This window comes from Dermacentor variabilis, chromosome 11, assembly GCF_050947875.1.
Source record: "Dermacentor variabilis isolate Ectoservices chromosome 11, ASM5094787v1, whole genome shotgun sequence".
Lineage (NCBI taxonomy): Eukaryota > Metazoa > Arthropoda > Arachnida > Ixodida > Ixodidae > Dermacentor > Dermacentor variabilis.
Window position 1 is genome coordinate 123,783,313 of NC_134578.1, and position 144,179 is coordinate 123,927,491.

At 46.1% G+C, this 144,179-nt stretch overlaps 1 protein-coding gene across 1 annotated transcript; it reads right to left on the bottom strand.

Moving 5' to 3' along the window:
- Positions 1-23,261: 23,261 nt before the first annotated feature.
- Positions 23,262-105,171, bottom strand: LOC142563492 (putative cytochrome P450 12a4, mitochondrial). The gene is made up of 6 exons (XM_075674044.1): positions 104,987-105,171; positions 82,342-82,543; positions 50,815-50,977; positions 25,570-25,739; positions 24,076-24,154; positions 23,262-23,330 (listed from the first exon to the last, which is right to left on the bottom strand). The coding sequence occupies exons 1-6, from the start codon at positions 105,090-105,092 to the stop codon at positions 23,262-23,264; spliced, it is 789 nt and encodes a 262-aa protein (XP_075530159.1). The 5' UTR covers positions 105,093-105,171.
- Between the last annotated feature and the right edge of the window lie 39,008 nt (positions 105,172-144,179).

Here is a 144,179-nt window from a genome sequence, read left to right on the forward strand (position 1 = left end):
TCTCCAGCTGAAAGTAACTATTCCACTACGGAGAAGCAATGCTTGGCCTTTATGTGGGCAATTGCTAAGCTCCGACCATATTTGTACGGCCGATCGCTTCGAGTTGTGACAGATCACCATTCATTGTGCCGGCTCGCCAATGTGAAGGATCCATCTGGCCGTCTCGCACGCTCAAGTCTTCGCTCGCAAGAATACGATATGATGATAGTGTTCAAGTCCGGGCCTAAACACACCGACGCCGACTGCCTGTCACGTGCTCCACTTCAACCGTCGCCATGCGAGTTTGATGAAGAGGACGCATTTATGTCCATTATCTCAGTATCAGACATCAGCAAGCAACAGCTCGAAGATTCAGAACTCCGGCCTCTCATCGACTACCTTGAGAAACGTCTACCAGAGCCGCCTCGTATGTTCATCCGCAAGTTATCCTCGTTTTTTCTCCGCGATGGCGTTCTCTACAAGTTGGGTTTTCACTCGACCGAAACCGCCAGCCTCCTTGTAGTGCCTTCTTCACAATGTGACGACATCCTGCGGGCCTCTCACGACGAGCCATCTTCGGGCCACTTGGGATTCGCATGGACGTTTTCACGCATACGCCAAAAGTACTTCTGGCCTAACCTTCGCCGTGACGTAAAGCAATACGTGAAGACATGCCGCGATTCCCAGAGACGCAAGACACCACCCGTGCGTCCCGCTGGACTTCTCCATCCCGTGGATCCTCCGCGGATCCCTTTTCAGCAGGTTGGCATAGATTTGATTGGACCATTCCCCACGTCGAGGGCTGGTAACCATTGGATTGCTGTTGCCAAAGACTACCTTACACGTTACATTGAAACCCGAGCTCTCCCACGAGGCACTGCTTATGATATTGCGACTTTCTTTGTACATGGTGTCGTACTCCGCCACGGTGCTCCAAGAGTGGTTATAACCAACCGGGGCACAGCATTTACAGCGCAGCTCACAGAAGATATCATGCTTCTCAGTGGCACCGTTCACCGCAAAGCCGCTGCTTACCATCCCCAGACGGTTGGGCTCACAGAAAGGCTAAACAAAACAATAGCTGATATGATTTCTACGTATGTTGACGTCGACCACAAAAACTGGGATGGCGTCCTCCTATATGTTACGTTTGCATATAATACTGTCATTCAAGAAACCACCGGCTTCACCCCTTTTCGCTTGGTGCGCGGCCGGGAAGCTGTCACAATGTTGAACGCAATGTTCTTACCCACCTAGAGTTCTAATGTCAATGATGCTGCCGAATTGGCTCGATGCGCCGAAGAGGCACGCCAGCTCGCACGATTGTGTATCTGCTACCAACAACACAACGACGCCGACCGATACAATCTTCGTAACCGCGACGTCACTTATCAACCCGGTGACAAAGTATGGGTGTGGACACCGATCCGCCAGCGTGGTCGGTCGGAGAAACTTTTGCGCCGCTACTTTGGACCTTATAGGATCGTTCAACGACTCGGCGACGTCACATACGAAGTGATTCCTGAAGGAGAAGGCACCGCTCGCCGTCCCCGTTGCCCACGCCTGTCCGATGTCGTTCACGTCTCTGGATTGAAGTTATACCACTCCCGCTGAACGCAAAGTCCCAGACCTCTCTCACCATCTACGTCTCTCTTAACAGTATCCCCGTGGAAATCTCCAGTGCATCAATGTTCCGCATCGAGACGATGCTTCCAGGGAGGGGGGTAACGCCACGGCCTCGACACAGCTGACAGCCACTCGGTGCGATTCGGTGCTACATGCTAGGCATGTCGGGTGTCTCCCAGAAGAAGAGAACGACGAAGGTGCCAGGACAGCGATATAAAGAGGTCTATAGCGTCGACCGAAGTCTCTTGTGGCTTTGTCTGTGACAATATACGTTCGCCAATGAGCCACTGTCAGTAACCCGGTGACTGGCTATTTACCACAGAAAGAGAATGAGTAATAAAAATGAATTGAATGAATAAATTGAATAAAAATTCAGTGCGAGGCGAACACAAACAACATAAACCACCATATTATAGCTCTATAACCACATAAATAACACAAAATAACACAAAGCTGGAGAGAACTTTGCTCTTTTGCACCTGTGAAAGACGGCAGTGCAGCCCGCTTCACGTATAAGAATAACTGAACCCAATTGAATGGCGATACATTCGATGACGCGTATCAAAGGGGTAAGCGTCTGTGTTTTCCTTAAATTCGAGTTAACTACAGACGTTCGCGAAAGCTATTGCGCGTGTTTTAATGTGTTAGCGACCTACCACCAATTATCCCGGAAGCCTCATCACACGACCGAAATTTACGAATGTAATTTTACAGTCACATCATCTGCAGTACCGAATAAGACAAAATGTAGACCCCTCTTCTTTAAGCCCTTCACCATTTTGAAGCCAGAAACACAGCAAAATTAGTTTTGAAGAAAGAGTCAGGAACATGGACGAAAATAAACGGGCAGCTAAAGTGCACAATTGTCTGTACTTGAAATACGTGGAGACATGATGGACGAAGAGGTCATGAAAGTTGGCATCTAAGTACAAGGTAATTTAAACTGCAAATAGACAACCAGGAGTCTCCAGAAAGAAAGGGAGAGGAAAGGAGACAAATAATTAGATGCAATGGATGGAAACAAAAAATATCATGGAGATTTATAAGAATGAAAAGAAGCAAATTATAAGGGAAAATAAGTAAAATAACATAAAGGGCACTGCCTTGCTATTGGAGGCTCGAGCCAGTTGCCTAGGAAAAAGAAAATACCGTAGAAAATATTCCGAAATAGAGTACGCATGTGTATGCTGCAGCAAAAATCTGGAGACCACTCAGCACAACCTAATGGAATGCGAAGGGATTCACCCAGTGATGTCGGTAGGTAACGTACACCTTCCAAAAGTCCTTGGCTTTAAGGTGTACGTAAGCGTCGACCGGTCAACATTCGAGATGAGCAAGAGACGTTTAGTGTGTTGGTGCAAAGAAAGCAGGCAATATATAAACCACTGAATCTATTACTGTCATGGCTGGCGACACAATGTAGATTTTGATGGGAAAGAAACAAGATATAAGAGATGTTTGGAAGAATGCTGGATAAAAACATTTATAGCAGACTTGGTTAAATAAAACCGGCTATGTGACTATTTTTCACCGCCCCGTTTCTCAGGGTACGAATCATCGTAATCATCATCATCGCGGCCCAGGCAAGAGGCTGCGTTTCTTCCAGAAAGCTCGCCTTCGTGCGTAGCGTTCGCCGCCAACGTTTCCCGTGAACATTACGGTCACATGAGCTGCAGTGGCCGGAAAGGGTGAGAAGCAGTCAGGGACCTTTGAATGTTATCGCGTTCCACTCTTAAAGACGAAGTTTAATCATCCTCCAAACTTTTATCACTGCAGTCCTGTAGGTGCAGTTCTGTAATGCCCTCTGAAACCACATATATGATATTAACAAGTCGGAGCACTGCTGAAAACTGCAGGTTTAAGGACATTGTTATCCATCACTCAGCAAAACAAAAATGAAGAAAACGTTTCAAGAATGTCGCCATAACGGGGGGCGGTATTGGGGGGAGGGGGGACGTACAGTGATCGGCAGTCGTGAGCGTTGTGGGTGATGCAATGCTTCCTTTTCTGTTAATAAACTCGCTCTATGATGCGCCTGCTGCTGCAAACAAACTCACAGGTTCCCATGCTGCCCTTGAGCGGTGTGTACCGCCGATTGTGATCTGCTCATACAGGGAGATGCGATTTTCCATTATGATCATAAATAAAATGATTTTGATGCCACTGCTGCTCTCCGCTTATTGAAAATTTGCAGAAAGATGGGTTCTGGTGTTCGGGATTGTTCACTATAAAACTTGGAAGAGTTACTTGCGTAGTTCTTAAGCAAAATAAATTCTGGAAAAAGTTGTTGCCAAGCCAGTGCTACCATAAGCTTGTTTTACCACCTATTGGCACCTACAAGACCCGTTACGTGCGGGCTGCCACATGTTTACCCCTTGTCTGGAACAGGTCGCAACTCTACCAGAGCGACTCTTTGCAGCAGCGGGCCAGAGTCGGGGAAAGAAGTTTATGCCAGAACTGTCTCGGTAAGGGTTTGCTTTCGGGGTAAACAAAGGGAAGTTAAATTATTTTCTTAGAAACAAATTAATTGTGTAAATTGCTACATTAAATAATCCGGAACATAAAACCCGATCTTTCTGCAGAATTTAATGAACAGGTGAGCAGAAGGAGCAAAATCATTTTCTGCTATTTTGAGAGAAATAAAACGCGAAAAATGTAGCACCCTATTCCTATCCAAACGCCGTGAGTGTCATATTCACCTATTTTGGGGACACGAATGGCGATGTTGCAGCCACGTGCCTTTATGCTAACCTTAAACCTTCGGCACCTTAGATTACTTAAGGTAACCTTAAACCTTAGGTAACCTTAGGCTTGTATTTACGCTTGCCTCTACGTACATTTTGTGCCAGCGCCTATCTGTCGAATTTACATAGTTTGTAACAAGCAGTTCACCGTTGATTTAAAGAAAAGATGAAATGGAACGCATCTCCCGAAGGGGTAACGAAGCGATTTTGTTGGCCACATCATATTCATGGTCGCGGCCATGAAAGGTATATTTTAGCAGGACTGTTATCCGCAAAACAATTTCTTTTTTATTACTATCTTGGTAGGGCATATCGTTATTTCAAAATTGAAGCCAGACAGTATGAACTGAGCCATCTGGCAGAAATGCTGTCAGCGGGACCAGGCTTGCAAAAGAAGCTGCCAGTCACTTTAGCTTACACTAAAGAGGATGAAGGTGAAAGCCTGCGCGGTGAATAGAAACTAATTAAATTACCTGAATTTTTCATTAAAGTGCGTTGTTACTCCCTATTATTACTTTCTCCCACCAAAGGTCGTGAGTTGGATTGCCTTAATTACCCTATACTTTAATCAACTTCGTACTAATTAACACCAAAGCCGTTGTTTCAACTTTCACCAAAGGCCGTGGCTTCGAGTACATTAACATTATCTTGATTAACTGTGCCTTAAATACCTTCGCTTTATTTAACCCCAAAGGTCGTGGTTTCGAGTGCCTTAATTAGCTCTACTTTCATTAAGCGTGCCGTAATTAACTTTTCCCAATGTCCTGGGTTCGCCTCCCACCAACTGCAACCTTAGCAATGGGTTGCTAAATGTGATAGACCAGCGTTATTTAATCTGGAGGAATGTTCTTGCAACCTTTGCGGTTGCAAACTTTGCTTGCATTATTGCAGTTGGAAGCCCATTTGTGAACGCACACGCGCAATCTGGACAAATGAAACTGAAAACGCCCGCCTCATTCCAAAATCCTACCTATTCAATCGATGTGATGATCGGTATGCCAGCTAGGTGACACTCGCTCTACACAAGGATATATGTTTTTTTTAGATCTAAGCTTTGGGATAACCCACCACCTTGAGTTACCGCTCTTCGGTCTTGCTTGGCTTTTGGTTTAGGGAATCAGTGGTGCGGGGGTGCACACCTGCCTGAGTTCTTTTATTTATAAGGTTGTTTGTAAGCAATGAGCTTTTTGTCGTCAATCAGCGCTCGTGTTACGTCTGTGTTCTTTGTCCGTGTTTGATTTGTTCACGCTTTAAGTAATAATGCAGATGTGTTGGCTCACCCAGCTAGCTACCGTACTACAAGCAATCCAGGGACAAGAGTTCGTCAAACTGCTCGTCGTACATGTAAAAGTGCAAGTAAAATTTTGATCTTTCATCATTACGACTCTTGTCGAACTCCCGCACACTCTCACGCACACTTTTGGCATCAGTAATGTAACCCATTTCACGTCAACCTGCGACACAGTGGCACTGAATCATCTGCATGAGGCAAAGCCCGTGGTTGTTTATAAACGGTTTGCAGGTTCCCCGCGAAGGGCATCAACTGGTTGACTACCGCGACACTAAGTGTTAAACTTGACAGCGGCCCGCCATGGTGTGTTTTGGTGTTGAGCTGCTAAGCGCGATGGCGCGAGGTTAAATCCCGGCCGCGGTGGCTGCACTTCGATGAATGCGAAATGCAAAAAAAGCAAAAAAATAAAGCACCCGCGTATCGTGTATTGAGGGCACGTTAAAGAACTGCAGGTAGTCAACATTATTCTGCAGTCCCGCCTACGGCGCATATCATACCATATCGCGGTTTGGCACGTAAAGAACCCAAATTTAAATTTACTTGGCCGCAAATTTCGGGCGCTTGCTAGCCAGTATTCTTGAGATAGGTTCGCCATACAGAAACTGTATTAAAGTGGAAAGTTGGGCGACTTGGTCTACATTCATAATGGTAACTGCGCGAACAAGACAAGGACGGAGTGAAGGACACAGGATAGCGCTCGTCCTGTGCCCTTCACTCCGTCGTCGTCTCGTTCGCCCTGCAACCATTATGAATGCAGAAACTAATTGTTACCATACATAAGTGCATGAAGCTCCATAGTAACACACACACAAGCCGGTTTATATGTTGTAACTAACGAACCATAAACAGTCTCCCAGCACGAGCGTAAAACGCTTAATGACGCAGACATGCAACGCTCGAACAAATGTGAACCCTTTGGGCCCTTGTTTCTCGCGGGAGCTCCGTATCAAGACAATTTAAACGCTCACTTTGGTTCCAAAACCCTCAAAATGCTCTAAATACCTGCATAAATTGTGCACATAGGCATGGCACATTCCAATATGCACCCATTCACACCCGCCTTGCTTGCGTGGCGGCTGTGGTGTTGGACTGCTAAACACGAGGGCGCAGGATCGAATCGCGGCCACGGCGGCCGCATTTAGATGGGGCGAAATGCGACTACACCTTTGTACTTAGATTTATGTTCACATTAAAGAACCCCAGCAGGGCCAAATTTCCTGAGTCCCCCAGTTCGGTGTGCCTCATAATGACATCGTGGTTTCGGCACGTAAAACCCCACATTTTTTTTAATCCACCCAGTTCTGTTCACATTTTTGTGTTTTAAAAAACGCGAAGTGCGCGTGTTGGCAGGATGCTACAAGCTGAAAGAAACAAATTTTATTGCGCTAACAATTACACGCATTCTCCAGGCGCATTCTTGCCGTCGTCGTGATGTTCCGTATAAAGTCCAAAGGCGATAACACCGTCGCCACGCGTCGTATCTACGTGTGCCAGTGAAAACACAGGAGCGAAGCCGGCGATCGCGGCTCAACCTGGCGCGCGCAAAGGACAGAGAGCAGAGCAAGCGCACCGTCCTCTGTCGCTCAAAAGGCCGTGGGGAGGGGACGTTGTGCTCGGGCCGATACGGCAACCGGGCGCAAGGGGACGGGACGATCGCGGCTCACTATCGTGCGCCATATATGCATGAACACGGCGGGGCAGCACGGTAGGGAGGAGGGGGAGCGGCTTCGACTCCGCCTACAAGCTGGTACTTGGCACGCCGCAGGCAGGCGCGCACACCTTATCGGGAACAGTATTGCCGGCTTGGCTCTGTATAGCCAAATGGGGCTGCAGAAAAAAAAATTGGTTGTCGACCTGGGCGAGTTGGCTATGTGGGTATATTTGGGCAACTTAACACCTGTGACTTGGCTTTGTTTGGCGTATAAGTGGCGCCCTTATTCACGCTCTAGAAGTGGCTCTCATCGAGCCAAAATAAACCTCGAAGGCTATGTTTCACATGGCGGAGCCGGCAGTGCGGGTTGTCGTGTGTGCGTGCTCGAAGTGCACCCCTCCTCCCCTCAATGCGCCGTTATCTGAGCCGTTGGCATTGATCTTTGATTCACCTGAAGTTAAACTGAGCTTCTTCGCGCGAACATTTGCGCCAGCAACATCGTCTCATCTTTGTCTTATCCGTTTCAGTCATCAGAAAACCGATCACGGGGCATCGGGGTGAGTCGGCGAGTACAGTGTGTTTCACAGTACGCTGTACGAAGATGGCTATGCTCAGAAAAGGTGAGTAATTAAACAGGGTGGGGCGATCGTGACGCCAGCATGAAAGGATGGAAACACGGGTAGCTGATAAACTCCAGTGCGTTCATGGCCAAGGCTTACTATTGCGCCAGGCACAATTTTCGACCTACACGTCGCGCACGCTGAGCTTTAGCGCTAAATTATTTTACCTGCAAGATAAATTTTAATGAGATAGTGTTAAGGGGCCTGTGTCGCAGGAAATGCGGTGCCGGCGCCACAAAGGTATGAGCCACCTGCAGGTCTCTTTCCAGATCAGTGTTGCAAGATCCGACAAGGCAGCGTATCCCAAGGCTAGAGAAATTGTAGACCAAATGTAGCCAAACCCAAATTAGGGCGAACAATCTGTAGCCAAATGTAGCCATTTTCTTGCAGTTTTATTTGTCGATGTATTTTCACGTCCTACTGCGGCAATGCCTTTTTGCACAACCCATCGTAACGATATGTCCGTGACGGCCTGAGGGTCTAAGCTTGGCTTCAACAACACGGTCATCATGCTTGCATACAGGACACGTTTTGTTCGTCCCCGGAAGCTCGTGTTCTAGCGTATCGGTGCAAAGGGCGAACGTATCGAAATTTATCTCGAATTTGCGCAACAACAAAAAATTTGGAGGACGCTTAAGCTTCGCCCTTAATTATGAAATACCACAGCGTTCAGAGATAGCTGACTGTTTCTGACGCTTCCAGTCAACTGCAGCTTATGTAACCGTAATGTTCACCTGCAAACGCTGGCGGCGAACTTTATGAACGAAGGCGAGCTTTCAGAGCTCAAACGGCACCTGGAAAAGCTGTTTGTGTTTGAGTTTCCGGGTGAGTGAGTGAGTGAGTGCATAAACTTTTATTTGGTCCAGCAAAGCGCGATAAAATGCGCACCCGGCTAATTCCACGACGGGACTGACAGATCTAGTCTGCCGGCCCGATCGCGGGCGCGCTGGACGGCCAGCATTTGGTCCTCAAAGACGGGACTTCGCAGGAGCGCGTCCCACTCTTCCTTGGTGAACTTCGGGCCCAGCGACCCGCACTCCCAGAGCATATGAGGCAACGTAGCTACCTCACCACAGGCCACGCAAGAACAACTCGGATAAATCTCGGGATATATGCTATTAAGGAAAGCCGGATTTGGGTAGAGGTTCGTTTGCAGAAGTCTTAGTGTTACCGCCTGCGGCCTGCTTAGCTTGGAGGGAGGCGGGGGAAAACACTTCTAAGTAAAAGAATTTAGTGATTTCGTTGTGTGTGAGGGGAGCGTCTCTGTGTCCGGGGAGAGAGTCGCCCGATCCGAAGGCAGCGCGGTCGGTAAAGCCACGCGCAGCCTTGTGGGCAGACTAGTTGAGGTTCAGAGGAACCCCCTCAATGACCCTGACGTGTGCTGGGAACCAAAGCATCGAGTGCATGAAGGTGTTGCCGTGTTTGGCGCCTTTCAGAATTTGAAATACCTGCCGGGCTACCCAGCGTTTCCGGAATGCCCTGATGGCGGCTTTAGAATCGCTATACACCCTGTCTCTCCGACCGTCTTGCATGGCGAGTGCAATGGCCACTTGCTCGGCCACCTCTGGGATCGTCGTCCAGACGGAAGCACAGTTGATGACTTTGCCCAGCGTGTCAACGATGGAAACCGCGAAAGCCTTGCCGTCTCGGCATGCAGCTGCGTCCGCGAAGGTTGCTGCGATTTTGTCCTTGTTTATTTGCTTTCGTATATTCAATGCTCTTGCCTTGCGACGACCTGCGTTGTGAACGGGATGAACGTTGTGGGGCAAAGGGGCGACCACGATCTTCTCCCCTATTTTTCTGGGGATTTGGGTTTCTTCAGCCAAGTTCTTGGTCGGTGCGAGTCCGATCTCCTCGAGGATACGTCTGCCGGCCGGCGTAATGGACAGCCGAGTTAACTGGGCCCGTTCCTGAGCCTCGGCTATCTCCTCCATGGTGTTGTGCATGCCGAGCTGAAGGAGGTCCTCTGTATGCGTTCTGACGGGCAGCCTGAGGGCTCTCTTGAAAAATTTTCTAATGAGGGCATTAAGCTTTTCCCGCTCGGCTCTGAGCCAATTGTGCATGGCCACCATGTAGGTGAAGTGACACAGCACAAAGGCGTTGATGAGCCGAAGCACGTTGTCCTCCTTTAGGCCACGATGTCTGTTCGGACCCTTCCGACGAGGCGAAAAGCATTGTCGGTTTTCGCAATTATCTTGCGTAACGCAGTGCCGTTGCCGCCGCGTGATTCTATGAACATACCCAGGACTCTGATGGTGTCGACCCTGGGTATCGGGTCACCGTTCCGAGTGAACAGGTGAATGTCGCTTTCCGAGACCAGTTTCCAGCCCTTGGGTCTGCGGCCTTTTTCTTTTTTATAAAGCAGAAGCTCAGATTTGGTCGGAGAGCATCTGAGTCCGGTGGATAGCAGGTACTGCTCCGTGACGTCTACCGCCTATTGCATGGCGCTTTCCACTTGCCCTTCGTTACCGCCTGTGCACCAGATGGTGATGTCGTCTGCGTAGATGGTGTGTTTGATACCTTCAACTTGGGCCAGATTCCTCGAGAGGCCGATCATGCAGATGTCGAAGAGAGCAGGCGAAATAACTGAGCCTTGCGGCGTGCCCCGTAATTTGTTTTCTCGTATGTGCAAATTAGTATCTGACGCTATCATCTTCCTAGGTTATGGAAAATCAGTTCTGCGGAAGCCCACAAGGGGGAGGAGAGTACATGAAAGGGAAAAATTGGCATCCAGCCGAATTGTAGCACCAAGCTAGAAATGGCGTCCGCAGAACCGATTTCCCATATTCATAATTGCATTGTCTGGAGTTGTCGATTAATTCGGCTTCCCTCTGCGATCGGCTAGCCTCCTGGTTAGCTCATATGATAGAGCGACCGCTCCGGAAATGCGTTGATCATGGGTTGGATTTCCATTTGAGGACGAATTTTTCAACTGCAAGGCTTTCTTTCTGAGAAACCTGTAAGGGTTTCCTTTGTATGTTGGTTCTGCATTCGGGTGGATGCCACTTTTACCGATTCATGTCTGTAAGTTGTTTGTAAGTCGTACTTTACGAATTTTCTGACACAGTTTACTTTGAGAAAATCAATTAGTTCAATAACGCGTATGCGCCAGGCGTACGGCTTGCGTGCTTCAGGATCGTTTTTCTCAGCGCAAACAGCGGACGCCCTCACCAGATTTTCTGCGGCACGGCCCTTAACACTATCTCATTAAAATTCATCTCCTAGGAAAAAATTACCGACGATTACGTTACTTCCCAATGCGAAATTTGAGCGCAGCAAATAAGCTGTTTCACCTTTTCGATAGATTGAGGCAAAGAAATCGAGCAACACATGTATGCGCTATCACAGAATTTTTTTTTTATTTTTCACACGTATTCCTTTAACAAAGACTCCACTAACAGTTCTTGACAGTCATGAAGGAAGCTTTGTGGTCGGAGAAATAGACTGATATATGTTCGACTTGGTACACCAATGCTTGATTCTCAAAGACGAGATCTATACAAGTGCCTCGCGAGGTTGTCACAGCCGTGGGACGCGTTACGAGCGAGAGGAACGGGATGTTCTCCCGCATAAGTGTTAGGAAATTGCTGTTTGTCTTTATGTCAAGCCGCCACCGATCTGGCTCTCTGATTGCCACCGCACAGGGCGAACGGCAGCGGCAATTTCGGCTCGGGCGGTGCACATATACAGATCCGCCGCCACCGATCTGGCTCTCTGATTGCCACCGCACAGGGGTTGCATTGGAGGAGGAGCGAAGAAAGGAATTAAGTTCGAGCCGGCGCTTTGACAACCGGAGACTCGCAGGAAGAGGGGGAGGGGGGCGGCGTGTACACCCAGCGGCAAACGATGGGGGCAGAAGCGCGCGCAGCAAGCGGACAACACGATAAAGGGAGGAGGGAAGAGATAGCAGCGACTGACTGATGCCGCTGACGCCGATAGTGAGTCAACCCCAGCTGCGGAGTTGGTTTCAGGGACAACGCCGCCGATGCCGACACAAACAATATGATACCCTCGCTTCCGCAGCTCTAAGAACCAGGTCTAGCCGTGGGAAGGTGGTCACGTATTCGTCGACGTGCCGGGGCCTACGTGAAATAACCGGCGCGTCGGCAACTGAAGAGCACCCTATCCGCCACACAAGAACAGGGGGGGGGACCCTTTCCTCCTCTTTCTGCATGGCGGCGACGGTGTTCTATGCAGTCACGTTATCTTGACTCTCTAGCGGCGTCAGCGGCATCCAGCGGTATCAGTCGGTCGCTGCTAGCGCTGGGGGGATGAAAGGGGGGCGGAGCTGGTTACGAGGCCGACGACAACGCCGACGACGACGCGAAACCCAGGAACGGACGCCAAAGAGCTGCGCTCTAAAATAAAATAGTGCTAAAGCTCACCATGCGCGACGTGTAGGTCGAAAATTGTGCCTGGCACGATAGTAAGCCTTCGCCATGAACGCACTGGAGCTTGTCAGCTACCCGTGTTTCCATCCTGTCATGCCCGGGCCACGATCTCCCCACCCTGTTTAATTACTCACCTTTTCTGAGCACAGCCATATCAGTACAGTGTACTGTGAAACACCCTCTTCTCCTAGGCTCACCCCGATGCCCCGTGATCGGTTGTCTGATGACTGAAACGGATAAGACAAAGATCAGACGATGTTGCTGGCGCCAATGTTCGCGCGAAGAAGCTCGGTTTAACTTCAGGTGAATCAATGATCAATGCCAACGGCTCAGATAACGGCGCATTGAGGGGAGGAGGGGTTCACTTCGAGCACGCAAACACGCAAAGCCTCACTGCCGGCTCCGCCATGGGAAACATAGCCTTCGATATTTCTTTTTGCTCGATGAGAGCCACTTCTAGATCGTGGATAAGGGCGCCACTTTTAGGCCAAACAAAGCGAAGTCGCAGGTGTTCAGTTGCTCAAATATAGCTACATAGCCAACTCGCCCAGGTCGACACCCAAATTTTTTTCCGCAGCCCAATTTGGCTATACATAGCCAAGCCCGGCAATACTTTTCCCGATAAGGTGCGCGCGCCTGCCCACGGCGTGACAAGTACCCGCTTGTAGGCGGAGTCGAAGCCGCTCCCCCTCCTCCCTCCCGTGGTGCTTCTCCGCGTTCATGCATATATGGCGCACGATAGTGAGCCGCGATCGTCCCGTCCCCTTGCGCCCGGTTGCCGTATCGGCCCGAGCACAACGTCCCCTCCCCACGGCCTTTTATGCGACAGAGGACGGTGCGTTTGCTCTGCTCTCTGTCCTTTGCGCGCGCCAAGTTGAGCCGCGATCGCCGGCTTCGCTCCTTTGTTTTCACTGGCGCATGTAGCACAGGACGCGTAGCGACGGTGTTATCGCCTTTGGATATTATACGGAACATCACGACGACGACGACGGCAAAAATGCGCCTGGAGAATGCGTATAATTGTTACCACAATAAAATTTGTTTCTTTTAGCTTGTAGAAGCTTGAAGCCGGGAGGGTGCGGCAACGAGGGACGGTGATTTGTTGTCGAATCGAGAGTAAAGGAATGCTGTGCACACGGCCAAGGCCAGCCCCCCCCCCCACCCCCTCGGTCTGTCAACGCACGCGTGTTAGACTGCGTGTCAAGGGCGTCTGACACGCCGGCTGAAAAAAAAAAGAAAAAGAGGAAAGGAAACGGGAAAAAAGAAGGGGGGATACGCCAAGAAATCAAACTAAGTGTTGTTGCCTATAACTTCAAATTTAGCATAGGCTAAATTTCAATAGGCTCATTTAGCATGTGCTAAATCAGTGCGCAGGCAAAAACGCAAAATCCTGTAATCTAATGGGATACTATGAGGCGGCTTAAAAATCCAAATTCACTGTCATACAAATTTAACGATGGCATGATTATACAACGCAACCCTTTTTTCCTGATATAGTAGGCCTCAATAATCTTCCTCGTAGTCCGATTTCCATGCGCGGCAGGTATTGCGGTGTTTTTATGGTTTGGGGAGTGCACCCATAGACTTTGTGCCCATGACTCCATGATTCCATGGACAGGGCACCTGCCTTTGGTTCTACTAGGTCTTCGCACAGCTCTCAAAGCAGACGCACATTGTTCCTTAGCAGAAGTCGTTTTCGGTACAACACATCGCGCACCCGGTTGTGTTCTTCGCCTCCGAACCGTTATGTGCTGACCTACGTTCCTACGCCGACCGCCTTGGCATTACAATGGTCACTGTTATACCACCGCCGCTTCGTAAGGACCGCAAAAATGTGTACATGAGCCCATCTGCTTCATTTCAGTCACATATTTATGCGTCACGGCGTAACTCGCGCTCATTTACAAGCTCCTAATGACGGTCCCTTCAAAATCCTCAAGCGTGGCGCAAAGTTTTTCACAATTCTTGTCAACGGACACGAAGAGACAATCTCCATCGTCCACTTGAATCCAGCTCATCTAGACCCTGCCAGTGTCATCTCCACAACTTCAACCGCTCAACGGCAGTGCCTTTATCGCTAGGGTGGTAGTCACGTAGTGGACAGTACTCACAGAGCCCCGCTGTGGAAGAAGAAAATACTATTCTAGTACCATCAGGCACATAGGCTCGACCTTGGTAGCCGCGACATCAACGCAATCATCCGATTCTTGTGGGCAATTCCTTGTGGGCCTTCTATTCCTATTATAATAGCAACCTATTTATTTACCTCGAATTGTACTATGTTTTTTGCATCCTGCTCGCCTACGTCCGGTAAATTATCTGTCTCTGTAGTTCTGTTGTCCTTTGTGTGCTATGTACATCTATTTATTTTTCAGAGTAATCTGTAACATTCAGGAAATGTGTATTGCGTTCGATCAGGATTCTGTTTGAATCTTTACCACTTCTATAATAAAATCCACGATGACCCCTGTCGCAGACGGAATATTTTTTTTATACCTACGCGCTGCAATGCCCTCGGACAAAATGTAGGTCAAGTATAAATTATTAATAATAAATCTTCCGCGACCCATACCGGCAAGTTTTGCGATCGGCCCTAATATATTGCATGCTAAACAAACAGTTTCACTACCAATTTCTGCTTTACAAGCCCCAAGGAGCCGGCTGCTTTACCAGTGTTTCACAACTCGCTACCTCGTAAGCCAGCCTTGCAGGAAAGGCAAACAGTTTCACAGACCGAGTTAGGTAACACGGCCAGAGGAAGCATCAGGAGGAGGACCTTCGAAAATGTATACCTGTAATGGTGTTTTATGCGTCTGTAAATGACACCCTTACACCAGTCTAAATGGGTGTTTCTCATCCGGAAATATCCTTATTCAGAATGATCTTCGCAACATTGCACCTTTAGGAACGTCAGATATTCGTTGGTGTAATTACAAAATTACGCCATTCAGGCGTCTGTCAATATGTTTTTTATCAAGAAGGTCGCGAACCAACTCTATTCTCGAAAACCTACTTCGAACAACCCTCTGCGTGGTCATTTACTGCACAAAAGAAATCAAAAATACTATGTGACCAAATTCCCACTTTGGCGCCGAACATGCACTGCCAATTAACATCATCGATTTATAAAAAAAAGGGACCAATGACAAGTTGCGTACTGACAAATTAACATCGCAAGAAAAATGCGCCTAAGAAAAGAAAAGGACATCACATGCGCTCAATTCAAGACCAAAGTTTATTCTGAAGGACACATCTAGCATATACACGTTTCATACTAGCGATTTCACATGAACAAACCGAAAAGCCTCCGTGTGCCTCTAATAAAAAAATTGTTCTATGTGAGCTCCTGCCACGTTCATTTCTTTTCTTACTGAACATATTTTTGCACTATTCATTCGTCATTATAGAAGGTAACGACGTTAATAGCAAAACACAATACACACAATAATAAATAGCGTAAACCATATCCAGATTAGACCTTATTTTAATTTCTACAACATTGCAATAGGATTATGCAGTCTGTTTCTTTGAGGCGTATTATGAGCAACCCAGGCGGCGGCTTAGTCATACATCATAGGAGACCGATTGGAACAAGGAGCACATGTGTGTTTTGCGAAAATACACGCTCATCTACAGACAGGCAAACATATGGCGCTTCCTTTTGTGTCCTACTGATCAACACATATTTGGACGTTGAGCATGATGTCAAGATAGAACTTAGCGCAAATAATCTTCTGTTATGCTCGCAAACTTCATTGTATTGTATCCCTACACCACACCCCTTAGCAAGACCCAACCTACGAAATATGCCCTTCGTACGAATTGGAATGCCTTTGAATGCGAAAGCTTTCGTCAGAATCGCGCGTGATCCTACGAAAAAATTTAGGTCCCGCGCACATGTTGGAATATGTGTAAATAGGTTTTATAAGGAACGTAAAATAAACTTTCTACAGCTAAAGGCAAGGCATACGCCTATACGCAATCTTTTTGGGCATCTATCACGAAAATCACAATATTGATCTAATTCAATTTTTAAGATCAATTTTGAAGACTTTTTCTCACCAAGTAGTTTTTTTCTAACATCTGTTTCTGGCCTCTTTCCTGGTTTGATGGACAAGATAGTGCAGTCTAAAAAAGTGCAACGATTATTATCATGATAATGGCAATGAGGATGATTATGGTGACAATGATGGCGTGGTGATGATGATGATGATGCTTACTGCTAACAAAATATTGGAGGGCAATTCAACTTACAGTTGTCGTCGATCATACGCTTTCGCTCTACTGCGTATCTAAGGAGAAGTTGCGTGGTTGACACGCCCCATTCTCACTTCCATCTCCGAAAGGAAGGCGTTGTCCCAGGAATACATCCGGGTACACTGGCGTCATGGCATGCGGAAGCATTATCACGCGGCACTTTGTGAATTTCTCGCCGTGCGACTAAAGCGCGGAGCAAAATAACTGCGTCGGACGTAAATCGCTCAAACTTGCTAAACGGGATGTTTTTAGGACACGACACCAGATTTGGCATCTCAACTCAGGCTAATCAAATCACTGTTCAATAAATATTCATCTCGAATTTGCCTGCTAATTCGCGCATAAAATTATCGAGATGGCGGTTGAGTAGTGACCAAGAAACCCTGTAGGCCTCATCATCGTGTATTGTGTCATAATGTTTAACTATTCGGCTAATATTAGATGGGACACCCTGTATGACGTTAGTGCGCATATAGACATGTATATGCGCCGAGATACTGACCGGCCCGGCCGCAGCAGCGACACTCACAATACACTGAAACTCAGAATTCAAAACAGTTGGAATTACCACATTCCATATAATTTACTTACCCGCTTCAAGAATGGTATCGTTTCACATTGATTCCAACATGCGCGTTGCATGTCAATGTTTCGTCATAGTGTCTCTACCCTGTCGAACTTACCTTCGCCACAAGAATACAGATCTCCATCTCAGCGATTCTTCTCCCAAGGCACATTCTTGGTCCAGTGCTGAATGGGAGAGAGGCGAAAGGATGCAGGTTCCAAGTATGGTCATTCTTACTGGAAGAACGGTCATCTCTCGATCGCAGCCACCTTTCGGGTAGAAACTCCGCAGCCCGAGTGAAGTTCTCCAGCCTTCCGGCTACAAAAGGTTCTGTTCGTAACAAAGTCTGAAAAGTTGTACGTACAATATTGCAGCGCTCATCGCTTTAATTCCCGTTTAGAGCACTAACAATAGCGATAAGAAATCGTTGCTCGAAAAGAATGACCCTAGTACACACCAAGAGCAGACAAATAAATTGTGTTGGTCTTAATGCTAACTCTTGAGCGAGAAGAATGCGTAAGCAATGCGATACCCATCTATGTGTCCATCTAAATCGCTTGCGTTTTAGTATCTTAGTCGCCTTATTGTGCATTTCATGTAGACTCAACACAGTTCATTCGTAAGTAGTGTTTAGCGATCGCCAATAGTAGCGCATGCAGCACGCTCACGAGCCACTAGCCACGCTCCTTCACAGAAGGTACGTCTTGTGAAGTTATGACAAAATGTTATGTTATTAATACCATTAGCATTCTTAGGGTGCCCTTTCTGGGGTCTGTCTGTTTATCTGCCTGTCTTGCCTATCTATGCCTCTGACTGTTTTCCCGCGAACTTGGCTCACTGGGCAGCACATCGGGCTGCGGAGCACAGGAAACGGGGTACATCGGAATATTTTGGGCCACTAGGTATATGGCGCTGCGTATGCGCCGTTCTTCAAGTACCTCTTTGAGACCCACTTGGTTGTGTCCAGCGATGCGCAACTTGGTATGTGCAGTGCATTAGTGAACTTTTTGAAATTAACTTGAGTCTCTGGATCCGTGCAGCAGCGTATAGGCCCGCATTTCAATTAGCTGCACTTCTTTAGAAGCACTTTAGAACCACTCCTGTGTTGGGCAGAAGCGAGCCCGCCTTATGTGTATTATGGCAATTTTCTCTCAATCACATATTCGCACACACGCGCCGACTTTTGGCGCGGTTGCCAGATGGCACAGCTTGTTCACAGGGAAGCGCGGGAGAGTAGCTAGGCTACGTACTCCCCTCAACATGGCGGCTTTCAACGATACTACTACGGTGTGCCGCTAAATTAATTGAATGGTAATTGCATTAACTAAGACATCCCATTGTAAGCTGAGTTCTACATGAAGTTCGTTTCTCGGTTTATTTTCAGTTTTGAGCTCTTCTATGTCGACCGTCCTCGAAATCTTCAAGCAGTGTAAGTTCTGAGGCAATCTCCTATGCGCGAGTAATCAAGCATCGTAGAGATCGAATGCCTTTACACATAGTAGGCCCTGTGTGCAATGGGCAGAAGTAGTAAAACCTGATTAGCTAATGGACGCTAGCTGACTATTTGTTGCCTGCTTTGTTTAAAAAGCAATGTTATTTTTACAAAATGATCATAGCTCCAAAGCGACATGAGCGCACAGCACTTATTCGTTTAAACTTTGTTTTTATTGACCCTTTGTTCCTGTCGTCGCTGCAGGACTATACAGCTATTTCACAGTCAAATTGTCTGGACGCGTCGACGTGATGTTATTGGGCCACCATCAATGGCTACACTGTAGTGCAGCGGAACGGTCCAGCTCTCTCCGGCGTAGGGAAGGCAAAATGTGAGCGTAATAAACATGCGCAGAGGAAAGTGCTTCAGAGAATTCACTCTAAGTATAGCGTACGTTAGTATGAAGAATAACCATTGCCATGTTCTTACAAGAATGATACGCAGCGGTAAAGAACGTGAGCGAACATACATATTTGGGAGTGACAATAAAGAAAAGGCTAAAATGGTCTAAGTACATCGACAACCAAAGTACGTCTGCTTAATGAAATTTCGGTATCTTGAGGATACTCAAAGCCTTAAGTCATTGCTCCGAAAGAACATCCGCGTTGAGGGCCCCACTCGCGTTATTAAGGTTGCTTTGATCTACAGGGTTTCACAATAGACTTTAAGAACGCCGCCTTTTACCGCTCTGTAGTCTACGCGCTTTGCTCGAGCTCATCTCTCTTTCTCTCTATCTCCCCCTTCCACTCTCTTTCTGTTTTTATCCTCCTTAACCCTTCCGCCGCGCAGGGTAGCCAACCGGAACTACCTCTGGTTAACCTCCCTACCTTTCTCTGTATTGTTCTCTCCCTCTCTCCCTCTATCTCTCTCTCTTGAGGCACAAGTTAAAAACTGCACATGAGGATTTAAAGGTTCTATCATATAAAACTGTTATCTTACCAAAAAGTAAGTACGCGCACAGCAAGGAACCCTTTCACAAATAAATGCTTTATCTTCAATAAATAGAGATCTACCGGTTCACCTTCTATAGTTATGCTTGATAACTAAAATAACTAAATATGAGACACGAAGGCCGATAGAAAGACTCAAGACTCAGTCGGACACATTGTAATTTGATTGTATAACGCATTTTTTTCCTTAAGCCTATGGTCGATCCAACTGTCGCATATTCTGTTCGGCCTTTGTTCAATTTGTGCAATACTTGTGAGTTACTTTGCAGCAGTTCATATTGTTGTACGAAACAACGAAGACGATCTTTTTATACATGTAACCCCACTTGCATGATCTCGCTCACTGCAGTATATACTAAAAATAAAAAATAACATATAAAGTAGGTGCCATACACATGACGATGTTTTGCCAGGTGCCATGTGAATTAGGTGTTGGATAGCATTGCTGTTTACTGAGCAGATAAGTACAACCTCCTGTTTAGTGTTGGGGATGAGGACGGTCAAAGCAGCCCATGGTTTTTGACATTTTGAGCCGATTACGGCGTTCTTTGCAATGTTTTCTGGAACGCCTCTTGATCAAAAGATATAAGGCCCCTTGTTGAGGCTGCCCACTTTTGTGGGAACGAGGTAAACAATTAACCACTTTATCGCCCTATATATGTTGCTGACCTGGGACCCACTCTAGGTGAGCCTGCAATGTGCGGTGTTTGTACATAATTCGTTGAGTACAGCATGGCTCTGATCCAAGAGGTGGACGTTTAGTCCATTAACCTTGATATCACGTCTCCGCTTTCAAGGTCCGTCCGTCCGTCCGTCCGTCCGTCTGTCTGTCTGTCTGTCTGTCTGTCTGTCTGTCTGTCTGTCTGTCTGTCTGTCTGTCTGTCTGTCTGTCTGTCTGTCTGTCCGTCCGTCCGTCCGTCCGTCCGTCCGACCGTCCGTCCGTCCGTCCGTCCGTCTGTCCGTCTGACCGTCTGACCGTCCGTCTGCTCGTAGGTCCGTCCGTCTGTGTGTTCCTCTCTCTGTCTGTCTAAGTCGTCACGTATGTGGCAATGTGCCACATACGTGACGCTCTTGGAATAACCTATTCCACGTCGACATGAGCAGTTGCGGGACCGCGTAGAAACCGCAGTTCGAAGAAACTCTGAGGATGACTTCGAGGGTATGTGCCACTCGGTTGTGCTGGTCTTCAGTTGAACTTCTTTTACGCCAATTTGGGTGACTGACTATTTGCTAATAGTGGTGTGCCACTCTTCGATAAACGTCTTAGAAGCAAACTTGGGCAACCAGGTATCTACGAATGGAGACTTGCCACTCGACAATGACAGAAAAGATGCCTTAAATTTATCGGTTGCTGGGTCGAATCAAAAATACGTCACAAGGGTGCTTCAAGGACAGGAACCCGGCACATCACCAGGCTACGCCACTAATGCACTGGGTGTGTAGCGCTTTCAAAAATGCCTCTCATGGAAAGAATTACCGCAATGTGTCGCTTCAGTGAACTTCTCGGCAACTTGCGTCACTCAGTATGCGCCACTGAGTTTGCGGCAAGCGAGAGAACAATTCTCAGCTTCTCGTCGAGGAGGCAAGGAGCTGACTTCTCGGCAGCGTCAATAAGCGGCAATTAATCTTTTGTTTGAGCTTCATAGCTGAAAATGGGAAAAGTTAAAACGGACATAGAAGGCAGAAATACACAGGGCATTTAGAAGCGTATGTAACGACTTCCGTAATAAACGTGGCAGTTCGACCCCCCCCCCCCCCGCCTCTGTGCTCGTATCTTCTTTGTTCCTGTTTTCTGCGCTGCTCGTCAAGGTTTTGAACGGATGGCACAGCATGTCCAGAAAGAAGCGAGAAAGGAGCCCGGTGGCCGCATGGCGCATTTCTCAGGGTTCGCCACACACCGGCGCACCCTGCATCCAGGCAGCCACGTGCAGGCTTTGCAGCGGCGGCGCCAGGTCGTGCCGCGTTCGCTTACGAATGCGCGAAAGAGGAGTCCCACTGCAGTGCACCCTTCATACCACTTTGTTTCGATGGTGGCAATGCTTTGCGCCGCTGTATTGATTAAGTGCTATCGCATTACCAACGAGAGTTGTCGTCACATGGGTTCTGTCACAGTTCCTTTTTATTTTTGCAATGACACGTTATCCCCGTCTATCGAAAAAAATAGTGATCTCAGTCTGGTGCATCTGTAAAGAAATGGCTTCTGTTTCCTTTCATTCTTCGTCCGTAGAAGACGGAACGCCTTCCTGACTGCGGGTTGCCTGGCTGCTTTGTCGTACGACTCCTGTGGTAGCTTTCTGGGAACTAAATGCAGCTTTGCTGTCATAGGTGTAATAGGCTAAATGATCGGCAGGAGCTCCGCGTTGACCTTGGCGAATGCTCACACTCACAATTTTAGGAACTGTTAAAACCGTTGTGATGGATTATTGTCCTGTATAAAAAGCACAAAGCTGCCTGACCAACTCTGACATTGTCACAATCACCAGTCATTGCACATCCCAGATGCCTTGCATTTTTCGCTACATTTCGTCTTAGCCAATTTGCACAAAGAAAACGCACTCCCCCGGCACTCCGCTGTTCGCATTTTAACGGCAGACCGTGCGTGTTCGCGCTTCCAACGAAAACAACCTCTGTCTTCACCAAGACGGCTCTTCGGACAGTGATTTATCATGATCTATGGATGCACGGTAACAGATATCACACTCTGAATCTCTAAATTGTTCCCCGAGGGTAGGATTCGTGTTCGAAGTGAGTGAGTGAGCGAGTGAAACAACTTTATTTGGTCCACTATAGACGTAAGCAAACTCCACGTCACCTGGCTAGGCCCACTCGGGGACCATCAGGTGGAACCTTACTGCCCTCTCGCGAGCCCTCTGGACTGCCAGGATTTGAGAGGCCTGATCCTGGGCCCTACTTAGCTTCATCATTTCCTCTTGAGTGAAAGGGGGACCGGCAGAGGCGCAGCCCCACAGGACTTGTTCGAAGTCCGCATAATCACCACACAGAGGGCAGACCGGGCTTGGGAACCGTTCGGGGTACATTGTGTACAGCGCCGCAGGGCTCGGGTAAGTGCTTGTTTGCAGAAGTCTGAGAGTGACTGCCTGGGCCCTGCACAACGAGGAGTGCGGCGAAGCTAGGAGTCTTCTTGACAGATAATTATATTTGCAGATTTCGTTGTACGAGCAGAGAGGCTCGGGTCGCCCAGGAGAGGACGCGTTGCCCAGCGCACGGTCAGTCAAATCTCGCGCAGCCGAGTGCGCCTCCTCGTTGGGGTTGATCGAGGCACCCTCAATGGTTCCCAAAGTAAAAAATAACTAATAAGCGTCATAATAATTGTGCAGTGAAATCCCCAAGAGTGGCAAGAAACAGTACCAGTGTCACAACTGTAAGACGAAACATTGATTGCGATTCACAATATAGAATAGATATACAAAGTAAGGTGAGTAGTTTGATCAGCTAGACAAGCTGCTGTAAACAATTGCCTATTAACTAAAATAATAGGTATGGTGTTATGCGCGCAGGCAGACATGAGCACATGTCACTGGATGGGAGCGGACGGTCGCTGTCACAACACTAGCATGACGAAGAGCGACAGCAGTGGCGATCGAATTTCCCGTCCAGCTGCCTCTCGCTTCAGCGGCGTGTGCTAGGCGTGCCAAAGCACAGCGCACAAGAAGCAACCAACCATTTCGCGCAGCCTAGCTTTCGAGCCCACCGAAAACTACCTCCGTGGTGGGCGCGCTCATTCGCGTCATGTGCAGCCGCAGCTGCAGTAGAAGAGCAGGATAGAAGGTAAACTAAAACTGACCGTCCCACCACCCTTACTCTAGGGAAAAGAAGGCGCGCACCCTTCACGCCTTCAGCCATGCGCACGCGAAAAGACGCCGCCGCACCATCAAGCCAGCATCCTCCTAGGCTCACCCCCGCACTTAGAACATAAAGCGCGCTGTCGCGGTCTTATCGCACATGGACACTAAATGTAACCTAATGGTGATGCCGACGACGAAGGCGCAAATTCGCTTGGGGAGTCCGCTTAATCAAATAGCAACAAATGTTAGCAGGCGTTTGAAACGTGGACATAACTACATTATTATTCACTACTGAAACACAGAAGCATCATTGCACTTCCTCACTCGTTTTTTATACGCAGACGTTATTAGCAATGAATAACTTGCTGATAGCCGGCGGACTAGGGTCGCCACTTCTTGCTAATATTTTAACAATTTTTAGTGGCTTCCTTCACTTTTCTTCAACGTCCCCCGATTATTCGCTCTAAACCCCAAAAGACTCACATTGTAGTTTTTGCCTTAGCTTTAGCGGTGAGCTCGAGAAACAGCCACTTCACAAACGCCACAGATAATTCGGCCGGCAAAATTGAGATGGCAGGTTGTGACACCGGCGTGTCGCACAGCATATCCTGTTTATCTTAGCCATGGCAACCTAAGAACCTAAACATCCCATCCATGATATTACTGGCAACATTGCTATGTGTATCACGTTTTTCACACTTACATTAGCCGGTATGCAGTAACCTGACATTATGATGTCGTGGTTTATTTTCCTGTTCACTCCTGGTATGATGGGGTGAAATCTATAAAAAAGAACAGTGAATGGACAATATACGCAATTCATGTGATGCATGTAAAAATTATAGGAACATTTTAATGCTACTCATTCAATATTTGATAGCGTTAGTGCTCCTTAGCCGGCTCAAGCAACGCTCTTTCGAAAACGAAAATATCCTACTTTGAAGTTAATGCGACAGTGAGACCGTTGTGTTAGTCTACTCGATGAGCTTGGATAAACCTACCATGCGTTTCACATAAGGTTTGCAGCAAAGCTTACTGCGCAGAAGGGTGGGGTGGTTCTCGTTAGCGGAAATTTTGTGAGTGCAAAGACAGCCATGAACCACGCAATTCGTAGATGTGGCATCGCCAACAGCTTGTAACACAGGATTAATACAATTCACCGTGTAGTACACCTTTGCGTTATTTCAAAAAGCTAGTATTCAAGGCTACAGTTCCGGGTTTAAAAAGGGTGCGCAAGAAGACCGGTAGTCGCTGCCACACTAAAAGACGTAGGAAAATATTCTATTAAATGTATGCTTGCGGAATATATTTCTGCTGCACTGCAAAATAACAAGTGTCAGGGGGAATCATTATTAAGAATGCCGCTGTCACACATACCTAACTTTTAATGTCATCTTAGAAGCCTTCCTTTGGCTTCCTTTGAGGTCTCCGTTGTCCTCTTCTATTTCAATGGCGCCATCGTGATCTTCCTCATACAGCGCAACATTTCGTCCACTCTTTAAAAGGCTCATAGCCCTGTCACGAGAGTGCAATGCCATGGCCATGTCAGGGCGTTACACCCTCGTCACAGGGCAATTGTTTCAAGACTGATCGGCTTCACTCCGAATAAGGTGCTGACAGCCCCGTCTCCTACTTTGACCTTGTCCTGCTTGGTCACGTCGTTCTTAATGTTGGTTTTATTCTGGCTCGCGGGCTTCATTTGTCATACCATGGTCTTCTCGCCCTTGGGCCCCGGGGTTCGAGTTATCTCTAGGCAGAAGGTCTTATTTTGGGCCTAGTTAAAGTTTAACTACGCGTCAAGCTGTGTCAAATTTCTTCTGGTTTGACTTAACACGTCTCGCATTACCTTAACGTTCTCTTACACGCCCATGCACATCCTGGCCAGATGTGTACTTTTTCCTCGCGCAAGGTGGATGGGGTCATAGAGCGATGGTTGCGAAAAGACAGCTGGCTAAATAAGAAAAGGTGCATTAGCAGAAGTTGCTGGAGTGGCCTTTGACATGGACGTAATATTGGCTCCGCTATGTCACTTCTTGTATTCAGCAAATCTGAGTACAAAACAAATAACACAAATGTGAACAGATTCTTGTATAATTAGTTGCATACTGGGAGCGCCACTGAGATTTTTAATGTGAAATATAGCCATATGCACGCTGTCGCTGATGTGGAAAGTGTATTGAACGAAATTAACACTTACCGGAGCGCCTCTTTTATGCACGCTTTGACGTAGTCTAAGTGATGATGAAGGTCTCCAGAGAATGTCCCAGAACTGTCCTTGATTGCAGCGAGAACTTCCTGACGTGCTTTCTGTTGGGCTGCTGGGTTCATAGCTAAGCAATATAACGTGTAGGTGGCAGCACCAGACGTCTGAAAGAACAAATGGAAACACTTTGCGCTGTGTTTACATCAGTCAGCACAAATAAATTAGACAAATGATTTAATCTTGTTCGTAGACAACTAATAGCTAAAGAAGATGCCTCCTGTAAAGTAAGCAGGAAGTTGAAAATCTTTTTCTTCTGTTTATCTCTTTCTTATGCTGAAATTGAACGTACGACTCTGAAATCCTTTGGCATTACGAACCGGCAGAAACTGCTTCTGACTGAGTGAAGGCTGTGCTTGCAGTACCTCTATTTGCAAATTCCTTTTGATTAAGTATTCAGTCATAATGAAAGTACGTCATTTTCTTCCTCCTAACGGATATTTTAGGTCAAATGTGCTTGCGATAGTTCTCTCCAAAATGTTCTTACGCACACTGACTACAAGAAACTACAACATTGCGAGCCTTTTCAAAGCTTCTTACAGTGAATGATGGGGTGCAAGCTCTATAAGGAGGAACGCCAGGTGTAATTATAATTTGGCGGTTTGACGTGCCAAAATGATGATCTCATTGTGATGCACGCCGTATAGTGGGGAACTCAAGAATAATTATCCCTCCTTGGGTTTCTTTAATGTGCACCCAAAGCACGCCACACGGATATCTTTAGATTTAGCCCACATCTAAATGCGGCTGCCGTTGCCGGAATTCGATCCGGCGACATCGTGCTTAGCAGCGCAATTCCATACCGTATAAGACGCCACGGTAGGTACTGCCAAGTGTTCACGAGTATTCCCCCTGCTTGGTTGTTGTTCACCGTGTTTGCGTGTAAACGCAGTTGTGACAGACTGCGCCTGTTGTACTGAGGCAGAAAGAACATTTTTCTGCATTATTGCCACAGTCGTCGCCCACTTCAGATTTATCGCCCACGAAACTGGTTGGTAATGCACGAAAACATGTCATTCATCCTAAGTTTATGAAAAATTGTACCTCTGCGAAAATTGAGTGGAGATGAGCTAGCAGTTTAGCAGGACGGGTCAGCTATATTTGCTGCTGCTGTTTATGCAACACTCAGTTCACGTAAGACTGTGCTTCAAAATAATGCAAATCTAACTGAAATGGTGCAGGAATGCTTTTGCTCAGTCATTTTTTCAGGTTCTCAGACGCGCCCAAAGCTTCTGCAGGATTCCATATAATGCTCTAGTGTCTGAAAGTGCGATTTATTTACTCTAGCAGAATTATTAAGGTTCATTTTAGTGATGCGCCCAAGACCAGAATATCATCCATAATAAACTAGGCTTCTTGCATTTACAGATCTTTTTGTAGTTGCCCCGGTAATGTTTTCATTTCTTATAAAGCTGAAATGCGCAAATGCCTATTGTGAGTTCTCATGGTCAATGTTAGTTTGCATTGCAGCATCCTTCACTTGTTTCTTCTCCACACTTAAAGAGAACTGAGATTTTTGTTTCGATATAAACAAGAAATGTAAATCGGGTAAGGTTTCTCCTGTATCAAGATAGCCTACCACTATGTAGAGGCAACAGGCCCGCTTTCGCTGCCGTAAAGTTTTTATTATCCCCAGATGGGACACTAAATGTAGCATACTTTACCAACCTACACTCATACTAGGTGTTTGAACAACGCAGAGCTGCACGTCTGCAGTGAATACAACAGTGGAGGTTTCTACATTAGCCATGAATATTGTTTGCGGGTGGATTAGTTGGTGGTACATTCTTCATAGCAGCTGGCATGACACGACGTACAAAGCTTTGTTTTTTATTCAATTATATGGACAGTGCAGTTGCATTTCTGCCGTCAACGTCACCATCGCCGTCCCCGTGATCTTGCTATAAGTCCAAGCACGATAACATCGTTGCCGCGCGCCATATGCTGTATGTGCGAATGAAACTTGCTAGGGACGCACGATTGTCGCGGAACAATCTCACACGCGCAGAGGAGGAAAGCAGTGTGTAAGTGCACCGTCTTCCTTCACGCACGAGGCACCGGAGGGAGGGGAGGGATGGGCGACATTCCACTCCGGCGGCTGCTGTGTACGGCGCGTACGCGCGGATGCCTTATCTTCAAAGCAATCCGCGATATGGACAAAGTGCGCCTAGTGCTGGTAGCTTCGTATCAGCTGTGCTTTCGACGCTTAGTTCGCGTGGAAGCGAGAGGAAGGACCAAGGTCAATCCTCTCGCTGCTGCTGCCGCATTCCTCACTCCAGCGATTCGCCAGCCAGTCTCCGCGGCCATCTAGTGAGATGTGTTCACGTTTACCTGTGCGCGCGTGACAACTTGTTTGGTAATTTAGCTAGTAAGCGGATGTTTACAAGTTTATATGGCCGATCAACTACTGTCCTTACTTCCTACAACTCTGTAATAATTTGCTATCGCTGTCGATGGTTCACTTTTCGAGCGGAACTGCGACTTCTATTAAGAGATGCCATCATAGTTGGACTCTTTGGTGGTATTCTAGTCTGGCCTGAAAACGTAGACCGATATTGAAGGCAGTGCAGTCCGAGAAATTTGCTGCCGATCCTGAAGGCAGTGTGGACTGACACTGCGTCTGAAAGTGCAAGCGGTCACAAGTAAAAATTATGGAGAAACTCTAACTGGAGTTTTCAAAGCATGAGACCACATTTCAATTGGTCCATCCCCAAATTTCAAGTTGGCCCACAACAAAATTTCTCGCTCACTAAACCTAAAATTTTAGTTCGCCTTATCCCAAATTTTAGATGGGCCACCACAAAATTTCAGTTGGTGCCCCCTAATTAAATTGGCCCACCGCCAAATTAAGGTTAGCCCTCGCCCAACTTTAAAGTAGGCACATGTCAGAACTTGAAGTAAGCCAGCCCCCAAATTTTAAGTTGCCCACCTACAAATTTCAATTGGTCCACCTGAAAATTTCAAGTTGACCTACCCCCCAAATTTCAAGTTGGCCCACCCACAAATTTCTATTGCCCCGCTCCCACCTACGACAAGCTTCATCTTACATTTTCCATGTAGCCCTATGTTTCGGCATGGGTATTTGCTTCGAACCGTTCTTTCTTTAAATGTTACTTATCGATATTAAGCTACCAATCATATTCACAGTTATCCTTTCAAGCTAACTCCGAAAACCTCTCTCGTTCTAGAGGGGATTCTAATCAAGACTGAACACACTCTGAATCTTCGGACGGCAATTGTGACGCCATAGCGTCTGCCGGCGTAAATCCTAACATATTCAATATGCTTGCTCAGCTACTTGTGGGACAAAAGAATAGCAGAAGATATCAGCGAAATTAAGCAGCTTTAACCTACACATAACTCCCGCACTGATGCATTTGAAAAACCAGTGCCTGATGGGAAGTACTCTTCTACGGCTTCTAAAGTCAGTACTTCCAGTGATAATGCTATCCGTGTTGACATCCGGTCATTCAATGATACAGTAAACAAAATTTCGTCTTGTAACGACTATCTCAATAACAGTCTGCGTGGAAAGTACCTTATTTTGCACTGAGTTTCTCTACACACAGAAGAAAGTAACGAAGCTTTTCTAACTCAGGTATCACAATTAATTACAGGACAACTAAAAGGTGAATGTCCACAAACAGAACGATGCCATAGGATAGGTGACCAAATGGCAAGTGACCGCCTCCTATAATTGCTAAGCTTCAGGACATTTAAACTGAAAAGCACTCACATTCATATAAGTGAAGATTTCGTGGTTCATGTAGGTTTTAGGAAATGTCTCTCGCAACCTATCGCTTTGTACAGGAATAATGGTCATGTGGTTTCTTTGCGCTATGGCCATGCCTTCATTTACAATGAAAGCCTTGATGGATACTTCTACTAGTTCTTCAAATAGGCAAAAAAATGCTGAACGAGTGATTTCACACTGCACAAAGACTCTTATCATAGCCTCCGGCTTTAGAATACTAATGTCAAAAGTTTGATAAATAAGTTTTGTGATTTCGTAACCTTAACAACAGCTTACTTGCCTAATATTGTCGGAGTCTGGGACTCAGAAATATCACCACTCAGCTTTACTGTAGTTCGGAGCGGACGTTAAGCTGGAAGAGGTAGTGGTGTCGCAATGTTTCTGAAGTAGGACCTCAACTTTTCTGTGCATCAAAGGCCTCATTAGCTTGAGACAGTCTTATGAAAACTCTTTTAACTGGTTTTGCTTATCGCCCTGCCCTATCACGCGCTGCAGTTCTTCATACGTTAAGCAATTAATGAACGAATATAACATTTGTCCTGCTGATGTAATATTAAAGGGTGCCTTCAATGTTCGTGGTATACACTGGCTAAGTTCATCGGTGTCCGGTCACAATGTCCTGTTGTGCAAAGAGTTGCTCGACCTTTGACTTTCCATCGGTTTAAAGCAGATCATTGATTGCAGCAACCCGCCGTGGTTGCTCAGTGGCTATGGTGTTGGGCTGCTGAGCACGAGGTCGCGGGATCGAATCCCGGCCACGGCGGCCGCATTTCGATGGGGGCGAAATGCGAAAACACCCGTGTGCTTAGATTTAGGTGCACGTTAAATAACCCCAGGTGGCCAAAATTTCCGGAGTCCTCCACTACGGCGTGCCTCATAATCAGAATGTGGTTTTGGCACGTAAAACCCCAAATATTATTATTATTGATTGCAGCATCCGAGGGGCGTCGATTTTTGACCAGGTGTTCGTCATTGTGTGTTTTCCTGATGGCGAATATGAATTAGAAGTTGCAGGTGGTATGTCGGATCACAAAGCAGTACTAGTGTCAATTTTCTTTAGTGCAACTGCATGTAGTTATGTTTATACTACTTTTCACGATTTCAATCGTGCTGATCACGACTCAATTAATTACTTCTTGTGTAATTCTTTCAAATAGTTTGAACAACTTAGCGCTTCCTGCCAGGTTAATATATTAGTTTCCTTCTTTCAATATTTTGTCTTTAGGTGCATGCAAAGATTTGTTCCTCTGAAAGCTAAGAGACAAAAAAGAAAGGTCCCTTGGATGGCTAGAGCATCCCTACACATGGCCCGTAGCATTGCTAGATTGCGACGGCTTAAGCGCGCAGATGGCATCCGCGTACAGCGCTGTTTCATATTATTAAGGACGAGAAAGTAGACGGCGAAACGGCACCGTGGTAGCTCAATTGGTAAAGCATCGCAAGCGAAATACGAAGGTTGTGTAATCGTTCCCCACCTGCAGCAAGTTGTTTTTGCATCCACTTTTATTTCCATTAATTTATCGTTTTTTACTTCTTTTATTACGCACAAGTAATTTCCCCTATGTTGTCCTTCATGTGAGTGTTTGTTCGCTTCTTATGATATGACTAATGAAATCGGTCCTCTCGGTTAACCCCTTTTCTTCTCGCTGATTACATAACGAGGGTCTCGAATGAGGCAACATTGATGCATTCAGGTAGCATGTGTGCGTTTATTGACCTGTTGCCTTCACCCAAAAATGTCACGTTCTCGTGACGCCTGCGGCAGAAAGGATGTTCCATATACGCCGCCAAGGTCTGTGAGTGGTGGACCTGGCTAACACTCCCAGGGTTCTACAAGGAAACATAAATACCCAAGAAAGTGGACGGGCAAACGGCGCCGCGGTAGCTCAATTGGTAAAGCATCGCACGCGAAATGGAAGGTTGTGGGATCGTTCCCCACCTGCAGCAAGTTCGTTTCTTTCGTCCATTTTCATTTCCGCTAACTTATCGTTTCTTTATTGAATGTACTAAGCACAAGTAATTTACCCTCTGTTGTCCTTCATGTCAGTGTTCATTAGCTTCTTATGATATGACTTTTGCGGCAAAGTATTTCTGAAATAGCCTATTTTGACTTCAAATGCCTTTCTGCAGTTCGATAAAAAGTGGTTCAGGGCACCATTAACAGCAGCGCTACTTACAGAGTACTGTGCGCACAGCACCATTAAATACTAAAGCAGTCACTTAAATATCAGTTATCCAACCACTTCTGGAGTATGCCTTTGTGGTATGGCATGCAGATAAGGAAATCACACACCGCGAATTCGGACAGCGTACACAAAAAAGCTATCAGGTTCATCTACTTTTCATACTATAGCAACTTTTCTCCTTCTTCTAAACATTCAGTTTTATAATCTGACCGCTCAGCATCCGTTGCAACTTAGAATCGCTAAAGCTCTTGCACTTATTGTTTAACTCAACGAACTCGTCTACCCTTGGTACGAACAATAAACTTGCGCAACCTTCTTCTAGGAGGTATCATACCCGCCGTGGTTGCTCAGCGGCTATGGTGTTGGGCTGCTGAGCACGAAGTCGCGGGATCGAATCCCGGCCACGGCGGCCGCATTTCGATGGGGGCGAAATGCGAAAACACCCGTGTGCTTAGATTTAGGTGCACGTTAAAGAACCCCAGGTGGTCAAAATTTCCGGAGTCCTCCACTACGGCGTGCCTCATAATCACAAAGTGGTTTTGGCACGTAAAACCCCAAATATTATTATTAGGAGGTATCATCATCTTAATATATTACCGTCTGAGCCAGGAATTGATGGGTTTAAGTATAGTTTTTTCCTTTTAAACATTTAATAATGGAACTCGCTACCTCGTACCATTGCTTCCCTTCCGCTGGACGATTTCTATTTTTCTTCTGTTTACATTTTTAGCCTCGCACAGCTTATAATTGCACTTTTTGCATGCCCTCCAACTGTAGGATTCGACACTCCCGTTTTAGCTCTAACAGGGCTGCAGTATGTAAAAGCTAATGTAATAAATATATAGTCAACATGTTCCCTAATATAATGATTCGATGTCTGAACTTCGTAAATTACACATTTCCTGCAGCTACAAGGCAATACACTTTTCTCGTGACATGCCGGGGTACTCGTCAAGGAATGCTTTCGCATTAAATATATAATCTTCAGTAAGCTTCAAGTGCGAGACATTCCATATGCAAAACCCATGTGGCTTTCTTGCGTAGCTTTTTCTTCCTCTTAGATGGACCAAAACAATTTTTTTTGTGAAACACAATTTTCACAATATATATAGTAAGCATGGAGTCGGTAATGAATTCCGTTTATGTCTAGGAGTAGATAGAGTGCCTATGAAACCCCCTAAATTAGGGCGCGTTTTTGTTGCACTCTGAAGACCTTTCTTCAAATAAGGTGTACGGATTTATTTTGTAGCTTTGATAGTGCAGAGCATTTCTCTGTGAATAATATGTATTGTGTTCTTTTGCAGAATATTTTGTATAACCTACAATATTGTGACGCAATCGATTCCAGAGAACTGCTGCAACTACGTGTAAAACCATCTCTGGAAACACCAGCCCCCACACTTGGTCGAATTGTTGGCTCTACTTCTATAGAGCAATTGAGAATGTTCACTGAATTGTTCCTTCGAAGACAGGAGCTGCTTCACGTGTTGTACCATTTTTTTCGAGACGTCAGTGAATCTTCATTCAGCCACAGGTTAGACACCGGGCTTTTCTTTTGTGAGCAGTGTCTTCCATAGTCAACCATCGGTTCTAAAGACTAAACGAAGGGCGTCAGGGTAAACAAGAATTCCGTGTACAACTTTCTGCTTCTACTCCGGCGGCGGGTGTGTATCACACGGCTCAGCGCGGCAGCGCGGATCATATCTTGAAAGCGACCTGCGATGTGTACCGAGTCTAGCCTCTCCGAGGGCTGATAGCTTCGTGTGCGCCCGTTCTCGCCGCTCGCGTTCAAGTGAGAGGCCAAACACGGATCGATTCGCTTGTTGCTGCTGCCGCTCTTCCTCACGCGAGCGTTTTCACCACGAGTGTTCGCGGTCATCAACTCAGTTGCGTTTATGTTTACCTTTGCACGCGTGATACCATGCTTGGTGATTTAGTTATTAGGAAACAGTATCCTTACTTCGTATAGCTATCCAATATTTTGCTACCGTTACCCAAATCGATGCGTCGCATTTCAGGCGAACCTGTGGCTTGCTTTTGATGTGTAGAATTCTTTACGAGCTCATCCGCTAAGGGTATATTGTATCTGGCCTTTTTTCGTGAAACAGGACAGCACTCCACACGTGCGGCTGACGTCAACATTCGGGATATGTACTCCCTCACATCTAATTTTCATTAAAGCACTCGCACTCGATGTCAGTCGGCTGAAATAAGAGCATTTATATCAGCGTACATATTGATTCACTTGGGTAGAAAGAAAATAGCCAAAATTATAATAGTGCCAGGGTCCACTCAACTGTGGTCCCACATTGCGCTCGCCCCGCACTAGGCGCCTGCGTATTTCTCCAGGCACCCACACTGAGTGCCGCTCGGTATGTGCCCATGCCTATATACATCATCTTGATAACCCAATACAGCAATGATGCATAATCACTTCTGAAGCTGCTTTTGTTGTCTACTGCTACTACGTGCTGCTAAATACCTACGTTTACGTGCCAAAAGCAGCATCGCCATGTATGTACATACATACAGCTCTTCTTGGTTGCTATGGTAAAAACCTAATTTTGCAGCCTATACATGGAGTTAAAGATGGAAATTTGAGTAAGTCATTCGCTAGTTTGCTGCTGCGCCCTGCGTTTTCATGCAATATCAAAGAATTCTGAACGCTCAAGGTAGCTTTCCGCCATCTGCGAAAACACAGAGATATAGATCAACATAATATCAAAATTTTCGAAAACTGACAACAACATCAGTAAAGCGTCCGCACGGTTCCACGTGCACCAGCCTTTATATGCGAAATTAATATTTTGAGTATTCTTCCGAGTGAACTAAAGGCAAGGTGTCGAAGTATTGCACAATATATTATACAGGTTCTCTTCACGATGAAGAATTAGAGCGTGACACAATAGCGAGTCACAAAACAAACCTATGTTTGGACGAACCTGTGCCCACGAAAGCAAGTTATAATCGATCAGGACGATAGAGACCAGCATATGTGTCAATCGTCTAAATCTGATATGCGCGCCAAACGGGTAGTATATTTTTTCAAAGTGCGTCTAAAATTCCAGCATAATCACTGGTGCTTACGGTTCTTCGATAATGTACATTAATCGCATCGTGCATATATTCTGATTGCACTAGGTGGGAGCGGCCACCTAGACAGCAGACACAACCAGCGATAACATTTGAGGCGTTTTTGATACCGAAATACGCCTCTTGCGCTGAGCGATAAATGCCAGCATTTGTTAGCCTGTGAAATGCAGCCAGCGGAAAAAGATAAACCAATGCGCTTCTCGTGCTACTGGTGTTAGGAGTATATATATGAATTTATAGTTAGGCAAACATAGCCGATACACGTGAACGAAAAGCAATAAAGATATGCCGCAGAACACTTGTACGATTCGCAGCAACCATTTTCGACCAAATTAAGAATGCTTTGCATTACGTATATGTAATCTGGAGATCATTCTTCTGAATTTTGCCCAGACCCCATCTCAATAATATAACCTTCCGGTTAGTGTTGAAGGTTAGTACTCCGATGAAAAAGTTTGTTTATTGCTAAATAAAAATTGTTATTGAGCGGGCTGTTTCGGCTTTTCTTGTGATTACGTTATTCATTTGGCGCATGGCATGTTCTTGCATAATGGAACACCTATCTTCACTGTAGTATACAGGGTGTCCTAACTATCATGCACCAAGATTTAAAAGTATGCAAATGCCAAGTAGCCGGGCCGAACCAAGGTAACGTTGTTTGCCGTCGTATGGAGACGCAGGTGATTTTTCGAATTCCGTCGAATTATATATATATATAGTGTTATTTAGTTATTCAACTCTTCAAATATTTTAATAAAATCAAAAGTGCCGATGAAAAAAGTGTAGAGCAACTTGAAAAACTCAAGGTACAGCTTTCCGCTACTCTATGCGTGCTAGATAAAAGTTATCCGCGCGACTGACCTTCAGCGGTCAGCCGCGCGGGGTGCGCGCTCCTGTTAATGGTGCCCTCTCCACGGCAGCAAAGTTACGACTGGCAAGAAAGTTGCTTCTTTTTGTTTGATAACTGCTTCGCAGACCACCCACAGTGGCTGGTAAAATTCCGGTAAATTCTTGGGAAATTTATTGAGGTTGTCTTCCCACCACACAAATTATTTTTACACACCTTAGACGTGTCAGGTCTGAAATAAAGCCGTACTCCTTTAGGTACGGTAGAAATAGCAACATATGTTTTCAAAGTGGACGCTCGAAAATACAACGAGCACCCTTTTCAACAACTTTCCTAATTTTCATAAAATGTTCAGAGTTGGCCAGAAAACGAGTCCTTCTGCGACTAGACGTTAATCAGTTGATTCTTTTGGCAGGGTCACTACAATATTTTCTGAGCTCGTACTTTGGCTGACGTACGCTGAGGTAGGCTGAGCACACAATTCTTTTAGGGAACGTTCTTATAAGCTTGCTAGAAAAAGTTGTTTTGCTACTCGTGACCTTAAACTGTTCTATTACGAACGCTTGATATGATAGTGTCTTAAAATTTGGCACCATTGTGCAGTAAAATTACATTGCTTTGTTAATTAATTAACTAACACACAATAGGCAATCTTTTTTCCCATTCTTGCTCAGCACTTAGGATAACTTTCATAACGTCACAATATTGTTGTGCAAAGGTAACTTAGCGACCTAGCCTTACAGAAAGCGAACTGACCTAATGGGATCCCTGCATTTTAAGAACACTCTTGACAAGCATAGTGAAACAAGAATTCTTTAGTCAGGCTATGCAATTTAGGATAGTTTGGCCGGAAAAGAGTGATCTGACCCGTAACTGTGACGAGCTTCGTTAGTCCTCATCGAACAGCAGGCTGCCTCACAAATTCTCGACGACGCGCTCCAGCGGGCCGAGATCCTCGACCATAAAGATCTCATCAGCGCCGACAAGCCATCCGCGCCCAGCTCAGGTACTAATCTTGTCGTAAATGGTTCATCTTCTAGTACAAATATATTTTAAATCCTCAGGGCCATTATAACGTACTGACTCAGAGCAATCGTCCCAGGAACATTTTCCCCGGAATGCCAAGAGTGCTCTCTCGCTTCTGCCAGGACCTGCGCGATATGGTAGCCTCGTGTGACTACAACTTCTGCTTTTGCCATTTGCCATCCCTGCAATAAACCGTGGGGTAAAGTTTGCGTACATATGACCGTATCTGAGAGCGCCAGATGAATAGCATCTAATTTGTTTCATCGCGTATTCTGTTATGGGCTTCACGCAAATAGCCGTTTCGGTTGGCGATTTCCGCTGCCACCGCTGCCGGCACCGGTGTCCGTCGCAGCTACCAGCAAGAATTAGAAAAAAAAGAACAGTTCCCACAGGGATAGAACCCGGGTTATTTGCACGGGAGTCGCCTACTCTACCGCCGTGCCACGCAAGCGCTTGCTAGCTGCTGTGCAAATATGCCCTATATATGCGTCATAGATCCCGAGGAGTCACGCGATGTGAGATGCGCGCCGCGTCGCATTCATTTTCATTTCATTGTACACTTTCATTGTAGTTGCATATTACTGCACCAGGTACCGCGAAGTGGCGCAGTTGCATCGTATCTTGCCACGTGTCAAGGGATGCAACACGTGCGCCACATGGTCGCGATACCTTTGTGTAGTCATCGGTGGACGTTATGGCACCTACTCACAAAGTACGAACCGCTCCTCAAGAAGCTGGCAGTCGACGCTGGTCAGACAGTTCAGTTCGTTCTCGTGAAAACGACGCAAAGAGACGGTCTCCTATGGATACGCTGCTCCAGCTTATACTGTGACTGTGCTGCGTGTGCGGCGCCGGCCTGTGACTTTTCGTTACATTTAACGTCAATTGAGCTTGCGACAGCACAAACTTCGTATACTTTCTTTAGTGTTCTGTGTGTCATGTGCAATAGATCGGTCAAACAAAAACATGCTTTCGTATGCGTTTTAACAATTACATATCACACATTAACAGCTTACTATATTGTCTAAATGTTATAACACCGAGACCGATCAAGTTGTCCAGCGCTGTTTATTCCAAAAAAGGCAACGCCCCAGCTCACGCGCGAAGAAGTAGAAGAACAGGGAAGATGATGATGGCTATGTACAAATGAAAACGAGGAAGTACGTTAATAGTGCTTACACTAACTTCCCCCCGTCATGGAAGCGGCCAGCCTGGCCGCAGATTAGAGATTATCTAAACGGGGGGTGAAGGGCTTTATCCGCGAGACGTGAAGAATTTCGGCATTCCGGCGGCGCTGGTCAGTGACGGAGTGTACTGGGCGGACGAGATAGTTCACTGCAGATGTTTGCTGCGCAACGGTGTATGGGCCAATGTAGCGTGGAAGGAACTTCTCACAGAGGCCTGGGGTGCGGACTGGAGTCCAAAGCAGGACTTGGTCTCCAGGGTGAAAACGTAGGTCACGGCGTTTGTTGTCGCAGTAACGCTTGCGCTCAGCTTGGGTAGCTTCTGTACTTTGCCGGGCGATTTGACGGCAATGTGCAACTCGGGCAGCAAAATCTTCTGGAAGCGACGCGTTAGGCGAAGAAGGTGAGAAAGAAAGTTCTCTGTCGAATATGGTGGAAGTAGATCGTCCATACACAAGGAAGAAAGGTCTGTAGCCGGTAGTCCGTTGAATAGCAGCATTATATGCGAATGTCACAAAAGGAAGAATTTTATCCCAGTCAGTGTGGTCAGGACGGATGTACATGGAAATCATGTCAGACAGCGTATGGTGGAAGGGCTCAGTAAGGCCATTGGTTTGCGGATGATAAGTAGAAGTAGATTTGTGGACGGTATTAGTGGCCCGAAGAACTTCCTCGTGAACTTGCGAAATGAACGCCTTGCCACGGTCACTGAGAAGAATGCGAGGAGCCCCGTGGCGCAAGACGATGGAGCGCAAGAAAAAGTCGGCGACCTGGGAAGCGGTGCCGGATCGCGGAGGGGCAGTCTCAGCATATCTTGTTAAATGGTCGACTGAAGTGACAATCCAACGGTGACTGGAGGGTGTCAACGGCAATGGACCATATAAATCAATGCCAACAAATTCAGAAGGTGCGTCCGGGCAAGGGAGAGGTTGCAGTAAACCGGCAGGAGGGGATGTCGAGCGTTTGCGGTGCTGACATGACGCACAAGAGGCAATGTATTTGGCCACCGTTGTGGATAGGCCAGGCCAGAAGCAGCGGGTCTTTATGCGGTCGTAAGTCTTGTGGAAGCCTATGTGGCCAGCCGATACGTCGTCGTGAAGTGCCTCTAATACCCGCAAGCGAAGGCAGCGAGGTAGAACTGGGACCCACCGGTGACCTGTTGGGTGGTAAACGTAGCGGTGTAGCACGCCACCATGAAGGCGGAATCGTCGAAGTTGGCGTCGCAAGCGGCTGCTGGGTGGTTCGGCGAACCCACTAAGGCAATTCATGAGAGCTCGACAGTAGGAGTCGGCCCGCTGAAGCGAGACGAAATCAGAGCGTGATGAAAGCGTAACTTGGTCCAGGGGCGTTATCGAGAGCTAGTGTGAGGCAGGCGTAGCATCGGAGTCACTTGGTGGGGAAGACGACGGCGTGCTGCCGGGAGAGAGCGAGAGTGGGCAGCGAGACAATGCGTCTGCATTATGATGACTTTTCCAGACTTGTACGTTATAGTTGAGTCATATTCCTGCAAGCGGAGTATCCAGCGTCCTAAGCGTCCTGACATGTTTTTCATTGACGACAGCCAACACAGAGCTTGATGGTCGGTGACGATGGTGAAGTGGCGGCCGTAAAGGTATGGTCGAAATTTCTGAATCGACCAAACGATAGCCAGGCACTCTTGCTCTGTAATGGTGTAGTTCCGCTCAGCTGGAGAAAGTGTTCGGCTGGCATATGCTATGACTTGCTCTTTACGTGCTGTATTACGTTGCAGAAGTACTGCACCAATACCTTGTGCGCTTGCGTCAGTATGGAGTATGGTGGGGGCTCGATTATCGAAGTGGCGAACCACTGTTCCGGAAGTAAATTGCCGCTTAAGAGCTTGAAAAGCCCACTCGCAGTCGCTAGTCCACGTGAAAGAGGCACCCGTAACCAGTAGCTTGTGTAGAGGAGCAGTTATTGCTGCGAAGTTGCGCGCATAAATCTGCGAAAATATGACGCTAAGCCGAGGAAACTACGTAGATTTTTCTGTTGCTGGGAGCGAGGAAACTGGAGAACGGCACTAATCTGTTCGGGGTCAGGCTGGATGCCATCTTTTGAGACAACGTGACCCAATACATTTATAGTCTTGCTTGCAAATTTGCATTTTTGTATTGATCTGGAGACCAGCATTCGCAAGGCACTTGAGAACTTCGTCTAATCGATGAAGATGTTGGCTGAAGTCAGGAGAAAAGATTACAATATCGTCCAGATAACGGAGGCATGTCTTCCACGTTAGACCACGAAGTACGTTGTCTATCATGCGCTCAAATGTGGCAGTAGCATTACAAAGGCCAAAAGGCATCATGTTAAATTCATAAAGGCCATCCGGTGTAGCGAATGCGGACTTTTCTTTGTCAGTCTCGTTATCGGAATTTGCCAATATCCTGATCGAAGATCAAGGCTGGAGAAATACCCTGCTCCAAAGCGTCCAAAGCGCCGTCAATTCGAGGTATTGGATATACGTCCTTGCGTGTGATCTTATTGAGCACTCGATAATCGACGCAAAAGCGATCGGAGTCATCTTTTTTCTTTACCACGACCCCGGAAGAAGCCCATGGGCTAGATGAAGGTCGTATTATCCTCCGCGCAAGCATGTCAGCGACCTGTTGTTCAATGACCTTTCGTTCGGACGGCGATACACGATAGGGGCGTCGTCGTATTATAGCGGAACCATCGGTTTCGATGCGGTGTGTAGCCGCAGGAGTTTGGCTCAACACAGTGGAACAGCTATTGAAACAGGCTTTGTGTTTTGCCAAGACCACCATTAAGGCTTCGGACTGCGCGGCTGTTAGGTCAGAACCAAGAACGGCTGGAGTAGGGAAAGAATCATCCAAACCTGAGGTTGGTGCTGGCGATGAAGAAGGGCAAAGTGCGACTATAGAGATAGGTTGAGAGTCGGCGAGGGTTGCCACAGTCATCCCTTTGGGCAGCATTACAGGATCTGGGGTCGTGTTGCAAGCAGAAAGAAGGGCGTGGCCGCGTGAAAACTGGACCAGACAGGTAGCAATGAGAATTCCGCGAGAAGTACAGCGGGAAGAAGGGGCGACTAGGGCGTCTCCGTCGGCGATCTGACTGGATGTTACGGCTACAACGTCTTTTTGATCAGGAAGCAGGACATAGACTGCAGCGATGGCCAAGTTCACGCATGAAAGTGAAGAGTCCGCAACAGGTTCAAGCTCTGTATCCGTGAGGTGGACAACTTCCTCTCTACTTGAAATGACGGCTGAAGCAGAATGTAGGAAGTCCCCACCCAGTATAAGTTCATGGATACACGTTGGAAGGATGACAAACTCGATGTGGTGGCGTATGCCGTCGATGAGAACACGAGCAGTACACTGTCCGTCGGGGTGAATGAACGCATTATTAGCACCACGCAAAATAGGTCCAAGATAAGGCGTTTTTACTTTACGGAGCCGGGAACACAGATCACTCCGAAGAACAGAAACGGCGGCACCGGTATCGATGAGAGCTGACGCGGGAACACCTTCGACAGTCACAGAAAGGATGTTGGCCGGGCGAACAGGAGGAATTCTTGAAGACCGATAAGAAGCAGTTTCCCCTCCAAAAACTGCAACAGTTAGTTTTCTGAGTGCTGGTCGACAAAATGGGAAGTCGGGCGAAGCGGAGATGTAGAGCGCCGGTAAGGTGATGGAGAACGACGTCTGGCCGAACGGGAACTATGAGGCAGATTGCGAGCAGCTGGAGGAGACGGAAACGCTGTTGAGCGAAGGAGTACGATCCGGGATAGTAGTCGTCTGATCGGCGAGTGCGGTCTCTTTCGTGCTCAGCATAGGCTCGTCTTTCATCCTGCTGGCGACGGCGGCAGAAGCGAGATATATGGCCGTGTATACCACAGTAAAAACAAACCGGACGAGGTGGACGCCACTGAGGGTACGATGGCGCAGCAACTGCTCTGGTTCCTATCGAAGCCAAATGGTCATAGGAAGCCCCGATAGGCACGGAAGCCACGGTAGGGGTGGGTAGGGAAACAACATCCGCGTAAGCTGGTGTGGAGCTTGCTACCGGAGCAAGATGCGTCGTAGGTATAGTCATCGCTGTCAACTCCTGCTTTACGACCTCGCGCATGTCGAAGTTGGGGGTTGGGGCGTAAGTAGAAGGTGGACGCCTTAGGTCTTGTAGTTGAAGCTCTTCGCGGATGATGGTGCGGATAAGAGCACGTAGATCTGGAGGATGGGGAACCTCAGGATCGCTGCTGTCATGTGGAAGGCGAATAGACTGCAGCTCGTCGAGGCGTTGACACGTTGAAGTGATGTCTTGAACACAAGCCGGATTTTGCACGACTAAGGCCTTGAAAGCCCAATGCCGTTTAAGATGTGGCGAACGCGTTCGGCTTCCGTCATGCTAGGATTCGCACGGCGGCAGACAGCCAAGACATCCTCTATGTATGAGGTCTAAGGCTCTTGGGGAAGTTGGCGGCGCGTTCCCAGCTTCTGTTTGGCGACTTCTGCACGGCCAGACGAGGAAGCGAAGATTTGCCGCAGCTTGGAGGTAAACGGTAGGTAAACGTGGACCAATCCGCGATGTCGGATTTGGGGTTGAAATACCACGTCTTTGCAACACCGGTCAAGTAGAAGGCGACGTGCCTCAATTTCTCGGTGTCGTTCCACTTGTTGCAAGAACTCACGCGGTCGTAGTGGTAGATCCAATCGTCGACGTCATCACCGAGGAGTCCCGCAAAGACAGGGGGATCGCGCTGAGGGCTCGTCACAGTCCAAGAGAGCGCCGCAGGCGGGGTCGTCTGTGTGGTAGGGTTAGAGGCGCCGGAAGGGCCGGGGTTGGAAGTGTCCGTTGTTGTAGGGGTAGCTGCGTGCAGACGGCGACCGGAACGGAGCTCCAGGGAGGACGGGAACGCGAGAGGACGTCGGGGTCTTGACGTACCTCCACCACTTTATAATACCTAGACCGATCAAGTTGTCCAGCGCTGTTTAGTCCAAAAAAGGCAACGCCCCAGCTCACGCGCGAAGAAGTAGAAGAACAGGGAAGATGATGATGGCTATGTACAAATGAAAACGACGAAGTATGGACGATGAATGCGTCGTCCGCGCTCCGTTATGACGACGTCACTGTAAGACGTTCACTGAGATGCTTTATTTACGTTTCAAGGGTAGCTAGGCAAGCGTCGAACTCGAACTTTTCGTTCGTAAATGGAAGCGGCCTCTCTTCTATCGATTATGATACTAGTTGTAATGGTGAAGTGGATGACCTAACAGATGCGCAATATGTAGTTGTGGCAGCATCACTTCTCTCTGTACTTCCTGTTATTACCTGGTTAGCGTCCTCTTCAAGCGAAGCCAGAACGGTGTAATGGTTGTACACAGAGGCTTGTTTCATCGATGGATCTTGAGGGGTCCTTGCTGCCTGTCGAAAACGGCGTTGTCCAACTTTCTTAGTGGCCTTCAATTTCGTAGGCCACGTCGTAGAAGTGACGTCATGATGCTTTGTTTGGCACAGGGCACGTAGAAATGATGCTGATGGTTGAGGCTCCGTGGTGTTGTCTCTTGGAGGGTATGGTGACTTCATGTGACCCTGCTTAAAGCAAGAGTAGCAGTACACAATGGAGAGCTCGAATGGACGCGGTTGTAGTACGCAACCGTAACACAGGATACATTCAAGTGGGGAATTAGGACCTTAAATCTTTATTAGTCACGTACGACAGCTGCCTAGCTAGCGAGCAGCCGCGACCTTGTTGTGCATGTGCCCCGAGAGTTCCTGCAGGGGCCTTTCGGGTTCTTCACGGTGAATGTCATTACCCACATACCGCCTTAAATTAGTACCACTGGCGAGGTACGAATGGAGTGGAAGGACACATTCCTCTGAGACTAGCATCTGTTGCAGTTCTTCGAGCTTATGAACTAGTTCCATAGCAGATGCCCTACAGAGACCATATTGGTAGCTTTGTGCAGACCAAAACGTTGAAATCTGGAAGTCCCTAGCCAGCCGTCTAGGGCCGCTTGAATGATATGGTTGGGAAGAGTGGACATGGTGTTTAACACTAGGCTTGATAAACACTTTGTACTACGATGTCATTGGCGGCACCAAAGACGCATGTGTCGGTCGTGGTGGAAGGCCTTGTGATGCGCGACGTATTTTTAGCGCTGCTGGAACTGCATTTTCATCTGATGGGAGGCCAGTAGCTTCCGTCGTTCTCTTGGCCGATGTGTATGCTGTGACTGCATGACTGTTATGCTCCACGCTGTTGGTATCCATCCTCAAGGGCGGCGTCTTCGCGCGTTGCACTTGTCCCCGAGAAGCAGCACTCCTGGCGTGGATGGCGGTTGCATCGGTAACGTTCCGCTCCCTCGACACAGCGGTTGGTAGCTTGGATGCTCCGCGCCGACGCGGCAAGTGCTGCGGGGGCACTTTAAATGGTTGCCGCAGCAGGAGGGCGTAGATGCCGACGAACTTTATGAATAGGCGCAAGTAGTGATAATGAATCACCAAAGCACTCCATAAACAACAGGGAAAACAAATGGAACGAAAATACGAAGCTACTGAGAAAACTCGTCCTAGCAGAACGAGTGCTGGAAACACCCTCGGCCTCGTGACTTGTAACTGTTTTTCACGTGGGTTCTCGCTGGTGCTGCATGATACTTAGATTTAAATCTTTTAGGTTATAATTTTCTCCAGGATTTGTGCCCTCTTGTAGCTGATATTGCGCACGCCTGGATCTATACAAAAGCGGCTCCGCGGTTGTGGATCTCAACCTGCAATTTTCGTATGTGTGCCCCTTCTTTCTAAACTTCGTGCATGTCGCACTTACAGAAGATTCTCTGTATACATATACAGAACGTTCTGTCATTCAAGTGTTTCTTTTTATATAATCCCTGGTTACCCCGTAAGCATGTGGTGCTTGCAAGATCACTGTTCTCTGCTACATTCCTTTTGTTTTAATGAAATACGAATTTTACGAAGTAGCGCTCGGATTTCTAGGGAAGTAGAGGAACTTGGTGATTTTTATTCCTGAGTTATCTGCACGAGAACCAGATCGAAAAAAAATTATGGGGTATTACGTGCCAAAACACTTTCTGATTATGAGGCACGCCGAGAACAACATCGAAATAGACCTATCTTTCGATCGACTATCGATCGAAAGATCGATAGAGAAATAAAACACTTACCACTTGCTTTTTTTGTTTGTTCATGGACCCTGAAGACCCGAGAGCATAACATAGAGGGGGGGGGCGAGTAGTATACACACCTTAAATCAATTAACTAATCCTGTAGAAAAAATATATGTTCGGAGAAACGAACTTAAACTACTACAAAGACAAATCTTACGAACTAAAAAGGAAAGCACAGCAGAACAAGCTAAGAAAACTTAGCATTCACATCTTAATATAGTAGTCAAGTGAACGAACTTGTGCATGATAGTGTTTTAACAAGTCAGTATAAGCAGATAACAAATCTGAGACAATTACATTCAGACACCAAGATAAAGCTTGAATTTGCGAGTGAAATCGCCATGGTTTGTTGCACAAACAATATCTTCTGGTAGTTGATGCCAATGATTGACAGCCAGGACTAAAGATGAATATAAATGGATGTTTGTTTTGGCGAAGAAAGGTTATAAGTTGAATTCGTGGTCTCGTCGAGCGAATATTCGGTGGGCAGGTTTGGTAAGTACCGATAGACGGGAACTGTTGATACATTTACTGAAAGAGAGATAAAAGTGACAGTATTCTGCGCGATTGCAAAGAAGGCATGTTCGGGACATTTTTGTTTCGGTAATGCTAGATGACCGAGAGTAATTCTTTGTTATTAAACGGGCACTTTTGTCCTGTAGAGATTCGTGTTTATCCTTGAGGTACGCCTCGTCAGGGCTCCAGATTTGTGAACAATAATCAGGTTTGGGGCGGACTAGTGTATTGTAAGCTAAAAGTTTAGTAGCAGAGTTGGCGAAGTTCAAGTTATGCGCAATGAAACCAAGTGTTTTAAAAGCGCTGCTAGTTATAGTGTCGATATGCAAGTTCCATGATAAATCAGACGCTAAAGGAGCAACTATGTATTTAAAGTTCGATACAGGCTCAACTGGTTTGTTATTCAGTGTGTAGTGATACGTTATTGAGCTAAATTTTGTAGTGAAAGAAACAGTTTTTGTTTTGTTCGCGTTGACTACAATTTGCCAGTCCTGGCACCATTTATCTAACCTGTTTCAGTTCTTCTACAAGCTATTAGCATCTTTAGTGTTATTCACCTTTATATCACGCAGTCATCCGCGGGTAACCTTACAGTGGAAGTCGTAAAATTAGCGATATCATTAATGTAAATTAGAAATAAAATCGGTCCAAGCACAGATCCCTTCTGCACTCCCGATCTCACATGTGCTATTGGGGACTTATTCTCGTTAACTGCAACAGTTTAACAGCGGTTAGTTAAGAACTCAGTTATACGATTGATTACTACAGTGTATAAGTTAAAAACGGTAAGCCTTTTTATGAGCTGAGCGTGAGGGACCTTGACGAAAGCTTTCTTAAAATCCACAAGAACGGCGTCAATCTGGCACATGTACAGCAAATTTAATGTCGGTAAAGAATTAAAAAAAAACTGCGTTTCGCAAGGCCGACCGCGCAGGAAGCCATGCTGTCTAGAAAAAAATAAATAATTTTTATCTTAGTACTTCATGACTGCACATTTTTAAAAACTGATGTGCTCGAACAGTTTGCTGCCAGTACTAGTGAGCGAGATTGGCCTCTAGTCAGCTGGGTTAGAGCGTTCACCCGATTTAAATAGATGGATTACGGGAGCTACCTTCCAGTCGTCGGGTACACAGCCGGTTTCGAGAGTTGTTAAAACACAGCACTTAGCATATGAATTAGTTGTGGCTTTGCTATCCTAAGTAGCTTAGGGCATATGTCGTCAGGCCCAAGTGCAGAATTCGCAGGAAGGCATCAATGGCTGCGGCGATGCCTTCGGGGGTGATATATATATCTTGCATATGAAAAGTTAACGAAATACCAGGTAGAGTAGGTGCTATTGGGATGCCATCAATAAACACAGAGCTAAAGAAATTACCAAATTCTAATACGGATTCTCACGAGGAAAGTTTTCCGTCTTTCGCTATTGATATGTGGCATTTCGAACCGTAATACGCATTGACGATTTTCCAAATTTTTTTTGCTATTGCTTTTTAGCGTGTTTGAGATATCATTGTTATGAAATTCGTATTTTGCTGTTTCGATGTTAGTTTTACATAACTGCGCATGTCATCGGTAATGCTTCCAATTATCCTCAGACGCCGTCAGTTTCGCTCGCAAGTATATTCGCTTCTTTCTTTTTATGCAACGTTTTACATGAGTTGTGAACCATGTGCTTTGTGTTGATGCGGCTGTAGTGATCTTATGTATGTACTTTTATCTTGGAAAGATAAATTAGTCGAGAATAAACGTCCACTTTTTGTTTAGATCACAGTCGCTAAGAGAGCTTAAGAAATCAATTTAAGAAGACGAGAGTAGATTTATCGCGTTAATATCTGCTCGCCCGTAGTCAAGTATAATTTTCCTTGTGTGACGTGATTTTTCTTTCAATATTTGGAATTCACAGTGCAGAATATTGTGATCGCTAACGCCTTATAACACATTGACAGACATGTTTGGATCAGTAGTAAGCACGAAGTCCAAAATCGATTCGCCAGGCGTAGGTACAGAAACCATTTGGCTTAAGTCAAGCAAAAAAGCACATCAAAAAAATTTTGACACTCGTGTTCCTGTCCCACGGTGAGCGTTACATGCTGGGATGTGTGTAGTGCGCGCGCCGGGGCGAATTCCATGCGGGATGGAAAACGACAACGCCGAAGAGCGTCCCGCACGTGAACGCGCTGCGCAAGAAAAGAAACTAAATGAAAAAGCCAACCCAATCAGGAGAAACCACGGAGCGTGAAGCAGCCATGAGCAAACGACGAATCGGCCAGAGCGGAAGAAAAAGCGAGGCGCGCTGGCAGAAGGGGGGAGACGCAGAGAGAGTTCCAGGAAGCAACGCCAGGAGAGGGTCGGCCACCGGACCGGTAGTTGAAGACGGGCCGTCGCGTTCCGGACCCGAGCCACCAGGACTTCACTAGACCGGGGTCTCCTGCCAACTTGTTCCTGTGCGTCACCACTCTACCCTATTCTGCCGCCAGCTGCCCAAGGCCGGCGGGCTTCTGGGCCCATGGGGAGGACGAGAGCAGTCGGGCTGCAGGCCCTAGTTCTACGCCCATCTGCCTGGCCAGAAAGCCGCCGCCATCTGCTCGTGCTGCCAAGCCGCCTGCCTTCCCTCTCCAAGCCAGAGCTGCCGTGCTCTGCTCGCCCGGTCAACGGTCCAACACCCGACCAACGGTCCAACACCCCGACCGGCGCAACTTCTCTCGTCATCTTGTCGCCGCTTCTTCACGTCGAGACTTTTATGCGCCCTTGAGGTCGTGGTCAGTTTGGACTAGCATACGCTTAACGCCCCCCTAGCCCTGAGTGTGTTTATTCCCGTGATGTCACTGTGAGAGTTTAGTTTACGTATTATCCTCTTTCTAGGTTCATTAAAAGTTTGCGTGTGTGTTTGAAACCAACGGCATTGTCCTCAATTGGGTTCTCGGAAGCTCCGCCTCAGAGAACCGTCAGAATCTGTGAACAGAAGAATCTGCATCCCACATGTCCGCCGGTCAACGTTGGGATAACTATCTCCTGCCAAGATAATTGGGGACCTCGGAAATTTCGTCTGCACGGTATCTTGTTGCTCATTTAGTTTCTATCGAAAGTCTTTGGTGGAATCTGGCGGGCGGTAACAGACGCCGATAGCACAAGTTACAGCTGCTGAGGGGTGAAGGGCAAGCCAAAGTATTTCTAGGCGCGTGTCAGTTACGATGACATGTGCGTCAATATTTTTTTCTTGTGGCGATTACCACGTCACCACCTCGTACTCCACCATCTCGTGACACCGTTCTGTCTTTTCTAAATATTGTAAAGTACTTCTCGCTGTCTCACACGTGAGGAAGTAACCATGTTTCCGTTCCTAGAACGATATCAGTGGAACACGTTTCGAGGAAAGCACAAAAATGGCCCTGTTTGTGGAATAGGCTCCTCAAGGTCGATACCAAGATTGATGAACGTCTAACAGAGCTTTGGTGTTCGCGTCAGCGCGCCCCATCGGGGCTATCTGCCTTCGGAAGGGCACGAACCTGATTATTCGATGAATCAACAATGTACAAAGTTTTCTTACGAACGAGCTTATCGAATACTAGATTATACCTGTCTTGTGGTCTGGTTTTCCCGTGCGAAATCTCGAAGTTGCTTTGTAATTTGCTGCAGCCCGGGCGAAAATTTTCAATCCATACATGCTGTGCTAGGTTCTTCAGTTTGAAGGCGTTTGTAAGGTTGTTGGTTTTATCTTTGACGTTGAGAAAATGTGCAATAATAGGTCCAACGTAGTCCTCCTTAGGTTCGCAAAACCTGTGGGTATGTTCAGTTTCACCTGTTCATAAACGCAAATGTTTGTCGCGAAATCTTTGATAAGCGTTTCAGTTTCATTCCTAGTTTCCGGAGAAGCCGCAGGAATGTCTTTGAAAATCAAATTATTGCGGCGCATATGGTTATTAAGGTCATCAACAGCCATGTTAGATTGTTGAGTTTGTTTGGATTCTATACTGTTTAGTTTATCTTGAGAATCCTTAAGTAGTAGTCCCATATCGCCAACTGACTTACGAAGATCAATCATGGTATCCGATCCTTCTTCAAGTATATAAAAGCGTCACTTTACTTCAGGGACACTAAATTGAATGTGCTTTACTTTCCCTGTTGCATCTTTCTTAAATTTTTCGTTCGAACCCACCAATCCCTTAATTGCTGTGAGGAATTAGTCAATTTTATCATCGCTTAGGTTTGTTTCATTGTCCCCTGAACAAAGCAGCAAGTGAGCAACGCAGAACAACAGCAGTGCTAATCGACCAGTCATGCAGAGCTTATGTGCTGTTTCCCTACACGAAACCATACAGGACCACGCGTCGCGACTACATTGTCACAAGGAAGAAAAAAGCCTATTCGAACACGGTATGTGCAAAGGTCCACACCAATCACTTATTTCAAAAGGCACAACAAATGCACACGCGGTTGGGATCTGCAGGTAAATCAGTTTACATGAGTTAATCGACGTACCGTGGTATAGTACACTGATCTAAAGGCATAACAGAGCAGCTTGATTAGGCACACGCATTCAGCTGCAAATACCGTTGGTGTCGTGCTCAGTGCGCTTATAACGTTGCCGGTGGCGCTGCGGTCCAGCTCGCTTACGCTGCGGGAGTGGCAAGCAAGTAACACGTACCGCTGGCAGCAAACGATAGAAGCCGGAATCGGTCATGTGTAAGCCGGTTTTCAGCTTTCGGTCCTGGCAATGCAGCGCAGCTCGTCAGTCGACTAAAAGGCACAACAGAGCAACTTGCTTAGCCACAGCATGCAGCTACATATGTTACGCAACTGTAGGATGCCTTATATTTATGTTGTGTATATTTTGTATAATTCTCTCAAATTACATTGATTCGCATTGTTATATGCTTTATATTCGCTTCTGCATTCCATTAAGTTACCCAAACCTATGTTTGTATCACATCTGTATAATGACTGCGACTGAATTTTATTACTAAGTGCATTTTTTTGCTCGTCACAACTGCTGCCTGTCATGTAAACGGGGGCCTGAACCTCTCTCAACTGAACTAGTTCTCACTTTTTGTTCAGGCCTCCCGCCATTTCCTTATGGAAAAATAAACATGATTCTATTTCATTTGATTAGATTCTTTTTTCTTTTTTGCGTGAGCAGGAGACAGCAGCACCTGAGTGTAGCGCGAAGACAAAAGGAACGAATGCCGATTTCTTAGGAAGATAGTGTCAACAAACAATATAGTAAGAACTCCATCTTCCTAGCTTCCGCAAAATTTATCTGCAATATTTACAGCAGCAAGCATTAGGTGGGAAGACATGAGAGGGAAATAACCTATGAGGTGAACGTAAATAAAATCATGACACCGCGACCAACTCAGTAACTTTTACTCTGATATCAAGAGAAAAATGCAAATAAGTAAAGAAACAAAAACGCTACCGTATCTGTCCCGCCAACTACAAAGTCGTGGAGAAAAGTAAAAATTTCCTTGAATTCCATTTTCTGTAGATTGTAGAGGTGCTGGAGGATGGTGCAATTCTCATTGTTGTCACCCTTTGATTTGGCTTCTTCTGCAGCTTTCTTTATCATATGAAACAAGCGCCTAAAAGAGAGCACGGGAGAGAGAACAAGTCAATATTGCAGGCTAAATCCTGTAAATATTTCCGCATTGCTTTAGCATGCGCAAAATAGAAGTCGCAATAACACAACCGAAGTCTCTGGCTTAGGTTACTACGGTGAACATAAAGTGGCAGAAATGAGAAAGGCTGTCTGATGGTAAACACCGGTCTTGCTGTCATCACCATCAGCAGCCTGTTTTATATCCACTGCAGAACGAAGGCCTCTCCCTGTTATCTCCAACACCTGCAAATTTCCTAATTTCAGCGGACCACCTAGTCTTCTGCCATCCTCTACTGCGCTTCCCCTACTCTTGGTACTCATTCTGTCAACATAATTGTCCAACGGTTATCTAATCTGCGCAATACATGACCTGCCCAGCGCCATTCTTTTTCTCTTATTGTCTGTTAGAATATCCTCTATACCCGTTCGCTCTCTGATCCAAACCGCTCTCTTTCTGTCTCCTAAAGTTATGTCTAGCATTCTTCGTTCCATCGCTCTCTATGCGGTCCGTAACTTGTTCTCGAGGTGCTTTGTCAATCTCCAAGTCTCTGCCCCATATGTCAGCAACGATAAGATGCACTGATTGTACACCTTCCTTTTAAATGATAATTGTAAGCTTCCAGTCAGGAGCTGGCAATGTCTGCCGTATGCGATCCAACCCATTTTTATTCTTCTGTAAATTTCCTTCTCATGATCAGGGCTTCCTGTGATTAATTGACCTCGGTAAACGTACTCCTTCGGAGACTCTAGAGGTCGACTGGCGATCCTGAACTCTTGTTCGTTTGCCCGGTTCTTTATCATTATTTTTGTATTCTGCATATTAATCTTCAGCCCTACTCTTACACTCTCTCTTATAAGGTCCTCAATCATTTGTTGTGACTCGTCTGCATTGTTGCTGAGTAGAACAATGTCATCCGCAAACCGAAGGTTGATCAGATATTCACCGTCTATTTTTACTCTAAGCCTTCCCAGTTTAATAGCTTCAATACTTGTTCCAAGCACGAAGTGAATAGCAGTGGAGAAATTTTGTCTCCCTTTCTGACCCCTTTCTTTATAGGTATCTTCTTGCCTTTCTTGTGTATAATTAAGGTACCTGTAGAACCTCTGTAGATATTTTCCAAAGTATTTACGTAAGCGTTCTGTACTCTTTGATTACATAGTGCCGGTACGACTCTTGGTATCTCTATGAAAGCCATATAGAGAGGTCTATATACTGTGCGGATTTCTTGATAACCTGATCCATTGCAGAGTGCCCATTGTAGAGTATCCCTTGCAAAGTATCTATTGTAGAGTGTCCCTTCCTGAAGCCAGCCTATTCCCTTGGTTGAAAAAAGTCCAGTGTCGCTCTTATTCTATTGGAGATTGTTTTGGTAAATATTTTATATATTACTGAGAGTAAGCTAATATGCCTATGATTTTTCAATTCTTAATTCCTTCCTTTTTGTGGATTAGTATATTGTTTGCATTCTTCCAAGTTTCTGGGACCCTTACAGTTGATAGACAGTTCGTATAAATAGGCGCTAGTTTTAGGAGCATTATATCTCTTCCATCTTTGATTAAATCGACTGTTATTCCATCTTCTCCTGACGCTATTCCTGGTTTCATGTCTTGCAAAGCTATTCTGACTTTATCGCTAGTTATTGGAGTTTCTGTATCCTGTTCACTACTATTTCTAATTGAGCTATCCCGACTCTTCTGGGCATGTACAGGTCAGTATAGAATTGTTCCGCTGTTTTAGTATAACTTAAAGACTGCTGATGATATTACTCTGCTTATCTTTCAGTGCATACATCTTGGTTTGTCCAATGCCAACTTTATTTCTCACTGACTTCACGCTGCGTCTATTTTCACGGCTTCTTCAGTCTTTCTCATGTTATAGTTTCGAATATCACTTATTTTCGCCTTGCGGATCAGTTTTCACAGTTGCGCGTATTCTATCTTATCCTTTGAGTTTAACATTTTCCTGTTTTGTCGTTTCTTTATTAGGTCATTTCTTAGTTAGCAGAGATTGCCTACTCGTTGCATTGGTACCTTGCCTCCTACTTCAATTGCTCCCTCTGAAGCCAACCTAGTTACGGTTCCATTCATTAGCTCTATGTCATCATCATCTCTCTATTCTAAGGCTGCATATTTGTTTGCAAGCACTAGCCTGAATTTGTCTCCTTTCACCTTTACTACCTCCAAGTTGACATGTTTCGTCTTGACCAATTTTGCTCTTTCTCTCTTCAAGTTAAGGTGAATCGTAGCCCTCACTAACCTACGACCACTGCACTTTACTCAACCTACCACTTCTACATTCTGCACTATGCTCGGATCAGCCGAAAGTATAAAGTCAATTTTCACCATTAGTTTCACCATTAGGGGTTTTCCAGGGCCATTTTCTGTTTTTATGCTTCCTGATATAGGTGTTCATTATTGGAAGCTTATTCCTTTCTGCGAATTCTACAAGCATCTCTCCTCTAGCGTTCCTGGAATCGACGCCGTAGTGCACAACTGCGCGTTCACGAGCCGGCTTTCTCCCTACTTTTGCATTGAAGTCGCCCATTACTACAGTATTCTGAGTTTGCACTTTTCTCATCACTAATTCAACATCTTCATAAAACTGATCTGCTTCCTCATCATCGTGATTGGATGTTCGAGCGTAAGCTTGTACTACCTTTAATCTATACATCTTATTAAATTTGACTACGACTACAGCTGATCTTTGATTTAGGCAGTAGTATCCGTCAGTGTTGCCCGCTTTGTACTTATGGATCAGAAATCCTGCCCTGTATTGCTTTTTATCAGGGAGACCTCTACAGCAGAGGACATGTCCGTTATTCAGCAATGTGTAAGCCTCACCAGTTCTAATCTCACAAAGGCCGATGATATTTCAAACAATGTCTCATAATTCCACAAAGAGACCTGCTAAGCTAGCTTCACTCGAGAGGGCCCGGGTGTTAAACGTTTCAAGGGTCAGTTTCCATTGGCGGCCTGTCCGGACCCAGAGATTCTTAGCAGCCTCTGCTGCGTTATAGGTCTGACCGCCGCCTTTGACAGCTGCTTCGCAGCTGCTGGGGACTGAGGGCCATTGGATAACTGAGTGAGCCATTCGGGAGGGGGTGGCTCAATATAGCACCAGGGAGGCCAATTCCTGTTCTAGTGAGGGAGTGTGTTGTTGAAGCTTAGTGGGCCTTCCGAATTTGCACCTGGATTAGTATAGACCCACTCGCTTTCGGCGTCTTTTGCGGATGACAGGCGTCACTCCAAGCCTGGAGATGTTGATGTCCTGCTGTATTTGATATTAAACTATGCGGCAAGGAATATATAAAAACAAAAAAATGGGCGTTTTCTAGAGTAGTTGTGCCGCTTATACAATACTGATGTCTTCCTTGGCCGTACGTTCAATGCCTCCTCTACTAGGCCCTATCAATTCTGACTCAAAATTTGATTTAGAGAAGATTATTTTCAATATATTCTCCCTCGGAGACTCAACATTTTGTTCTAATGTGAAAGCATAATATACCCCATAACCCGAAAATTCATAGGTGACCGAAAGATGGTGCGAAGAATGGTCCACGGCGCAAAGAGCGAAAACATGTGAAGGAAATTCAGCAGAGACACGTAAGACTATAAGTGTGCGAATACGAAAGCATTACAGTCGTTTTCATGAAATGTTTTCGATTGATGTGTTGAACGTGCATTAACATTCTCTCTGCTGATTCGGCGTGTGTGTTTGCACATACGCTGACCACATACCGGCTCATTTTATACCCTCATGACGTGGCGTCGGTAGTCCATCGCAGTAGGCACAAAACTAATCAAATCCGAAGAGCAAGTGACGCGCAGCATAGAAGAGCTTACACCCTTTGGAGTGCCCCTTCTGATAACGCGCGTGCCGTTCGTTACTGGAAAGTTCCGGGCTCGTAGGGTTAAAGGAAGGAAACGCATCAAGGCAGATGACGATTATCGTTGTCTGGCAGAAGGGGCACGCGAAAGGGTGTAAACTGTCCTTAGAGTGTTGTACGAGCGTTTGTTCAGTGCTGCCCTGGCTGTGAACTTCGCAAATTACCATCCTTACGCGCGTCTGGTGCCTTACAGCCACTTGCGTGCCCTGCAAACCTTTCAATCGCGTCGGCAATGACTCTACTGCCCGCTTGCTATAACACTGGATCGCAATCGGTGCATGACAGTTGCTGTGGGCCATTTGAAACATTACACTGGAGCTGTTTCTTTACCAAATGCTGCAGCGCGGCATGCAGCCTCTTTCGTCCTACATCGCTTTGTGCTTAGACTTGGCGAACCTCGAGAATTTCTTACTGACAAAATTCACGCCTTCTTCTCCGAAGTCGTCGAAGGTCAGCTTTCGGAATGCCACATAATTCGTCGAACGAGCACGGTATAACATCCGCAGACTAACGGCCTCACATAACGGTTTAACCGCACTCTCGGTGATATGCTCGCGATATGTATGGCATCTCATCATGTTAACTGGGACCGCGTACTCCCTTTTGTAACGTTCACATACAAAGCCGCAATACAAGCTACCACGGGGTTTTCGCGACGGGTGCCTCCGCATACCACACTCTAAAAACTAGGAAGGGTATCGCAGGAGTGAAGCAGCCGATTTACTCTTCAGAGCGTTGTTTTACTCTCGCAAAATGTCGTGGAGAGTGAAATGCATTGTTCACTCTTTCACCAAGGGGAGAGTGAAATGTGCTTTTCACTCTCCCATTCAGAGAGAGAGTAGAATGCCCGTTCTACTCTTGCGGCAATAGAGAACAAAACGTAGCGTAATCTTCTGCGTCAACTGTAGATGGCTGGCCCCGAACATGGCAATGTAGCATTCATGCACGCCGAGCAAAGAACACATAGTTTTGCTTCAAAGAGAACAGGCCGCCGCAGTTCAAAGGAACGCGTAGCGAGCGCTCTACTTTTTCACTCGTAGTTGCTCCACCGCGTGCGCGCGAGCTCAAGATCGCGGAACAACACAGCACAGGAGAAAGGACATCCGTCCAGCGAGCAGCAGCAGCAACAAAGGCCATCCAAGGGAGATCGTGTGTCAGCCATCTCGCGTCGCCGCGAAAACACGATAGACATTCGTCATGCCTTGGATATAACAACAAATCTTCCACGGTAAGTGAATTCTATCTTAGGTGCACATTCTCCGTATATGTCATGTTATTGCCAGGAAGTCGTCGCTGCGCTTAGCCGAAGCGATTGACAACGGACTAGGCTTACGCGCTGTGTCTCTCGATGTCAATCTAAAAAGCCAGTCATCGCGATAACTGCATGGGATATTATCACTTTGCCGTTGTCCGTAAGAGATTTGCAAATCGCAAACGCTGCCAGAACTATGGTATGTTCAATAAGACGCCAGGCGAGAGGACGCTTAAAATGGTTTGTTCACCAGCCCGTGATTCCGAGCCTATATATATGCGGAGCGTGATTAGCGTGCGTTTTGTGTGTTTGAACTTATTCAGTTTGGCAGTCTACTGTGTACGGAACGCTGTTGAACTAGGCCGTGTCTGCTGTGCCCGGGGCACAGCAGACGAAAGGTGCCCGAAATGTCTACGTTCACCCATGACGTCACGTCCGCTATAACGCATGATGTCACATCCGCTCTTTTCCATGGCGTCTGTCTCACGGGGCCGGCTGCGCTGCGAAGCGTTTCGTAGTCCGTGCCCACTTAGAGCGTGAGTAATTCATCTTTCCACGCTATATGCGTGTAATAAAGGAGTGGGGCTGTGAGCTGTTTGATGCGTTACCATTAGGTACCTTGTGCGCATATTTTGCCTCATGGCCGCGTCAAATTGCAGGCGGCATGTGGAATGGGCCGTGCATATCTTATATGGAGCTGCTCATGTGAGTGGTAGTACCTCCGTCAGGGGCTCACGTATATGAAAACTGCCAAGGAAAGCAGTTGCCCTGATGAAGGCACGCTCCCCTGTCGAAACATTTGCACCAGCCTGTTCGACCACCGTTATCACCGCAACATATTTGTGTGTTGCGTTGAAGCATGCCGATATTGGGAAAGATTTACGTGAATCTGGAATGTATAGTTTCTGTCAGCGACGAACCTAATGTTCTACTCTCAACAAAGCAGATTTTCGCGGCAGGATGCATGATGTCTTGAGAACTTTTGTTGGCTAAAGCCATACATGCCAGGTTAGCTCTTGTCACAATAATACGCTTTACTGCAATACACAAGAGGCCTCGCTGCAGGACACGCCTGCCGTAGTTAGCCAAAATCTTACGTGACCGTTCACTGCAAAACACCTCCTGTATTGTGGTGAATCGTAATAAAGCACATTTGTCAGTTTAGAATGTAAAGACCCTTGCCCTTCGCTTTTGTAATATTATGACTCAGTTTAATGAGAACATGTATGCACTGCTACAAACATCCACATTGAAATATAGATATGAACACTGATGGCAGCCTGTGTGATGTTTTATCCCTTTACTTTTTTGTGTACCTGTCACGCTGCCATCATTAAATTTTCCTGTACTTTGTAAGGTGCTGACGTACATAACATTACATCACAAGGAGCCAACTGTGTAATTAGTGTTCAAGGACCAGTGTGATGGCTTTTCTCAAGAAAGGTTTGGGTTATGTTGTTGTGAAGGTTTTTTTAGAGAGGCAGCTTTCTGAGAAGAAATCAGATGTCAGGAAATAGACCTCAATGGCACAGTAATCTTGGCTGCCTTTTGCTCAAACGTGCCCTAGACATAATTGACACATAGCATTACCAGTCCGAATAGAGACCTGTTTAAATGTTTTGTCACCTTGAACACCTAGATTTTCGACCATGAATTCAGAAAAAACTGTAGCACATATAGAACCTAGATTTTAAATGCTGTATAAGTTGGCTTCTTGTTCTCTGCAGCTGTGCTCGGCTTCTGTCCAAACGGGAGAGCACTTCTGCACAGCTTATTAGGGAACATTCTTATTTACATACATTCTTTTTATTTATCTCGCCTACGATCACAATCAAATGTTTATAGCACATGAATGTGCTCTGCATGAATCTTAACTTACAATGCCATGTTCAACAGCCCAGTGCATGTAGCTTGTGTTGGTTCATTCAAGCTAAACATTGTTACAGCCTTCAACTGTAGGTATCATGGTATGAGAGCAGAGAAATGGATATGCCAAGACAGTTGGGCACATTGAGACAACATCTTTGTTGTGCGTGAAAAGGTGACAGATACACAATATAGGGAGAACACATGCACTTTCATATTTTCTCGCGCACAAGTAAAGCCGGAGGAATAAGGTTTCTTCACTGTGCCATAGAAACTATATGTTTGCTCTCAAAGGTAATTCTGATTCATTGGATATGTTCCTGTGCTGTGTTTATTTTCTTGAGTGTGCTTTAGTTTTTGCACGTTACTGTTTCAAACTCGTTTTTAATTTAACAGACTGAACATCCCACGTCTTGGTTTGACTTCCTGGTACAGGATACTTGCACTTAGCATGGAGTTATGAAGCAGAGCAGTGTACCTTTATTAAATGTGCAGATTTTAGCAGTATAACAGCTGTTCATTAAAAGAACAAAGTGCTGAAAGTGCTAAAAATAAAGTGTTCTTACTTACATTCCTCGTTGTCTATTTATTTATTTATTTATTAATACTGTCAACCCTCATAGAGGGTCATAACAGAGAGGACAATACAATTACATAAATCAAATATCGACAATGTCAATGTACGTAAAGTTGCTTAACACTTGCCAATTCACAGTGAATAAGATGTTCACTTGAATGCTGTTCAGCACACTTCTGACATTTATCAAAATGCGTACAATGAATATCAAGTCGCACATATCACTCGGCACTTCAAAACTAAATCGTAAACTCCCATAAATATGCCTTAGCAGCATTTTCAAAGTCGGTGACATCTTTTAGGCTAACAATAGCGTTTGGCAATTGGTTCCACATTTCTATCGCATCTAGGAAAAATGAGTATCGCTATGTATCGCTGTTGGTACGCTCCGGCTTTATGACGTAGTCGTGGTTAGTTCGCAGGTATCTTTTGCCTGGGGCATGTAGTTATTTGAGCTTATCAATCTAAAGTTGATCCTGCATTATTTGATAAAGCACCTTCAGCCTATATTTTTCCTACGTACCCCAAGAAGATAGAAGTTGCAACGCTGTAACATAAGCATGACCGATTCCTTCCTTTGGTATGTCGAACAAATAAAACGTGCCGCCAGACTCTGTATCCTTTCCAACTTCCTCTTAAGCGTTACTTGATGGGGACTCCAAACAACGGCTGAATATTCTAGTATCATCCTAATGAAGGCGGTGTATGCAATTAGTTTTACATTACGCGGTGCATGTTCCAGTTTATTTTCTCAGAAAATATAACTTTTGATAGGCAGTCATGCAGACGTTATCTATATGTTGGTTCCATGTCAATTTTGCTCGTATTCCTGTATTCTCATCAGCAAAACCACTTATATGGGGAACTGATCATGATAAGTGCTCATGAGCATTTTAAAGAACAGCTTTGAACCCTACTCATGCACTGGTAAAATGTATAGATGCAGTGAAATTGAAACAGAAGGCAAAATAGCAAACATGATGCAGTATTTGTCAGACAATTATGTCAGCAATTTTTGCATAAAACAATTTATTTAGAGCATACTAGCACTACAAAGTACCCATCTTTCTTGTTAGGCATACATTACCACAAGCTCTTTAAATGTGGTCACAAGAGAGATGCTGGCTTTAATGAGGAACTATAGAGGTTAAAGGCAGCCATGAAAATGTATTAAGGAATAATGCAATGCATAGCATTTACTCAGTTCAGAGAGCTTCCAAAGTTGCCATAAGGCCTTGATAGCTGTGGATGAGGGAACAGTTGTAGTCCAATTGGAGTATGAGAAATGAACATTAAGATCGAAACAAGTAACAACTCGTAATGCAGTTAAAAAATCTTGCTATACCTTTAAAAAGACAGTGAAATGAAATTAGTGTGACAATCTCCTTTTCCTTTTACTTCGTTTAGGTTTAACATACTTATTTTAGTAACACAAAAAAGCAGAGGCATGAAGCACATAAGAAAGATGCTAGTCTGTTTTGATATTCTGTCTTCTCTAAATTCAAAGTTCAGTAAAGTTAGCTTAGAAAGCTACAGTGAAGCCATTGCGTCTGCCTGTAAGGTGCATAACAGCAGCAATCGCCAGCCTAACTGCTTGGGTTTGCAGTGCCTTATTTCTATTGTATACCTTTTAAGTGCTGAGCTATTGGAAGGTTGATTAAGGTGGCCAAGATGCTGAACCAGTAGTTTACTGACTAAAATACATGGAGAAGGGTGGAAAGGTAGGACAGAGCACAGGGGATGTATTCCGTGTCCACCTAGTGGAAATGTCCATTTCATCCGCTGCTGAAGTTCTGATTGGCTGGGCTGGGGTATGCATGAGAAGGAGACATGCTCCCCCAGCTAATTCAGCAGAAGAGTATATGGAAATGTCCACAAGATGAATACTTACAAAGCTATTTAATAATGTTCTTCTGTAACCAACATGCCTGCTATGCCATCCTTGCTTTCAATGTCTGTCTTAGTAAAAGTGTGAAAGAACCAGGTTTGTGCATGAAAAGTCTTCCTGAGGATGTGTGCCTTGAAGCCCGTAGTGCTAATCACAGGAAACAGGGGTGGATCCAGAGTAGCACCAAAGGGCAAGCCTTCATCGAAACAAATATGGAGGGAAGTGACTGCATGCTCAAACTTGTCAGCTCACAAGTTTGCCAAGCCCTAGTGATGTCAGAAGTTGATGAAGCCTACATGGTTAATGTATAACCGCTTAGGCCAAAATTATTTAGATACTTTTTATGAGGACTGCGAATTTACTGGAAATCACAAAATAATTATGTTAGTGCAGAATACCTTCCACTAGTTGTGACGTCCTTGAAAGAATGAAAATGTTTGAGTTGTACTTGTGTGGTGCGTGAAGTTACTTTAAAAAAACTCAGCAATGGAAACAAAATGCAAAGAGTAGTATTCGAAATAAATTGCCACCTCTTTAGGGCTAGATGAATTCAAATAATAATAATAATAATAATAAGCAAATGAAGATCGGGCATACAAGATAGATGCTTCGGCTCCCACTTGAAAGCCTTGTTCGCAAAGATTGTGAACAAAGCTCCAGTTGAAGCAGTTCTTATTTTTCATTTTTATGGTTAGCATCTAATTTTAAACTACCTACCGTGCCTCTTTTGACCAAACCAGACAGGCTGCCGTCAAAATCTTCACTACTTCAATGCAAATAATTGGAGGTTGGCAAATACATTTTACTAATAGAAATAGTAGGTAACGAATAGCCAAACACTGATGCATACAGTTACAGCAGGCATATTTATCTTGGAATCAAGCACGATGCTTATATTGTCTAGTGAAAAAAGGACAGCTATCAATGACGATTAGGATTATTTTTAAGCAAAAGCAATTATACCTCATATACTTCAAGCAGATGTAGCGCTTCTCAAGAATCACGTCCAAACTGCACACACTAAAACATCAAGCTGGAGTATTCAAAAAGACAAGTACATGTTTTGCTCGCCAAGTGACTTTTAATGTGCTCAATTATGTAAAGTGTGCCATTATATGATTAATGTAACTTGCTAATGTGAAGAAAGAACAAGCCAAGATCTCTTGCTTCATATATATGCGCTGAATCAAGAAAGTAATTAAGGAAGAAGAACACCAGAAATAAACACAAATATTTGTGTGCTTTCTGGCATAAAATGATTCTCATGTAAGCCACATAACATGCTTTCCAAAGCATCCCCTACCTTAACTTACAGCTGCATCACATGAAGGCACTTTCTAAGAACACACATGCTACATGATCATGCACTGTGTTAGTGACTCCCACTGAAGTAGACTGAGAACATATCTGGGCATTACATTCAATTGCTGATGTAATGTGAAAAGACTGCTGCTTGTAGGCATGAATGAACCAAGTGAATAAGAAATATAAGTTCTCAAACTTCTAGTAGTAAGTGTGGCAGCACTTAAGAATAACATAGTGCAACTAAAAATTGCAACACGTGATGAAATAACTGAAATAGCTAGGGAGAGTTTAATAGACCAATAAACAGGAAACTGCAAATTCCCAACATTTCTGAATACTTTTCTTCACATGTACTCACCTCTTAAGTATGACTTCCCTTAATGCTCAAACCTCTGCCTGATTGACATCTAGCACAAAGGTTGGCAAAAGTAGCTGAGCATGTGCATGTGTTGTGAGGCAAGCTGCCCACATCTGGTAGCCGCATGCCAATTTCTCAGAGTAGATGAAAGGGAAGCCTTGAGGGTAAACCATAGAGAAGACGGATACCTTGGTTAAATGATAACTGAAAACACCAACATGGAAAATTTGGACAGCCCACAGAATCAGCAGAATTGACATAGGTTGGAAAAACTGAAAAGATGCATTATGATATTTATGTTACACAGGTTCCAGTCAAGTTGAAGATTTTCACTGTCTAATAAACTTATAAGACAATACATCACCAGCAATACTGTATGGAACCTAAACAATTTTAATAAAGTCACCTAGAAGTCAGGATGGAGAAGTGACTGAATTGAGGATGCTAAAATGGATGAGGTGGAGGCAGATTGTGAAGACAGGTCTTAAAAAATTAACATTCAACACACACTTAAGTTGGCAAAGATTGGACTCAATGTTCAAGAAGAAATTGACTACGATAATTGATTGGTATACATACATGAGAGAGCAGCAACAATACAGCAGAGATAACTGTCATACAAGAGGAAAGGACGTCAGTCTAAAAATTAACATTTGATCAGAAGAATGGTTATGCATGGGCTCAGGCTCATGTACAATTCTGTATGGTAACCATGATGTCAGAGCTGCATCGCATAAGGAACTGTGGCCTTGCATGCCTCGATTATGAAATGATGTGGGCCAAGAGTGGAACAAGGATAGCATCAAGAGGCGGCCTCCTCCAAAAGGAGAACGGTAGGGAAACGGGGCGAGAGAGATTTTCTACGCAACAGATACAGAGTCATATGAGTCATAGTCATAGAAACCATGACCCAAGGAGCTGCACAACAAGCTATATAAATTCAAATCTCTATACAGTTAAGCCTCAGTATAACGAAATTCTCGATATAACGAAGTATTTAACTTTTTATAACCTCTTCTCCATAGAACACCATGCATTTAGAGCGTCAATATAAAGAAGTGTGTTTGTGTGCAATTTCAATATAACGAAATTTCGCTTCTGCCGCAGAGGAGTGCCAAGACAATCTATGGTAACTTCCGCGGACGCAGATAGTCAAATGATTGAATTACAAGCGGCTGCTTGCAAATGCACCTCTCAAACTGCGTGCAGCGCGACAAGAACAACAGCTTGGAGCCGCATCGTGTTCCGTATAAATTAAGTCCAAGTGCGATCAGATCCTATCGCGCCCCGCGCACTTGTGCTTTAGATGCGAGTGAAAGAGTGCGAGGGTGAGACAAGAAAGATGGTGGCTTCGTAAGTGCGGCCTTCCCACGCGAGCAATGGCAAAGTGGGGAAGGAAAGCGAGCTCGCGGTGACGCGATCAAGCGCGCCCGAGGGGGCGGAGTAAGTTGGCGCGTCTCGGCCATGACTGCGCGTGGCTGTAAGCGCGGCTGAGCGCATATGCAGCCGCGCACCCTGCTCTAGAGGTAATCTGCTGCATGTGGAAAGAGCGGGCATGCCAAGACGGCGTGGCATCATGTAAGCTGTTTTCCCGCACGTTTAGTATTGAAGGTTGCGCAATCTCGAGTTTTGATGACCCGTTGGAACGAGAAGCAGACGAAGCATTCGCTCCTAGCTGCCGGCGCTTTTCATGATAGCGTCGTCGCAGTGCGACCGGACGACGCTTTGGGGGCGGAGTGCACGCGAAAGCATATGGCGTCACTTAATTCGTACGTACCGCTGATGTGAAGATATCATGCGTGGCATGAAACCGTATCATTCATCGCTGACTCCTATATTCGTCACAATAAAATGTTTTCTCATTCAAACTTGCGTTTTTTTTATTGCCCAATAATTCGGAAAATTGCACGGCCCCTTTCCGTGCAACAAAAATCGATCGGCGACTGTACTCATTTGCATAACAGATCGAATTTCAATACAAGCAAATTTCTATATAACGAAGCGAATTGCCGATTTTACCTACCTTGTCATATCAAAGGTTAAGTGTACAACGAAATTTCCTGTACTCTACACGGGGGCGGCAATGTGGGCTTGTTCGTTGATCATCATGGAACAGCATGTAGTGTAGCGCAGCAAAAACAAGAACACAAGAAGGAATGAAGCACAGACACAAGCGCCTAATTATGTCTGTGTTTTGCTTTTTCTTGTGTCATTGTTTTCGTTGCATTACGCTACATGACATTCAATACTTTCACTGTCACATTCATGAGTACTGAACACCTAGAATCAACTAATATCTTGCCTGATTTGCCATAATTTAAAAAAAATGTGGGTATAGTAGGTCTAATTGAGTTCTGGTGATTTTAGTATCACTGACATATAGCTTTTAAGAATGTTTAATCGTTTCTTCTGTTAAGGCAGAGTACATGCTCAACTGCTACAATAAGTGTGAATGTAGGCAAAAACGACATTTTTGGCTCTTGCATCAATTTTATGGCATGTTGCGTGATCTAATCAAGTGGTTTCAGTTAGACGAAGTTCTCGATTTAACAAAATAAAACCTCACATCCCAATAAAATTTATTAACTAGACTTTCTGTACTTTATAACCAAACTACTGTATAACTATAAGCAGCTACAGCCGCCATGAGTGGCGAGCAGAATAGAAATGAAATTGCTTTAGTCGAAACACGCCGAGCGCTGCTGCTAATGCACGCGCCACATGCATTGGGCAACTACGGGAACCGCAATACCAAACACAGTTATTCAAAGCAGCACATAAAGGTGCCGCGGACTCAAATTGGTTAGTAAATGCGTTCGGAATCTGTCTTTCGATTACTCAATTGATATATCAGCCACACACTCGCATAGCACGGCCACGTGGCAAACGCGGCCATGCGGACGCTTCACTATGCACGAATCGGCTGGTTGCAATATTGGGGCACTCTATGGGTGCATGTTTAAAGTACAGCGTTTTTTGCCTATCGCGTGATAGTTGCGGGTGCTCCATGGCTGAGTGTATTGCATGGTACAGAATTGGCCCCAGTACCAAAAGTACACAGGTAGGGTGATCCGTGTAGACGAAGCGTGAACGCGAGCTCAACATAACCACGTCGTCATTATTCTGCAGCGATTATTTATGCGAAAGCGTCAAATGGCCCATTGAGCAAAAAAGCCGGCGTCTGTCGTCTCAGCGAAACAACACCTCAAATCCCATTGGCTGCGACCACGTCACGAGCGCACCTCGACGAAACAGAGCGGGTGAAAGGGTACACCTGCTGTCGCTATAGTGAACCAGGTGTTGCGTGAGGGGAGAGGGCGTCGCCGCGACGCCACGTCACCCTTGTTCTCGCAAGCCGCCGCCCGGTCCGTATCCCCCCCTCCACTGGGCTTAACTGCTGCGCGTGCCTGCCGGCCTTGGTGGCCACTGCTGTTTCCTGGTCTCTGGTCATGCAGCACGTCGGTGGCATGCGGTGTTGGCACCGCAGGCTGCTGCTGCTTGCTAGCTCGGGCCCAATGTAGCTCTAGGGTGCATCACTTGCAGCGTAAAACTCGAAGGACTGCTCAGCGGCGTTCAATTGGGCATTAATGCTTTCGCAATCACAACTCAGATAAGACATGCTTCGCTGTCCTCATATGTTTTTCTTTAGTTGCCAAGTGGACGCATCATTGTTCACCATTCACAGTCTTCAATCTGTCGTCATCATTGCATTGTCATTTCAAATTAGTTGTAATATCACGCCGTCTGATGCTGCCGCCTTCATGCTCTGTAGTAAATACGCAGTCATTGCCATGCATGCACTCATCATCCCAAAGTCGTTATGCCTCAATCGTGATGAATCTAGAATTGTCCTCCCATCGTCGATCATGCCATCGTTGTCACCGCATCAGCATCATACTGTTGTCGGCATTCGACAGATGCATTACACAGATTAGCATTACCTTTTCAGCTTCTAGAACAGAATGCATGTGGTGATCTACCGCAGTAATATTATGAGAGACACTTGGGCGGAACAATTGCTGGCCTCAATTGCCAAGCCTCCCTGTAGCATAATTTATTTCAATCTCCATAATAATCCTAAATTGTGTCACAAAACATCTACAACAAATGTCAACATGGTTTCCATAAGACCTTGTCTCTCATGAAAAACACAACTATATTGTCATGTTCACTAACTTGATCTCCTCCTTCGAACTTAGTTTTTGCGTTGAATGGATGCTTTTAGCGTTTTAAATTCTGCTACTTTGTGCCACTGCCTCCTTCTCCTGAATAAGCTAACTTAATATTGATCCGCATGCAATTACTAATATTCACTGAATGCTTTCTTCATGACTAAACACAATTTGTATATTAACAACTCCAATTCACAAATCTGTCTTTTGTCACTTCTAGCGTGCCACAATGCTGAGTGTTTAGGCCCTTGATTTTTCTCATTTTAGATCTAGCAATGAACTTCACGCAGAAAACTAAACTTTCCGTTGATGACTGTGTGTTTTGTCGTGAAACAACCAAACTCTGGCAGGTCCGTTTCTGTTCAAACAGACTGAACAAATGGCCCAATGAGTAAAAAAGGCAGCGTCTGTCGTCTCAGCGAAATGGAACCTCAAATCCCATTGGTTGTGACCACATTGCGAGCGTGCCTCTACGGAGCAGAACGGGTGAAAGGGTACATTTGCCGTCGCTCCAGGGCGCCAGGTGTTAGAGGGCGCCGCCGCAATGCCACGTCATCCTTGCTCTCGCAAGCCGGCGCCCAGTCCATATCACTCCCCCCCCCCCCCACTGGGCTTAGCTGCGGCACGTGCCCAGTGGGGCAATGTCTCCACTAATGTCTCTCCGGAGTTCCATCACTAGTTAAAAACCTAACATCAGTACCCTAGCAAAAAAAAACTGATAGAAATTTCTATAGTCTCTTAGGAATATGTATAGGTTGTACGGGTCCTTCTAAGAGTGATATATATTCCTACCTGACCCATAGAACTCTTTACCAGACTGGCAAGCAGCAGATAGATCTCACGGTGCTGCCTACAAGACCAAATAGCATGATGTACGTATCAGTCTTTCAAACCCAGATAGAGATCATCATATGACATACAGAAATCTGATGGAGGCACTGATAAAGCATGTTAGAAATAGCACACATGCCGGTGCCCATACGCCTGAAGAGACGTTTTTAAAATGAACTGAATATACAACCCTGAATGCATTGCCTGCCACGTGAATAGATTAAGAAACACAGTTGGGATGTTGGAGTATCAAATAAAAATGAAGTGTGTAAACTGTGCAATTATCAAAACCTTTTACAGCTTGTATGCAGATATATTATCCTAAACATGTTTCAACATAAATTAAAGCACACGTTTTCAAAGCACAGCAGCATTACTTAGCCTGTGAAACTACATTGGGGAAGTTGCATGAGAAAAGTATCAGTCCATCTTTGTAGCAGGTGTGCTCCAGTTCTTTTAATACAAAATTACATTTACAAATTTTGCGAGACGGATGTTCAACATTTAATGCATATCCAAAACAGGATTACTGTCATCATCATCATCATTATATTTATGTCCACTGCAGGACGAAAGCCTCTCCCTGCAATCTCTAATTACCCCTGTCCTGCGCCAACAGATTCCAACTAGTACCCGCAATTTCCTAATTTTGGCGCACCACCTAGTCTTCTGCCATCCTCTACTGCACTTCCCTTCTCTTGGTACCCATTCTGTCCCCCTAATGGTTCAACGGTTATCTAATCTGCGCATTACATGACCTGCCCAGTGCCATTTTTTTCTCTTAATGTCTATTAGAATATCATCTATACCCGTTTGCTCTCTTGTCCAAACTGCTCTCTTTCTGTCTTTTAAAGTTATACTTAGCATTCTTCGTTCCATCCCTCTTTGCACGGCCCTTAACTTGTTCTCAAGCTTCTTTGTTAGTCTCCAAGTCTCTGTGCCATATTTCAGCACCCATAAAATGCAATGACTGTATACTTTCCTTTTCAATGATAATGGTAAGCTCCCAGTCAGGAGCTCACAATGTCTGCCGTATGCGATCCAGCCCATTTTTATTCTTCTGTGAATTTCCTTGTCATGGTCAGGGTTTCCTGTGATTAGTTGACCTGGGTAGTCGTACGCCTTCACAGACTCTAGAGGCTGACTAGCGATCTTCAACTCTTGTTCCTTTGCCCGGTTATTTATCATTATCTTTGTCTTCTGCATATTAATCTTCAGCGCCACTCTTACACTCTCCCTGTTAAGGTCCTCAATCATTTGTTGTAACTCGTCAGCAGTGTTCCTGAATAGAACAACGTCATCGGCAAACCGAATGTTGCTGAGGTGTTCGCCGTCGATCCCTACTCCTAAACCTTCCCAGTTTAATAGCTTGAATACTTCTTCCAAGCACGCAGTGAACAGCACTGCAGAGATTGTGTCTACTTCTCTGACTCCTTTTTTCATAGGTATCTTCCTACTGTTGTAATAAGGTTTATTTACAAAAGCAAAACAAAGCACTTTCAAGACTGTGGATGCTAACTGTAGCTCTAACATGTCCGGCTGAGTTTGTGAATGCCATAAATTAGACACTACCAACGTGATTTCATTAAAGCTACTTTCTGGGCTAGTTTGTGCATACTTGATTTGAAAATTATAACAACGCTAATGCATCCATCCACAAAGGAACAAGGACAAGACACAAGCAACATGACTACAAACATGACTAGGGTTTATTTTACACTCCACTATCTAAAGTATAGGCAAGCAACTTTAGCCACATTTGAACAAACACATAAGAGGAAGAACACAGACTGAAGTACCAACTTCACCATGCCCATTTGTGCTCACAGATGCTGTATAGAACACCAGGTCTAATTGGCATATGCTTTTATATTATTGCAACTTCATATGAAGCTATTTTCTCTAGACTATGCATTTTTGCATTCACCCCAAAAGTATTGTGATATGTGACAGAACACAAGTGAGCTTGTGCAAAAAGAACAAACTGGCATGGCACACTGACAGGAAGCAAGGAAACAGGGCAAGCCTCGCTATTAGTACAAGATCTACAGCAATATATCAGAACATGACAATGCAGCAATATTATTTAAGCAAAAGTGAGTACAGATCTGAGAACTTATTCAAGTAAGAACATGGATTTACCATTTTTAAAACCATATAATCATGAACAAAAACAGCTAAACATCAGTGCACATATTGCAAAATCAGAAGACACAATTCTTCACTGGGTGCTAGTTCAACCACCGCACGTCGAAATGTGTAAAAGTAGTTTAACCTGTGTAGCCATCAGCATGCGAAAGCAAAGAAGACTATCAGAACAGGCTTCATATATAGTGTTTGGAGTCTTTGATTCAAACCGTAATACACTGTTAAAATAAAATTTCAGAGTTTGCTTGTTTCATTCAGAAAAAAGATAGTGTCTTAGTCATGCTGCCACTGTTAACGGATAAACTTGCACCAGCTACATTGAGTCAAAGGAGTAAATAAAGTGAGGCAGACAGATGCATGGTGTGACAATGATGCTGTTGTATCAAGTAGCATAACTGCTCACTTAACATTCAGCTGCTTTCCATGCCTCTGCATACACACTGAGAAGCTTTACCTCTTCACCATCTGCTAGTGAAGCACTGTTTGTTCACTGTGATCACCCACTCAAGGCAGTCACGTGGTTAAGTAGGGCCCTTCGCTACATGTAAGGACACCGACCCGAAACTGTGCATAAGTCCTGTAAAATATTGTCATTTTTTGTCTACTGCAGCTGTTCATCAGCAGCTGCATCACTACCGCCAACATGCCGACCATGCAATTCCCCACGCACTTAATCAACAAGAGTACAATAATGAAGAGCGGCAAATTGGGCTAGCTGGTTCATTAGGAAAACAAGAAGCTAACACAAGAAAAAATAAACACTCTAGAATTTTGATGGCTCTGACTTGGTTAATATATTCAAACATCAAAAAGCTGATTAATACAGAACGCCATAAAGTGTGGTGCACTGTTACCAACTGTTTTTTTAAAGCTATAACATGTTATTACCAGACATTCATGTACCTTGGCTGAAGACATACTGTTCATCGTTGCCATGTCTTGAGCATGAGAATTAGTCTCCTTCATAAAGGTTTCGTATTGTCCATTAAAAATATTGTTGTCTATTTCTATAAACAGATAAAGGCGCATAACTTCGCTGGGTGTTAAGTAAACTAGTGGCTCCTCTCTTCTGACGCAGACTGAAAAGTGCTTCGCATGGAGAATTTCAACAGGAAATAGCTTCTTGCATTTCAGAATTATACAAGAATTCGCTCCAGTAAGAATTCTACAAATGAGAGAAAACGCACCTGAGAAGCTGAAAAATGCACTGTTTTTAGTCTTTATAGTTCAAGTGCACTGGAGAGAGTGGAATGTTTGTTGGTTGATGACCATTCGCTAATATTCAGTGACACTTGTTGAGTCACAGCCACGGTTGTGGACTACAGCCTGTTTTTCACTTTCATCCAAGTTCAGGCACAGCTTTACAGTGCCTAACAAAACTGTCTGCTGACCAGCTTTCCTCTCCTGTACACCAAAAAACTCACTGCTTCTGGTGAAAGATTTAAACTAGTTTTAGCTGCCTGTAACTTCGAGCAAGTACATAACATTCCAATATTTGTAAAAGAACATCATTAGCTCGGCTGACCAATTTCACATGAAGTTCATTTCCGCCTTCAAATACAAATGAAGAATGCGACCAATGAGGTCCTAGTTTAGCCGCACTTTTAGGAAGATGCAGGATTTGGTGTACATTGTATGTCATTGCACCCAATCCAAACAAAGACTGTGCTCTCACAACAAACTCCGAGAGAAGATCAGATGGTGTCATTATGGTCATCTGAAGCGACGGTGTCTAGTAGAAATATATAGGCACCCTCCACAAGAAAACTGGAATGTCTGACATACTTATCTGGCAAAAAGCCATGAAGGCATGGTAATATATAATAAAAAACCCACCACTTCCATTCACTAGCTTTCCAGATTGTGATGTCTAATAATCTTTGTGGTGTACGTGTGAACCAATTCGGTGGCTTGATTGCCAATAACCTCCGGTTTAAAGAGGCAAACTTTGTTGTGAACCAATCTAAACATCTTTTCTCTTTTAAATGTGATCACATGTTTATTCTTTTTAAGCTGTTGTATGGTGTATATTTGTTCCAACAACCTTTCCTTTCTGAATCCTGGGCTTCATATTTGATTTATATGTATTGTCTTTTCTGATAATATAAATGCATTATTTCTGACTCGTTTCTTGGGCAAACGAGGAAGCTTGCTTCTCCTTGAAGCAGTACATTACACCTATACAACACACATAGATACTGATAGACTATAGATCTGGCAAACTGATGTGAATACACTATTACACTAATAAAAAGAATACACTAGTAGACTTGTACAAGCAGAATAGCACAGATACGTCCGGAATAGAACTAAAAGTAATTTTATCAGTGTATCAGTTAAATCGTTTCATAATGCAATAGAAAAAAACTGATATAATTTTTATTAGGTTGCCCTATCAGATTTTTTGCTAGTGATCTTTCAGTGTAAATGCATATCCACTTTTTGACTAATGCTAATAACTGAACACATGGCTTTTTTTGCTGTAAGTTTTTTTGGACTCCTGCTTCCCTTAAACTTATACAGTATAATATGCTTGCAAGATCACAACTGGAGTATGCTTCATCGATCCGGGATACACCGACAAAAAACACAACTCTCATATTTAGTTGAAGCCATAGAAAACTAACCTGTACATTTCATTGTAGCTTCTTATTCCCATACCGCAAGCATATCAACAATTAAAACTTGCCTTGATTGACCAGGCTTGTCAACAAAAAAACTTACCCATTTATTTCACAAATTCTCAATTGAAACATGTGTTATTACCTCCTTGTATCTCATTGAGAATGAACTACAACCTCAAGGTACAGGTGCCAACTTGCCAAACCAATCTTTACTATTCCTGTAACAGGCAGCCTCAGAAAACACACACGCACACACATATATCAATGAGCTACAAGGAGGTAATAAAACATGTTTAAATTGAGAATTTGTGGAATAAACAGGTAAGTTTTCTTGTTGCCTAGCCAATCAAGGCAACTTTTAATTGTTATTATGCTTGCGGTGTGGGAATAAGCAGCTACAATAAAATGTACAGGTTGGTTTTGTATGGCTTCAACTAAATATGAGAGTTGTGTTTTTTGTAGGTATATCCCGGATTGATGAAGCATACTCCAGTTTTGATCTTACAAGCATATATACAGTATAAGTTTAAAGGAAGCAGGAGTCCCAAGAAAACTTGCAGCACAAAAAGCCATGTGTTTAGTTATTAGCATTACTCAAAAAGTTTATATGTATTTGCAGTGAAAGATTATTAGTAATATGAATACCTATGTACAAGGTGCTTAATTAGAACAGAGTGTTTAATTTTGTAGGTAAATGTGTTAAAAGGACTAGTCATGATGTGAAAATCTCTTATTTTACTTTTACCACCCCACCTTACCACCATTTTACCTTTACACACACACACACACACACACACACACACACATATATATATATATATATATATATATACACACACACCATGGCACCCATTCCGTAAATCTAATGCTCCATACGATAGAAAATACGATAGAAAATTGGGCAAGTTGTTGAAGCTTCATGGCAGCTACTGCATGACAGATGCCGACAAAAGTAATAGAATGGGACAGGATACAGCACTATCAAATGAAGTTTATTGAAAGAAAACAACCAATATATAACACACATCACGTGACCAACACCCGGCCCCCTAGCATATGCAGATACATGCCAAAACAACCTTCACATGACCGAATGCACATGTATGACGGCAACACACATGTCACGGCTGATTAATCAATGTAAAAAGACAATTACTAAGGCACAATACAACTCAGTGGCTTTACTTAAGATCTAACAGGGCAACCTCGCTATCTTGCAGCGAGATGGATGGCTGGCTAACACATAGTGAGCCTTTCTTTCTAATGTGATAATCCATTAATTCATGTGAGAGCTTTTCACAGTGTGTGAACAGCAGAATAGTACTTTCAAAAACTGGATGACGCCCAATGCTGCAACAATGCACAGAAAGGTGTGGATGCGCAAAAACCCTTAAAAAACTATGATACTTCCTTAGTCTAATGTTGAAGCACCTTCCAGTCTGACTGATATATATTTTGTAGGCTTCAAGAAAAAGGAATCGAATAAACAACATCTCGTGTGCAAGAGACAAACTGTATGCTATATTTGACTTTGCAGTCCTCCCTGCTCAGACACCCGTTGTGAAGAATGTGCTTGTTTATTGCTTCACATATTCCCTTCAGCTTATCTTTAAATGAAAACCCAATCCTCTCCTGGAACTTAGGAGCCACCTTTTTCTGCCTGTGCGACAATTAATAGAGGGTATAATGGCAACTTTGTTCCGCTCTTGCTCCTTAAGCTTCTTCCACCCTGTTCGCACCTTAAGTTCCTTAATTAACGTCCTTCAAGATAAAAAAAACACTGAAACTGAATAACCTGCCTCATTAAGCCTTGTCACCAGATTCCTTACACTTTCAAGGATAAGGTGAGGATAGCTCTTGGTTGGGGCATCTCTAATTGCTTGAGTGGCAATACTGTACTTAATAAGTTTCAAATGGCTAGACCTATAATCAAGAAGGAGCTTAGAAGTTCTCGACTGATATCCCCAGCATACGTGATCCCACATAAAAGTAAGCCTGACATAAGAAGTTGCAGCACATTTTTTTTTCTGGAACTTCTAAAGTGAAGTTGAAACCTTGCTATTGTTCTCTAAATAGCTTCAGTACTTCGATGACAGCTCTGCGAAAGTTATCATTTGCTCATGAAAAACAAATAATCATCCACATATCTGAAAATTTTGAGAGCAAACCCACTCAAGTTTTGATTATTATCTGGTCAACATAACTTAAGATATTACTGAGCACTGGTGCAACACCAGAACCTATGCAGATGCCAGCATTCTGGACACATATTTTACTTTCCCACCAGACCAAAATTGACCTTAAATAGAAATCAAGAAGCTCCAGAAAGTTTGCAACAAGAATTTTACACCTTTCAGCAAATTCCAGCTAACCTGTTTGCTTGTGTATGCAGTCCTTAACAAACTGCAAGAGATGCACCTGCGGCAAAGAATTGTATAAATCTTCTGCATTTATACTGAAGCCTGCCCATTTTTCCAAATTATGCTCCTGCAGGAAGTGTACAACAGTCTGAGAGCTGGCAGCAAGGAATTGGTCGTTGATTCCGAGCCTGTCAAGGTGTGTCTGCAGAAATTCTGAAACATGAAGCCATGATTTATATTCCGACACAATGGTTCTGAAATGGATTCCCTAAGCTTGTGTGTTTTGCACTGAAGAAGGCGCATAAAAGAAGACCTTTTTCCACCTTAACATCATTTGAGACTGTTGTCAAACCAAACTGATTCAACTTCGTGACAGCTCAACATTTTATGTCAGCTATATTGGTATAAATTTCATTAAAATTTATGGCAGTGGCTGACACACCCTCCTCCGCAAAAGTGCTTTCCAACATGACAACACAATGCCCTTTTTTGCGTCCAAGAGATATATATATATATATATATAAAACTTTGTATTCACCATCCAGGGCCAGGGAACAAGAGAAGCCAGACACCACTGACAATTTCTGACTAATTAATTTTGACCTTATACATCTTGTTTTTACTGTACATGTCCCTCAGCTCCATCCAGGTTCCCAACATTTATATCTAAAAAGCTTGTCTATCACCACATACAGGGTCTGTCCTGAAAGTAATGTCAGTAAATTTATTGTGATGTGACTGTATGTCAGAGCGGTCTAACTGGTTGAAACTAGTAGTGACGGAATCTAGCTAAGCAGCGGTCCATCAGTCAGTGTGCTCCGAATATCGGAGTGTCGGACGGGCCCGTCCGTGAGAGCTGTTTTTTATTGTGCAAGTGAAAATGCAGCGCTCATTAGAACAAAGATTTGCGATCAAGTTTTGTGTGAAACTTGGCAATATCGCTGCGGAAAATATTACTATGCTCAAGACTGCTTATAAAGAACATGCCTGGTCAGATCGGCAAGTGTTTCGGTGGCACAAGGCCCTTTGGAAGGCCGGGAAGAGGGTGACGACAAGGACTGCGCTGGATGGCCATCCACGACCACTACAACTGACAATGTGACACGAGCGAGGGAATTGTTGAACTCAGACCAACGATTAAGTGTTCGTCTAATGGCCGACATGGTAAACGTTTCGAAAACTCAAGTTCATGAAATTGTTACAAACGATATCGGCATGCGGAAGGCGTGCACAAAAATGGTTCCAAAAGTGCTCACTGACAACGAAAAGTCACGCCGCGTTGAAACATGCCAAGAAAATCTCAACATGTGCAAATGTGAGCGAAACTTTTGGGACAACATCATTACAGAAGACGGGACTTGGGTATTTGAATATGACCTGGAGACCAAAAGGCAATCATCTGAGTGACACACACACTCGTCCCCTCCCCAGAAAAAAGCTAGGATAAGCAAATCAAAGATCAAGATCATGCTCATTGTTCTTTTTTTTTATATCCACGGACTGGTTCATCATGAGTTTGAAGAACCTGGAACCACTGTGAACTCCAAATTTTATGTGGATGTCCCCGAAAGACTGAAACGCAGGGTGCAACATATCCGTCCGGACATTGCACACAACTGGAAGTTGCACCACGATAATGTGCTGGCCCACAGTGCCTTCATCGTCACCGACTACCTGGTTAATGCAGTGGGGCCAACGATCCCCCAGCCCCCGTACAGCCCGGGCGTGGCTCCCCCTCGACTTTTTTCTGTTTTCATGCCTCAAAACACCCCTGAAAGGCAATCATTTTGGGACAGCGGACGTGATTAAAGCAGCTAGCACCACAGCATTAAAGGCCATTCCGGAGGAGGACTACCACAACGCATTCGAGAGCTGGAAGTCTCGCTGGAGCCGATGTAATGGCGCAAAAGGAGAGCATTTTGAAGATTTTTAAACCTTTTGTAACAACGAATTCAATAAATGATTTTTAATCGCCTTACTGACATTACTCTCAGGACAGACCCTATACATGCACCTTGAAGGTATGTATGTGGAAAGCATTTCAACCTCTGCTTGCTTTCCTGGCATGGAATAAAACGACATTCTGTCTCTAAACCACTTACTTTTAAACTATTCCGTTTGGTTCATTTTTCTAACTTCTGCAGAATTCCATTCACAACTTTCAAAGTTACCCACTCCGTTTTCATGCTTGCTTCCTAAAATATGCCCTCCTGTCATGCATAAACTGGAAGGCCTTCTGTTAGCAATGGGTATAGTATTTCAAGACTATCAGTGCAATGTTACACGAAGGAAACTATTGTTGGAATAAATTATTGTTCAGCTTGATATCATGATACTGCTGCATGGTTGTTATTTAGCTCTGCAAGAGAATGGTCCTGCCATCCTACCAAGAGTGGATTTCATGGGTATTATTCTCTATCTTTTGACATTAGCTTATGAGGCTCACAGATATGTATCTGTGTCAACAATAACACCTGACATCTAATTTTGTGCAACATACACTACATTAATTCAGATAAAAGTTGCATGTTTGGTCACTTGGACCAGCCTGCTCAGTGGAAGGAGGTCGAGATCGCAAATGAGAATGGCTGGCCAAGATCTGTGGTGTATGTCCCGTGTTATGCATCTGAGAAGATTTCATGGTGGCAAGAAGACATGTCAGACATCATAATCATCATCATCATCATCATCATCATCAGCCTGGTTACGCCCACTGCAGGGCAAAGGCCTCTCCCATACTTCTCCAACTACCCCGGTCATGTACTAATTGTGGCCATGTTGTCCCTGCAAACTTCTTGATTTCATCCGCCCACGTAACTTTCTGCTGCCCTCTGCTACGCTTCCCTTCTCTTGGAATCCATTCCGTAACTCTTAATGACCACCGGTTATCTTCCCTCCTCATTACGTGTCCTGCCCATGCCCATTTATTTTTCTTGATTTCAGCTAAGATATCATTAACTCGCGTTTGTCCCCTCACCCAATCTGCTCTTTTCTTATCCCTTATGGTTACACCTATCATTCTTCTTTCCATAGCCCGTTGCGTCGTCCTCAATTTAAGTAAAATCCTTTTCGTAAGCCTCCAGGTTTCTGCCCGGTACGTGAGTACTGGTAAGACACAGCTGTTATGAACTTTTCTCTTGAGAGATAATGGCAACCTGCAGTTCATGATCTGAGAATGCCTGCCAAACGCACCTCAGCCCATTCTTATTCTTCTGCATATTTCACTCTCATGATCCGGATTCGCAGTCACTACCTGTCCTAAGTAGATGTATTCCCTTACCACTTCCAGTGCCTCACTGCCTATCGTAAACTGCTCTTCTCTTCTGAGACTGTTAAACACTAGTTTAGTTTTCTGCAGATTAATTTTTAGACCCACCCTTCGGCTTTGCCTCTCCAGGTCAGTGAGAATGCATTCCAGTTGGTCCCCTGAGTTACTAAGCAAGGCAATATCATCAGCGAATCGCAAGTTATTAAGGTATTCTCCATTAACTCTTATCACCAATTCTTCCCAATCCAGGTCTCTGAATAACTCCTGTAAACACGCGGTGAATAGCATTGGAGAGATCGTATCTCCCTGCCTGACGCCTTTCTTTATTGGGATTTTGTTGCTTTCTTTATGGAGGACTACGGTGGCTGTGGAGTCGGTATATATATCTTTCAGTATTTTTACATACGGCTCCTCTACACCCTGATTCCGCAATGCCTCCATGACTGCTGAGGTTTCGACTGAATCAAACGCTTTCTCGTAATCAATGAAAGCTATATATAAAGGTTGGTTATATTCCGCACATTTTTCTATCACCTGATTGATAGTGTGAATATGCTCGATTGTTAAGTAGCCTTTACGGAATCCTGCCTGGTCCTTTGGTTGACGGAAGTCTAAAGTGTTCCTGATTCTATTTGCAATTACCATAGTAAATACTTTGTAGGCAACGGACAGTAAGCTGATTGGTCTATAATTTTTCAAGTCTTTGGCGTCCCCTTTCTTATGGATTAGGATTATGCTAGCGTTCTTCCAAGATTCCGGTACGCTCGAAGTCATGAGGCATTGCGTATACAGGGCGGCCAGTTTCTGTAGAACAATCTGCCCACCATCCTTCAACAAATCTGCCGTTGCCTGATCCTCCCCAGCTGCCTTCCCCTTTGCATAGCTCCCAAGGCTTTCTTTACTTCTTCCGGCGTTACCTGTGGAATTTCGAATTCCTCTAGAATATGCGCTCTTCCATTATCGTCGTGGGTGCCACTGGTACTGTATAAATCTCTATAGAACTCCTCAGCCACTTGAACTATCTCATCGATATTAGTAATGATATCGCCGGCTTTGTCTCTTAACGCGTACATCTGATTCTTGCCTATTCCTAGTTTCTTGTTCATGCTTTTAGGCTTCTTCCGTTCCTGAGTGCATGTTCAATTCTATCCATATTCTACTTTCTTATGTCAGCTGTCTTACGCTTGTTGATTAACTTCGAAAGTTCTGCCAGTTCTATTCTAGCTGTAGGTAGAATAGAACTGGTAGAATCCTGTGTAGCGGAGTTACCAGCGACTTCTATTGCACACTCCTTAATGATGCCCACAAGATTGTCGTTCATTGCTTCAACACTAAGGTCCTCTTCCTGAGTTAAAGCCGAATACCTGTTCTGTAGCTTGATCTGGAATTCCTCTATTTTCACTCTTACCGCTAACTCATTGATCGGCTTGGCCACTATGAAATTTGGCCACTGTGAACTTACTGCCACTTTGAATGAGTGATTTCTGAAACAACACATTCTGTCCGAGTAAGCACTTGCGATGCTTCATTTATTAGGCCTCTATTGCACTGGCTTTAAATAAGTGTGGGTTTGATAACTCAAGTACAGCCTGAAGCCTGTTCTATGCAAAGCGATATTGCCCTGCGGTTCTGGCGACAGGCATTTCGGCACATGTGGATTCACAGCGCTGTTTTACATGCACTTAACAAGGTGCATGTGATTTCGATATTGTGAACGCTTATTTGACGACGTAATTATTCATGGTGTAGGATAATTTAGTCCGCCTCGGCTATAGCAGTGTAAAAGAAACCAGAAGCCGTTGTCATCAAACACTTATGTTTTTGCATTAGAAGTCTCTAAAGAAAGACACCTGGCCTTCAGTGGGTCATTCAACTCCAAACTCTTATATTACTACAGCAGCAATCTCCCCGCGTGAAGACCAGTACCTATTTTGTTAGTTTATTTTAGTTCCCTGCTCCCTCGAATAATTGCGTTGACCTGCTACAGGGGAACTGGGCAAGAGTAGAACGGCTACAGGCAATTTTTTAAGGCGGAACAACTGACCTCCACCAAATAGACCTTAGTGGAGATCTGTGGGGGGATGGGGAAGTCCTACAAAACTTATTTTTTTGAAGTAGGTGAAATATTGAATGTAATATTTTAACGGTAATTGTGCTTGGTGGATACTACGAAAAAAATGGTGTGGGTTGGAGGATTTCTGATGTTTCCATCTTTGTGTTGTTCGCTGTTTCCTTTCTCTTTGCTATAGTAATGCATGTCGTGGAATTCGAGCTAGGTACATGGACATATTTGAGTCCTTTCACCATCCCGAAGTCTAAGTAGGCTATATTTATTTAGCTAAAATCTATAGCTTCATAAAACCTTTGCTAGCGGTTCTTTCGGAAAAAGCTTATGCTAATTCCTTTTGTTCCGTTGGGTTCAAAATCTTAACATTTAAATATTTTGATTCGTACAATTGTGATTCCTGCATGTTTATTTTCGTTTCTTTTGTGCAAAACAGTAACAATACTTCGCTTCCGTCATTCAGTAGGACAACGTTGAACCACCTACCTAGTTGGCATGAATGCATCGTGGTGCTTAAGACCTTAAATTTTTAAGTCTAAAAGCAGTATCTTTTAAAGTTTGTTTTTGTGTGAATTATTATGTTGTCCCCAATTCAGGAGGCTGTAGATGTGTGAAAGGCTTCATGCTTTAAGTTTCTATGACTGAGTTAGGACCTGGGATCTTTATTTAGTATTTGGAGCCCAAATTTCTAATGCATCTGATGTCACCTGCTAAATAGCACCGTTAACAATCGATATTTTAAAAATTATACTTTCGCTTTACACAGGTAGCACAACTGTTTGAGGCACTTCGTGACTGGGAATACTGTGAGCTACCATGCAAACTACGTGGTGTTGTCTCCACAACTTCGATGCTGGCATTGACTTTCTGAAAATACTTTGTACGTTCGGGTGCGGCAACCACTTTAATCTGAGTGCATTCTCTGTTGTGGATACGTGCCATGTTTGAGGCTTATCATCACCATTGTCACGTACGCCTCCTTTGTGCAACCGACGCTGCTTTCACGAGCATGAAAATGAAGAATTGCACGCAGACACAATGCCATCGGGCAATAAAATTTCTATGCAATGCACATAACGCATGCCTAGTCCAAAACAGTACTGATCATACTGGCTTCTAAAATGCATCCATACATGCACCTGTGTTACTTTTCTCGGAGTCCATGTGGAGCGCAAAACCTAGCTCCAGTTGCCTGGTACTGTCGTTCCCTGCTCAGCGCAGTGCAGACGCTTGCGGACAACGTTTTTTTTTCTTAACCTGTGGGAAAGGCAAAGCTGAGGATGATTTGGAGGTCTCACACCAAAATAACTTACGCGGAACCTCCGTGAACGGCAACTCTCTAAACCCTCGGCATGGTGCGGAACGTGTTTTTGCATGGACATGATGTATGCGGGAATTGTGTTGACACTGTGCGCGGCGTTTATCTATTTCGGCGAGAGAAGTACGAGCAGCTACGTGCTCGTCGCGGAACATAAGCATTCCGCATCACGCCTACCGCCACGTAATGCTACGGATGTCAACGAAAGTTCTTGTTGGTGGTGGCTCCACCAAGTTTTATTGCGCGATGCTCGGCGCGCCACAGTCAGCACCCTAATGCTGTCATAAGCTGCGGAAGGGGGACGGCTGTGCCTGCACTCGTATTTGCTGTGCGAGCGGCGCAACCTTTGTTTTGAGACCCCTTTATTCACGTTCCATCGTCATTGGCGGGGCGTTAACCAAAGCGTCCCATAGTGATAGCAAGAAGTATGGAAGCAAGGTAGTAAGCTTGCTATCCCCCTGTTAGTATCATACTAAGCATTTCTGGTCTAGGTCTAACTCATAATTTCGACGCATCGCGTATAGGAATGACGAAAGCGGACGAGCTGGTAGAGTGTTTTGCGCTGGCGTGCCCATTCTTATCATGGACAATGACTCGTTCTTCACTGTTCCCCGGATGGCAGCTATCAACCACGCAGACACTGGTTTTAATTCCTAATGCTTGCCCTGTATTGGCAAAGGAATTTTATAGCTTCGCATAGAAGTTTTCAACCGGCATTTAGAGCTACGCTTTAAATGTACCCGTGTGTGTCGCCGATGACGACAATGTTGTCGTCAGGAACACAGAATGGATGATAGAAGGCACAGCCCGGAGACCGAAAAGTCAGTTCCGAGCACCAAACTGGTGTCGCCATCAAACAGCAAATTGATAGGCAGGGCACAGTGACGTCACTAACGATCCGCGTAGTCATTGGCTCCCCGTCTACGCCACATGTGCGAATTCCCAGAAAAGTTCAGCGCCTCCGAACATCGAACATCTAGCAGGCAGCTGGCAGCTGTCCGACCTAGCCGACAACTTGGCTGCCTAGTTATGTGTGGGAGCATACGACTTATACTACATCGCTGTATAACATAAACGTTGCTATAAAAATCTCTTTAAATGAGTTTCCCATCGTCAAATTACTTTTACACAATTACTTCATTAACGCTCATTACTTTAACTTCGATAGCAATCCCAAATGATGCGTTGTGTTTAGTTTGTCTATGTGTGCGTCAGCTTTTTCTACGAAATATGGAAGGGTGCAATGATAAGGCGAGAAACCAAATGCTCACGCACCGCATACATATATACGCTCCTTTCCTAAGTTTAGAGCATCAGGCCAGAGTGAGGTATTGTTTATGCCGGCCACTCAGCCTCTCTGTAAATTATTTTTCCCTCTCTTTCAAAAAGGAAAATAAAAACGCACGCACAATGCGTAACGGTACTTACGGAACTAGGTAATCTCCAACACGCTGAAAACTCCTTATAGTGGGCGTTAAAAAGTACCGATAGTAAGGAAATCGTGTCACCAATTTGTCCAGGTCAGAAAAAATTTTGGAAGCTGCCTTAAGTATCGCAGCTGCGTCCGAGTCAGGTGGCAGTGGATTCTCGAGCAGGCCCAGTCTCTTGTCTAGAGCAACAAACATGACAGCTGCAAAAAACAAAAGAGAGAAAGAGAGGAAGTGAAAGAAAAATGTTGATATAAAGACTCGTTTCATCCAAACCAGCCGCTATAGTTTTATGTTTCATTGTACACTAGTGCACTGAAGCACGTGCACGCGGAATACGTGATAGCAAGTGATGCCTTCAATGTTATTTCAAGCTGTGCTGCTCTTGATATTTTCGCTTGTCCAGCTTTGTTTGCAACCCATACACACACATTATATGTATGTATGTATGTGTTTATGTATGTATGTATGTATGTATGTATGTATGTATGTATGTATGTATGTATGTATGTATGTATGTATGTATGTATGTATGTATGTATGTATGTATGTATAAGTGAGTATAAGGCGTAAGTCGATAGAAGAAAAGGACATCGCGCCTTCGATGTCAGTCAAGGGCATCGTCAATTCTCCTTAAAACTTTTTTGTGCGCAAACAAACAGGGACGAATAATAGAAGAAAGACAAGGAAGAGCGCTTACCAGAACTGCTGCGTTGTTACCTCTTACCCGCGCTTACCAGACCTGCTGGTAAGCGCTCGCCCTTGTCTTTCTTCTATTCTACGTCCCCGTTTGTCTGTCTGTCGCGCATACACGATATTGTCTTTGTCGCAGTGACGCCCTGGTACTCGTGTCCATATTGTTACGCGTGGAAACACAAAGATTAAATAGGCTGTATACAGGCTATGTTCACTGGAGCCAGATCGCCAGGCCGACACTCGCTCGCGCCAAAGGCACAGACCCCCTTCGTCGTCGTTGTCGCGGCGTCTCGTCCCTTGAGCATCGCTCGATGATATCGCAATAGTATCCCCCGGCTGCAAACGCGCCGTCACGGTGCTGGTAAATATCCAAGGCGCGTGGAGAGTTTTAGGGTTTGAGTCGGGCAACGTGGACAATGTCACTGGTTGTCACAGCAGAGGACGTAGTGGGCGTGGCTAGAGCGATTTCATAGGTGACATCAGTTACTTGGCGAAGCACGCGACATGGGCCTGTGTAGCAGGAAAGCACTTTTTCAAAAAGGCCAACTTTATGTGATGGTGACCAAAGCAACACGAGAATGCCGGGCACAAATTGGACATCACGGTGACGGAGGTCGTAGCGTTGCTTTTGTTTGCCTTGAGAGACTTGTAGACGAATGCGCGCAAGTTGGCGAGCATGGTCAGCATGGGCGATAGCATCACGGGCATAAGCGCTAGTTGAAGCTGTGGCGGACGGAAGCACAGTGTCCAGTGGTAGCGTCGGTTCACGGCCATACAAGACGTAAAAAGGCGAAAAGCCAGCAGTTTCGAGACGGGAAGAGTTATACGCAAATGGAAGGTAGAGCCTGGTCCCAGTCACGGTGGTCGTCTGAAACGCATTTGGATAGCATGTCTGTAAGGGTGCGGTTCAAACGCTCAGTGAGGCCGTTAGTTTGATGGTGGTAGGAAGTGGTAAATTTATGCTGTATTGAGCAGGCACGCATGATGTCGTCAATGACTTTGGCTAAGAACGTACGGCCACGGTCTGTTAGCAATTGATGCGGAGCACCATGAATCAAAATGATATCATGCAGGAGGAAGTTCGCAATGTTCTCAACATCCCTCTCTAAACGCCCTTTTTCATATCTATAGTTTTTTGTTGACTATAAACTGTTTGATGTCTAAAATATGCACGAAATCCAGGGGTCTATTGGGTAGCTTTCATCGTGGATGCTCCTACAAACAAATACCCAAAATGCTTGCATGGTTTCTTGCCAGTGCAAACATATGGACTACTCGCTTAAGTCAATTCAAATGTGGCCTTTTCTAAACGTGTTCTAATTCTACAGATTGACCTTCTCTTAAGATTAGGCTAACAGGTACTTTGTACTTTTAGTAAAGCCATGAAGGTGGCTAGTTGGTGGACGTTCATGGTTATATTGTGCTCAGATTTACACAGACGATATTAAGCGAAGGACAGGACGTGGACGGACGTAGCGCATATATTGCGCTACGTGAACTCGATTGCTCTTGAAAATTTGTTGAAATCCGTTGTTTCAACAATTCCCCAACAATATATCAATGGTTAATCAACAGTCATTTTTGTACGGGACATTTTTGTATCGCGGTAGGACGATAATACTTCGCAAAGGTCTTCAGCCTGCGTAGAGGACAGGTCCGTCGCAACCATTTTCTTTATGTTGGGATCGACGCCCGAGGCTGGCGCGAGAGGCATGCTAAGCTCGCGAGAACCATCGGTCGATAACGCTGCCGGGTATTGGTCGCCGAGACAATGATTGGTGGCAAGGCAAATACCTTGCGGTAGAATTTGCTTTGCCAATCCAAAGTTACAGACAGGCATGCGAGTGTGGTTCGCAGTAATAGTAAGTATACTGTGAGGCATGGTGACGTCGTACAGTATTGGGATGTCGGGCAGAGGAGTGACGAGGTACTCGCCATCAGGAACTGGTGGGAAAGACAACAGTTCAATGTAGGCTATGGACTTTGGCGGCAGGCGAAGAAAGCCGGTGTAGCGTAAGCGGCAGTAGGGTGCGTCAAAAGGTTCTGCGAGCATCGGAAACTGAAGGCGAAGGGTACTGGAAGAGCAGTCAATAAGAGCAGAATGGGCGGAGAGAAAATCGAGGCCGATAATAAGGTCGTGGGGGCAATGAGCAATTACGGTGAAGAGGACAGGAGTGTGGCGGCCGGGGATGTTGACACGTGCCGTGCTCATGCCGATGCACAATACACAGCACATATGCACAGTACCGCCATCCGCAACGCGGACGACGCGTGCCGACGCTGGGGTGAGGAGCTTGTTCAGTCGTCGTCGGAAGGCAGCACTCATAATAGAAAGACGTGCTCCTGTATCGATGAGTGCCGTGACAGGATAGCCGTAAACGTCAAGAAGGTTTCGGTTAGTAGGTAACGTGAGCAGAGGATTTGAGGGCAGGGTCGAGAACGCAGCTTTACCTCCACAAGCTGCAGTACCTAGTTTTCCGGCTGAATCCGGGAGGCGATAGGCGGCGAAGAAAAGCGGCGGTGTTGGGGCGAACGAGACTGGTGGCGTGGAGGTGAGGGCGAGCGGCTGTAGCGAAGGTTCGGAGCAGGGGCATCAGCGGTAGTGGGTTCATGGCGGGTGGCATAGGGTTCAGAAGGTCCAAAGGTGTGGGAATAAGTGGCGGCGTAAGTCCGAGGAGGTGGTTGCCATCAGTGACGGGCGACGTTACCGATGCGACAGCAGTGGAAGCAGATTGGCCTATCATCAGGGGTACGCCATTTGGATGGGTTTCGGCGAGATGTGGGGCAGCAAAGGACTGCCGCGGACGAGGAGGGCCGCTAGATAACTGGCGAACGCTGGGTGGAGACATGGAACACACGGTGTTTAGACCCATGTTTTCAAATTCCTGTCCCTGATTGATTCCTGTCCCCAATTTGATTGGATGATTGAGGAGACGACTCAAAGCCGCGGCAACATTGACAAGTGAGAAAGCATAGTCCATACTCAACCAGATTCAGTAGAGAGAAGACTAAGCGAACAAAATGTGCCGTACATTAATGTTTCTACAAAAAATGTAAAGAAACTATATCTACGGGCACGGGAGAGTTACAACGAGCTCTTCGCCGTTCACGAATGCTTTGGTCTTCTGTTTGTAGCCGTTATAGTCATGCGTTGTTCGCGCTTTTTAATGTCAATTACGGTTCATGTACGATTTCAGACGCGTCATCATTGACGTCACCCATCCTGACTGTCATCGCACCTACCCATGACAACCATTGTAGGAACCTTAAGTTTGACGCCCTCTGGAACATCGCGGCAGGACAGTCGACGACGACAAATGGATTAGTCAATATAAACAACTGGCATTGAGCGGTCGCTTTTACTGTTCACCGGAGAACGGCAACGATGTGTTCGCCGTTCGCTAATCCTTTTTGTTTCTATATGCATCTGTCTGCCTTGTTTCTTTGGGCTTCTTTATGGGCCATCCCAGAGCATCGACAATCTAAGGCGCGTCATTCATGACGTCACCCATCCTGAAAGTCATCGCACGTGGCACATACACCCATCGTAGCAGCATTAAGCATGACGGGACATCGTTGCCTCACAGTCAATGACAGCTCATGACCCAGTGAACATAAAGAGCATCAAGCATCCTCTTTTAGTGGGCGCGAAAGAGCGGCAATGTTGCGTTCGCAGTTCACCAATTATTTGTGCTTCCATAAGCAGGTTTGTGGCCCGCAGACCCTCCGTTCTAAGCGTTCGGATATCATTTGCTGGCTCCTCTTCCCGTGCCAAGGTGTTCTTTATATGTTTTTATGTTAAGCTGTGATTGCAGTTTTGTCTCTAAGGAACTTATAAATTGCGGGATTATTAAAGGAATCCTGTGCCCACCCTCGAGGAACCAAAGTGTCCACACATTGAACTGATAAATTGCATCCCAGCGCTATCCTGTAAGTTCGACACAAGGCACGCAGAACTAATGCATGCGCTGAGCGAGTTCAACAGCAAACAAAGGCTTTCGAAAAGTAACTACGACATAGCCACTCGATAAACACATTTGAGGGTGTCGTCGAAGCTCTTGGTGATATTCCGTCGGAGACCAATATATTCAGCATGGCAAATGCTGAAGGCGTAGCCGTAGCCTCCAGACTTCCCGACCTTGAACACACTTCTATAAAAGAAACGTATTGTTCTATGGCGTACTAGACAAGAAGGCATTTGGAGAGTGGAGGGTGTCTGTCGGTCCTGTTGGTTATCTGCTACCTAGGCACACGAATATCAACAATTCAGGCGACGTGGTCACCTGAGCACATGACTCGACTTGTTCGTTGTCAAGGTAACTCCTCGTATCATAATAAAGTTTTTGTTCATTAAGGATTTAGCAAAAAATGAAGAACTGCATAACTAATGTCACAAGGACTGTTGACGGTAATTCGAATATAAATCGGCAAAATTAGCGACAGATCACATTCCTCAAGTTACATTGATTTAACCCGACTTTTGTCGCTTCGGCTGTATGCCACATACTCCGATAATGTCTCGCTTTTTCACCTCTTTCTCATGGTCACTCCACAGCATAGAGAGATGATGACCGTATAACGTCAGCGGAATGACGACGGATGAGTAATATCAGTCGAATGACAAAGGCGTATAAAGACGACGGCATGACGTCCTTTAGACGTTGATTCTCAAACTGTGATGACAGTATAACAGCGACCACAAGAGGCCGATGAGACAACGATGATGACTTGATGAAGATGGCATGACGACGACGGTAAGACAACGGATGCGTTATAGCGCATGCGCGACGACGCAATGAAGACTGGTATGACAGCAGCGGCGTAATCACGATTCAACAGCGACAGCGTGATTACGATAGAACGACAAACAAGAAATATCGTCGATGGATTGACGAAGTAGGTATGACGACGACGTCACGACGGGGATTGGATGACGTTGTTGAAGTGATGCCCATGGTAAAACTACAGTGTGGCTACGATGGCATGACGACAACGGTATACGACCATGACTGGACGAGGGTGAAGTCACAGTGATGATGATAGATGGACTGCGATGGCATTCAGGCGACAGTACCACATCGAGTCTATGACGAATATGTTGTGACGATGATGACAACGGCATGAAGGCAAATGGGATGACGACGACTCTATGATGACCATGGCGCGACGATAACCGTATCACGAAACCTGCATGACGATGATGCCGTGACGACGATTGCATGACGTAATTAAGATGACAAAGCTGGAGCGAAGATGATGGCACGGGGTCATTAGGACGGCGGTCTGATAATGGAGCCATAATAGCGACCGTCTGACAATGACGGTATGCCAACGACGGCAAAATTACGTATAAATGATCACAGTATGATTGCAATACAAGGACAAATAAATGCTGACATCGGCGGATCGATGAAGGCGGTATGACGACGACGGAGGACGACAATGAAATGTTGTTAGTGAAGGGATGACAACACGACGGCGTGACGAGGATAGCATGACGGTGATACAACGATTACGTGATGACAACGGCATGACGAGAGCTGACGAAAAAGCTGGAATGACGACGATGCAATTATCACGAGAGCATCACGAATCTGAATGCAGAGCAAGTGGCTCAAGCTACTAAACAACTTGGATCACTTGTTTGGGCAAACATTGATGACAGCATGGCGACAGTCAGGCCACGCAGCGGAAATGACGATGTTTGAACAATCACGACGGCATCACTATGGCGGTGAGACAATGACTGTATGACTACTGCATGACTCTGGGGGCGTGAAAACGACGATATAATGAGTCTCTGATGACAAAGCTGGAATGACGGTGATGCAACCATTACGACGGCATCAGAATAACTGGCTCACGTATAGTGACCCAAGCTGTTACAATGTGGGAAGCTAGGTTCGTACCGAAGGCGCGACGAGAGTAAGCTATTACTAAGCCAGAACAACCGCGAAAGTATCGCAATCAGTAGCACATACCTAGTACTGGTAGTAGTAATACCTAGTCACTGGTTTGGTTAACATTATGCATAGATGGCTCAAAACATAGGCTCAAAACTGCTGAAGTAGGAAAGAAATGCTACTAGCATTACTTCTGTATGAAATCCACAGCGTGAAAGTTACATGCGTATCTATTGGCGATGATTTCTGTCGCATAATGCGCCAATAGATGAATTTACTAATATAATTTGCAAGAGCTAGTAGTAAGTCTTGTACTATGCGCTTTAATAAGCTAACAGTAAAAAATACTAATGTATGCTGCTTTGTCACACATAAGAGAGGCGAGCTTCAGCCTAGCGGTATTTTGAGGCTAAGTGTTGCTACCACTTTATAAGATAACGCACCCAATTCTACCACGACATTGCTGTCTTCTGCCCGGCCGGCGACCTGCTCATGTTCCGGTCTTCCTTACTGACGCATGTCACATTTGAAACAAGCGCGCAAACTTTTGGTCCCATATTGATTCTTGTTCGGCCGCCATTGCCTTGCTCAGAGAAGTTTGGTTATTAAAAAAAGTTTACAAAAATATTTCATTGCGAAAGAAAGTGCATCTTTTTTATAGATTCCAGCGCGAAGACCGAATAGAAGAGCTCATTTTCATTTGTGTGTGTGGCTTGAGTACCACTTGGCACGATTGTTCGTCTGCCATAGCACCAATGGCGGAAGGAAAAATTGGAGGACGTAAAAGCTTTGCCTACAAGAGCGGAACGCGATAGCGTTATCGCACCCCGTTCGCACCGCCCACTCATTCGCTCGGCATGCTCTTGAGTCACACAAAGACGATACGTGCGCCTGAGCAAGCGGGACGAAAAAAAGAAATCGGTGTCTCTGAGGGAGAAACGATTTACGCAAGCCAAACGTCGTGATCGGCACGTACAGCCAAGCCGCGACGTGCCATGAAGGCGGACGCAATAATGGGACTCACGCCTCGATGGGATCGTCCTCTATCTCGCTTGGGAGCATCACGCAGACGCAAGACGCAGACGCAGACGCAGCACGGCACCTTTCGCAGGGGACGCTTTCCCACCAGACGCGCTACGACGCAGCGACACGTCAGAGACGTCCTGCATAGGACGCTGCACCTAGGAATCGCGCTGTGAGCGGAAAGAGGAGCAGCGTCGCGCAGGCGAGTGGCGCACCAGCTGTAGGGGCAGCGCCATACATTGCGAGGAGCGGTTGCGCGCGCGGAAAGCGCAGAATAAATGTAGCGGAAACGTATTTCGCTACGCGTTTAACTACAACTTCTGTAATTTACTTGCTCATAATTACCGATATACACAGTAGTATAACTTTCTACGGCACGTTTCTAGGGCAACACCGCATTCACGAGAGGCGCTTTGGTGCCGCTTTGAAGCATCGAACTCATGGCTGAGTGGTAGCGTCTCCGTCTCACACTACGGAGACCCTGGTTCAATTCCCACACAGCCCATCTTGCAAGTTGTTTCTTATGAATTGCATTACGGGACTTTTCGCTCACGGCTAACGACGCCCACACTGGCAACACCGGCTTTTCTGCGACACAAGCTCCTTAACGCTGTCGCATTAAAACACTAGCACGAAGCGTCACGTGACAATCGTAAAGGCTAGACATAAAAGAACATAACAGGGAAGTAGGCCGTAGTCAGGTCAAAGGTAACCGGTAGATTCTAGCCGACTCGCCTTGGTTGAATCTGCTGCGGGACTTTCGCAATAAGCGCACATGATAGGCGTGACAAATGCACTTGGAGGTTAGCGAAGGTACAAGCGTGTGGAGCAGTCGAGCCCATGTTAGCTCATTGGCGTAATGAACTGAAACACCACGCGTTGCGTAGACGCGGCTCGCTGCTTAAGCAGCAGTTAGGCCTCAGTGCTGTAGCGAACAAAGGTGTCGCGTAAGCGGCATTGTGCAAAACAACCAGAGGACCACCTCAAAGACGACTGGTCGCGTTTCGAGGCGATTCTAGAGAAACCCGGAAACCATTTGTCAAACGTATTTGAGCACGTCTTCTGGGAAACAACGATGCATTTTACCCACGCGAACATGCTCAGGCAAATAAGCGAGCGTCCAAGGTGCAAAGAAACTGCATTATCGCGCAAAAAGAAATTCGTCCCTTTTTGTGTCCAAGGAGGCACTAGGAAGTCCGGGAGGCCTCCAATATATTCAAAGGCATGCCGGCTAATTGTTAAGGCAGATAGTCCTTGTCGATCGACGTTGTCGTTCTGCTCAAGATCTTCGTCGTCCCAGCAGACCGTCGAGAACTCAGTAAGCGCGTCTCAATAGCGTAACGACTTGGCACTACACAATCTTACAAAATAGTGCAGGCAATCTGAAGTAAAGGCAATTGCTTTGGTGTTTAGAGTATATGATAATTCCATTTGTTTCTCTCAAAGCGACATACGCACAGGAGAGCCTTTTGCAAAGCGAACACGCGACAAATAACTATCCCGCGAAACATTTCGTCTCTCCGTAGGTGCAAGACAGCTGGACAAAAATTAAGAAGAACATGCTCACCCCGATTTGAGGTGCACAAACGTAATGTGACGAACCTTGAGGACTGCGTGGGAAAAATAGCCCACTATCTCGCGTTATGAATGGGCTTCGAGGTGAGAGCGATGGCGACTCCACTAACCGTGGTGGTAAGCGCAAGTAACGCTTTAAAATTCCGTCATCACGGCTCAGCTGCTCCAGCATTTTCTGCGTGTCAAGGCAACGCATTTGAAGTGAAGCACGACGCGTGGTAGCAGAAAACTACCCGTTCTTTCTTACGCGTCTAGATTCTTCTTACTGCAGGCGCCACTAAATGTTACCAACTACCGAACAATCTCCAATGATCCGGCAAACGTGTGAGCCGAATCTTACCCAAGAGGCACCACGCACGTGACCCCGGAGAAAAGGAGGGGCGTCGTCAAAAGATCTTGGCTTCCGGAGGCTAGCGGAATCACCTGACGCTCCCTGATTGTTGGTTTCCTTCCTCCATGGGAGCTTCACAGTAACCTAACGAGGCCTTCTAAGCGCCAACAGGTATGAAGCTGGTCATGGACATCTTGCCGCCGAAATAGGGATGCTACTGGTATTCTCTACAGAAGTTTTGAGAACTGATCTTTCTCTAGTGTAAACGTAATCTAAGGCTACACAAAGGGCTTAGCTTCAATAAGTTCAATTTCAGAAACGCGGTACGGAAAAAGAGTATAGCACTGCAGGCCTTATTGAAGAGCTAAGGAGTCTTTCTTTAGTTTATTATGTGTACAGTAAGTTCTTTCCTTTCGTGTGTCGCTTCAGGATTTTCGTTCCAATGAAGTTTCCTCTGACGCATTTAGTGTTTCAGTTTTCACCCTGTTGAACCAAGCAACATACCAATAAAATATAGATGCCACGGCGTTTAAATGATTTTCACATCAGTAGCCGTTATATTGCTACGGAGTAGTCGCCACAGTGAGGCTGTATTCAGGAGGAAGAAGACGACGTGGGCCCGCTTGATGTAGCGTCCCCATTTTGGCCTTCAGTTAGCTTCCTTGTAAATAAACTGTATATAGCATTGGGCTCCAGCTACACGTAACATTAATTTAGTGGAGGTGGACGTTCCCCGTACCCGTCATGGAGCTTCGCAGCGGTCGCAATGGCGACAGTGTAACTTCGGCTCCGGCCGGCGGCACTTCATCTACGCAACCGTCTCCGCCTGCAGCCCCGACCTACGCCGCCGTCTCCCCCCCCTCGGTATCCTGGTGTTTTCAACGGAGTCGGCAGTCCTGATGTTGCGACTGGCTCCGCTTATACGAACGTGTCAGCACCAGTCATAGGTGGGATCCGACTATTATACTTGCGAACGTACTTTTCTACCTCGACGGAGCTCCACTTGTATGGTTCCAGACTCACGAAGAGGAGATCTCGAGCTGGGATCTCTTCAAAGACAACCCCCGCGTCCTCTTTGGCAATCCGTTCGGTCGCCAAGTCAATGCCAAGAAATCCCTTGCCACACGTGTACAGACGTCGATCGAGTCGTACGTGTGGTACATTCTCGACGTCTTGGTCCTTTGTGCAAAGGCTGACCCGATTATGTCTGAGGACGACAAGGTTAATCAAGTCCTCAAAGGCATTGCTGACGATGCTTTCAATTTACTGGTGTTTACGAACGTCACCAGCATCGATGCGATCCTCAAGGATAGCCGCTGTCTCGAGCATGCTAAAAGCCGCCGGGTATCGCAGCACATCACGCGACTTCCCAACACAGCTGCTATGTCAACCTGTGACGACCTCTTCCACCAGCCGTCACGATGTGACAACTTGACCCGCATCATTCGTCGTGAGGTCGAAGCGGCACAACCGGCGGCCCCTTCATTCACGTCAACTGATCACTCTCCGGTGACAATCTCCTTGATCCAGGCCGTCGTCCGTCAAGAGGCGTCCAACGTCGGCCTGCAATCCATTCGTTCCATACGCTCGGAACCCGTTTCTCCACGCACATCCATACCGCGTTCTTCTTACTCCTCTTACGGACAGCGCAACCCCTCCGAATGGCGAGCCGTGGACGACAAGCCGATCTGTTTTAACTGCCGACGCATTGGACATGCCGCTCGCCACTGCCGCAGACGCTGGACTTCTCCGATACGCTTTTCTCCTGATTATCACCCTCGCCCCTCTAGCGCGTCCTTTTCCTTCGCCCCTTCTATGCCCGCTCCATAATCTGACCCTGCGACACCTTTGACACGACCCCGCTACTCCCGCTCGCCTTCTCTCTCCCGTCGTCAATCTCGTTCGCCCCAGTCACGCCGTGCTCTTTCTCGGACCTACTCGCCGCACCCCCGACCGGAAAACTAGACAGTGCAGCTTCTGGAGGTGAAGCTGCAAAGACCCCCGACATTGGCTCAAAATCCTCGCTTCACCTTACCCACGAACAAGAATCTTTTGGACGTTCTCGTCGATAATGTTCCTCCGTGCGCGTTGATTGACACCAGGGCGCATGTGTCCATTACGAGTGCTGCTCTTCGCCGTCGGCTCAAGAAAGTTCTGACGCCCGCCTCGAACCGATTTGTAGAAGTCGCCGACGGAGGGACTGTCGCTATTGTTGGCATGTGCTCTGCGCGACTCACCATTGCTGAGAGACACACCGTCGTTCTCTTCACCGTCATCGAGCATTGCCCTCACGAACTCATTCTCGGTCTGGATTTCCTTGCCAATCATTCGGCCCTCATTGACTGTTCGGCCGGCTCAGTTCGCCTTGACTTGCCTCTTCTTGCCGACCCTGTGGACCCGCCTCCAAGCCGTTTGAGCTGCATGGATTTTATTCGCCTACCGCCTCAATCTGCGACGCACGTGTACTTGTTGTCCTCACCAGCTCTACCTGACAGTAATTACGTGGTCGCACCAATTCCGGCAGTTATACTTACACATGGTGTTACCGTGCCGCACACTGTGCTGACAATTACTGGCAACCACACCTGCGCCTTCCCCTTGTCAATTTCGCGCTAACCGCGCAAATCCTGCCTCAGGGGATTTCATTGGCTATAATTAGCGCTTTGCACGATGATGAGATCGACCCATTCACAGTGGAAAATCGTCACAGCTCAGCCCACACCGTGACGTCATCGCACGGTACTGACGTCGACATTGAGAAGATGGTTTCCTCTGACCTTACACCTGTTCGAGCTGAAGCCCTTTGCCGCGTCCTTAATGGCTATCGCGACATTTTTGACTTTGACAATCAACCCGTAGGTCAAATGTCCGTCGTGACCCATCGCATAAACACTGGCGATGCGAACCCTATTCACAGACGTCCATGTCGTGTTTCTGCGTCCGAACGAGCTGTTATGCAACAGGAAGTCAAAAAGATGTTTGCAAAGGGCATTATCGAGCCTTCCTGTAGCCCCTGGGCTTCTCCCGTCGTACTTGTCAAAAAGAAGGATGGAACGTGGTGTTTTTGTGTAGATTATCGCCACCTGAACAAAATCACAGAAAAGGACGTCTACCCTTTGCCACGTATTGATGACGCTTTAGACTGCTTGTACGGTGCCACCTATTTTTCTTCTACCGACTTACGGTCCGGCTACTGGCAGATATCCGTCGACGACATGGACCGAGAGAACACTGCATTTATTACCCCTGACGGCCTTTATCAGTTCAAGGTGATGCCTTTCGGTCATTCTAACGCGCCCGCCACCTTCGAACGAATGATGGACTCTTTGCTTCAGGGGTTCAAGTGGTCCACCTGTTTGTGCTATCTGGGCGACGTCATCGTTTATTCGCCCACATTTGACACGCATCTAGACCGTCTTTCAGCGATACTTGACTTGTTCCGCCGCGCCGGTGTCCAGTTGAATTCGTCAAAATGTCACTTCGCTCGCCGCCAAATCACCGTCCTTGGACACCTCGTGGACGCCAGAGGCGTGCAACCTGATCCGGAGAAAGTTCGCGCCGTTACCAACTTTCTTGCTACGAAGTCTACCAAGGATGTTCGTAGTTTCGTAGGGCTGTGCTATTATTTCCGACGCTTTGTGAAGGATTTTGCGGCCATCGCACGTCCTCTTGCCGACCTCCTGAAGTAAGACGCCCCATTTTCTTGGAGACCTGACCATACCGCATCTTTTTCGCAGCTCACTACTCTCCTTACCACGCCTCCAATTCTGGCCCACTCTGACCCGTCTGCCTCAACGGAAGTTCGAACGGATGCCAGTGGTCACGGCATAGGAGCAGTGTTAGCACAACGCCAGCGAAGGCATGATCGCGTTATAGCCTATGCCAGCCGAATTCAATCACCCGCTGAGCGCAATTATTCAATCACAGAGCCCGAGTGCCTTGCTCTTGTATGGGCTGTTGTGAAGTATCGTCCATACTTGTACGGACGCCTCTTCTGTGCCATCAGTGACCGCCACGCGCTCTGCCGGCTATCCTCGCTTAAGGACCCCACGGGACGACTCGCTCGCTGGGCGTTACGCCTGCAAGAATATACCTTCTCCGTGGTATACAAGACGGGACGCTTGCACCAGGATGTCCGATTGCACCGATTGTTTGTCCCGCTACCCCGTCGGCGAACCGGCCGATGCGGACGCCATCGCTTGCATTTTCTCTGTGTCCCAGTTGCTTGAAATTGGCAACGAGCCACGCCGCGATCCTTCACTACGAGCACTCATCGACCATCTGGAGTCAACGCCTGGCGACCCCTCTCTCCGGATGTTTCTCCTTAAGGAGGGGACATTATACAGCCGCAATCTCGATCCACACGGCCTTGCCCTTCTGCTCGTAATTCCATCACACCTGCGTTCGACTGTCCTCCCACAGCTTCACGATGCTCCCTTGGCTGGACACTTGGGCGTCTCGCGCACATATGACCATGTACGCCGTGGATTCTTTTGGCCGGGTCTCGCCCGCTCCGTGCGGCGCTACGTTGCCGCTTGTGAGCCCCGTCAGCGCCGGAAGAAGCCCTCCACACCTCCAGCTGGATGTTTCCAGCCGATCGACATCCCACCGGAACACTTTTTTCGTGTTGGTCTAGACCTTCTTGGATCGTTTCCTCTCTCGGGCTCCGGAAATAAATGGGTCGCCGTCGCTACTGATTATGCTACGCGGTACGCAATCACCAGAGCCCTCCCGACAAGTTGCGCTACTGACGTTGCCGACTTTCTGCTCTATGACATCATTTTAATGCACGGTGCACCTCACCAATTACTTACTGACCGTGGCTGCAGCTTTCTGTCGGTAGTCGTCGAGGGCATCCTCCGCTCGTTCTCGACAAAGCACAAGTTCAGCACGTCCTACCACCCACACACCAAAGGCCTCATGGAGTGCCTCAACCGGAACATCACCGACATGCTTTCAAAGTACGTTGCGACCGACCACCACGACTGGGATCTTCACTTACCATATGTGACGTTCGCCTATAATTCACCGCGTCACGACACCGCCGGCTATTCACCATTATATCTCCTATACAGCCGAGAACCCACGTTGCCCTAGGACACTTTGTTGCCCTCGGCCACACGTTCAACCACTGAATACGCCCGCGACGCGATCGGACACGCCGACCACGCGCGCCAGCTCGCCCGCACCCGTATCGAGGTCTCACAGGAGCATCAGAGACGCCTCTATGATTGCCACCATCGCTAGGTGCACTTTATTCCGGGTTCTCTGGAGCTTCTCTGGTCACCCATTCGACGTGTGGGCCTTTCCGAAAAGATGCTGTCGCGCTACACTGGCCTATACCGTGTTGTGCGACAAGTGACCGATGTCACGTATGAAGTGATCTCCGCCAACCTGTCAGCGTCATCGTCGGCTGCAAGTGACATCGTTCACGTGGCGAGACTAAAGCCATACCAGACACCTTTCACCGCGGATGTGTAGATTAAGCACCGGGAGGGTGCTTCTACTGCCGGGGGTGATGCTGCGGAGCAATATCAACACTCAAGGCTAATTTTCACCTCCGTCAGCGTCACTGAGAGCTTCCATGCAAAGTCGAAGTACGATAAGATTCAATCGCACCGTGGATGCAGTATCGCAGGCGGGAGGGGAATCGTACGAAACTGAGCCAAGGAAGCTGGCCTGTTGCGCGCGTATTGTGGGAGTTGAAATGATAAATGGCCACCAAATCAAGGAGGGTGGAGGGAGCGCGCTAAAGTAGTTAAGAACGGCCAGCTGAAGTGCACGTTTTGCCAGACAGTTGCGACAGCAGCGGCAACTTTTCTTGGAACGCGACCGTTGCGTTCTAGCATCGTCGCCATTGTGGCTGAATGCGATCGGCGCACAAGCTATTCTTACTGAGCCCACCACCGCCGCCCTGGTCTGCCGCGAGCGGCGGAGTGCTCGCGGGAACGTAGTTCCAGGCTCCTTCCCACGCGCCGTCCAAGACGCAAGACAATGGGCACCCGGCCGCGCTGCGGGGGTCAGCTCGGGAATAAAAGGCGCCTTTCCTGACACAAGCCCAGAGTTCTACGAAATCCGTGTGACGTCGGCTCCGCACCGTGATCATGTGCGGAAGTGCTTGTGTGTAAGCCGTCGCGCAGAGACGCGGCTTGTTTACGATGACTGGTCGGCCGTTTCCCTCACCAGGGTATCGGGGGAGGACCGTGAGGACCCTGCGAGAGAAAGTGTACTTTCTCTCGAAGTTATGCTAGACTGATGAACTGCAACGTGCTGATGTAGACACAGTAAATAAACCCATATTCCTCGTTATCGATGAGAAGCAGTCCTTCCCTTCAACGACGTCGTCAGCGTGGATAAGTTGGACGACGGCATGGGCCAGCTACGTTCTAATTCATGCCCGACTCCAACCTTGACAACTGTATACGAGCGATGGGATTGAGCCCCCAATTCTAACAAGTGGTGGCAGCGGTGGGATGGACTTTGCGACGTGGTGCTGTGTCTGTGGTGAGTGCTTGGTTCTTGCTTTGACTCTCTAGGCTTCATCTTGTGGTTGTTCTGTTTAGAACTGTATGGAAGCTAGATTGTTGATTGTTAGCTAGGTTGTGTTTTCCTAGGTAGTTTTAGCGAGCAGGACCAAGGCAGTAAAGCAGCAATCACGGAGTTAAGGACACTGCTGAGAGAGGAATTGTTGATTATTGGTGAGGAACTGGGCCTAGATGTATGCAAGAAAATGCTAAAATAAGAATTATTTGAGCTAATTTCCGAACAGGCCAGTGAGGAGGAAATTGAAATGGGATTGGAACTTCTAAAGAAGAGAGAGAAACGGGAAAGAGAAAGGAAGAACGGGACAGAGAAAAACAAGAGAGAGTGAGGAACGCAATAAACATCGCAAGCTAAGAAAAATGCAACTTGAATTTGAAAGCAAACATTTGGAGTGGTCTCAAGGAAGCGAAGGGGCTCTGGGACGATCAAATGGGGCAGAATCATACCGCATGGACTGGCTGTTGAAGCCATTTGAGGTCGGGACTGACATAGGCTTGTTCCTAAGCAATTTTGAAAGGACTTGCGAGAAGATGAACTTCGGTCCGAGTACATGGCCATAACGGTTACTGTCTATGTTGCCGTGTGAGGCGGTGGAAGTAATCGCCAGACTGAGTGCACAAGATGCATATGATTATGCAAAAGCTAAGGCTAGTCTCCTGAAGAAATTCCGCCTGTCAGCCGAAGGTTTTCAGCAAAGGTTTAGGAGCACAGGCAAGAGAGATAGCGAGGGGTATCTGGGGTTTGCATACGGCTTAAAGGCCAACCTAGTCGAGTGGCTGAAAAGCGCGGAAGCGTACGACAGCAGAGACATAATCATTGATTAAATGTGTCTAGAACAGTTTTACAAAAGCATCCCCCAAGCTGTGAAATGGTGGGTGCAAGACAGAGGGAATGTAAACACTGTGGAAAGGGTGGCTGAATTAGCCGAAGAGTATGCAACGCGTAGAACGTTGAATACCGAGGACGGAAATTGGAACGGTCGAATTGGACCGCGGAAACCATTTCCGTTGAAAAAGGGTTCGCAGACTAGACGACCGGAGCCTGCAGACGTGGAGGAAAAGCCTTCAAAAAGAACGAGGAGAAATCAAACGGGGAAACAATACCAAAAGAGCAGAAAACAAAATTCCAATCTTTCAGACCAATCCGCTGCTAGAAATGTCACAAACTGGGACATATAGCTGTGAACTGCGGAAAGCCTTGCGTAGTTTTTTCCTACGTAGATGCAAAAGACGAGAATATGGAACTGTTAAGCCAATATCTTCACGACCTGCAAGTTAATGGCAAACCCTGCCGGGTGCTCAGAGACAGTGCCGCCACGATGGACATTGTCCATCCGTCTTACATGACGGTAGATGACTTCACCAGAGCAGTAGCATGTATCAAACAGGTTGCAGAAGAACACACCGTGTGTCTGCCCATGGCCAAAGTCAAAATCAGTGGACCATTCGGGGAGCTAGTGACCGAGGCTGCAGTTTCTGAATTTTTTTCACTGCAGTACCCTTACATTTCTTCGAATCGTTCGAATCAGTTACTGCGTGAAAAAGGGCTTAATCTGGGAGAGGGCTTAGTACAGGCACTGACGTGAGGCCAAGCTGGTAAAATCGCGTCGCTTTCGGCTAAAAATGCACGAGCTGCTCCAGTGGAAGCAGCAAAAGGGATAACTTCAATAACCGAATCCGAGCTAGGCTCGAAAGATGAAAAAACAGTTGAGGAAAGCCCGCCAGCTGACCAGCTCAATGAGAGCGTATCACCAGGGTGTCAAAGTTCGCCCCTGCAGGAAGAGCCCACTGATGCACTCGCAAGCGAGACAGGGCCATTACTATCATCGGCCTCAAAGAACTTTGATCAGCTCTTACGTGTGGATAGAGAGTCACTTGCAGCCGAGCAAAAGCATGATGAGAGCTTAGCTAAATTGCACCTCACAGCTAAATAAGGCATTGCTAGGCGTAACGTGATGATACATGAGGGAGGAGGATTGTTGTATCAGCACTACAGAGATCGAAAGGGTAGGATTTTAGATCAGTTAGTCGTACCTACTAAGTACAGGGATGACCTTTTTCGTCTTTGTCATGGAAATGGGTGGTCCGGCTGCCTAGGCATAACCAAATCAAAGGAAAGATTGCTTATCGAATACTACTCGCCTGGCTGTTTCAAAGACGTAGAAAACTTTGTTAGATCATGCGACGCCTGCCAGCGCTCGGGTAAACCAGGAGAGACATGCAACGCTCCACTAAATGTAGTGCCCTTAATAACAGAACCTTTCAGACGACTTGTGGTTGACACGGTAGGGCCTCTACCAAAGACAACATCGGGTTACAGGTACTTGTTTACCATGCTGTTTCCGGCTACAAAGTTTCCAGAAGCAATCCACCTGAAAGAGCTCAGCTCCACCGAAGTAGTAAACGCGCTTTTGACAGTGTTTGCACGAGTTGGGTTTCTAGCCGAAATTCAGACAGATCAAGGGTCAGCGTTCACCAGTGCACTGACTTCCACATTCTTCCAAAAGTGCGGGGTAAAGTTAATACACAGTTCCTTCTGTCACCCTCAGTCAAACAGTGTAGAGAGGTGGCATTCAGTGCTAAGCGAGTGTTGCGTGTGCTCTGTTTCGAGCACCAGGAGGACTGGAAGAACTGTCTGCCGGCAACTTTGTTTCCTTTGTGAACGATTCCACATGAGGCTACAGGGTTCTCGCTAGCAGAACTAGTGTATGGGACGACACTTCGTTCTCCACTGAGAATGTTAAGAGAGATGTGGGAGGAAAAAGGAGACAGTCCAACAGTGGTTGAATACGTGCTAAATTTGCGGGAACGGCTAAGCGCAACTCAAGAACTAGTCGAAAAGAACATGGGAGTAGCTCAAAAGAACGCCAAATTCTATTACGACAAGAATGCGAGGCTTCGTACGTTTAACGTGGAAGACCAGGCAATGATCCTCAAACTTTCAAAAAAGAACAAGCTAGAAGTTCACTGGGACGGGCCCGTTAAAGTGTTGCACAAACTTTCAGATACTAACTTTGGTCTGAAAATACCCGGTCGCAGGAAGGAGGTGAGGATATATCACTGCAATTTGATGAAGCCGTATGTAGAGCGAAGCGGAGTCGTTAACTATACCATCAAACAGCAGGATGGCACTAGTACCATGTTTAAGGAGTATACGTCGACCTCCAACTCTGAAATCGGCCTAGAAGAAGTAAAACATTCGGTAAGCTCGCACGCTCTAAGACCAGAGCAGCTAGATGAGCTAAAGGAGGTGTTAGGGGAATATCTCGACAGAACCAGCGATCGGCCGGGTAGAACCGAACTAATAACGCATGAAATTGAGCTGACATCAACTGAACCCGTAAGATCAAAGCCTTACAGGGTGTCTCCAAGACAGAGAGAAATTATGGAGGCAGAGATACAGCGCATGCTAGAGTTGGGAGTTATTGAGCCCGCTGAGAGTGACTACACGTCACCGCTAATACTGGTAGAAACCCATGATGAGGACCGTCGTACGTGTGTTGACTACAGAAGTTAAATGCCGTCACTAGGTATCAGCTGTACCCGATACCCAACATTGAGGAACGAATTGAAAGAGTTAGCGCTGCTAAATACATTTCAACTATAGATCTCGTGCGGGGGTACTGGCAAGTTCCCTTTTCAGAAAGTGCCAGCCGCTATGCCGCATTCATCTCACCTGTGGGCACTTTTCGCCCTCTCGCACTCAGCTTCGGGCTGAAGAATGCGCCGTTTAGCTTCTCTAAGTTAATGGATATTGTCCTAAAAGCTTGCAGGAGTTCGCCTTGCCATATCTTGATGATGTAGCAATTTTTCGGACAGCAGGAAACAACACGTATCGCACCTGAATCAGGTGTTCTCACGGTTGAGGGAAGCCGGCTTAACGATGAAAGCAGAAAAGTGTAGATTTGGTTGTTCACAGGTTACTTATCTGGGCCATGTTGTCGGCCAGGGCACGAGACGGCCGGTTGAGCTGAATATAGCTACGATTCCAGAATTTTCTCAGCCGCTTACGAAAACAGACCTTCGTTCATTTTTGGCACTTGTGGGATACTATCAACGATACATTCCAAATTACTCGTAAATGGCAAGTCCAGGAATTGACGCCCTCCGAAAGGGAGCACCGAGTTGCGTACACTGGGATAAAGACGAAGAGAACGCTTTCCAAATTTTGAAAATGGGATTGGTTTCTCGTCCTGTGCTTCGCGCGCCAGACTACACAAAGGAATTCATAGTACAATGCGACGCAAGCGACAGAGGTATGGGCGTGGTGCTTAGTCAGGTCAGCGACGATAACAAAGAGCATCCTATCCTCTATGCCAGCCATAATCTATCCTCTATGCCAGCCATAATCTAACTATAAGAGAGGAAGCCTACACTGCTTCAGAGAAGGAATGCGCTTGTATAGTTTGAGCCGCCCAGAAGTTGCGTTACTTGTACGGGGCGAAGTTCATCTTCGAGACCGACCACTGTCATCTGACGTGGCTCAATCAAATGTCACACAAAAATGGCCGCTTGCACCGATGGAGTCTCACTCTACAAGAGTACAACTTCTCCGTTAGATATAAAAAGGGAAAGTTGCATAGCAATGCGGATGGTTTGAGCAGGCTAATTTGAATACTGCGTTTAAGGGTCCCGCCTAAATTTTAGGGTTATTCTTGTTAATTTTGTTAAGCCAAGAAGAGCCCCTCTCATTTAGCAGGATTCCCTCTATGATTTCTGAATTTGTCAGCACGAAATTGCTTCAAAAATTGGCATAGCGAAATGCCGCATTTTTTGTTTCTGCACTTATGTTTTCTTTGAAGCCTAGCGGGTCTCAAGTGAGAGCCAAGGTACGTCATCTCGGCGCAGAGCCGTGTTGTGGGGTTCGTTTTGCAGTTGCCTGTCCTTTTTGAATGTAATGGGGCGGTGACATTACACAAGTGGTTGCTGCAAGCCAAGGCATCACCCCTGGCCACCAGCCGTTCTCTTCCTGCCCAGCGGTTGTCAGCGCTAGAAAGTCGAGATTTTCCGGGCCATGGAGGCACTGTTAGGAACGGCCAGCTGAAGTGCAAGTTTTGCTAGACAGTTGCGACTGCGGCGGCAACTTCTCTTGGAACGCCACCGTTACACTCTAGCCTCGTCGCCGTTGTGACTGAATGCGATCGGCGGACCAACTATTGTTATTGAGCCCGCCACCACCGCCCTGGTCTGCCGCGAGCGGGGGAGTGCTCACGGGAACGTAGTTCGAGGCTCCTTCCCACGCGCCGTCCAAGACGCAAGACAATGGGCACCCGGCCGTGCTGCGGCGGTCAGCTCGGGAATAAAAGGCACCTTTCCTGACACAAGCCCCGAGTTCTACGATGTCCCCCAGACGTTGGCTCCGCACCGTGAACCTGTGATGAAGTGTGTGTGTGTGTGTAAGCCGTCCCGCAGACAGGCGGCTTGTTTACGATGTCTGGTCGGCCGTTTCCCTCACCTGGCTATCGGTGGAGGACCGTGTGTTTATAAACGGCTGTTGCGCGGCTGCTCAGTGTACTTTCTCTCGCAATCATGCTAGACTGATGAACTGCAACGTCCTGATGTAGATACTGTAAATAAACCCATATTCCTTGTTCTCGATGACAAGCAGTCCTTCCTTTCAACGACGTCCTCAGCGTGGATAAGTTGGACGACGGCATGGGCCACCTACCCTCTAATTCATTTCCGACTCCAATCTTGACAACTGATTACGAGCGATGGGATTGAGCCCCCAATCCTAACAGAGGAATGAGGAGTAGGGACAGGTGAGTGCGTGTTCGGCTTTCTCCTTTTTTTGTCGCGTCGCTTGTCAGGTTTCGCGCTGTTTAACAAGACGTAAAAATAAGAATTAGCCCAGTCTTATATCCTTTTCCTTCTCTAGCCTGACACTGCAACGTCCAAGCCATATCTTCAAGGTAATCTCCTGCAGCTACAAAGCTTGGACCAGCTGTGTTGACTGGTGGCTGTGTGCAACCTGCATTCGCTCCCGTTTAGTGCCTGGAGGCTCCGTAGTCGAGTTTAGTAGGCGTGTTGGATGGAGGGCCAGGAGAAGCATCGCCTGGCCTCTATTCGCTCTTTAGATAACGCCATAGTTGTGATAGCTCCTGTTCGTGGTGATGAAGTGATATCTATTCTTCTTTGCCTTTGCACACGTGGCACAACGCTTGATGATCTTTAGTAAGCAAGGCCTTACTGCACATTATAGGTCCCCCAAGCTTTAGTTCGTGTGTTTGTGTAATAATTTCCGATCGATATCAATACTTCTCCGTTTGGGCGATACTGCGACTCTTATAAATGGCTGCGACATCGACATCACATGATGAGTTTCCTTTTAATTCCCATTGTAATGCATATTTGAAAATTTTGTATACAACTTCACCTGCAGGTGAGCCCCATTGAGTTGGCTTTAGCTTGGAAAAAATATTACGTGGCTCCCCAGCGAAACACGACTTTCGGACATTACTTGCGCCCTGACCTAAGCACTTAATTTTTTTTTCGTTAATAAGGTCGTGAATTATCCCGTGTTAGTGTTGTATTACCTTGGAAATTCAATTCAAAAATAGTTGCAAGCACACTTACACTCCAGCGCCCATCTCTGCATGATCGTGTAGCAGTCTGGTACGTCTCCATTTTCGTCCCGGTCACTGGCGATAAGCTCCAAGGCACTGTCGGCAATCTGGCTCATTCCTTCAGCATACAACTGAATAGTTCAAGGCTTCAAGGTGCAAGGCTGAACTGCTGTCCTGATCTGGCGCCATTCTTCACCCTGCCTGCGGGAAAGCCGACATATCGAAACGTCGGTTTCATTGATGATTCCAAGGACTCACATGTTGGTATTACGTTCGATTGAACAAACAGCAAAACTTTACGTGCTTCGTTTCACACGTAAATACTTTCTGGTCTGTTCTCACGGCTTGCGATATATAATCAGTTCTTTATAAATAAGAATGTGATGGTTATTCACCGAGTGTCATAGCTGAACAGCTGCAATGCCATATAGCGCCAGGGCAATTCTAATAAGATCAATAGGCTTGACTGATGCGTGTACATTTATTTGGCTCTAGGGAAGCCTAAAAAGCATAAATAAAGCTTATCCATGATATCATGACAGTTGGTGTGCGCGATAGAACATGAAGGACAGGGGAATAACATTATTTGGGCTGGTATTGCCTTAGGACGCACGGTTGATTAATTTGCGTTAGGCAATGAGACGCCAGAAAAACACCGCCATATACTCTTTATTCTTTATTTTGCTATTTATTTGTGTTGAGTGATTTCTTTATTTGTTTATTTATTTATGTATTCATTACTATTATATCCTTCTTTATGCACCCCGCGAACCAGGGCTATGAATATGTCCAGGACATGATTGTCGTACCTTATGTTTTAAGAGGGCGCTCTAACGATTCTAATACGATATGCGTAACAAACGGCTTCTGTTTCTTTGTCATTCATATTGTCACGTACGAGTATGTGCTGCTGTGGACTAAAGGACGTTTGGAGGTGAAGAGGAGTTTGGGGTGTCTCGACTATCGGTAGATGATGTTACCCTGGCTACAGAGGTACAACCTTATAACTACATATATCGTAAATGGATATACTTTCTCCCCGTAACATGTTGGAGAGGTGCGGGGTACTCTCGCCACAAGCCGGCCCTGGATCTTCGCGGCGGATGCCACATCGGTAATGCTGGTATGGCTACTAACACTGCCTCCGCCGCTCAGACACCAACGGAAGCATTGCTAACTCAGCTACGTCACCCGGGAACCTTCATCGGCACTGGCAAAGTCGACGTCGAAGACTGGCTGACGTCGTATGAACGCGTTGGTAAGCATGACAAGTGAGATGCCACACTTTTGCTGGCCAACGTGAACTATTATTTGGCAGGAACCGCGAAGGCATGGCTCGAGACGCATGAAGCCAACATTATAAACTCTGACTCCTGCAAGGAAAAGCTGCGCGATCTTTTCGGAAGACCTGTGGGCCGTCAAATGGAGGCATCAACCGAATCGTACGTCGCGTATATTCAAGACGTTCTGACACTTTGCCGCAAAGCGTACGTGCACATGCTGGAGGCCGATAAAGTTATACACATCGTTAAGGGCATCGCGGGCGATGCGTTCAACCTCCTGCTTTACTGGAACTGATCAACGGTTAAGTCCATCATGAAAAGAAACCCGGAAGTTTCAGCAAGCGAAGAGCAAATGGATCGTACAACGCTTCGACAGACTTCCGAATACGGCTGCCACATCCTCCTGCAAAGACCCTCCGGTGTGACATTAGAACCCTCCGTCGTCACATCCGCCTACAACGCCAAGCTTGACACAGGTCATCTGTCGCGAACTTGAAACTATGGCCCCAAGTTCTAACTGCCCCCATACGCATGGCAACGTGACCATCTCGCTCATTCAAGCTATTGTCCACCAAGAAATGGGAAACATGGACATCCGGTCTGCCGTACGCCCACGTCGCATCCCTAACGCTCCTGTGATTGCCTCTGCTGCCCTCGGCAGTCGTTTCCGCATCGATATCGGAACCCCTCTGAATAGCGAACATCGGATGACAGGCCAATTTGCCTTGCTTTCTCCCGGGTTGGTCTCCCGCCACTGCCGTAGTAGCCGCTGGTACTCCTCACCTCGACCGTATGCTGATCGCCGCTTCGAAAGAGACCATCGGCCTCTGTCGCCTCTCTCTGAACCATATCATGCCGGCCTTCCCTCTCGGGCACACACTACCAGCCGCACGCCATCGCCGCAACGCCGTCACTCCCGTTTGCCTACACCTCGACGTCCCTCGTTCCCGTCCTACGCGGGCCGCTTCTCGGGAAACTAAGGAATGCAGCCCCCACAGGTGAGTCTGCATTGACGACTGGGGCTGCAAAACCTCTGCTGAGCCGTGCTGCTCGACCGAACCTTGTCGAAATTTTTGTTGATGATGGACCCGTTCAAGCCCTCATCGATACTGGCGCTCAGGTGTCGGTTGCGCGATCAGATTGTAGCCGTCTCCGTAAAGTCCTCACATCTGCCGAGTCACCTGCCGTCCGAGTAGATAATGGCATTACAACAGCCGTGATGGGAATGTGCGCCGCCTCTGTTACCATTGCCGGCCGTGCAGTGTTAGTGCTGTTCACTGTACAGGCCGAGTGTCTCCACGAAGTGATTCATGGAATCGACTTTCCGACTGCTCATTCTGCACTTATTGACTGTGCAACCAGCACCCTTCGCCTTTAACTGCCCCATTACATTGCCGACCCTACCGACGACCACAAGTCCCGACTTCCTTCTACTGAATTTGTACGACTCCAACCTGACGATGCAACTTACGTCATGTCGCCTTCTCCACCACATCTAGGTGGTCCTTACGTGGTGTCCCCACTTTGCGACGTCCTCCTGGCCCGTGAAATAGCACTACGAAGCCCAATTGTAACTCTTGTCAACAATCAAGCGTGGCTTCATGTTCTGAACGGTGGTTCGTGTTTGCAAGTGCTTCCTGAGGGTGTATCTCTCGCTGGGCTGTCGCCTTTGGAAGCCTGTGGAGTAACCGCTCTTACGCCCGAACCACGAATGGACACTGCTGCAGCTTCTGCCCTTCCTGCTTCACGCAACTCCAAGTTTACGCCAATGATAGCTACTGATTTACAACCTGCTTCCGCCGACGCTCTTCGCCGCATTCTGATGTCCTATGAAGACATATTTGATTTTGGCAATCGCCTGCTAGGTCGAACCCATGTCGTCAGCAATCCAATCAACACTGGTGACGCTCCTCCTATACACCGGCGGCCCTACCGTGTTTGCGGCTGAAGGCCAGGTGATCCAAACGGAGGTAGGCAAGAGGCTATCCAAAGATATTATCGCGCCTTCCTGCAGTCCGTGGGCGCCATCTCTCATTTTGGATAAAAAGAGGGTCTCTACCACATTTAAAGTGATGCCTTTCTAACTGTGTAATGCCCCTGCTACCTTCGAGCGCATGATGGACTCTCTTCTGCGCGAATTCAAATGGACCACATCCCTCTGTTATCTTGATGACGTCATTATTTTTTACCGACGTTTGAGAGCCCCCTCGACCGACTCTCAGCTATCCTTGTTGTTTTTCGATGAGCTGGCCTACAGCTCAATTCTGCAAAATGCCATTTCGGCCACCGCCAAATACGAGTACTTGGTCAATTGGTTTACGCTGCTGGTGTGCAGCCTGATCCTGATAAACTACGTGCCTTGGTGAGCTTCCTCTTCCGCGTTCTTCTAACGATATCCGATGTTTCCTACGGCTGTGTTCCTATTTTCGGCGATTTACCCAGGACATCGCCGAAACCGCTCGTCCTCGCACAGACCTCGTCAAAAAGGATACTCCATTTCGTTGGGGACCCGACCAGGCTGCAGCATTTTCAACGCTTATCAGTCGCCTTACCCATCCACCCGTGCTGGGTCATTTTGATCCGCATGCCTACACAGAAGTTCACACTGATGCCAGTGGCCATGCCATTGGCGCTATCTTATCCCACCGAGAGCGGGACACTAATAGCGTGATCTCTTATGTTAGCCGTCTTCTTTCAACACCGGAGCGCAACTACTCCATGACAGAACGTGAATGCTTGGCCTTTGGTTCGTCTATTGCTATATTCCGCCCTTACCTGTTTGGTCGGCCTTTCACCGTCGTGAGAGATCCTCATGCCTGATGTTGGCTATCCTCACTCACAGACCCGACAGGCCGTATTGCCGCTGGGCTTTACGCCTGCAGGAGTGCATCTTTTCCATGTCTTACAAATCTTGGCGGCTACATCGGGACGCTGACTGCCTCTTCCGTTATCCTGTCGACCCTCCCGATGGCATCGAAACCGATATACCTCCGTTTTGTCGATCTCCGACTTCTCACACATCGCCGACGAGCAGCGTCGTGACCCACATTCGCGATCCATTATCGAACGCCTTACATCGAAGCAACAGGACGTTTCCCTCCGTATATTTGTTCTCCACGACGGGACCTTATACCGGCGCAGTCTAAATTCACATGGTGCTGAACTGCTTCTCGTCGTTCTTCAGCATACGCGCTTGACAGTTCTCTCGAACTTGCACGATGTGCCCACTGCTCCTCATTTTGATGTCTCCCGTACGTACGACTGTGTGCGCAGGCAGTTTTTTTTGGCTTGGGCTATATCGCTCTGTTCTAAACTACGTCACTGCCTGCGAACTTTGCCAACGCCGCAAGAAGCCTCCATTGTCTCCCGCTGGGCACATTCAGCCTATAGATATCCCCACTGAGGCATTTCACCGCACCGGCCTGGACCTCCTTGGCCCATTTACAACTTCATCCTCAGGCAACAAGTGGGTGGCCGTTGCGACGGAATATACCACGTGCTATGCCATAACGGGGGCCCTCCCCACGAGTTGCGCAACTGATGGGGCTGATTTTCTTCTTCATGAAGTGATCCTACATTATGGTGCCCCACGTCAGCTACTAACTGATAGAGGCAGCTGTTTTCTTTCTAAGGTTGTCGACGACCTTTTCACTCTTTCACTCACGTCTCACAAGTTCAGGACTGCTTACCACCCACAGACAAACAGCTTTACCGAGCGCCTCAACCGTACAATGATGGACATGCCCTTGATGTACGTGTCTCATGATCACCGAAATTGGGACTGCACCTTACCCTTCGTGAAGTTTGCATAAAATTCGTCGCGTCAACATATTACTGGTTATTCTCCGTTCCATCTACTATATGGCCGTGACCCACTCCTGCCTCTTGAATCGTTGCTCCCTTCCGATGTCAACACTACCGCCAACGCTACTGCGATTTTAACGTACCGTCCATAAACTGGAACAGCGAATTCCCCGACCCTTATGCAGCTCTATTGAGCATTTTGTTGATATTATAGTTTTCCATGACCTAACACAATTAGTTAGCGAACAAACACGGATACAAGGGGAAACCATGTCTATTTTAGATCCTTTTCTTGTCAGCAATAGCATCCTTAATCGCAGTCCGAAAACGTACGTTCTTGAAGGTATATTCGATCATAAGGTGGTAAGTTTATATGTAGATTTGAATTCTATAAAGAAAAGCAAGAAACACGAATCTATGGTACCGATTTTTGCGCGTTCTGATGATGTAAGTATATTGGACCAGATTGATATCTCGTTTTCACAATGTGTTGTCCTCTCTGAGTCTAGGAAAATTTCCGTTGATGATTGGTAGCATTTCGTCAAAAACCTTGTTTTAAGGTGCCTACAAGATCTGGTACCATTCCGAGTGAAGTGTGTGCAACGCCCAAATTCATGGATGACTAAAGACATTGTACGCTTGGGACAAAAGACGAAAAAGATCCGAAATAAACTTCGTAGTCTCGCCGAAGATACCCTGCAAAGCTTTCCAACATGCGCAGACAGTTAAAACACACTATCAAAAAGGCTAAGCGACATTATCACAGTGTAACTATGAAAAACTTTCTTCTTTCGTCGCCGGCAAAATTTTAGGGTCATTTCAAACAAAACTTTTTAAAAGAGTCCGATATCGAATCTATCTATTGATTGTAGACCTGTTACGAATCCATTTGCCATTGCGAGTTCATTCAATGGTTACTTCTGCTCAGTGTTCACGAAAGATAACGGCAACCAGCCACACTTTACAGTACCTCACGAATGCCCTGCTATAGGTGATGTATCAATAACTGAGGAAGGCGTTGAGGAAGTGGACAGCAAAAATCCCTTGGAATAGACGGCATACCAAATGCTTTCCTCATTTCGTATGCCGAATGGTGCTCGAAATATTTAGCCATAATATTTAAAGAATCCTTACGGCGAGCGGAACTTCCACATGATTCGAAGTGTGGAAGAATTGTCCCCGTTCCTAAATCATAAAATCCAACACATATTGCGTTATACCGGCCTATTTCCATTTTATGCACATGTGTGGAGACACTTGAATATGTCATTTTCAAACATATACCAGAGTTTCTTGAAAATAACAACCTAATCGATTCCAGACAGCATGGTATCACAAGAACCTGTCAATGGCAACACAATTGCTCGAAATGGTTCATGATTTTGCCCCATCATTAGACATGCAAAGCCAGGTAGACATTATATTGTTACATTTTAAGAAAACCTTTGATCGCGTGTCTATTCTAGACTGCTTGTCAAAATGAAATCGATAGTCAAGAACACTACATTAATATCCTGGATAGGAGCATATCTTTCATTGCGACAGCAGAGTGTTTCCATCGACAACATTAATTCCAGTGCGGCGCCAGTTCTGTAAGGCATACCGCAGGGATCCATCCTGGGACCACTGTTCTTTTTAATTTTTATTAATGACATTATTCAAGACGTACCAGTGAAAACTAAGTTGTTTGCTGACGATTGTATATTGTACAATGTAATTCAGCGTCCCAATGACTAGGCTCTTCAAAATTTATCTCTGTTTAAATAGACCGTTGGTGTTCTGAGTGGCAAATGAGGTAAATAAGAAGGAAACCATATCAATGACAATAACAAGAAAACGGATTCTCCTACACTTCTAACATTCAATAAATGGCCGCAGTGTTTCTTCAGTAGAGAGTTAAAAATACTTGGGTGTCATGACCACGCCTGATCTCAGGTGGAACACACATATTAACTACATACAAAAATGCCATGAAGAAGCTTGGGTATCTGAAACGTTCCCTACGTCAGTCGACAGAAGAAGTAAAATTAATGGCATTTAAAACATCTATATGGCCGATTTTTTAATGTGCTTCCGTCTTATGGGACCCATTTACTGAAGTTAATATAAAAAAACTCGAAAGTGTCCAAAGAAAACCAATGAGATACACCTTTAATTCATACAGCTGGCACACATCTCCGACCCAGCTGCTAGAAAAAGCTAATTTAGAGACACTTCAACTAAGACCTCATCGTGATAGGTTGAAATATATGTATTTTATATATCAGGATAATCTGTGTATCAATAAGGAATTGTACATTCAACACGTGGCTCGTCGCTTCACGCCAAGAAGTCACTCTAAAAAAGTTTAAGAATTCCCCTGCAGAACCGATTGCTTCGGTAATTCATTTTTTCCGCGAACTATTCGAGAATGGAACCGGCTCAGTGCACGCATTGTCGAGAAGCCCGCCATACAGTGATTCTTAAGTGCTTTATAATTCTTCCATCGGCCTTCGATTTTCAGCAACACTTATCAACTCGCGACATATGCTGTGGTTTTCCCGCAAAATGCTTCGACAAGTGACGAATTACAGCAGTTTGTCATATGGTGCGACGCGCATGGGCAGCTTGAATGGTCCGTATTCATATCTAATTTTTCCTTGTCGAGCACTGTCAAGCAGTGTCATCAGTGAAGAATTTTGTATATGTAGCACCGATTTGTGTGCAAGCGACCTGCAAATTATTGGTCTTTTGCTGCTTTTCTGTGCGTGGTGCAAGCCTTATGTAATGTGTTCTTGTCTTCTTATTTTTGATAATTTCTTCATATGTACTGCCCACTCCTGTCCACGGTCTTCTCTGAAGGCTGGCAATATTGATCAAGTAAAGAAACAATAAAAATAAATACAATCACGGACATGCACTTCATGTACGTGTCTGATGATCACCGGGATTCGGACTGCACCTTACCCTTCGTGATGTTTGCATACAATTCGTCGCGTCAAAATATTACTGGTTATTCTCCGTTCTATCTACTGTATGGCCATCACCCACTCCTGCCTCTTGACTCGCTGCTCCCTTCCGATGCCAACACTACCGCGTTCTATGCTCACGACGCCATTGTTCGCGCGGCCACAGCACTCGCATTGCCTGTGACTATCTTCTCGCGTCTCAACTATCTAAAAGCACCATTACGACAGTTGTCGTTGAGACGGTTATTTCAGCCCTTGGTCACTTGTCCTCCTTTGGCTACCGTACCGTCGCGTCGGCCTTTGCGAGAAACTGCTTACGCGATACGTCGGGCCGTATCGAGTTCTTTGCCAAGTCACCAGCCTCACATATGAGATATCACCTGTGACTTCGACGTCTTCTACCCCTCCAAGAACTGATAACGTGCAACCCCGTTTCGCGACTAACACCCTATAACTCGCACACTGACTCGACACCCTAGGAATCATCGAGACGAGGCTTCTACCGCCGGGGGCGAACGTCGCGTACGAGATTGTGCCGCTGTGAACAAAAGGACGTTGGGAGGTGAAGTGGAGCTTAGAGTGTGTCGACTATCGGTAGATGGTGGTACCCTGGCTACAGAGCTGCAACCTTGTATCTGTATATATTTTAAATAAATATATTTTCTCCCCGCAACAATATATCTCTAGTACTTCTAGTACATGGGCCAGTAGTTTCGTTGTAAAAATTCTTGTGTGCTCATTTACTTTCTTTTTCTTCCTCAGAGGAAGGTGAAGTCCTGATGCAGCACATTATGTAGCATTTTTTTTTTGCATTTTGTCACATCCGAGTAAACTTCAGCACGTTTGTACTGAAACTTTAAGGATCAGATATGTTATCTTACTGCATCTTTCGGGGCACGGTACATGCCGATATCCAGGAGCCATGTGTCGTATTTGCTACATACATGATCCAACGGATAATCGTTTCCTTGTCAACTAGCCGTGTCTGCGAAAAGGAGATTGTCATCTTTGCTGCCAGGCATTCATAATGATAGGGAAGGTTTTCCGCCGGAAGAACGCCTCATATAGACCAAACTTTCTCTAGCCTCATATTGCGAGTGTCAGCCACGCCGCTACGCTCAACGCTAGGTGCTGCCTTCTGGTGAGGGCTGCGAGAGACAGGAGAATGCGTCTGCACTTGCTGTGCATACTTGTATGGTCTGTGCTATAAATCCGTGAGCATTTTTATACACATCCAACGAGGAAACATGTCCCTCCGCCAATCACGTAAGACGATCGGTTTAAACAAAGGGCCCACAGCTGCGAGCGAATTGACCTTCTTGCTGTCTCTCGCTTGAACGCGAACTAAGCGGTGAGAACACAGCGCACACTAAGCTATCAGCACTCGGCGCGCCCGGCCCCCATCGCAAATCGCTTTCAAGGTAGGAGCAGCGCTGCCACGCCATACGCAGCCGCTGCCGGTGTACAGTAGATCACGGCTGAAAATCGTTAGACGCGGATAAGGCACTGAAGATCGATAACGGTTTATAACAATCTGAACGTCATAAGCTCAACTTGCATCATCACCTGTAGCAGTTTGTTTGAGTCATCAATTCTTTGTGCGCCGCCGTCCTCAGCAGTTCGTGTGGCCGCAGCGCTGTCATTTATACTGGTCAGATCAAGTTTCACAACGTTGATTATGACACCGGCCTGCATGGAGATGAGCAAGTGGCCAATGCTTACGCATACTTAGACAACTCGCACAGGAGCTTTTGTATCAACTTTTTAGACGTTCTTGCCGAATCTGCTGAGTGGTGTGTACAAACGCTATTTGTCCGTGAGGCACTGTGGCGTCGCTCGGTGCACTAAGAACCAGAGAAAGTGGACACTGCTCGTGTCAAAGCTCTGCGATCGAGGTTCACGGTGACACAAGAAGTTTCTTTTTGTGCGGAATAAATTCGCTGCGAAAATTTCCTGTGGCGTCTGAGAAGCGACAGAACAGCATAGTGGCTTTGAATAAAGAAGGCTTCGTGCCCAGCGAGCTTGCACGTGTGGGTATTGGTTTTGATGTCGTAAGCTACGCGATAGGGTGAGTCTTGCTTTCCCGCGTTACGAGCCGGCGATTACAGCATAACTGTGCCATTTATTACCTTTCCGTGTCTTTATTTTTAGTTTGATCGGCTGAATTTCGGGACGAAAAGCCCAGGGAGGTGAACTCGTACCCAATACTGCGTTCTGTATGCAAAGAAAGATAAGCAGACAACGTTCAGGCGCGCGTGCCGACTTCGTAACTTTCCCACGGATTGTCCCGTTGAAGCAAATAAAAAAGGTTGCACGGATTTTGATAGTTTTCATGCACGTGGTTGCGCCGCGTTAAAGTAGTCGTGAACGCAAAAGCAGGAAACAGCATGTACACAGTGTGCATAGAAACAGGGCTATACATGCGTAAGTGCTTTCCCTAATATCTTTTTCGTTATTTGGCGTAATGTGTCAGGGCATGAACGGTTTTACTTGCGCCGTGCTCGCGCTCAGCAACGCAAGCAGAGTGTTCAGTCGTTCCAAACAGAGCTGGTGCCCCTTCAGCGATGTCGCACATGGATACGCAACCTATTGTGCATTCTCTATCGACTGCGAGGGAGAAAACAATAAAGCGCTTGTAAGTAGCTGCTTACGTGATATAATATATCTGTCTCGAACATATTGTACTAGCCCTTCAATTGTGTACGTTGCTGAGTCCGTCGTGAGAGCGAAAACGTGCTCATACTTGTTTCGTGTCAAAGTCTTACTAAACACGTAAGAACTAGTGCTTTCCCTGCGATTGCGTGCAGCGTTGAAAACATAAGAACTAACTTCATGGCACTCATATCAATCGCGCTAAGCTAAGGGCACACGGCAATCGAAGTGGCAAAGCAAGGTAAAAATGCAGCAAAATGTATGCGGGTGGCGTGCGGCACATTTTCATACTCCCCTTTAAAGAAGAACGGTAGCATAATGAATGTCGTCTAGCATCTTCCATGCAGTGTCTCAAGACGCTTAGAAAACTGTATAGTAACGCAGGTATCGAAGAAAAAAAATATTGGCGAACTGCACCACCTTGCAACTGTAGTGAAGCGGACGACACTGCTGCTCTCGCTAAATTATCTCATTGGTATATTTCCGGGATTTGAAACGTCATCACGCTAAAGAAGATACACCGGCATTCGGAGACTACAAGACGACTGCAGCGCTTTCGGAATCAGCCATCTTAGGCGTCTGACAACCGCAAACGCGCGGTGGTGCGCGCGCTGGTACCGCAGTCTCTTCACTAAAATCACCAGTATAACAAAAGCATGGCGGCCGACTACAGGCGCTGGAAACGCCTCACTATGCCAGGAATCACGAAGAAAGGTAACAGGTCGTCGTTTGCCCCGAAACATGCTACATTAGGACTTTTACATGAGATGCCTCTCGCTTTCTTAACCAGTCCGCTGACCCCCCCTCCCCCCGCACCCAATCACCATCATCATCATAACAAAAATATGCTGGCCGCCTACAGGCGAGGGCACGGAAAAGAACATTCTTAGAAACTTGCCGTCGTTTGCCCCGAAACATGCTACATTGGGACTTTTACATGAGATTCCTTCCGCGCTCTTTCCGCAGTCCGTTGCCGCCCCCCCCCCCCCCGCCGTCATCATCATCGTCATAACAAAAACATGGTGGCCGCCTACAGGCGAAGTCGCAGAAAACAACATTCTTAGAAACTTATTCTGGTTGCGCAGGCCAAGTATATCGCTTAAGGTTGGAAGGGGTAGAAAGGAAAAGCGGTCCGGAAATGGCTATCGGTTGAGCCAACGACAAAAAAGGAGGTAAAGGGAGACAGACATCCAAGTGGCATACGTGCTGTTTGCTACAAGACCAAGTTTTTTCTTAAAGCCCACAATAATTACTCCAATTATGGGGAGTAGGCAATAAATCCGTGCCTAGATGGACATCACTCGCAAAAAGAGCAAACGTGGTCAATTATTTAAATAAGCTAATTGCATTACCTTTTAGATTACGAACATTACGGCACATGTTTATATTGGCTAGTTAAAGAATTGTCTTAAATATACTTTCGCCTTTCAACATTTAAAAAATTAGGCAAAATATTTGGCCTCGAATTATTTGTTGAATTTACCCGATTACGTACGCAACGCTGCACAGCGCGGCTTGCGTTTCCGCCCTCCTGTAGCGTAGCTGGGTGGCGAAGAATGAAGGTGGGCTGTACGGTGCGACAGTGCGGTGCGTCTCTCTTCTATAGCGAAAGTGACCACGCATCCTGACGGGAGTTGCGCACATCTGCAATCGGAATAAAACCGCAGGAAGCGCATCGGCAGCATCGGTTTACGCCGCCCAATTACGTCACGGGAGGGCTGCACCGCAAGCTACGCTTCAGTGTTGCTCGGTTAACCATGCGAAATTAACGATTCATTCGAAGCCGATTTATTTGTTTAGCATGGCGCTATTGAAATCTTCAAACACGCAGCTATATTTTGGACGAGACCTTCAGCTTTTCAAAATCACCTTGTGCGGTGAAGTTTGTAAGAAATAATGTGATTAGTTAAATTAGAGAATAGGTTGCTTCGTGTATTTTTGACTCTTTTATTTTTCAAATAACATCCCTCTATAGGCACATTATGTATAGTAACAGAGAGGATATGGGGACAGGCAATATTCTAGTTTACGTTAGGAGAAAGAAATACACCACAGAAAGCCATGTAGTGCGTAGGCTAGGTAACCAGTGAATTATTAGAGTTACATACTGGGCGCCAAAGTAAGGAAAGCGCCGTCGAGGAAGGCAGAAAATGAGGTGGGGAATCAGTTATAGTCGCGTACAGCTTCAGAGGGGAACGGCATTTGCTTGTCACAGGTAAGCACAGGAAGACCAAGCACACGAGCCTCCACCAATGGGCGTGCGCTGTAGAACAACGTCACGAGCCGGACGGTCGTTGACCCCGCCGACGGAGAACATAGCAGCCCGCACTTCGAATTGGGCCGACTGGCGTGAGTGGAACTATTTTTTAGTCGCGGAAGCCATCGGCTTCCGCGATATTGCGCCGGGCCTATGCTGCCTTCTTAGTTGTACCCGACGGTTGCCCAAGTCAGGTAATTGGAGGTCGCTGGCAGAGGCCTTCATTTTGCAGTGAACATATAAATTGGGTGATGACCATGATGACGACGTGATTTGAATGACCTTCATGGGATATTTTTTAAGTGCTCCAAGTTATACTTAAAAAAAAACACACACGCTATATAGTTGATGCAATATCGCTAAGTATTTTCCTGCTTAGATGCTCTTAGGGAAACATCATTTTTATCTCTTTAATGACGAGTGTTACAAGACACCAGAATAAAATTTTTTTTGCCGAGTTTCAATATTGAGTATAAAGTGTCCTACTAAATGTCTTTGGTCAAAACAGAAAAACAGGTAGCAAGCGTCATTTGTTTGTTTAGAGGAGGCGTAATGGACGAGGAACAAGAAGCTTGGCAGGTGACTGATTGTCTTTTCAAAGCAAGGTCAGAGGATACAGGCCGATGCAATATATCCAGCTACAATGGAGTCACATACGTCAGGTAAAGCAAATGAAATTGCGCACCTATGGTTCACATATGATGAGACATGTCTATAGGAATTGAAAACGAAGCCTCAGGTTGCTTGGAGTGGAGCCCACTTCCTGTTTCCTGGCTGGGGCTTTCGCCCGAAAAAATTTCAGCAAAATATTTTTTTGTTGATTTTGCTTATTGTTGATGTGTTTCTTGATCATGCTTATTTTTGATTTAGATTGAATACTAGCTCATTTTCTGGGTATTTACATGTCTCCACTGTAAAGGGTAAAAGAGAGGCGACAAAATTTCGCTCTCAGTTGCTGCCCGTCTAATCGCCAATTATTACCTTGAGAAAACGATCTCCTTACATCGCTTTTGCGCAACGTACCAGTACCGAGGCCAAGACCAAGATTTTAATGCGATCTGGCGTTTTTAGGGCATTCTCCGACGTTGATTCATATGCCAGGTTGCTTTAAACGATGCGGAACTTTACCGAACTGCTTAACGGACGGAGAAGACGCTTTTCTTGGGTTCTCGACGAGCGGTGTGCCGGGGTCTCCAAGCGTTTATGGTGTGCAAACATTTCAGTTTTGGTAGCCCAATATGCTGTGTTTGCAAGAATATAACGCCAGCTCCTTCTTTCTTTCTGTTTTTCGTAATTTCGTGCGTCACAATGCCCCTCGCATTGCATTCGATGGACGCAAATATAATGTGTTCATTTTTTTATACCTTAATAATAATGCCAAAGCATTATATGGCTCATGAGGCGGAAAATGCGGCGATGTCCTGACGACGCCATGGTCCAGAAAAGGCTACTGACCTATACCCGTGTGGGAGTCGAATTCACGACCTTTGCTTTTAATTGGGGCGAACTTAAGGAATAGTTAGTTAAGGTAGTGCTAATGAAGGCGCACGGCCCCACGGCCTTTATTGCCAGTCAAGCGTACGATCTTTAGTGTTAATTAAGGCGACTTTAAGACGACTGAAACGAGCATAGGCGTCGCGCTGTGGTGGCAATGCTTCCGCACTGATCCACGTGGAAATAAGTAAGTGCCTTTTTTTAGTTTCCATGCTTACCAAACGAGAAAAATGGCTGCGCTTAGCACGGCTAGGGCCGGTTATGCAAGCGAAAGCTTGTTGTGCCATAAACGTTCACACACGTTACAGACAAATCCAAACGGGTGGCACGTAAAATCAGTCTCGCACACCCTCGTTGCCGAAGCACAGTTTTCCAGTTGTAGTAGTAGTAGTAGAAAACTTTAGCTGTTATTTGGTAATGAAGTCCCAGAGGTTGGAAGCCTCAGTCCAGAGCCCCATTTTCAGCTGCTGTCCGGCTGGCCCGGTCAATCAGGTAACGCTGGTCGTTCAAGGCTGGGCTGGAATGAGCGGCTTCCCACGGGTATCGGGAGGCGTTGGGTATTGTAGGAAGGCCGGGTGGTTTGGAGCATTTCCACGTAGAATGGTGGAGGTCTGAGTGTCCTCCACAGAAAGGACATTTGTCGGGATACTGGATAGGATAGGATGGAGGTAGTATTTGCGTGTATGTAAGTGGTATGTTTTCCACCTTCTCTTAGATGGACTGTGCTTCCAGCGGCGCAAGGAGGGTGAGGCTGTGAGCGGCGCGCACTCTCATCACTTAGCCGTCACGCATTTTACGCCGACCTGTCAGGCAGCGTGCTCCACCGCTGCAATCCCGTAGATCACGAGACGCCCCGCATGGTACTTTGCTCCCCGCAAGAGACCCTTGAGTAAACACGAGGAAACACACTTCGCACCGATGCCCTGCCATGCTTCCTGGGACTGTAAGAAGAGACCCACAAGTAGACACGGGGGTTCGAGCGAGGCGAGAGAGAAGAGCCGGAGGCCAACCGAGCCAGAGAAACGGCACGAGACACGGACGAGAGACGCGGCCGAGGAAAGCACCAACACGCTTCACGCCGACGCTCTGCAGATAATAAACAGTTTTCATTTGAGAAAGAATCCAGCCTTTTCCATTTTGCTGTCATGGCGCAGCCGACAGGATCTGCAGACGCGTCTTTCCCGAACGAAGAACGAGCGGCCACCACGGATCCCAGCAGAACGCCATCGGTGAGCTCGGAGTCCACATTCATCTGGTCACCGGTGAAATCAACTGTCCGCGACGTTCTCAGCGCCCTGAAAAAGCAATGGCTGACTGACGAGCTGAGAATCCGTGAACTTCCGTGCAGCGGCCGCAAGGACGATCTCGTGACCCGTCTCCAAGACGACAACACTCGCCTCCAGACCGAAGCTGACGGCGACGAACACGAAAAGGCGGACTCCAAGGCGCCGGCTACGATCGAGAGTCTGCGTGCCGAGGTTGACCAACTGCGACGGCTTCTAACCCAGCAACGCGGGTCACACGCTACGAGTGACACAACGTGGGCACCGAAGCCAACGCAGGCGCTAGCAGGGGACGAAACGGGCTCCCAACGTTTCGACGGGATCCAAGCCCCCGCTACGGCAGTGAACCAACGCCCGGCAGAAGTCAACCGCGGCGCACATCCGCAGCCCTCGCCGGAGAACACCACCGCCGCAGTTCCAGAAGGTACGCCAAGCATGAGTGAAATCGTGGCCATGTTCGCACGCTCGCAGCTGCAGATGACGGAAGCGTTGTCGAGAATATCCGCGCCAGCCCCGCCCGTGCTGATCCAGTCTACCAACGATACCGCGTCCGCCATCCCCGAGTACGACGGTGATGTACAACGAAATGTCCAAACGTGGATTACGCAGGTGGAACGCATTGCTGCGCTGGCCCGCTGGTCCTCATCTCTGACGCTCGCAATGGCAGCAACCCGGCTGCAAGGTGCCGCAAGGGACTGGCACAGCTCTTACGGCATGGCTTGTGAAACGTGGGACCTTTGGAAGGAAGCACTTGCCTCTCGTTTCGACCGGAAGCTCACAATGCAGGAGTTCTTGGACCTGCAAGCTTCACGAAAACTGCGCAATTTGGAGACCCTAGTGGAGTACATGTACTCTAAAAATGCTCTACTGAACAAGTCTCCCTAGCCGCTTGCGAATGAAGAGAGAATTTCGCTTATACTCAGCGGGATCGAAGACGACACCTGGGCGAATCCTCTCGCTGCACAGCCCTGCAGCAGCGTCATTGATTTGATAGACCGCGTAGCGCTGCTCGACTCCAGGCGGCGTAAAGCAATAACGACGCAACCAGCGCAGTGCCGACAATCTCAAGCTGGGCAACAGAGCCAACGAAACCAAATGAGGAGCAGCTACGAGAACAGAGCGGCAGCTGACGACGGATGCCCCGAGCCGAGCGCTCAGTCAATGCGGCGCGAACACCGAGAACCAGTTCGAGCTGCGCGAGCACGAGCCTGCTTTAACTGCGGCAATATGGGACATTTGTCGAGGGAGTGCACCAGACCCAAGACGGAGGCCACAATCCACGCGGAACGACGCCGAGAAGCCAGATATGACGCAAGCAACGCCGGCACAGCGTCCAGGCAAACCAACTGCTTCCTGCAATCGACGGGCGGCACCCTACCCATCGTGAAGGGCTTCGTTGAGAGCCGACCGGTCAGAGTCTGCATAGAGAGCGGCTCCAACGTCTCCGTCCTCGGCGAGAGCTCCGTATGCCCTGAGGTTCATCCCCGACTTTGGACGTCTCCCGAAACGATAGAAGTGCTCGTTCGGTGCATCAGACCGGCGAGAGGGCGACTGTGAACGTGACCATCGGAACATCCACCGTGCGGCTCGAGGAGGTAGTTATCGCGCCCTTGCCAGGTGCCATGGACCTAATTCTTGGTTCGGACTGGCGTCGCGCTGCGAACGTTCACGTCACGTTCCACCCCACTAACGACGTCACCCTCGTCCCCGTTCAGCTATCGGTGTGTGAGCCATCGGGTCACGCACCAAGCGCACACAGTGCGCATCGCCTCGGAGAGACCCTAATGAGAGCCTTTAGCAATCGCAGGGGCCTAGACGAACTACCGGCGAGCGATATCGGCTTCGTACAGCTGAACACGAAGGACCGCGGTCCTAACGAAGATTACACCAATCAGATTGAAGAGGCAATATCCAAAATGTCTCGCGACGCAAATGCCGACGAACGAGATGAGCTGCGCTCAATTCTTCATCGTCACCATAAGGCGTTCACTACCAGGAAGGACGCGCTGAGGCTCTGCGCTCACGCTAAGCACAGCATCGATCTCAGGGACGATATTCCCGTCGCGTCAAAGCCATACAGATCCTGCCCTGCGGACCGCCAATTTATGAGAGAACAGGTCAATGACTACCTAGCTAAAGGGATCATCCGACCGAGCCAGAGCCAGTACAGCGTGCCTACCATTGTAGTGGATCAACCACATCACCCCACCAAGCCCAGACGAATGGTCCACGACTACAGAAAATTGAACGAGAAAACCATTAATCCCCCTTACCCGATGCCAATCATGGAAGATGTAATTGACGACATCATGAGGGACGGTTTGAAGTACTTCACTGTATCGGATGTGAAGTCGGCCTTTCTCACAGTGCGAGTGAAACCTGACGACATTCACAAGACCGCGTTCGCAACGACATACGGAAAATACGAGTACCTATGAATGGCCTTTGGATTTTGCAAAGCTCCGCAGACCATGCAGCAAATAATGCGCAACACGTTTGATGGCTTGAAGGGAACATCCACTTACATGGACGACGTCGGTCAGGCAGCAGCTACGGTCACTGAAGCGCTGTCATTACTCGACGAGGCGCTGAGTAGGGTCATCATCAACGGTTTGAAGATGGACATCAGGAAGTGTCAGTTTGGAAGGAAGACGGCGACGTTTCCATGCAGACCTGGTTTCCTTGGGTTCCTTGGAAATTGCTCGACAGCAAAGAAAATCTCGCCCTTACCCGGATACGAAGCTCATCGGAAGCCTATGGGGACCTGTGGACTCTGGTGAGGACTCTTCTTTGCCCTGTCCTACTGATCCTGCTCGTCTGATAGACTCAAAACAAGCACGGCTGGCGCTTAGGCTTAGTGCGGCCGTGCCGCCGCGCTCGCCCGACGAAGAAGAAGTGTTTTTGCCAGATGTGAGCTCCTCATCTGTACCTTCCACTGGAATGCTGCGCGTGACAACATCCATGCCAACTATGCAGCCGAAGTGTGCAACCGATAGCTCGAATACCCAAGATGCAACACCGAAGGACAGTCCACTTCGTGATGTGAATGTGAACCTATCTGCAGTCGTGCCGACGGACACTGGTGATCCTATGGACGTGCAGCCGTCTGGCGGTTCGACGAATGCAGCCAAGCGAGGTCCCCCTATCAACGTGCTTCAACAAGACGCCATCGCATCGGAGCAACCGGCGAAAAAGGTAAGGGCCCACCCCAGATAATTCCTCCACGGCCTCCCCTACGCCTGCTCCCTCTCAGTCTTACCCAACGCCCACCCCTTCTCAATCATATCGAGTTCATATACGCCCCCTTTCATGCTACGACATAACTTCAGTAGCCACAAAATATGTCCAAAGGGTCATCGACCAATCTCTTGAAGCCACTGGATACAAAGGGTTCGCAACATGTAAATCTACCAACTCGATCACTGTGCACTTGGCATCTCTCAGTGATGTGCAGAAAATGTGCACTTTAACATCTATCCCGCTGTCAGAAGATCAACACCTACCTGTGCAGTGCTACTTCGCATCAGGCCCTAATATACAGAGGTATGTTGTCTATGGCATTGACCCTGAAGACACTCCTGAGATAATATGTCGTGAATTGACCTCCACGACACACAGGGTGCTCGCAGCTAGATTCATGGGCAAAAGCCGTACACGCTTAGTGACGGTACAAGGACATCAATGTATCCCAGAACGGTTTTATTACTATGGCTGCATATTGCGACCTAAACCCTACCTCCCTCGAGCAATATTCTGCTACCGCTGTTTTCAACGTGGACACATGCAGGCATTTTGCCCACAGCGTACTATTGATCCAGAAAAGCTCACACCAGAAGGACAGCCACGATATCGATGTGATTTATGTAAATCTGATGAGCACGATCTGACAAGCACAAATTGTGCGACTAAACAGAAGGCCACAATACGGATACGAAAGGCTATACCAAAAGCGACTATAGTAACAACACACAATCGTTATGAGGTTCTTGCAGAAGAGCCAGAGATGCTCTTGGCAGAAGAAGAAAAAGCCCCAGAAACACAACTGTATTCTTCTGTTCTTAAACGTGGCAAGCAGTCGCAGACAAAGAAACAGAAATTACCGGAACCCCTGCATCAGTCGGATGATGACCATGATGACATTGACGCTCGGATAGACGCACTGGCCAGAGAGATTGAGCGACTACGCAAACATAATGAATTGGTAATTCTGCGTCGTCAGAAAATAGGACCAACACGTGACGCATCAACCACTGCGAATGCCACCGTTACGCCTGGATCCCGTCCGGCACCACAGGTCAACCAAGCTGTTTGGACAGCAGTTTTAGATCAACTTGCTCAACTAACGTTGCTCATTCAGAATTGCCTGCATCATGGCTAATTCTCTGCAGCAGCTGTCACAGGATGGAATTCTACAGTGGAATTGTCGGGGTCTAAACTCCAAGTTAGGCGAAATTAAAACCAAGCTTCAATACAATAAGCTACACGTATGGGCACTGCTTATTCAAGAGCATATTAAGCTATGCTCCCTGTCCAATTTTAATGGGTATCATAACCCATCTATTAGAGATAGACGTGCAACTACAATGGCTTCAGCTCCGGAAAAAGCTGCAGTTTATATATCATCGCATATTGCTCACACAGTGATTGATCTGGAGCCATGGTGTAATGGTAATCAAGAAGTTGTCGGGGTCCTGACACGACCAGTGAAGACTCCTGTCATTCTAGTGTCATTCTACGCCAGACCGCAGTGCACACGTTTGAACTTGGGGTGGATAGCCCATCTCCGGTCTACGTACCCAGGAATTCCTATTCTCGTGGGTGGAGACTTCAATGCCACACATACAGAATGGGGGTACAACTCCCGAAGAGGATACCAAGTTAAAAACATCATGAGCGATGCCACTTTTACACTGCTGAACCATCACGCTGTGGATATCTGTGCTGTACCCGCAGTATCTAGAACAAACGCTCCAGACCTTACGTGGTGGTTGGGTCCTGCAATGCCGCAGTGGCGGGTGGAACCAGATACATGGGGCAGTGATCATATGCCAATAATGATTGGTTTGTACAGAACGTGCATAAAGGAAATTCGACGACGAGTAACAGTCACGCATTGGGATAAGTTTCGGGAATCATCGATTGATAAAGTACCCTCAGAGCCCTCAGAAATTCTTCCCGCTTTGCAAGAACTGCTACGGAGGAACACCACTGTAACCACAGTTGACGAGGAACAACCTCAACCGGACCTCACCCTTTTGCAACTTTGGGCAAAGCGACGTCAGGCAGAATTGTATGCGTCGAGGAATCCCCATGCACCAGGTAGCCGTGCACGTGCTAACCATATAGCGGCGAAGGCGCGTCAGCACGAAAAATTACATTCTCGACGACGATGGTATGAGTGGTGCGAGAATCTTGCATCGGGCATTGGAAACAGAGCACTTTGGCGTACGTTCCGGTCAATGGAACGCGGTCATAAGCAACCTGACCCTGCAGCGAGCGTTAGGTTAGCGATGCAGAGTTCGCCACATCAATTTGCAGAACACGCTGCTACGGCGTTTTTCCCGAAATACGATCAAGCGTCACCTATAAAGTGCCCCGAAATTGATGAGTCTGACACAACCTCGAAATCCGAAATATCCAGCCCTTTCAGCATGGCCGAACTAATAGCGGCGATTGAAACTTCGAAGCAACGAACAACACCTGGTCCCGATGGTATTCTTATGAGGTTTTCAAGAACATGGAAGCAGCAGCTCTCGACGCACTTCTTCAGGCTATTAATAAAGTATGGGAGACTGGAAACGTTCCATCTGATTGGAAGCATTCAATTGGTGTCGCGATTCCGAAACCAGGAAAGTCTCCAAATAGCCTGCAGTCTTTATGCCCAATTTCACTAACCTCAACTGTCTGCAAACTCGCTGAAAAGATGCTGGCCACACGACTTTCCTGGTGGCTTGAACGCCACGATAAATATCATCCTGCTCAAATTGGACTCCGTTCTTACTTGGTAACAGAAGACGGACTTTCTATCTTATCAGACGATGTTTTACAGGTTTCTCCACACAGTCACGCTGTGCGCACGGTAGTAGCAACACACATAACGAAAGCTTATGACAATATAGACCATGAAATCATTATATCCAACCTCATCGACCTGGGACTTCCACCGCGGGTGATAAGATTCATCTACTCATTCCTTCAGAATCGCACATTTGCGATTAGAGTAGATGGAAAGCAAGAGGTATACTTCACATCGAACAGAGGAGTCCCACAAGGTTCGGTTTTGGCTCCTCTTCTCTTCAACGTTGCTCTAATACCTCTAGGCTGGCAACTAAATCGGATTCCAGATGTGAGGTTCTTAATCTATGCAGATGACGTCACTTTGTGGTCCGTGCATAAAGATATATCTTGACAAACTCAACAGCTTCAAGAAGCCCTTGATGTGCTGAACTACGCTCGGAAAGCAGGGTTGGACATTTCCGCCCAAAAATCAAGCTATGTTGTGGTGGCCAACAAGAAAGGACGCACAAGAATCACGCAGCACCCCTTTACATTTACACTCGGCACAGTGACAATCCCTGAGGCTCCTGAGGCCCGCATACTGGGTCTCGATATTCACCACTCCGGCAGTGGTGCACACTGGCTCCGTAAAACCAGACAGAGTTCGACAAAAACACTTCGCCTTATTCGTCGCATTGCAGCAAAAGCAGCTGGAGCTCGTACTGACGTAGCTCGACAGTTGGTGCGTGCAGTCTTCCAGCCACGAATTTTATACCAAGCACAATTTCAACGGCTGACTTTGGCACAGCCGGCACAGTTGGAGACGATTAATCGCGATGCTATGCGCACAATCACAGCACTGCCCCGCATCACTTCGATACCAACCTTACAAGAACATGCCCAGCTCAACACAATTGCAGAGCTAATTTTGCAACGTGAAAAAGCACGTGAAATAAAAAAGCAACTTATTCCGGCTATCGCTGCGTTGCATGCTCATTTTCCACGGCTCTCGGATTGACAATCAGCCCTATCCAATGCCTCCCTGGGAATTCACCAGCATCACAACTAATAAGGCAACGAAGTTACGACGCAGCGATACAACAGGTATTATTGACGAACACAATATCGTCGATGCATCATGCGCTCACACCTGCAAAGTCTATACGGATGCTGCCATTCTCCCAGACGGCGGAAGGACATCATTCCTAAGTCCTACGCATCATTCCATCAGCGGCCACCAGCGCTATTTATCTACGGAAGCCAGCGCTCTAGTAATGGAATTTGAAGCCATCCACGACGCTGTGCAAGATGCGACATCTAGGCTGCCTACCATCAAGCAACTAGATATCTTCACTGATTCTTTAGCGGCTATTCAGGAACTCAAGAAGGTTGATAAGGCGATGGAAATCTGCGAGACAATACACACTATGAATAGTAAGACAGCTACTTGCGTCAAGGTACACTGGATTCAAGGCCATTCAGCGAACCCTCGTAACATTGCTGCTGACCAGCAGGCACACTGCCCTCCTAATCCTGATCTTCCGCCTATTCCCCTCCCACCTCAACCCCTTAACTCGCTCCGACCCCGTAAAAACTTTCTCCGGCAGGACACACTCGCTCTTATCCCACCATGCGTCTGCTCCCTCCCCCTTTACTTTACTAGGGCGGAGGAAGTTGTGCTTAGGAGGCTTCGGGCCGGGGTGGCCCTTACACCGGCTGTTACCTCAAGGAGGAACTGGTCGCCTTTACCACTGGGAGCTACGTGTCCATACTGCTCCGTTCCTGTGATGGAAGCAGATGCATACCACCTAATATGGACATGTACTGGTTTAAAATCGGAACGCTCGCGTCTCCTACTGCAAGCCGGCCTCCGCTACAGTGTGACAACCAGCTATGACCGCTGGATACATGACAACAGATTCCACAAAACACTGCTTCAATTCATACACAACACAGACCCCACAGCACACATATAATACGCATATACGCATCAAGATTTATGCCTTAAGGGCAAGTCGTTATCGCAATAAAAAAAAGTGTCAGTTTGTCCGAGACCGAGTCTCATTTCTAGGCTACGCTATCTCCAGAGACGGTCGAACCCTAAACGAGGCGAGAGTTGAAGCCGTGGACAAGCTCGAGCCTGAGATGAGCGCAAGGAAGTTGTATTCGTTTCTGCAATTTGCTAACCATTACCGCAAGTTCACACCAGAGTTTTCGAAACATACACCCACTGCGTCAACTGGTCTCGAAGGACGTGCCAGTTATCTGGACGGGAGCGCACCAGGAAATCGTGAACGAAATCAAGAGAGCGCTTAAGAATCCTCCACTACTGGCAAACTTCTGTTCAGACTGCCCAACGCAACTACACGTCGACGCATCCCAAACCGGACTCGGAGCGATACTGACCCAAACGCAAGAAGGAACAGAACGGGTCATCGAAGACGCAATTCGATCTCTGAACAAGCATGACAGAACGCGCCTTGGACACAGAGGAATTGACATCGACAGACACGTGCGCCTGAGGACAGTCTAAAATTTTGGGTAGGCCGTGTGAGCGGCGCGCACTCTCATAACTTAGCCGTCACGCATTTTACGCCGACTTGTCAGGCAGTGTGCTCCACCGCCGCAATCCCGTAGATCACCAGACGCCCCGCATGGTACTTTGCTCCCGCAAGAGACCCTTGAGTAAACACGAGGAAACACTCTTCGCGCCGATGCCCTGCCATGGTTCCTGGGACTGTAAGAAGAGACCCACGAGTAGACACGGGGGTTCGAGCGAGGCGAGAGAGAAGAGCCGGAGGCCAGCCGAACGAGAGAGAGACCGCACGAGAGCACGGAGAGACGCACGAGAGACGCGGCCGAGGAAGGCAGCAACACGCCTCACGCCGACGCTCTGCAGATAATAAAAAGTTTTCATTTGAGAAAGAATCCAGCCTTTTCCATTTTGCTGTCATGGCCTCGGACTGTCGCATGAACGCGCTCGTTAATAATAATAATAATAATAATAATAATAATAATAATAATAATAATAATAATAATAATAATAATAATAATGTCTTTATTTGTGTCACATGCAGGGTACACGAAACTGTAGGCCACCAGTAAAAGTTGTCATAAATGACAGTTATAGATAGACAAAGCTGCAGGCCCCCATGCATATGACAGCAATATAGCGGCATTGCTTACATCAGAAAAAACACAGAAGAACCACACAATACACAGTACCAGTACACACTACACCCTGATAAATGAATTCTGTTTTCCGGAAATAGAAAAAAATGATCGCGATATAGGACTGAAAGTAATGACAGAACAAATGCTTTGAAGCAATCAAAAAGAAAAAAATCATAGGAAGGTATAGCTTACTAAGGTAAGAAAAACACAATTCACTACAATTCAAATTACAATTCAAAATACAATTAAAAAATGGAAGTCATAAATGCAAGTCAAATACAATTCACTCATCAGGTGGAAATAACAGCCACACATATACAATAAAAGTGGGTAATGAAAACACGGTCACTTAGAATAAGGAGAAAGACTTAATTAAAGCATAAGTAGGTTGAGAACATGGATAACTGAATAAGGATAAAAAGAGAGTAGCGTAATTGCAGGTTTTCAGTGGCAGTCAAAAACATGATCATTCGGACATATAATATTTCCGGAGTTCTTTAAATGTACATATTTCCAGCTGTATATTTTATCTATTCAGTTTATTTAATAATCTCGGTGACTTATTTTCCAGTGTTAGAAGACCATATGTCGTGCGGTATGTTTTTACATTCCAGTATTCGTTGTAACGGGTGACATGGCTTGGGGCTTCGCTATGTAGGTTCGCTAACTGTTTTAATAATGTGCCGCCATTTTTTATTTCCTGTTTATAAAGCTTACTTAGTCGGTAATCGTATATCTTCATAATAGGCATAACGTTGTATTTTGGAAATATTTCGTGGGTGTGAAAACGACTGAGCACAATTTCTACTAAGCAAAGAAATCTTTTTGAAGTATATGGAGATTTTGTATATTTCCCTTCGTTGCAGACGCCCACACTAATTCACAGTAGTTTAACCTTGAGGAAAACAGGGTGTTATAGAGGACCAGCCTGGTGTAGCTTTTTTCTGCAACCCCTCCATCTGTACTGTAAGACGGGAAAATAAATTGAACTTGAAATCTTCCTGAATAATGTGCATTTCGCTTTGGATACATTGATCGTCAGGCGATTTTTATTTTCAGTCCATTCTTCTAAAGCAAGCAGTGCGGATTCTGCGGAGTTAAATAATTCTTCAACATCCTTTCCTGTTATGAAAACCCTCATGTCGTCCGCGTATATAATAAATTGTGCTGTAGAACTGTTTGTAATATCATTTATGTACATATTGTACAGAAATGGGCCTGAAAGAATGCCCTGTGGTACGCCGCTAGAAACCCGTAGTTGTTCGGAGATAGTGTCAACTATTTTAACAATTTATTTCCGATGTTCCAAGTAAGACTTTATTCAACCTAAGGCTTTGCCACGATAACCATATCGCTCAAATTTTAGAAACAATATTTCATAACTAACGAGGTCATACCCTTTGGAAAAGTTCAGAAATAATCCAAGTACGAAATTACCTCGCTCAAAATGCGGTAAAATATGTTCCTTTAGTGTAAGAAGGGCAAATACTGTAATTAGCCCTCGCCGAAAGCCATAGTGAGAGTTAGCTATTATCTTGTGTATTGCTTCATATTTGTTAAATCGGCTTAATATAACTTTCTCGAATGCTTTAGATAGAATAGTTAGAATAGAGATATGCCTGTAATTGTTCATGTCATTTTTGTTTCTCTTTTTATAAACAACAGTCACCCGTGCAAGCTGCATGTTATGTGGAAAGACACCTTGAGTAAGACCAAGATTAAAGATATGTTTTATAACTGATGCAAGAAGATCAGCGATATACATAAGAGGTTTAGTTTTAAAACCATCGAAATCTTTGCTGTTGCTGTTATTTAAGCTAGCTATTGAAGTAGATACTCCAGCCTGGCTTGTCGGGTTGAGAAAAATTGTTTCTCTATTCCATCGAAGGTTTTCCAGATGTTGTGAACGGTTTCTTGTACCTTAAGATTAACAAAATATTTATTAAACGCATCTGCAAGTGGTTTCGCCGTTAGTTCGGTACCATTTATAATCAGTTTAAGGATCACATTTGGTGAGGTCATATATTTGAGTAATGAAGCTAATCTCTTCCATGTAACATCTGTGGATCCTCTTTAGAAATTTAGAAGATTTGCAAAATATTCACGGCGCGTTTTTGCTAAGTCCTTGTTCAAACGATTTCGATAAACTTTAATATCTTTAAATTTACTCTGATCTTTAGTTTTGGTAAATAGATTTTAAAGGTAATTTTTATTATTTAGTCTTACACTGAGTTAAGCTGCAACCCAAGGTTTCCTTGTCTTTCTCTTTTGTTTACCAGATATTTCAGGAAAGCTGGTTGCATATATAGGCTGCAGTATTTCAAGAGACATATCATAAGCTACATTGACATCGTCAGTTTCTAAAACGTGCTTCCAGCATACTTCCTCTATTTCTTTCCGGAAAATCAGAAGGTTCTGTTCTGTAATATGTTGGACTGTCAACGTCTGTCTCGACGATTTACTGCGTACGTCTCCTTTAGTGCACAGAAATATCGTTAAGTTGTCAGTCAGGTCGAAAGAAAGTACCCCCGACCTAAGTTTATCCTGGCTTATATTTGTAAGAAGCATGCCAGTACGCTATTGTGAATTGACAGTTACTCTTGTCGAGAATAGTTACATTCCTAAGCCCATTCGTATTTAACAGGATCTCAAAAGGGGTTTTTGCGCTATCATTTTTTATGATACCAATATTAAGGTCGCCACCACAGAAGAGGTTCAAGTTATCATTAGTGGTACAGGTAAATAGTTTGTCTAAGTAGTTGAAAAAACGCAATGTTGAACCGCTTGGTGGGCGGCAGCACACAATAAGTGCTTTCTTCTGTAGTTTAACTGCGAGAATTTCATAGTTACTTGTTATTACTAAGCATTCTGAACTAATTTCGCAGTCATAGCCCTTCCTAACCGAAGTACATACCCCGCCACCTCGACCAGAGGGACGATTTAGATAAAATGCTTCGTGTGTCGGAAGTCTGTAGACATTTGTTTCATCAGTGCTCCATGTTTCGGTTAACATAATAACGTCAAAAGGTTCTCCTACGTGGTCAAAAAAAAAGCTTAAGTCCGATTCCTTTCTGTTATTTGATTGCATATTAAGGTGAAAGCATTTAAAGAATTGAGGAATGGTTTTCCGATGTAGTTCTCGAAGGATTGTGGGAGTAGGTAGGTGTCAGTATCAGAACTAGCCATACTGTACAACTTTAACCGAGTTTCTGAAGATCAAGCGGGCTTGAGATGACAATTGCCGTTTCCCCGACATCCTTCTTGAGTAGGATTCGATCATTTGAGTGCCAAGTGTACTTAAAAGTTGTTCAGTTTGGCCCAGTTCTTTGTTTGGAAAAAGAGGTCGCGGGCCTGTTTGGTCATATTTCCTGCACGTAGACCTTATTGTCGTTTTACCGCAGCTCATTTCGGCTCTGCCACCACAGGTGCACATTGCCATTGCACATTGCCATAAAGTGCATTGCCATGGAGAGACGCATGCCCAAGTGACCAAACTAGGTGAACTAGTGGGGTGTGTTGGTTCTTTTGTAGCGATTTATGAGTAATTGGGGAAATACGGCCTTGTGCGTAGTTTCAACATGCTTGCTGGGAATCTGTAAGAACATATATTATGTTATGTGGGGGCTGAGCGCTGACGCTGAGAGCTATGGCACATTCTTGCGCTTCCGTGCAGTTGTCGGTCCGTATTGTGGCTAATAGTACTGTTTCGCCCCTCCAGTCGTCCACCGCTACCACTTTAGCTGCACTATCGGGGTAGCACGTGGCGTCTGAATAGAAGGTGTCGCAGTCGTTGCCGTAAGCTCGCTGCAGCCTTTATGGTGTTCAGGTTGCATATTCGGAGGTATGGGTCGACTGTAATGTTTTCTCTGATGTTTGGTACGATTGACAGGGGCTCGCGCGGGGCAAACTCTGATGTTGGACATCGTAATTGTCTGAGTGCGTGCCTTCCGGTCGATGTACGTTTCAGTCGTTTGATCTGATTAACTTTCTGAGCTTTGATTAATGCGGCCAAGGTGTTGTGCAAACCAAGCCCTAATAGTTTGACTGTTCAGGTGTATATAGGAAGGCCTGTCGCTGCTTTCACCGATGTGCGTATGAGGACGTCCAGCTGATTTGTTTTATTTTGGGTGGGTCGATGGTAACGTGCGTGATAGGTGATGCGGCTTACGATTAAGGCGAGTAGGATGCACATGACGTCTGATTCTTCTAAGCCGTGTCGCCGGTTGGTGACCTTACGGTTCATGTGGACTACCTGATTAATTTGTTTCTTCAGCAGCGTCGGGGTATATGCCGCCTTCGCTTTGGCTTTTACGTAGAGTCCTAGTAACCGTAATTTGTTTACCTTATTTACAGGCGCACCGTCGACAGTTATCGTGATGTCAGGGGGTAGGTGATGATTCCTCTGGAGTTTTTTTTTTGCTATAAGCAGTTCAGATTTTGGAGCTGCGCACGTAAGTGCTGCTGCTCGTCCCTATTGCTAGGTGAACTCCGCTTCTTGTAGCGTGTCCTGTATTTCATCATCTGAGCCACTGGTAGCCCTGATGGTGATGTCATCGGCATAAAGCGCATGCCTAATTCCCGGTATGGCATCCAGTAGTGTAGGTAGTCTGCTCATAGATATGTTAAATAGCACGGGGGAAAGCACTGAACCTCGTGGCGTGCCTTTTCCCTCAAGAGGGATGGAGTCTGAACATATATGTCCAATACCTATTGTTGCAGTGTGATCTTTGAGGAACGTCCGGATTTATTATATAATCGTCGCCCACATTTGATTGCCGCTAGACTGGTGCGTATAACATTGTGAGATACGTTATAAAACGCGGCTTTGACGTCTAATGCTAGGATAGCTTTCATTTGTTGAGTGCTGATATGGTCACTTATTTCTTGCTTCATTTGGAGCAGTACGTCTTGAGGGGATAGACCCGGTCAGAATCTGAACATTGTGGGCGAAAATAACGCTTGCTCTTCTAGGTACGCCTGAAGCCTTGCCACGATGACGTTTTTGAATAACTTTCATATGCGTGGTGTTAGCGAGATGGTTCTCAGTTGGTTTAGAGACGGCTGCTTGCCTGGTCATGGGATCATTGTAATATAGGCGTGCCTCCATTCTTGCGGCGGCGTGCCTTCTAGCTAGTGGTATTGAAAGTAATCCGTGAGTTCTTTTATCGATCTGTAGTAGAGGTTTTTTAAAAGCCGGTAGTGTATTCCGTCTGCTCTCGGGGCGGTGTTGCGTACTATTCGATGCAGTGCCGCTCTAACTTAATGCTGTGTAATGCTTTCTAATAAGGGCCCGCATGCGGATAATCAGTATAAGCTGGTGTGGGGCCCGTACCTATGTAAGTTTATTTTAGCTGTTCTATTATGGCCCCATCACCTCCAGGTGTTTGGCTCAAGACTTTTTGAAGGGTTTTGCTGCTCGTTGCGTTGGTTTGATTGGGCTCGTTGAGATTTCGAAGCAGTACCCACGTTTTAGCGGTTCTCAAGGTACCCTGCATTTGATTGCATAGGTTCGTCCAACGGTTTCGCGTTAGTCCGTTTGCGTTACTTTCCGTCTGGGCTGTTAAGGCGGCTATCCGTTGCCTGAGCTTACGATTCTGTTTCTGCTTTTTCCACCTTTTTTTGCAGGCAACGTCGAGCTTCCTAAAGGTGTAACAGGTGTCTATTCACATCGGGATATTCTGGTGAGTTTTTGATGATTTTCGTTGTCGCACGAAAGTACGTTTGAATTTGTCGTATCCATTCCTGCATAGTGTCAGGTTTCGAGTCGTCTTCGTAGGTTTCGTTTGTGCTTTGTTGCTTGCGCCGCTTGCGGAACTTGTCCCAATCAGTTATCCGTATTTTACGTTCTTTGACTTTTGCTCGTGGCATTATTAGATGCGTTTCTATTATGTTGTGGTCACTACCGAGGGTCTCATCAAGGTTGTGCCATCCCCGGTACCTGATGCCTTTATTGAGCCCTTACAAAAATTTTTAGTAACATTGAATAAACCGTCTTTAGACAAATGTTTCTAGAACCTATTGAGATTCTATAAACCGTCTTTAGACACCGTAACAACTTCCTAGTAACCTCCTGCCGACTATTGGCCACCGATATTGAATTGAAAATATAGATATAGAATGTCGATAGAGTTGTTACCGACTGCTTATTATCTTATGTCGGTAGAATGTGTCAACTGTGAAGCGCCTATTTATTAGCCACCTTTATACGTCCTATCAGGTTGCTAGAAACATCCTGTTGACTATTCGCCACAGACAGTTGACAGGATGTTACTAGGAAGTTGTTAGGATGTATAAAGGTGGTTAATAAATAGTCGCTTCACAGTTTTTAGGAAGTACATAAAAATATTATTCCGAGATAATTACTTTTGAAATTATATATTGCAAAAATAACCTTTAATTATCTCTGAATAATTTTTTGCGTACTTCCTAAAAACTGTGAAGCGACTATTTATTAACCACTTTAATATTTCCTAACAAATTGCTAGTAACATCCTGTCAACTATCTGTCTGGCGAATAGTGGTTGCCAAGTGACTAGGTGTGGCATGCAACAGAAAAGACAGGTTTACATTTGTGCTTGAACACATCCATTTAATATCTCCGGCCTAGTAATGAAGATGAGTTCTTCAGCTGCCCTGGAAGTACGCTGAAATGTTGCATTTTATAGTCTAGAAAAGAGAAGAAAAAGCACAATATATTGGTTTTGCTACTGTGACAATGCAACACACGATTCATCTGTTTCTTAAAAAGGAAGTGCACAAGACACAAGTTTTCAACCCTGTGAGCTCTAAGCATCTCCACCGGTATTGTGCAAAATCCTAAAACGCATGAAATGGCAGAATTAGTGCATTAGAGCTGGGAGTGTGATGGATGTGTGTAACACCAACAGACGCACGACACATAAGCTATATCATACCAATTGTCATCTACGAACAAACGCTGTAAATCAACTTCAGTTTAATGAACTTCGATACTCGTACCATGACCACTACATGGAAGTTTGATGTGTGAATTATCTTAGGAAAGGCAAGGTGCCAGTCGAAACTGCTGCAGCTTTGCTTGAGCACAGGTACATAGACGAGTTGACTTGTGTGTAGCACTTAGGAACCAAGAAATGATGCAAGCAACATGTAAGGAGTTGAACAGGCATTGTGGACGTTCTACAGTAAGATTATAATATGCCTTTGCTGTGCAGGCAGACATTGCTAAAGTGAGCTTGTTATAAAACATGTGAGCTTTCCACAAGACAGGATATGATACTATCAGTGCATTCATATGACCAGGGCCTCTATCACAAAAATACATATGCCAACAGTAATGACAATTTTCTAGTTATGGTGGCAAAGCTTGCATTATAATACGCTATTATAATCGGGTTAATAGCTATTTTCGCAGGAAAGAAAGCACTACCCTAAGATAGCACTGTAATTGCCATGAAAGGAGTTTTGTTGAAAACTGCACAAAGAATATTAAGATGCTTTTTTGTCGCACACGTACCGAGTATGGCGTTGACCTTCTTGGAATCCAACGGGTCTTCTGTGGAAGGCATTCGACGGCCGCCCGAAGAAGGATCTCCCTTCAACCTCTTCTTTTTTAATAGGAGCTTTAAGGAGGCCCCCCGCGAACTGAAAGCCTGAGTTGTTAGCATACAGGCGCAACCTCTTCAGCAGGCCCTTTTCAACATATACACCGTCTCCGATCTCTACCTGTGAAACAATAAACAAGCACAGATTCATTTTATACACATTTATTCAAGGAATGGTTAGGAAATAGGGTAAGGTTGGCGAAAACGGAAGTAGCTGCTGCTTGTTGATTCGGTTTAAAGGTCAAAGCAGCCTTATGTATAGCATACATGCATTCTGCTGAGCTGTGTACTTTCACCTAAGACTTGAAAGTATTGGGAACTTCAATGGGAAAGAAAGATATGCATCTGCCTAGATCTAAGCAAATGCGTGCCACCCCTTGACACAGAGTGAGATCCGGTGCTGTTCTAGCGCTTAGCAGACATTGAAAGCTTCAAGCCTGGTTTAGTATTGGGCCAAGGGTCAAGCTGTGCTTTATTAGTGACGCACAAGTGCTCAAGAACTATCAAACAAGATGAAGTTGTCTTCGAATAGAATTGTCTGACTTCCCCTTGCAGACATGCAGTTTTCAATTGACTGACTGCACTTGGGTGTAAATATTTTGTCTGACAAAGTGAATAAACCACATACACAAGCAGCATTTTCAGAGTTAGCATAGTCTTTAACAGGTACTGATACCTTCAATTTAGAAAGCCCTGTATATTGGGCCTCATCAAACTAATTTCATAAAAGGTCTGTCAAGGTAGAAGCATATAATTTTAGAGTCATTAGAAGACGGGTAAATGAGTTAATTATCGCAATTATTAATCAAAATTAAATTTTAGACAGCTCATCCCAATCAGAAATTGATGCAAGCAGTTTGTACATGCCACATAAGCATTTAGATATCAAAAATAGGGATTAGAGAAAAACTTCACTAGGAGTTTCATTAGTGCAAGCGGCCAGGCCCTCGAGGAGAAATAACTTGTTTTTCTGGAGGCAGAAATGAGGCTCGAGTATTTCATTGACACATATATGTTCCCATGCATATATATTATTTCTGTTGTAAACGTTTTATTCATATATATGTAAGGTGTGGTTGTAACATCTCATTGTTCACAAAATGAAATCCATAAGAACCCAACAAGAAGCTAAACACCCAAGAGAGCAATCCCAGTGACAAGCCATGCTAAACCAACGAGACAGCCATCCCAGTAACAAACCGTATCAAAACTTTTACTGGCATGAATTCTGACCTTTGAAACATAACATGTGTATATGAATGCTGTCTACAATAGGGCGATGGGCAACTATAAAAGATGGCTACGCCAACATCAGAACGATGTGGATAACAAAAGAGTGGCATCAACTGCTTTGGCGGAGCATGCAGCATTGACTAAACACAATAGTGACTGGATACTGTCTAGCAAAATCGGCCAGGAAAGAAATTGGAAGCTATGCCTGTACCCGGATTCCAAAGAGATGCAATCAACAGGACACACGCTCATCTAAAACCAAGGAGCTCACCCCTGTCTTATGCTAAAACGTACCTAAATATGCACTTCTACTTTTTTGCTCCATTGTGAACAAGGCTTCCATATAGACGCCGAAATGTATTGCTTTTACTGTTGTATTTGCTTGCTCTATGTCTTTCTTTGTCATGTTTCATACCGACCACACAGGCTTCCGTGAAAATCTTGTTGATACACCTTTTGTGTGAAAGCATTGCTTGATGCAATTTTGCCTAAACCATGTCTTTAGGTGGTAGAACACATTTTTCTAGACGCTCTAGAGCACATTATTCACACCACGAAACCTCAATTCGTGGTTCTTAAAAAGGCAATTTGGCTACATTATTATACAGTCTATATGGAGTATTTCAGGCAAAATTGCTCAAGCCCCCAATTATATTTACCTCAGAGTAGGCTAGTTTAGCTAAATTCATTAAACTGGGGCACTCCACCAAAACATACAATTCGTGATTAGGCACTAGAAATTCGGAAAATGGCAATACAGTAAAATGTATCTTTCAACTCGAAAGGCAGTACCAGTTTTGTACGCACGTTTGTGAAAGCACACAGATCAGGTACTTTATCGTCGTGCTGTCCAGCTTCCAGCAGTGTAGCCGGTTCCTGCGGGATGTAGGGATGCCTCCAGAATCCGCATAGCCTTCAAAAGTAAGAAATGTTTAATTTATTGCGTTAAATTTGTGATTGAACAGTGTCAAGTGGAATCGCAGAGAGAGCCTCACACAGCCTGCTGCATGAATTTGCGTATGGCTGTACAAATATCTCTTTGTTATATCTCAGAAGGTTACACCGCTATTTTGTAGCAAGTGAAATTTCAGGAGGGAACGAAGTCAGCCGCAACCATAGAGTACCAGGACAATCAACAAAACTCAAATGTGTAGTAAAACATAGAGCATTGGATTAAACAAAATATTGAGTACATGAAAAGCATTCTGAAAGCTAGACCGCGATTTTGTAGCGATGCTATTCCTTTTCGTTATTCGTTAGTGGCCTGACCGACGCCCCGGCCCGTGCTACGTACTGGAACAGCCGGCAGTTAGCGGTGGGCGGCATGAGTGGTTTAGAATCGAGGGCTAATTATTGCTACAAAATCGCAGTCCTTACTTTATTAAGCACTGCCGTAACCTACGATTGCAAGAGCTGACATCCCGTTCTTAAGATTCGGTTGGTCTATTTCTTTCTTAAAGGCTGGCGTCTCATTGAAATGTCTAGATTAAAACTAAACCTCGTTATTGTAATATCGGCCTATCTCTGCTCTGCAACATAGAAGACAAATACGCGAAGACACTCAAGAACATAAACAGTACACACAGGTTCTCGTGATGCAGACCTTCAAACCGGACTGCATAAATACAAAAATCTTCATACAAGGTTCTATCTGCTTAAGCGTCCAACATAGCAATCGTGTGCCCCCACGCGAAGCCCATGATAGATCGACGTATGCAAGACACATGTACTGTACTTGCGGGAATGCCTATATAGCGAATAACTTCTTCCCAGGAAACTACACAACGAACAGCAACTTTCAGTGTTTTCATAACTGTGGGCCCATTCAGGCATAGCAATCAAGGTGGGTAGCATATATTTCACACCAGAATGCAAGTACGCTGCAACATCAGAGGAAGCTTTCGTGAAATTGATTGCTTAATGTGCACAGCAACATGGCCAACCAACGATCAGAAAGCGCTTTGCTATAGCTAGTTACACAGCGCTCGTTACCTAAATTATAAGCTTCAAGAGTGCGCGCAAGCGCCAAGCTTGCTTACCTTTCATGACTTGGCAAACGCGCCTTCATCTCACAGGTACCGTGGCACGGACGTTTTTCTGACGCAAGCACTGTAGAACATCCGACGAACTCCAGCTCCGCAAAAGCACAACCTTCAACAAAGTCTTCCATACACTAGGATTCGAAGCCTTAGCACCATACTTTTCAGGAGAGCGCGGGCAGGCAGCTCGGCAAAACAAAGGCAACTCGGACGGGCGCTGTAGTAGGACACTCACTGTCGACACTGGTGGATCCCACGAAACACAAGGCGAACTAATGGCGTACACGAGTCCGGAGGGTTTGCGGTGTTTAATGCACACGACAAGGAGCACATTTTGTCTAGGCACTTTTAAACTATAACTCAAATACCACCTTACTGCAAGGAGCATTCACTACGACCAACGCGGTATGCCGACCGAAGAAATACTGTAGTAGCGCCACTCTGCGGTTGTCAGAAAAATGTATCTTAAATGAGAAAATTACGTGTTTTTTCCTAATAACAATCGGCAGGGCCCTTTAACAAAATTGTTGGGTCCAAACGTGTGTATTTTGTAAAAATATGTACTTTGTTCTTTCTGATACGATTTTTAAGGAAATGTATGTAAAAAAAAACAAAGCGATGTTGCCTTCAAGATTCCCAACCGCTTCAGGAGCATGAAGTTTGCAAAAGCACGGCCTTTGAGATTGGACTTTGTCACTCAAACGAAGCCGTAGCTGGGAGGAGGGCAGCCGTTTAGGCCCCAATTGTTGGGTTTAGGAGGTTTAGGACTGCGGATCCGGATCATGAGACTGAAATAATCAGAAGAATAAGAATGGGCTGGGGTGCGTTTGGCAGGCATTCTCAGATCATGAACAGCAGTTGCCATTATCCCTCAAGAGAAAAGTTTAAAACAGCTGTGTCTTTCCAGTACTTACGTACAGGGCAGAAACCTGGAGTCTTACGAAAGGGGTTCTACTTAAATTGAGGACGACGCAACGAACTATGGAAAGAAGAATGATAGGTGTAACGTTAAGGGATCAGAAAAAAGCAGATTGGGTGAGGGAACAAACGGGAGTTAATGATATCTTAGTTGAAATCAAGAAAAAGAAATGTTCATGGGCAGGACACGTAATGAGGAGGGAAGATAACCGATGGTCATTAAGGGTTACGGAATGGATTCCAAGGGAAGGGAAGCGCAGCAGAGGGCGGCAGCAAGTTAGGTGGGCGGATGAGATTAAGAAGTTTGCAGGGACAACATGGCTACAATTTGTACATGACCGGGATAGTTAGAGAAGTATGGGAGAGGCCTTTGCCCTGCAGTGGGTGTAACCAGGCTGCTGCTGCTGCTGCTGCTGCTGATGATGATGATGATGATGGGTTTACGGTACCTAGGTAGGCTTCCTTATTTGTAAAGTATATACAGGGACTTATTGCCAAACCATGAGCGAGCTTTAAGCAGGAAACAAACGGTGCGATTCGGCGTCCGATCCGACGTGCGGCGCTGCATGCTCCGGCATACTAAAGCCCCTATTCATAGCATGCACGTACGTCATTCAAGGCTGCTCCGCGACTTCCGGTTTACGGCGGCGCCATGTTGGCGAACCTATAGGCCTATGCGCGCGCCTGTTGATAAGGTTCCCCAAGATGGTGGAAGTTAGCGGAAGCAGACGACAATAGCGGATGTGACGTTACGTGCATACTATGCATACCTTCTACGGCGTGCGGCATACGACGATTCGGGGCACACGGTGCGTGCATTCGAAAGATCGAGCGGCTCGTAAACACCACCCAGATCCAGCCCCGCAGCTTGAGTTCATATCCACGTCGAGAAACGCAATATAAACAACTCTGCACAACATTGCTTCGCTTTACGCAAACACTGTCAATAAATTTGTGCCCCTGCGAGTGACAGAACACTTCACGACGGCGCGTCGTCCACTGACGGCTCCGCTAACAGCCAGCGATAGGGCCGGTAGGCCTAGGCGGACGCTGCGGCCAACGGCGCTTGCGATCCAGCGCGAGCTCGTTGAAGAGCGCTTATTTTTGCCAAAACAATTAACACTGTACACTTAGGTCGCCGGTAATTAAATACAATTGGTTTACTCGACGCAGTCATTGCGAAGGGCAAACGTGCAATCGAAGCGAGCAGCCTAGCTCAGACGGTCGGTGTGTGCTGTCTGCCCGCAAAATGCCTTCGCATCGCGGCTCCCGATTTCGCCAGTAGCTTAGTGCTAGTGTACTAGGCGCGGCTTTGCATAATAAGCACACGTTCGAAATAGTTTTACTTAACTGGTAACTATTTCGTGTCGGAAACAAACTGCGGCAGGCAAGGAAAAAAGAAAAGACTGCGAGAAACCGGCCTGCCAGCGCCGCCTTCGTGGAGGGAACGTCAGAGAGCGTCACATGCCAGCCGTGCTGTCATTGGCTGCGGCCAAACGACGGTACGGTGGTGCGTTTGTCGGACGCGTTGGACTATGAAAATCTGCCCGTTTTGTCGCACGCCGGACGTGCGATCCGGCGCTTCGGCACGGCAAAACAACACGATTCCGGCTGCCGGTCCGGCGCGTCGGACGCCGGATCGGACACCGAATCGGACCGTGTGTCTCCCGCTTTAGCTGGCGAACACGAGCCGATCAGCGCGCCGTCCGTGCAGCTCCGTCTGCCTGCAATGGTGGATGGCCTACGGGCTTCTTTGGCACCTGCTGAGCACAAATTCATGATCACCGCTCATATATACGCTTGCTATGGCGCTGTCTGTCGTGTTTTCGAGAATATGCGCCTTCATCTTGAACTGGTGAGACCATACTTCCTCTTAGCTTCTGGTATTAGAAGCAATTTTTTTCTGTGATCATTCTACTATTATATGTTACTAGGAAGTTGATTAAAAATTATGCAAACAGTTGCCGTGCATAAAAAATGTTTAAAGCAGCCAGTCTGCATACTCCTTCATAATTATGATTTTGTCATCGGTTCATTTTTCAATAAATCATTTTTACAAGCTAACCAGTGTTACTAGAAAGTTGATTGAAAATGAAGCAAATGAACACCTGTGCATCAAGCAAGACTGTCTGGCACCAGCCATGTTCACTGAATAATTATAAGCTTATTTAATAATATTCATGCATGTTCTGTCTCTTAGGTTACGTACCTTAAAAAGCATAATTATTTTTATTGAATTCCTGTTGAATGGTGTTTCCAAAAAGTTAAAATAATGTGTATTAACATTCTAGTGACCTTTTTTTAACATAGTGAAGTTAGAAAAGAAGTAACCAACTTTCTTTTGACAAACGTTACTAAATAGTAAAAGTCTATAGGATGTTACTAAAATTGCTAGAAAGTTCACAAATGTTCTAAAGAAAGTAAGGAAGCATTCCTTATGGGAGGGTAAGGTCCGGGCATGTGTCTTGACTGACACTGTTGCCTATTCTTCTTGGGTGGTCTGCGTCTGTCAGAATAGTTAAGCCTCGTTGTGCTTTC

Bases quoted from the DNA above. Each gene is read 5' to 3' on its own strand.
- LOC142563492 (XM_075674044.1), bottom strand. From the start codon at position 105,092: ATGAGCCAGATTGCCGACAGTGCCTTGGAGCTTATCGCCAGTGACCGG. The intron at 82,544-104,986 runs GTAAGTGTGCTT...TGTTTTTTGCAG, and splicing joins GCAGAGATGGGCGCTGGAGT to CTGTCATGTTTGTTGCTCTA. The intron at 50,978-82,341 runs GTAAGTACCGTT...GCTCTCTTTTAG, and splicing joins GTTGGAGATTACCTAGTTCC to GCGCTTGTTTCATATGATAA.